At 38.7% G+C, this 144179-nt stretch overlaps 6 protein-coding genes across 7 annotated transcripts in view; 1 reads left to right on the plus strand and 5 right to left on the minus strand.

The window, feature by feature from the left end:
- Window positions 1-9332: 9332 nt before the first annotated feature.
- uts1 (urotensin 1) lies at window positions 9333-9764 on the minus strand (the record flags this gene model as incomplete). The annotated part of the gene is made up of 1 exon (XM_079254943.1): window positions 9333-9764. One exon carries the CDS (start codon window positions 9762-9764, stop codon window positions 9333-9335), a length of 432 nt encoding a protein of 143 aa, XP_079111069.1.
- A 4058-nt stretch (window positions 9765-13822) lies between these two features.
- On the minus strand, window positions 13823-34662 carry mpv17 (mitochondrial inner membrane protein MPV17). The gene is made up of 8 exons (XM_079255602.1): window positions 34584-34662; window positions 33909-33989; window positions 32384-32499; window positions 31711-31803; window positions 28571-28666; window positions 15017-15049; window positions 14822-14874; window positions 13823-14566 (listed from the first exon to the last, which is right to left on the minus strand). Exons 2-8 carry the CDS (start codon window positions 33979-33981, stop codon window positions 14497-14499), a joined length of 534 nt encoding a protein of 177 aa, XP_079111728.1. The 5' UTR covers window positions 33982-33989; window positions 34584-34662; the 3' UTR covers window positions 13823-14496.
- Window positions 34663-35321: 659 nt separating this feature from the next.
- Window positions 35322-68811, minus strand: LOC306767307 (uridine-cytidine kinase-like 1). 2 transcript variants are annotated; one of them, XM_079255239.1, is made up of 15 exons: window positions 68722-68811; window positions 66035-66243; window positions 60119-60225; window positions 57916-58086; window positions 54534-54605; window positions 50352-50541; window positions 50043-50104; window positions 42231-42250; window positions 39364-39462; window positions 39128-39221; window positions 38995-39057; window positions 38753-38875; window positions 38553-38660; window positions 38310-38466; window positions 35322-36875 (listed from the first exon to the last, which is right to left on the minus strand). In XM_079255239.1, exons 1-15 carry the CDS (start codon window positions 68808-68810, stop codon window positions 36799-36801), a joined length of 1641 nt encoding a protein of 546 aa, XP_079111365.1. In that variant the 5' UTR covers window position 68811; the 3' UTR covers window positions 35322-36798. The 2 variants fall into 2 exon arrangements, with proteins under 2 accessions (XP_079111365.1, XP_079111366.1); XM_079255240.1 differs by lacking the exon at window positions 42231-42250 and adding an exon at window positions 45640-45656.
- Window positions 68812-70832: 2021 nt separating this feature from the next.
- Window positions 70833-91569, plus strand: slc30a2 (solute carrier family 30 member 2; the record flags this gene model as incomplete). Its single annotated transcript, XM_079255501.1, has 8 exons — window positions 70833-70915; window positions 84927-85138; window positions 85891-86037; window positions 87772-87925; window positions 88130-88349; window positions 88687-88792; window positions 90414-90548; window positions 91424-91569. The coding sequence occupies 8 exons, from the start codon at window positions 70833-70835 to the stop codon at window positions 91567-91569; spliced, it is 1203 nt and encodes a 400-aa protein (XP_079111627.1).
- An 11523-nt stretch (window positions 91570-103092) lies between these two features.
- gtf3c2 (general transcription factor IIIC, polypeptide 2, beta) lies at window positions 103093-136596 on the minus strand (the record flags this gene model as incomplete). Its single annotated transcript, XM_079255717.1, has 20 exons — window positions 103093-103293; window positions 105382-105489; window positions 106747-106968; window positions 107139-107267; window positions 108004-108082; window positions 110118-110279; window positions 116429-116573; window positions 116734-116863; window positions 117027-117058; window positions 123785-123902; window positions 124009-124120; window positions 124241-124468; window positions 124705-124803; window positions 125620-125697; window positions 126337-126422; window positions 126713-126891; window positions 129234-129361; window positions 129461-129986; window positions 134996-135117; window positions 136499-136596. The coding sequence occupies 20 exons, from the start codon at window positions 136594-136596 to the stop codon at window positions 103093-103095; spliced, it is 2982 nt and encodes a 993-aa protein (XP_079111843.1).
- A 66-nt stretch (window positions 136597-136662) lies between these two features.
- Window positions 136663-144179, minus strand: part of znf512 (zinc finger protein 512) — a gene marked incomplete at its 3' end in the record, with an annotated part of 8000 nt that continues 483 nt past the window's right edge. The window contains exons 2-12 of the mRNA XM_079255718.1: window positions 144085-144171; window positions 142338-142442; window positions 142001-142125; window positions 140083-140169; window positions 139795-139893; window positions 139546-139713; window positions 139269-139466; window positions 139071-139172; window positions 138066-138128; window positions 137382-137480; window positions 136663-137286 (exon numbers count right to left, since the gene is read on the minus strand). Of these exons, the coding sequence (XP_079111844.1) occupies window positions 136663-137286; window positions 137382-137480; window positions 138066-138128; window positions 139071-139172; window positions 139269-139466; window positions 139546-139713; window positions 139795-139893; window positions 140083-140169; window positions 142001-142125; window positions 142338-142442; window positions 144085-144171 (1757 nt within the window). The remainder of the gene's footprint in view (window positions 137287-137381; window positions 137481-138065; window positions 138129-139070; window positions 139173-139268; window positions 139467-139545; window positions 139714-139794; window positions 139894-140082; window positions 140170-142000; window positions 142126-142337; window positions 142443-144084; window positions 144172-144179) is intronic.

Raw genomic sequence — 144179 nt, forward strand, 5'->3', positions numbered from 1 at the left:
TTAACAAGCCTCTCATTTCAATCAGGTGTGTTAAAGTAGGGGTCCCTTAAAAACACACAGGTCAGTGGTACCTGGAGACCAGCATTAAGAAAACACTGTTATAAGAAAATGTCACTTCATTGTTTTAGTTGTTTTTTTTGTTTTTTTTTGAAACTGTGAATTTACTCCTGGATCAGACAGAGACAAGACCAAGAGTTCCACCTCTGCTCCGATGCATATCTTATAAGTAACACTTGCTATAAAGTGCTAAAAAATTCAGTGCAGACATGCAGAAAGTTTCTAACAAAGAAAAGAAGCAATGCAAATGTGTCATAGTCTGATGTTCCTGTTGCTCTGCTTATTCATCACATTGCAAAGTAATCTGTGGGACCACAAGTCAGCAGCTCACAGCGCATCACACGGAGGGAATCTGTGAAATTATGTGTGACAAGACCACTTACACAAAACACTCTGCAGCGTGAAGGATTCCCCTCCTCATCTCAGGAAGCAGCCGTGCGTTTGTGCTGATTCAGCCAAACAGCAGCTACCTCCTCCGTGCTGCATTTGCGTGCAGAGACATGAGGCCGAGCAGATGGGGAGTCATGGGCGAATGTTTAGATGTGGGATGATGACACTGATCTCCAGATACTCATCTTTTGTTTGGTGCTCAAGGTCCCTGCAGCCCTGAGGGAGAATAAAACAGTTACAAATAGATGTTTTCCATAATCCCCCGGAAGAGAGAATTCAGTCACAGCGGACAGAAAGCGACAAAGCTGACACAAAAATCATGTATACATGTACAAATCACGTATTATCCATCTTGTTCCTCCTGCAGATTTAGAGAGACTGACTTCTTTGCTTCCCACATTGTTGAGGAGAACAATGCGTGTAAATATATCTCTCTATGTGTATGTGTCAGGGACTGAATGCTGTGGATTTAACACTGTGGGGGAGGGGAAAGTAAATAGAAGATTAAAGCTTTTTAAAGGTCTCACAGTACTTTTTTTTGTCAGTTTTGTTACATATTTAAAATGTTATGTAAATTAGAAAAAAAAAGGGGGTGTGAGGATTAAAATCAAGATGACAAATTGTTTTCTCTAAGAATGAGCTTATTTTCCAACCAGGGAAGTTAGCCTGCTGATTTATCGCTCCGTTCATCCTGGACATAAAGCTGCAATTTATTCTAATACAATGAAGAAACACTTAGTTTTATGTGTACGATCTTCTTCTTTTGATGCACCGATGGAGAAAATTGCATCATATGAGAAAGCTGCAGACACACTTGCATATTAAAAAAAAAATGGATTACATGGAAAGTGTCTGGAAAAGTAAGTTTCTATTTCCTTTTTTCCACTGGAATTAAAGTCAGTGGCTGCCAGGAGATGTACTTGATGTTTGGTATTGGAGGCATTGGAGAAGGGTTGTATCTTAAAGTTGCAGGATTGTAAGATCTGCAGGACCAGCTTGGGCATCTCTGGATTATTCTGTGAAATTAACACGTTAATTTTTTAATACATTAGTGCATAAATATCAATTATTACTCATACAATATTAACAATCTCAATTTGACATGATTCGGTGAGCAATTTCTTTTTTATCTTGTCTTGTCCATCGGGTTGTAGCAAGCAAAAGGAAGGTCCGGCTGATTTGTTGTGCTGAACAAATCTGTTTTTCCAAAGGGAATATTATGGATTTAAGTCTTGTAAGTCTGATTTTCTTTTACTCTTATTTTTAGTTATTTAATTTGAATAATTATTTGTTAATGAATTTATGTAATATTGCTGTGCGTGACCACAGGGGACAGAGAAAAGGGATGAAATTAAATGGAGATTCAGTGAAAGAAAGAGGACATAAAGACACACCAGACAGAAAGCAAAGACCTTTCAACTGAACTAGATACTAGAACAAAGCTGACAATCATCAGGAGCACCAGTAAGAAATGAACAAGCTGGAAAAAGAAAAAAAAAACAAAAAAACACCACACACACAGTAAAAGGCAAAGTACCAGAAACACAGACAAATTACACCAGTGTTTTTCAGTTCTGGTCCTCGGGTCACCCTCCCCTCCTCTGCCTGTTTTAGACATCATCCTCCTCCAAAGCACCTGAGTCAGATTATTGAACTTCCTCATCAAGTTCTTTGCAGCCTGTTAAAGAGTCTTTATTTCTTTTAGAGGTGTTAAGGTCGGGCTGCCTATAAAACATACAGGGCGGGGGGGTCCTGAGGACCGGAACTGAGAAACACTGAATTAGACTAAAGTAGCTTTTAGTATAAAAACTTCCAGGACAACCCAGTGGCTGTGTCAGCATGCAGAATGTAAGGAATGATGAGTGTTCAAAGACGAGTGTGCAAATGCAACCGTGGAGGCCAGAGGGAAACCCTGGAGCCACCACACCATGCAGATCAACATGCATCTGCACAGGAGTCGACAGAGGAAGGCCTCAGCCAGAGCTCTCTGACGCAACGGGGAAAAGCAGCTGGAGGGCCAAGATCAGTAGCCGCCGCCCCCACCGGGGATCGGCTACTCAGGGCAAGCAGAGCGCAGGGTCCGAGCCCCCATGAGCCTGAGAAATGCCTCGGTAAGTGTGATGATTAGTGCTTTGAATTGTTCATCCCATATTGTTTTTCATTTGCATACAACTGGCTGCTACTGTTGTTTTACTTGCGGTACAGTATGAACTCATGGTTGTGCTGCCTTCTTGGCCAGGTTGCTCTTGGAAAAACTGTCTAATCTCAGTGAAGTTTTTATCTGGTTTAATAAAAGAAAAATGAAGAAAGACTGAACATGTTTGTTTGGAAGGGTTGCAGCTGAAAGCTTCTTCTCTCTAAAAGAACATGGCTTGTATTACAGCATCTTTTCTTATTGTTGTTAAAAACCTTATTCATAATGAAATGATCCTCCTTAATATTTCATTCTGTGACTAATTCAGTCCATTGTCCTGCTGTTGTTTTCCAAAAGCTATTAAAATGACTTCAATGAGCAACACTGCCATAAATATTGACTAGAGCACCAAATGTGTATTAATCCTGGTCTAAAAATAGTCCAGCAAACACGCATTTTGCACTATTCAAGCCAAGCTGTTGTATGATATCATTCACCGTCGTTTTTAAACTACACTAGTGGTTTATGTGTAGTTTTTAACTACTGTTTTGTTCCAGACAGGCTTTAAATGTATAAATGGTGCTAAAAGGTTTTATTGGAAAAAGACAACTCTGTCGGGTGTTTGGGTTTTAAGAGCTATTTTTCTGTAATGAAACTTGGATCTGAAGGGGTTAACTAACATAGTTTTGTGATGATTTTCTTCATTTTCAGAAAATGAAGCCTTATGATTTGTTAATGCTGCTCTGACTTCTCCATTATTGCTATTGTGAAGTTTTTAGTGATTAATACCTCTACTGAGTGGATTATAACAGCTAATGTTTCACCTCCAGTAAGGAGTAACAGACACCTGGTGGGAGAAAAAATCCTGACCATGTTGGCAGTCACACTTTGAGTTATATATTACTTTTAAAATGAAAATTAAGTATGAAAATCTTCCTCAAAGGCAACATTTACAACATACAGGACTGCATAGATAGCATACTAACTATGTTGGTGAAATATTAAATCTGGGGATGTTCAAGCTTGGCTTTTTTACTGATTTACAATGTATCAGTTTAGTCCAATATCTTAATTTCCAATACCGATATCAACCAAAACTAATATTTTTGGAGTGAGTTGTGCCAGAGAAACAAAAATATCTGAAAAACTATACATGACATTGCTCATATTTTGTCAATTTGAGATAAAAAAAAATACTTGGCTGAAGAGTTTGATATATAATATGTGCATGCTGTGTAAAAGTTATGCCATTTAAAAAGTAAAACCCATACCAAAAATGTCCAAAATTGCATTTTAATGTTGGTCTTAGCTGTTAATATTGGTATGCCGATATCAGACATCTTCTAATTAAATCATATATTCCCTTGACATTAAAATTTTAGTATTGTGATTTTACATTTCTACGCCATGTGAGTAGTAAACAATCAGGAGCTGTGCATTACATGGTTTTAATGTATGGCATGGAGTCTAGAACACCATGTATGGCAAGCCAAAGGGGTCATAATTCACCACTTCGGGATGCACAGCGGATTCTTGTTCTAAACTCTGCGTCCTTCCCAAACTGTGTAATACATGCAACCAAGTTGTTCAGTCAGCTTATACCATGGTCCCACACAGCAAAAATGCTAGACAAATATTTCTTTATGACAAAACTTCCCAAACATGCTGAAGTGGAGAAATTATTTTAAACTGGCCTCGATGTACGTTTTAATTTTGACAACCAGGAGAGATAAAATGCATGATTATCAGATTTTATTCATGTACACATAAAAAGTGACTGTCGTTTATTTTTTTGTTCTTCTCGTTTGCTCTTCTCATTCATCAAATGTTTTATTTCAGCTAAAAAGGATCAAATTCACCTCAAACTCCAGGCTACAGTGCGTTTCTCATTCACGAGTCAACAGCCAGCTGATCTGAACCAGTTGATTGGTGTGTTGCTATGGCGACACCGGTAACGCAGTTACATGACAGTAATTTAAGTTGCCAAACTATTTGTGTATAAAAGCAAAATCAATGCAGGCCAGTTAACATTACAATTTTCACTGAGTATGGTATAAATGTTTGTATTTGACCAAAACTAAGAGTTTTGGTGCAAAATGCATTCGATTTGTTTGGTTTAACTGTATATTTGGTAGCATCAGAATGTGTTCCAGTGAAGGACAGCAAATTATAAACAGATATAAATGGCTTTTAGAGAAAGTTGGGGGAGTGACTGAAGGTCGGCGCTGTACCATGAAGACATAACTTTTCAGAAATCCTGTTTTCTGTTGTTTAATGGCACAGATTATGAGTAGAGGCTGCACATGTTTCTAATGGTGTTTATCCTTTCTTGACATTTAAGCAGCATCATTAACAGATATATTATAGGACTTTCAACATTTCAGCAGCAATGATTGTGGAGCTAAAAGTCTAAACAGACTGAAGAAGTCATGAAAATAACTCAATTGCTTTATTCCACGACAGAAAAGTGTGTTAGGAGAGTCTCAGCGTCACAGAGGTAGAATAAAATCCCAACATAAATTAGGAAAATCAATGTATATGTTTATTTTAGGTCTGGTTTAAACCCGTGGATAGTTGGCAACCAAACCAGTCGACATGGAAAACTCTCAGCCACGTTGTTAATGGAAGGAAGTCCTTGTTATTGTGTGTACGTGCGTGTGTTCTGTGTGTAACATGCTTTCTTGCATGCTTTTGCGGAAGTCTGACTGCAAGTGTGTTTATTTGTTATGTTGTTGTCGTGCTTTGTGACTTAGTGTCCATGATATAGTGTCATTTTTATAATCAGTTTTGACTCATTCATTTTTTTTTTTTTTTTTTTTTTTAATAATTGTTTGCCGTCTTTTCTTATTGTCGGGGGGCCTGACCGGTGACCTGACCTGGGACAACACATGAAAACTAGTCCTTTGGCTAAATCTGGCATTTTACTGAAGTTTTTTTGTGCTGAAAACAAAATAAAATAAAGAACTGAGGAATAAAATCAGTGTGTGGTTTCAGAAATAACCAATAAACATGCATGAGATCTTTTTAAGCCTGTTCTAAAATGAGGAAAAGAGGGAAATGTCGACCATTGGAGGGAAAAGTTACATTCAATGTTGATTTATTTCTTGCTTGGTCATGTTTCACCACCTGGACTGCCGACACCAGCATCCGTCATGACTTTTCCGCTGGTTCCACCTGGGATCAAAACAAACCATCACCCAGATTAATGATTGTTTTTCTGTTTGGCAGCACATTGATTTCAATCAAAAGTATACTTTCAGCTTTTTTGGGCTTTGCTCAAAAAGGCCATTATTGATCTGTTTATCTCTCATCGGCTGGTTGACAGACAGCAAATTTTTACACTTTTGAGGTCGGAGTCATCAGGGTGAAGTTTACAGGGTAAGAAAGTGTTTGGGTAGCAATGTGAGTGCCGAGTTACACATAAAAACTCCACACTATGCTAAAGCCACAACTAATCTCTATTTAATCAGATTATTATTATTATTATTAAATAATCTAATAATAGTCTTTGTTTTTTGCATCCTTTATAACTAGAAAAAGAAAACTGACAGATGCCTCTAGTACCATCTGGTACCATCCAGGAGGGCATTTACTGAAAGAAAAAGAAGAAGAACTTCATGGTTTGCTGAAAAAAAATCTTTGCTGCTTAAAATTTCTTGGCTTTTGTTTCTCACTTAGACATGTGAGGATCTTCTCAATTGTCTATTTTATTTTTCCTTTAGCCTCTTCTACTGTCTGTGAGCCAAAATATCTCAGTGAAACATTTTGAGGGATCGCTCAAGTGGTTTGTTGAAGACGCTACATGATGATATTCATGTGTATCTTTCGCAAAAGCATTTAATGCAACATCTAAAAAGTTTTGTCATGTTAATACTGCATTACAGTCATTCATTCATTATCCTAACCGCTTAATCCAATGAAGGGTCGAGGGGAAGCTGGAGCCTATCCCAGCAGTCTTTGGGCGAAAGGCCGGGTACACAGCTCACCAGTCCATTGCAGGGCAACTGCATTACAGTGATGTACATATTCACTTTTAATTTTATTTACAAACATATTTACTGCTAATATGACAAGATTACTGCATAGAAGTGGTTGAGGAGGCAGTGATGATGTCTAAAATGATGCCTATGAAGCGAGGATGCTCCATTCTGTTGAACATCTGTAACCTCGCTTTCTCTGTTGGCTTCTTTGGTTTTAGGGGCTCAGATGTGGAGAGGATGTTAAAAAAAAAAAAAAAAAAAAAAAAAAAGGAATCTGGGATGGATAAATCAGGATATGGCATAAGGGGAAAAGTTGAAAAAGATGACAAACACTCTCAGTGCTTTGACAGACAACAGAGTGAATAATGACATTTGTAAAGCAGAACAAATGCTGCGAGGCAGAAAAATCACCAACACACCCACAGTTTGGACTGAGTCACAGGAACACAGCAGCCGGGGGCCATTTCCACTTCTACATTTGTGTCTCTTATCGCTTTCAAAGACTTGTTGACGACACCATTAGCTGTCACTCCAATCAAATCTGGACCTACGGGGATTTTTTAAAAAAAACTCTTCTGTCACAGAGATAAAATTCAACAAACAGGATCAAAGCTGCAACATTCTGTGTCAATGCGTGACATTCTCCAGCTGATGTCATCCCACAGTTTGATTGTTTATTCCAATCAAAGCTTTAGTTTGTGTGTTTACAACAAGCGCTTTACAAGCTTTCTTTTGGTTTAAAAGTAGAAATCAGTTCCTACATGTTGCCACGTTTATGCTGTGATGACCTACATGGTTTTACCTCAAAGCCACTTTGACAGCAAACCTTTCAGCCCTGTGCTTGTTTTTGTTTTTTAATATGATGAAATGTGTAAATCTCTTCAAGCACAAGTTCTGTCTCATACTTTGGAAGTAAAGGAAAATATACAAGATTAGTTAAGGTGTTTAAACGTCACACAGCACAAATGAAAAGGTTTCAAACTCGCCTAAAAAGTAAAAACTATCAGGATGAAGATGAATATCACTGGAATGAAGTCCTGAAACCACATGAAAACATCTCTGCAAAAACCAACTCTGACGGAAAGGAAACAGCACAAAATGAGACAGATTTTCATCCAGACAGTCCAGGTTAGTTCTCCAAAATGGCCATTTTGGCTGATCTGTTCTCTAAGTTCCCCAACTGGAAAACCTCTGGTTTAATAATGTAAAGCAGCTCTGAATGTTTACCTGAACATGGACCTGGTAGACTCAGGGGCTAAAGAGGGCTGTTGGACACCTGGAGGTATCCTATAAAACAAAAGGGGAACACTTGTCTGAAGAGACGTGAAAAAGCGTGACAGAGACATAAAACTACGAAGCAGTGACGGTGTTCCAAAACAATCACTCAGACACTGAATCACAGAAGAAATGCAAAGAAAATTAGCACAAATATAATGATAAAAAAAATTTAAGTAAAACAAAACAAAAGAAGAATAAAATATTTTTTTTTAAAAACAGCAGAAATGGATGCAAGTGGGAATATTCTACCTGATGATGATGATGATCTTTTGTTACCATCCTCTGGTTATGCTGCCTCCGCTTGTCAAAGAATATCTGTTAAAACACTTAGTCATAATACATTTACATATTTTATCACAACAACAACAAAACCAGATGCAAAAATCTTTTACTTCAAACTTTTTTATTACAAAATATAAATGGCAAAAAGCTGATTTTTTTTTTTTTTTTTAATCTTTTGCTAAAACAAAGACCAATCTGATTGTTTGACATGAATGCTGACAGTGGGGGGAAGGGAGCTTTTTTTTTTTTTGTTATTTTTGTAGGTTAGCATGCTACAGTGGATACAGTACAGGTGACAGTGCTCCTGCTCAAAGAAAAGCAACAAAAAGATGATGAATGATCTTCATCTTTCCTGAACTGAACCCGACAGAGACGTGACACCGACACAACAGAGGGTTTTAAAGGTTCGATCCAGAACAGACAGACAAAAATACTTCTTTATTTCTATGACATGCTCCTTTTTGTTTTGTTTTCTTTTACCTCAACACAAAGACACACGAGACATTTTCTGCATTTTGTTGTTTGCATGAAATAAGCACAAATGGTTTGACTTTCAGTTTAAACTGATGAGTTTATATGTCAGTGTTTGGTGGTTTTATTGTAATTAATAAAAATGTCAAACTTTCACCTTCTTTCAAACATGAAAAAGTAGCTAAATGCGTGCCAATGCTTACAAGAGCCTGCAAATATTCTGAATTATTTATTTGTTGCCACAAAACTGCAAATATGAATGTGTCACATCCATCACATGACTCAACATCCAGTCTGCCACAAGAAACCAGCTGTTTGGGGTGAAGAAGTCCACTCAGGACGACATCTAACTTAATCATTTGCAGATGGTTGTTTTATATAAACCAATAACCCAGTAAAAACTGTTTTAGGCACAAATGATAAAAACAGTAAATTTCCAACTTAGGTCCAGTTAAAGTTTCCGCTTCATGTGGCGAATCCAACAAAAACGGTATGAAGAGATTGTGTGTTCGGAGTGGTGAGTCCAGTGCGTGGACATGGCGGGGGGGGGGGGGGGTCCTTTTCCATACTGTCCAACATTTTCATTCCCTTCAATAACAGAAAAACACACGCGTTACCAGCGACTGCTTTGATGCGTAAAATGGCACCATGTGTGCGTAAAATGGTGTGGAGAAGGAAGGCAGGCGCACGAACAGAAACTCATGTCAGAGGTCAGGAAAACTGATAGAGCGGGCAGACATTTACTTCCCCACCTCGTCGAGCAGTTTGCGGTTGAGGTGAGCTTGCTCTCGCTGGCTCTCCATCTTGGCCATCTGGATCATATTCCTCAGCAAGTGGAAGGTCAGGTCAATGGAGAGCGGCGGCTCCTCGCCGCGCTTCAGCAGCTGCACCGCGCTCCTCAGCGCCTCATCCTCGCGCTCTTCCTCCGGCGACAGCAGGTGAAGGTGATCCGGGGTCCTCTTCTGGAGAAATCTCAGGACGTCGTCCTCCAGTAGATCTGATGCTGCGCCGTCTGCAGCCGCCTTGAGGAGCACCTCGTCCAGCTGCTGCGTCTGGAGACGGCCGCTGCCATCCAGCCATCCGGGGAAGAAATGTGGTCTGCCGGCGACAGGACGGAGGTGTGATGCAAGGAGGACCGAGGAAAGGAGCAGGAGGAGGGGGGCAGACTTCATGTCCTGCAACAGAAACTTATTTAACATATTCATAGTTTCAGACCTGAACTTTTAAAGATTTTAGCTCATTTAATCACAGCCAAAAGTACCTCATATTTACTCTAAGTTTTAATATTCGTCTCCTCTGATGGAAACATCACAGATCAAATAAATTCAATCAGCGAAAATCTTAAACTTTAAAAAATGTAAACTCAGGTGATGCCAGTTTCATTTGATTTAAAGCAATTTATATATATATATATATATATATATATATATATATATATATATATATATATATATATATATATATATAAAAATATATATATCTCATTGGAGAAGAACTTACTTGATTCTGTCCAGGTGCTGCAGCTGAACTCTGTAGTCGGCGGGTGAGATGGCAGATGTCAGGGTCGGAGTCTGAAAAGCCCTGTGAGCCGGGACGGAAGAGGCTCGGGGAGTTTTATACATCCAGCCTGCTCCTTTGACGTCAATGCAAGCACAGAAAACCCGGTTTGGAAACTGGACAGCTGTGGAGACGCGGGGGGGGGGGGGGGGGGAGCAGTGATGGACTGCCTTTTTAACAGGTTTTCTTTTTCATCCTCTCTGGATTACAAACGTAACGAGGTGAACAAGGAGTGCAGGAGGAGGAAAGTGGATGGTGTTGCATAAAGTTTCCAAGACATTTGGCATCACTTCATGTTCCAAACTTTGCTCAAAATCCTGCAGAACACAATCAGATTTCTATCTTCTTAATGGACACCCGAAAGCAGAAAGTTACACTATAAAAATGTGCATATCAGATGGTTATAAATGGTAAATATCTCTAAAAATTTCAGTAATTTTTTTGCTTAACATTTTGCTAAAAAGACATAATTATCTTATATTAAAAAATAGATTTATTGTCATGGGTTAACACATATTCTGAATGCATAAAAATTGTAATTATTCGATGAAAACCCGGTTATCACAGACAGGCATAAGAAATACAGAGGATGTTTGATAAAACCAGATAAATCAGCAGTCTCAGACATGCAAATATTTGATAACTGAAACTTTGAGATGCTTTCCTTCCTGAAGTTGACATTAATAATTAAATGTGCCTTTGCAACATTATTAGTCACAATTTCCCAGGAATGGGACTTAAAATACAAGGAAAGAATACTGAAATACTAAATTTAAGTTGTGAAAAATTCATGCAGAAAATGGATGAAGTAGGTGTGGAGCTGTCCCTGGTGCTGAACACAAACCAGAATAAAAAGTTCCTGTTAAAATTCAGAGCTGCATGTCATTTACTTTGTGCAAGAAGAGAAACAAGTTCTCTCATTAATGACTCATTTTCTTTATTTTACAGAAAATTTAAATTTATTTAGCAGAAAATAGAGATTCAGACGTTTACAAATAATCATGAACAGCTCTGGAAATCAACCAAATTTAGGCAAAAATCCCTGGAAGTCCTTTCCTCCCACTCACACGGTGTGATGGGATTGTAAAAAAAGTGTTTCTACATGAGCTACAGATGACGGTAAAGTATAGAACGTTTAAAAATTCATTACGTTTTAATCCCTCCTTTAGTCACACTGACAAGTTGAGCAGTTAATGAGAGAAAAATTATTACAAGGACAGATTTTCAATTCATTTCGTACATCTAGACCAGTGTTTTTCAACCACTGTGCCGTGAGAGATTATCAGGTGTGCCCTGAGAAATTACCCAATTTTCCCTAATTGGTCTAAAGAGCAGCTCTGTGTTCACCCAAACAGGCCCCAGTGACAGTAAAATTCCTTCTTCTTGTGTTTATCTGATTTCTATTTAAGAGGCTTTGACAAGATGGACTTTATATTAATAATATGGACTTTTTAAATAAATAAATAAATAAAAATTGGTTTGTGATGTGCCTTGTGATTTTTTTTTTTTTTATGGAAAAAAAAAAGTGTGCCTTGCCTCAAAAAAGGTTGAAAAACACTGGTTTAGACACACCTGTAGGTAATACACACTCCCAACATCTTCATTTATTGGTTCAATGTTTAAGCCCGACTAAAACAAGCAGCTGAAGGTCAAACGGAGCATCAGGATGAGGAAGAAAAGAGGATTTAAGTGACCGTGTGGGACATGGTTGTTGGTCTGAGTATTTCAGAAGCTGCTGATCTGCTGGGATTTTCACACACAACCATCTCTGGAGTTTACAGAGAACGATCAGAAAGAGAGAAACAATCCAGTCAGCAGAAGGTCGAGAGAGAATGGGCAGACTGGTTGGAGGTGATAGAAATGCAACAGGATGGAAGATCAGCACCGGTTCCCAACAGGATATGCACAACATCATTTCTGAACACACAACACATCCAGGCTGGAAGCAGCAGGTCCACAGCAGCAGAAGACCACACCAGGTGCCATTCCTGTCGGCTACGACTGAGGCTACAATTCACACACACTCAGCAGAACTGGACGATAGAAGATGGAAACTGGTCTAAAGAGTCTCTATTTAGGCTTCATGATCACATGGTAGGATCACAATATGGTGGAAACATCATGAAAACACAGATCCATGTTGCTTGGATCAATGATTCACACTGCTGGTGGTGTAATGGGGGAGTCTTAGTGGCAACGTGGCATGGCTTTAACACCACAGCATTTTGTGTAGCATCTTCTGATGGAAACTTCCAGCAGGATGATGTACCGTGTCACAAAGCTCACATCATCTCCACCATGACGATGAGTTCACTGTCCTCCAACGACCTCCAGTCACCAGATCCCAGTCCAACAGGGAAGCTTTCAGATGTGGTGGAACGGGAGATTCTCATCATGGATGTGCAGAAACTGTGTGACGCTTCATGTCAGTATGGAGGAATGTTTCCAACATCTTGTTGAAGATATGCTGGAAAGAATTAAAGCAAATCTGAATGGGAAAGGGGGTCCCACCTGGTACTAGTAAGGTGGAACTGATAAAATGGCCAGTAAGGGGATGAAAGCACTCTGAATTTACAAAGTAGGTAAAAAAAAAAACAAAAAACAAAAAAAAAACCAGGATGTAAATAATGTCAGTTTTCCTTTTAACTTCTGATTCATCAATACACTAAGTATGCAGCATTTAAAATCTTCCCTCACCGCTTTCATTTACTCTCAAAAGTGTGACAGATGATGTAACACACACATACATCCGATGCATGTTATGTTGCGAGTTTTAAATCTCAGCTCTCAGCTTTACAACTTAAGACTCCACACACAACTCTGCACCATCTCTTCATTTAATCACCTTGATTTAATTTCAAAACCCCAGCGAGTCTGGATGCTGAATCCGGAACAAAGCTCCAGCTCTCTGGGGAGATGCTCACACCCCTCAGCGAATGTGATGGGGCGGATCCGTCAACACTTCTTGTTGCTGATGCTCCCTGCCTGTTTGCCAATCTGGCTGCCAGCGCTGCTCACCTGCTTCCAAAAACTAAGTTTGCTACAAAGGTCAGCGAGGTCAAAAGCACCGTTGTCATGTTGATCTTTATTAGACAACAGAAATGCCCTTTGACTCATAAAAATGAAATGAAAAATACTTTATTAAAATTAAATAACTCAATAAATTTTTTATTAATTGTATTAAATTATTTATTAAATTAATTTAATGTATTTATTAAATTAATTAATCTAATAAATTAAAATTAATTTTATTAAATAAATTTAATAAATTAAAATTAATTAATTTTATTTATTTATTAAATTAATTAAATTAATTAAATAAATTAAAATTAATTTTATTTATCAAAATGTGCACGTTGTGAGCATGACATGCTGAAAAAAGGACAAAAAATGCAGCTTTTCCCCTGCAATGTTGATCAGTTGTGGATCTTCAGCAGCCAGTTTGACAGATAAATCACCAAAACCGGTGAAGAATAAAGATGGATTCCACCCATTCATGGCATGAAGCAGACTAAAAACAAGTAAACCGCTGAATCTTCTGGATGAAAATACAAAAAATAATCACAGTTTAAACATTTGGCTTGTTTTATTATTTCATTCTCCATCATCAAGAAAAATACTTTTTTTTTTTTGTAGGAACTTAAAACAGTTACCAGAGTCCTGCTCGCTGCTTTCTACTGCATATCTTTATGTCCTTCTGAATAAACAGGCTACATCTCGGTGTACAACGCAGATCATTGTGGGTTTCATTCTCTGTAAAACAGGCACAAAAGCCTCAACAGCTCCATATAAAAAAAGAGACGAAGACTTGAAATCATGATGGGCTGGCTTTTACTACTTAATGTGGACGTACATTTCTGTCCAAAACGTTATTAAATGCTTGAAAAGGTTGCAAAAAAAAAAAAAAAAAAAAAAAAAGAAGTACAATAACGAGGCAGCTGAAGAGGAAGTAAATAAACTAAACATGTAAATTAAACTACATTATCGTAAGAGGTCCCTGAATATATGAGCGATAATTTCCTTCGTTGACCAGTAGGTGTTAATGCATGTGTGTGTGTGTGTGTGTGTGTGTGTGTGACCACGCTGCAGCAGCACTGCCAAATCCCCTTCCCATAAATAAACTTTCACAGGCATTTCTGCAAAATTCAAGTCTGACTTTCAAGTGTGAATTTGTCATTCGGAGTAAACGAGCACTTTTGTCGACCTTTACGTGTGATTCAGTCACAGCTTTACACATTGGAAATATCAGAAGACTAAAGGAAGCCAGGTCCGCTTCACACACACGTAGTCCGCAGCACAAGTGAGTAGAAAAATCATCGCGAACACCACCAGACTCGTGAGCTTTCTTCACATCTTATTGGCCTTCCAGGTCAGGTAGGAGTTCCAGGCGACGGCAACGATCTGGACCACAGCCAGCCTGGAAGAAGGAGCAAAAACTGGATGCAGATCCCGGGAATGACGGATAAATCGGACTCATGTTACAGGAAACTTCACAACTTCCTCCTTGTGTTTTGTAGGTTTTAATAACTGGTACAAGTTCAACAGTTTTCCTCTTTAAAAAGAAACTTTTATGGAGTCGGTGCAACACTTCATTACGGGATATTTTCTGCACTTTACATTATGTCCTCACAGCTAATTGTTTATGCTTTCATTAAGCCATAAAAGCTCTTACCTGTGGTGCAGCGGAATGAAGTAGAAGTTGGCAATCTGGACCGGCGGCCACAGCTGAAACACACAGCCAACACTCAGCCGCTATACCGTTTCCACATATGAGTCATTCATGACACAAAACCAAGTGGTTCCGAACAGAAATGCATATTTTTGCACTTTTTAGGAAAGAAAAGTGAAGCATACAGAGAAAACTTACATAATAGTTCGAGATCAGGGCGTCTGTGTAGTCCTGCGAACAAAAGAAGGTGGTTTATTTATACAGGCAACATAATTCAGAGCTTCTTCCAAACAAACTTCCAGCTTTAAGAGGCTCCTGAGCAGCATTTCAGCACAGTTTCATCCACTGATGTGATAAATGTAGTCACAGTAGAGAGACATGAAACATAAAATGTCTTTGTAGCAACATTCTGGATCCCCAAGACAAATATTTAAGCTGTTTAGTGGAACTTCATGGGGAGTAGAGTTATGGTTGATCAGTCTTACTGGTTTACTGGCTGCTGCTGGTGGTGAACGTGGTGAATTCAGAATTAACATATTCTCCTACGATTTTACCTGAAAACAATAATTCCAAATGAAGGTTTACATGAAACACGTCCTGAATTCCTCTTCAGAGCGGCGGGTTGGGAAGGGTTCTGATTGGACAGAGGGAACACGTGACGTATGACGTATACCGGAAATAAACAAAGTTGGCCCCCTACTTCTCGTCTTTTCAGTCGTAACTTGTAAAAACTACATAATAAGTGCAAGTTTCACCGCTATTTTCATTATAAATGTGAAGTAGCAGCTCAACACGAGCATACTACTTCACTTACTGCAGCGACTGAGAAGGAGAAGAAAGAAAGACCACCGAACACGGGAGGTAAAACAACGCGCATCATCGGGACAGGACAAGGTAACGAGCATGCTCAGAACGACCAGAATTAACTTGGAGCGGAATGAAGGTTTACATGACAGAGGAATTAAATAGTTTGGAATTAAAATGCGAATAAACCAGTCGCTTACATCGGAATTAAGTTTAATTCCGAATAAAAATTTGCATTAGGAATTAAGTGTTTACATGGTCGTTTTTCATCAGTTTGAAGTGGAATTAACTTTTATTCAGAATTTAACAGGAATTAAAACTCCCATGTAAACACACGGATTGACTGGTGTGGCTAACTGGAAGCTGTTGGGGCTGCTGATGGTGAGACTGATGTCCATCTCTGTCTGATCGGTGTCCTTCCTCAAAAAAACCCCCATAATTTCTGCTCCTCATTCTTATATGTTCCTTTACATCATGAGCGATATCATCTAAAATAAAAGTTCCAGCATATATTTCATCACATTTTCTTGAGGTAGTTTAATTTAAAACCAACTAGCAGCCTGGTTAGCCTCCTGTTTAAATCAAACTGGATCATGTAGCTCTGGTTTAGTCAGTGCTGTGTAACCTGGACACTGAGATACTCTTTAAGCATCCTTAAAGGTTTATTTCCTCTCTAATGTGAAAATGTTGATAAACTGAGTGGGTGTGTGTTCCCCAAACACACTCACTGAAAACTAAATACATTATTTCCCCAGATTATCTTTAAGTTGATTGATTGTTCTATAACTAGATCAGCACAGCTACGTGGCTTCAGGTTAACATCAGGTTCATAGTTTTACATAACATTAAGTAGCTTCACCTCAACAGGAAGAAGAATATTTAGAAATGTGCAGCTAAATGTCCTCACTGTGAATGGATCACGAATAAGAAAGCTAAAATTTACTTGAAGCTAAAAAAGATGACAGTTGTGATTCATGCGTGTCTGGAAAGACACCGCTGTCCTCGTCCTTCAGTGACCTGTCAATCATCTGAGATGCCACCTGGGGGTGTCCAGTAAGAGCCAGTGCCACCCTGGAGGCCCCTCTGGCTCCGCCCCTGATATTAAATGGTGTGTATTTAATGATCATAGTACTCAAATCAGTATATTGTGACAATCACTTTCTGCCACAACTGTAAAATACTTGTACATACTGCAGATAATATATACTTGTTGCACTGTGGTTAGACTGCGTTTCCTTGCCTTGTACTTGTACATGTGTAATGACAATAAAGTTTAATCTAATCTAAATACCTTCATTACATGGTGGACCGTTGCCATGTCACCTTAACACAGCTATAAAATGCAATGAGGAGGAGGAGATGTTGTGCTTCCTGCCCTGGTCTGTGGCGATGGTGGGCGTGCCCGTTTCCCAGGCAACAAGGATCCTCACCTGTAACTTATTCAATAATCAAACAGCAAGTAAATCAGACCCGCTCAGTCACCACCAGACTGGTGATAACCCTCTAGTTACAGCTTTGTACCTTCTCGGTGAATTTGCCCGTCTTTGTCTTTTGTGTGTTTAACTTGGTTTTTGTGTTTGCTCCAACCAGAACTGGGAAACAGGAAAACCTTTACTGGTTTCCAGATCTGTGGCCGCGCTTAGATCGTACGTGCAGCAGGAAAGCTCATGTGGCTGTTTCTGTTTTGTATCATTTGAAGGTGTAAATTTGAGAACTGTTATGTAGCTCAGGATCGATCTCATCAAAAGGTGAAAACATTTAGAGTTTGAATGATTTCAGGACAAGTGAAGATGAGGATAAACATCTTCTTGGCTTTTCTCTGAGGAAAACCTCCCAACACAAAGGTGGAAGTTTGTTTCAGCGACTTAGTCGACAGAGGTCGGTGGAATCTGCTGCTACACTGCAAAAACTGAAATCTAAGATTAAAAATCTTAAATTGAGTACACATGTGCTTTTTTTTTTTTATATAAAGGTAAGATAATTCTTAGTTTTTATGTCAGAGAATTCCTCGTTTTAAGAGTATTTTTACTTGTTTTGGGAAGTCTTGACAAGCCAAATTTTCTTGTTCTGTTGGCAGATAATTTATCTTATTTTAAGCAACATTTACCTCATTTTTGTTTATTTTTTACCTGTTTTTTAAAGCTGAGTTTTTGCAGTGTAGATAGAAAGAAGACAGAAGTTGTCGTTACTTTCCGACCCGATATGAACTCAGCCACTCGGGCCTCAAACAATCCACTAACAGATGCGACTACATAACTCTACCCAGTACGACGCTGGGAAAACTCCAGGTTCCTGTGTAGTTTACAGGCTAACAGTAATAATTCATGTTTCTTTGTCATGTGTCTGTTTATGGATGAATATTTCATTTCAGAAAGAATCACTGCAGACAGTTTTTTTTTATTCATGCATGAGGCAAGAGGTCGGCTCTCTGTCGCTGCTTTTCGGACAACTTCTTCACATCCATGTCTTAAAAAAACAAAACACAAAAAGGTTTTAGAAGAACTTGAGTGGTGAACTAACATGCATGGCTTCTCAGCTGCTGGATATGAAAGTTTTTCTGATTAATCAGGAACTTTTGCAACGTTTTCCAACACAGAACAGTTGAAAGTGTCGGTGGGTGATGATGGGAGAAATGTTGATGAGCTAAAACTCCAGCTGCTGTAAAGTTCAGTCCAAAGCAGCTAAGAGCTGAAATATTCCAGTCGAGGAAAAACATGATGGTTTAATGTTCATCAGGAAGTGCTCTGTGTGCCGGGGTTTGTTTTATAAGCTGCTGGGATGTTCAGGTGAAGCTGTTTTGCTGTTTCCGGAAGCGTTCGATGCTCGAATTAAAAGCTGGATCAACGTGATTTTCTTTGAGTGTCATTATCATCCCTTTTTCTGTCGCTTCCAATGTTTCAGATAAAAAAAGTTTGTTCACTTCTCACCACTTTCAGTGTACAGATTCTGACAATTATCACATGTACTCAGCTGTACAGACTAAAAACAGCGTGAAATCTGTGTTTACTGTTCACTCATGATGTATCAGGAAGAAACAACTGCTGACAAATACTAAAATATCAAGAACAAGTTTTGATAATGACACATGTAGACTTTAGTCCTGGTCTGATCCTGATCAGTTCTGGGTAACCTGAATGGTTATTTAGCAGAAACTCAACCCTTTCAAGGTCAAGTTTTTACATTAAGGAGTTTTTTTTTATTCTTCCCTTTAAAAAGTAACCTTTTGGGGGGATTTTTAATTTTTTTTTTTTACCATGTTATTACCAAATTATTATTATTATTACAAAAAATACAATCTTCTGGTTTCTGGTATGTGTTAAGGGGCAGAAGACAACAGGATTTGGAACAAAGTTTTTAGCATTCAGTGATGCAAAACGTCTCAGAAACTGTGTGTATCATATGTGTCACGCTGGGCTTTATATGGTTATATTAAGGACACTTAACTGGCAAAAGTTCAGACGTAAAGTGACACTTTTTGACAGTTGCTGTGAAAGTTTTGCAGAAATTTGTTGAACCTCTTCTGAACTAAAGCCCCATGGAGAGGTACGTGCACACATCCAGAAGCAGCAGCAAGTCAAACGCCCAGGCAGGAACTCAGCTAAAAGACTCAAGCAAGCGTCCAAACAAAACTCACTTCAAACTTTATGGAAACTTTATGTAAAAAAAATTGTGGGAACGGCAGTGTCCATGGTGACGCTTCTGCTCATTTATTAACTTTAAGCAACCTGCACAGGCAACGTGTCATATGACGTCAGAGACAAAAACTCTGTAAGCTCGCAGTCAAAGTGTAGAGAAAAAACACTAACTCGGGTCTTTTGCCGTTTTATGGACAAAAGTTTTATTCCAGCTGGAAAAAAAACTGCACATGTGATTTCATACGAGTCTCTGTCCTACTAGTTTCAACTTTTTCTATAGCAAAACATGAACAGTAAATTTCAGGTAGTACATGTATATTTATAACATATAATGTGGATGGAAATATATGATGTGATTTTCATTCTATGTTTACCTCGTATACGGCTATGTTCCTACCATGCGTTGTAGAAATAAACTTACAACTAAAAACATGCTGAGTCAGTCATCCCTCCCATTAATACAGGTGCAGAGAACATCTGGCTTGCTGAGACATTTGCCCGCGTAAAATCAACCTTAAAACATATTTAAAACCGTTCAGACATTACTTTACCAGATTCTTTAAATAATCCGGCTGCTATGCAGTTTTCCTGGGGAAGGAGATGAGCATTTACATTTCACTGTGTTCTGAGTGAATTTCCTCCAACATAGTTACACAAATCTGGCTTCTGACACGTCTGCAGTCGTCTCACACGTCTCGCCTTTCTTTTGAGATCATGATTATGCTCCAGGTAATGCTCTTTGCTCTTATATTTGTGGGTAGTCTAGCCATCCATTACTTATGTATCAATGGGGACGTCACCTGAAGCACTGAGAAGTACCTGGCTCCATTTCTCTAATGCCGGGGTTCCCAAACTTTTTGTGCTCAAGGCACACCTTTTATGCCAAAAAGCATCTTAGAACACGTGTAATCACTTGTATCATGTAAAATATCTGTAATCATTATTTACTAATGCCAAATAAAATTTGACAACTATATTATTCATTAAATATTTATTAACACAATATTTTTTTTTAAAAATTGAAACTTTATGTTTTTTTTTTTTTTAACTTTTACATCAAAAAATGCTTCATAAAAACAACAAAAAAACCCGTTTGAACCAGACAGGTCACAAAATTAACAACTCAGCAAAGAAAACAGCAGAAATTTAGTACAAGGACCTGTCGATGCAGGGAGGCTAAACTGTCCAGTAGGGCTGGGCGATTAATCGGATTTTAATCTCAATTACGATCTGGGTTTTCAACGATCATAAAAATAAAAGAGTGATTATTTTTCTCTCTGCAGTTTCCTCTCCTGCTGTCTTCAGCTGCTAATCGAGCGTCTCTGGCGTTGCAGCGCTGTGCTGTAAACTCCTCCCACAGCCGCTTTGCTTTCATTCAGACACTGTTGCCAACTTGGAGACTTTCTCGCTAAATCTGCCAACTTTTTTTTTGTTAAAAGCGACAAATCTAGCAGCTTTTACTGGAGTTATTAGAGACTTTTCTGGTGTTGTGGCGACTGACTTGAAGACACATATTGTTCTGCAGTTACTGTAAGGAAGGAGCAGCGGGAGCCTCTCCCGTCCTAAAGCACTCCCAGGCGGCCAGTCTCAGTCGGCTCCGGCTGCAGGTCCATGTAGAATAACTGCAGTAGGTTGTGGAAGTTCACCTAAACATAGTTTATACCATTGTCAGTGACAACTGGCTGCATTATTTTCATATACATAGTTCAGCGAGTTAAACACTGTAATGTCCCTCCGTTACGGGGCGTTACCATAGCAACGTGTTAATCAGCTGGTTCAGATCAGCCGTCTTTTAACAGGTGAATGAGAGAAACGCGCTGCAGCCTGACAGCGGTTGTTTGGCATAAAACGTACATCGAGGCCAACGTAAAGTAGTTCCTATATAAGCATAAAAGCCGATTAAACAACTTGGAACCGTGCATTAGACGGCTATAATCCGCGACATGGAGTCCAGAACACCACGACGCGCAGCGTTGTTTATAAATACTGGATAATTGTGTTAAATAATTGAGATCTAAATTTCAGTCAAAATAATCGTGATTATAATTTTTGTCCTAATCGAGCAGCCCTGCTGTCCACTGTCTTGAACTACACCTCTTGTACTTTGTATCAGCATTGAAACTTGTGCTATTGTTAATATTTATCCTGCTTACATATTAGTGAGACGTGTGGTTGTCGGGGAGCAGAGATTTTTTTAATCCTCGGTGGCACTGAGGACAGGGCCAGGCAGAAGTCTTGTTCAACAGGGAGCCGTGACCTCCAGTTGTTCTTCATGTAAACAAGAGTAGAGAACGCCAACTCACACAGGTAAGTAGTGGGAAAATGAAGAAGTTGCTGATTTACTCTGATACAGAAGCCAACCAAAACGGATCCAGCGGGAGCTCATTAAATTATAAATTCTACTAGCGATGTTATTCCATGTTAGCGTTAGCTACCTTCTCCCGACAGAGGACGCACTCAGGCTGAGGGGCGTCAACGTCCCCAGTCCAACTGAACCCATAAGACGGGTAACAGTCATGGTACTGTCTGCTGACAGTCTTCTTTTTCTTTTCTTTCGGAGGGTTGTCTCCAGTCTCTGAGTCGGCACAGATGGTTGATGGTTTGCTCCGTACAAGAAAGCGCTACATTTTCCCTCTCGTTTTGCTATCAGGATAAATGTGTCAGTCATATAATTCTCACCAGCGCATCTACGTGATCAGCCAAATAGGTAGTTCACTTAAAGATTGATTTTTCTTTTGCAATTTGTTTTTGTAGTTTGCCCCGTATTATTAATTAAATGCTAGCTAGGCAGTGATATGGTAGATGACTCGATGACTCGATGCAATCAGTTGGTTTTTATTATAGGATATGTATGAATTGGCTTGAAATGATGTGTATGTAAAGTGTCCTGTGACAACATTGTTGTGAAGTGGCGCTGTACAAATAAAGCTTAAAATGAATTATACATAACACAGCGCTTGTAGATGTGCAGATATACCTCATTTAATTTGGGTATGTCAGACCCAAGGGGGAAAAATACGGCTTGTCAAGGAGAGGTTAACCAAGCTTGGCTCACACCTGTATCAGTTTGTTTAGCTCTCATCTACACCTCAAAGACCTGCAGACACGTCCCTGTCTTCTCCCTGTCTTTACATATCTAGCTTTTATTTGCAGCACTGATAAGAAGCTGCTGCCAAAACAGAGCAAAAGACAACAAACATGACAGTGAGCAAGGTGGGAAAATAAGCAGAATCTGGTTAAATATTAGCAGACTTTATTTTTAGGAAAGCCTGTTCAGGACGTTCATATGACCAGGACATCATTGACAATATGGTAAAAAATACCAGAAACATCCAGAACAATGTCAGTATTTCTGAGTTTTACTTCTGCGACTTAAGTGACAAAACAGAGTGGAAGACAGCGACTTTTCAACCCCACCGTAAATATAAAAAAAAACACAAAAAAAGTAAAACTCCCTGTCGTCTAGCTAAAGGTCACTTTGACATGTCTGGACACATAAAAAACAAGCTGCCAATGTTCCTGCTTGCTTTTTCCACACGCAGTTTTCTAATTATGGCCAAACAAGCTCTGCTGCCACCGGAGGTGAAATTGTGTCAAAATCTTTCTTCCTGGCTGCAGAGGAGACATTTTCACCGCTTCCAGAGGTTTCCAAGCTGCTCGTTGCATCATGGTGGCGAATATTAGTGTAATGTTTCATACTTTTACATCTATTCAGGATTTACTATGACTTATTGTGTACAATCCCACATAAAATTCCTGTTTTGAGGTAAATATGAACTAAAGAATAGAGTACGCTGTGATCATTATGTTGTTAACTACTTTTTATGTGAGACAAAGATAGAGCAGCTTTAGGAAGACGACAAACGGATATAATGCAAAGTACTCCACAAGATAGAGCAGTATTTAGTAAGTTATGTGCAAAATATTTTTCTTAACTTTTTATCACGAGGTCTTCCTGGGTGTGTGTGTGTGTGTGTGTGTGTGTGTGTGGGGGGGGGGGGGGGGGGGGGGGGGGGTGAGATACATGTAGCACAGACGATGTTTGCAAACACTGGAAGCACCAATCTAACATGTAGCAGAACCAAAACGAGGGGAGAAACTCGGCTAAAAGACTACCGAGCATCGGCGACCAAACAGTTCAACTCCAAGCAATTACATGGAAATGTAAAAAAAACAAAAAAACAACAAACAATAAAAAACACACAAACAAAGGGTCATGTGAAAGCAGAGACTCTGCACGTCTCCGTTATCAGCGTGGAACAAAAACAGCCGAAGAGCAGGAAACTAGATCGTGTCTTCCTCTTGCTGGTCGGCGTTTTACTCCAGCTCAAACTAAAGTTTTCTTCTGCCTTCATTTAAAATGACACAAAGTTTCTGGTAGTTTCCATGATGGCGAAGGAGGCTTTACGGTGAAGTATTCCTTCTTCCTGTCATATACCGTCTTGGGCTTCACTTCTGATGTTTATTTGGAGGCAAACCCTCAACTCTCCTGACTCAGATCACTGATGGAGGCGTCAGTCATCAACAATGGTTGAGATATTTACCTCCACAACACCTGTAAGGTGGTGAAAAGCTGCTGTGTAGCTTCTACTTTTTACACAGTTCAGATATTACAAAAGCGCAGATGAAGCAGGCTGCCATGTTCTGGCTTTCTTTTTCAGAGGAGGAAACAAAAACCTGGATTCTGACGCTTCTGTCATCATGCCGCATGTCTGAGGTTTCGTTTCAGACGGAGCCCGTGGAGTTGGGACGATTTGTCGTTTCTAATAGGAGGGAGGAAATGTACGTTCGGTGAAGATCTTTTCTTGAAAAAGCATCTGCAGTTCGGACTCCTGGTTTGTTCAAATTTTTTTTTTTTTTTTTTTGTAGTGAAAAAAAATAAATCATTGGTTTTAGGAATCCAGGTTTCTGTTAACCTGGCAAGCCAGACTGGAGCGCTCTATATATTCTTAAAGTCTTAAACAAACCGGCCACTCTGATTGGTTGAGACTCTTGCCATGCGTCACCACGTATTCTTCAAAACATTCGAGATGTCGCACGGACGTAGCGGGAGTTCGTTTCTTTTTGCCGTAGTTTCTGACTTACAATTAGGTTCCAAAAGCAACACCGAGTTGCCAATCTAGCCTCAAGTTTGTACAGCAAACACCACGCAGGTCATTTATGTCTTCTGTACTGCACACCATGTTCCTTTTCTTCTGTTGCGTTTGCTCCACTGAACACTTCCGGACATTGTAGGTTACCGCTTTACTGACGTCACGTCCGCCATTTTTCTAATCGGTTTACTCCGGGCTTGTTTGTCCCGCCATAGAAATCCGTTGATGCGAGAGATGGATATAGCGAGAGAGTCTGGCTTGCCTGGCCAGGATTCTATGGTCTAAACATCTAAAACCTCCAAGATGAGAGGTCAGTGAGAAACAGCAACAGGAAAACATACAGCGAGCATGCAGAGCTCCGAGTCTTGCTGCATTTCACCCAAACACGCCTCTTTATGTGGAGAAGTGTTGGATTGGACCACAAATCACCAATATCTCCACAAAGACATGCAAATAACTTGATCAAATGATCAGAATCTTGTTAGAAATAAGGCGGTGAGTGGATACTAGCATACAAACATGTTTTAATAACTTTAATAAGTGGAACTATTATGTGCATTTCAGGCTAATTGATTTCTATTTCTGAGACCAGAAGGGCTGGGATTGATGGAGCTATTGTCACAAATGGCTTTATTTACTTCAGACCGACCCTCTCCGTAGGCTGTCAGATCAGCCTGCGGGCAAAACGAGTGGATTTGGACTCTTCCACATTAAGCCCCGCCTCCCGCCACTGCACTACATCAGGACCGCGCACCGCACCTGCTTTCGCCGTCATTGTAACTCATAAACAGAAGGATTAGACTAATATGAACTCAATAAAAAAACAAAATACAATGTCAACACATAGCATACAGCCCTACATGTTGGAACCTGAATCAGAGCCTGAAAACGAAGTGGAAAACAGCAACCCACAGCAACGAATGCAGCAGGATGTCTCTCTTTGGTAAACTCACCAGCCATCGTTGGAAATAACTTTATCCCACGTTTTCCACCCGCCTGATGTATTTGTACATGCCCTTGTTAACCAGTAGAAGGTAACCAATCACCGAACCTTATCCCCCGGGACGTCACAAGGATTTCCAAGTAGAAAAAACTCTCTAAAACGACGCGTTTTTCGTCACCATGGAAACCGAACGGAGAGAGTGCTGGAACTCAAACTCAAACATGCGTTTAGGTGATAAAAAACAGTGCCGTTCACATGTCTGATGAGGATTCAACACTGTAACACTGTAGAAAGCTCAGAAAACTCCAAATACCATCATAGCACCCCTTAAATAACAGTTCAGAAATGGATGAACATGAAATGTAACTAAATGAATCCTGACTTCATTAATTGGGAGAGTGAAAGACTAAAGTCATGTTTTATTTATTTATTTATTTTTGGTTTTGTAGTAGATTTAAGAAAAAAAGTTTAAAAAAAACCAAAAAAAAAAAAAACCTCGAACCGTCAAGATGAAGGAGTCGAGCAGCTGTTTGGTCGGCGGTTTCGTTCATTTTCATCTCATGTTTCCTCAGCGCCCGACCTCATAATGAGCACATTTATCATTTATTTTCCCTCCTTTCTGACATTTACCGCTTTGGCCTTTCAGGTCTACGCCTCTCCGTTGGTAAATAAATGATGGTGATCAGCGGCACGTTGGGTAAGCGCGACGCTGATGGACGTTTGAGCAGCTGCCACAAGACGATGGTTTGCTCTGACCCGGCATACAAACGCGCGACCGTATGAGTCACTCTGGCCGCCCCCCCCTCCTGCTTGTATCTTCCGCCGTCACAGGAAATAGTTTCTAATAATAATCAGAGGTGTGTGCTGGAGGTCAGTTACCATACCTAAAACACAAAGCAAACTTCTTCTCCGTTTGGCCTCATCAACCTGACTGCTGTGTACAGAATACCAGCTGTTTTCTGCCCAGTCCCAGTCACCTCTCAGGTCCAGTTTTAAAGCTAAAACCAGCAACAGGAACAGATCAAAGACAAAGAAATCTTTCTGACCTGAATAGAATTTAGGTTTAACGTGTCTTTGTGCTTTTTAACCCACATTCGACCACACGCCTCCACTAAGCTGCTGGTTTTCGGGGCTTTTCTTCACCTAATGTCAAAAGGCGACACAAAATAAAGGATCCTTTAAAACAAAACAAAAAAAAACTTCCTGGATCCAGGCGGTAACCTCGATCACCCCCTAAGATCTAATTACTTCCATTTCTCAAGTTTCCTAAAAATGTCATCCAAATCCATCCATATCTTAGTGAAATATGTTGCAAACAGGCAGACAGAAGAAACCAAAGCTGACATATACATGACCTCCACCGTGGGGACGTAATGAGCCGGTTAAACACAGATTTTTGTCCCTTGTAAAGACTATAATCTAGAGAGATGTTCAGGTTGAACTATCCGTCATCTCCTGGCAGATTATTCATGCTGGTTAATGCAGATTTATTTAACATAACTGCATTATAAAGAAAATAAAAGACGGGGTTTGAGGAGGATTTTAGTGTTGTGTTTTCGGTAAAATATGGCATTGTGTCTTAACTGGGGGTACTTCAAGGGGGGGTATGTGAAACTTTTTTAAATGTATCTTTTTATATTTTCTTTGAAACATCCTTAAATAAAAAAAATAAAAAAATATCAGTAGTTGAAATATTGCAATAAATGTTAGTGTACATTCATAAACTGAACTTACATTTAGATTTACATTATTTCATTCCTGCCAAAATCCCACATTCCAACGTGAATTGAACCCAACCCGTTATGAGCCACATCACATTCGTCAGTCATTGTCGCCTTGACAACGCAAACAATGGAGTCCTGGTTGCAGCGTAGTAGAGATGTTTTGCACCGCTAAAGTTTAACAAACCAAACATAAATGACAAAGTGCTGTGTTTCATGTTTTCGCAGTGGTCAGGAGGTACATGGCTGAAAAAAAGATGTTACAAGGAGTACTGTGTTGCAAAAAGGTTGAGAATCACTGAAACATGGCATCAAAGAGAAATTAATGTCCAAGTTCGTATCTTTTAAAGATGCTTTGTGGCATTTACATAAATCAGGATTTTTTTTAAGCTTTCATGTGTTTGATCATATAAAAAAATAAAATAAAAGGCACATTTGCAACGTTGAGTCAGTTTGGTGGAAACTTAGCCAATCGGCTGGCTTCTTCTTGACTAACTGCACACATCAGTACAGTCACAGCAAAAATTTGTTCTCTCCATTTTATCATTTTACACAAAAGGACATCATTTTTTAAAAAAAGATCTCATCTTTACAAGGTCTTACAATGAGCTAAATACTACACATAATACAAAGCATCATTATTTAGCAATTACTGAGTCAAACCGCAGAGGCAGAAAAGTGAAGTTCACGCCGTGATTCAGCAGCTCGCAGAAATGCCGTTAGCAGTAATAACTTTATCATTTCATTATTTCTGCCTGACATCAGTTTCTCCAATCACCGCGACGCAAAGGGGGAAAAAGGAAAGTATGTCAGAGCCACATTTGTGTCTCATTGTTGTCAGAACTGGGAATATGCAAACTATTATCCAGTTAATGTCACTTTTTCCCAGCTAGTCATGTTTCTTCTCGCATGTTAAAAGAACACGTCACGTGAACATGTTAAACTTGACATAAACTGTTTTATAAGTACTTTCATGTTTGATGCCTTAAAGGTTAAAACGTAAACTTTATGGCAGAGGCATCAAACCCCAGTCCTCGAGGGCCGCTGTCCAGGTTTCTGTTGTTTTCCTGCTCCAACACACCTGATTCATGTCAAATGGACCCAATGACTTCAGAATGACCCATTAATTCCAATCAAGTACATTGGAGTTAGAGCTGCCTTTGGTTTGGGTGGCAATGCTTGGTGGAGTCTTTTAGCAGAGTTTCTCCTCATGATTTTGGTGTGTTACATGTCAGGATCGACACTTCTTGGTGTGTGCTTTACTGCTTGTGAGCAGGGCCGGATTAAAAGTGCACCGATCCCTGGGCCCAGAGTGTTCCTGGGGCCCCCTTCCCCACCGCAACACACTGGACACTGTGGTGTAACTATCTGGCTTTTATTTACATTCTGTCTTTATGTCCAAACTGCTGCTGTTTGCCCTATGTGGGCCCCAAATGGGCGAGGGCCCCTGGGCCTGTGCCCATAATGGCCACCATATAATCCGGCCTTTATCATTTGATCCTGCAGCACAGCCGTTTGAAAGCTTTGTTCATCTTACGGAGATAAAAGTCACTCACCCTCTTGAGTTTGGCAACATTTTCCTCCACAGTCAGCCCATTCAGCGCACCGGAGATGCAGAGAAAAGCTCCCAGGAAACATGGCGCGAAACCCAACTGTGGAGACACAAACAAACCGAACTTTTAGGTTTGGAAGCGACCATAGAAACAGAAAAACCAACCTGAACGACAACATAGCCGTGATTATAAGGGTTATGTGCCGTGTAATGAAGTATTTAACTCCCCTCCTCTGACTCCTGCTTAGTTGTTCACTTTGCGAAACACGTGGAAATATCGATGACATGTCACTTTACTCAGGTCTGACGGCAGAAGAAGCTTCATCACCTTAAATCTTTCGGGTCACCAAATGGAACTTTGTTAACTGTGAAGGCTGAGACAGAGGCAGCAGCACAGTCAGTGTGAACACATCACTATTCAGGCGTGGGAGTGGGACCCTGAGCTCCAGTAAATATTTCAGGGGAAGAGGAAAGTTTTGAACCTGCAGACTGTGATATAATGCTGATATAATGAAATAAATCATTAAAAAAAAAGGGTCAAAATGAGGAGAATAAAGCTGCCTGCTCAGACCTGATGTTTGCATTTGGTTTGTTTGTTACCTCTTGTCTCACTCGTCACTCGCTCACTTGAAGCTGTAGTGAAATGAACACACAAATTGAATGTAAAGTTTCCATGTGACTATTTTAGCACATGGCCAGCAATGTGTTGACATATGCTCATGCAACATTAACTTTGACCCCTTTTAGTGCAAATAGCTCATGCTCCCATGAAGCACAGCCCTTAGGAGCCTGATCTGATTTGCTTTCTAACAGATTATCTACTAAACAGTCAAATGTAACTTTAAACATGTCTCTGAGGACATGAGCGAGACCAGGGGTGTCTATATGTAGTTGTCAAGAGCCACTATTCTGCTGGTTTTATGGGTTTCCCTGCTCCAACAAACCAGTGATTTCAAGCAGCTCTGGGAATGAGATGTACATGAAATCACCCGACTGGGTTCAAAACGTCTGCAGACATGGTTTGGAATCAGAATCAGAAAGACTTTTATTGCCATTGTTATTGAACAATTCCCAGACTGGAAACTTGTTTCGGTGAGAAGGTGCTGAATAAATACAGCTTCTTTACAGCTATTTTACAAATAAGGTAAGGGCATGCAGAGAAATTCACAAATATACATATACATTTTATTTTAATGTATAATAAAAGGTCAAAGTAATCCCGTAATGAACAGTAGCATCTGAACAACCGTGCAAACTGGCAGTGCGATGGATGAAAACGACTTATTTAAGTGACTGGAGTTATAAAGTGTCCAGCTCAGGTATGATAACGTGATGATGACAATACTGTCATATTAATGGACGTTTTTCTCCTCTGACTGCAGTGCATGCTGATCTCTGGTTCCTGTCCTCTCCAGCCCAACCAGTCGAGATGACCGCCCTCCTTGAGCCGGGTTCTGCCGGAGATTTTTCCTTCATGTTAAAAAGAAGTTTTTTCCTTCCCACTGTCGCCTCGTGCAGCTCAGGATGGGCGATTAGATAGAACCAAGATATGATGTGGTCTACTGGGCTAATTCTCATGAACTGGCCTGAACTGGTGTGTCTAAAGTGACCTGAGATGACATTGATGTGAAGTGGAGCTAAACAAATAAAGATGGACTGAATTGAAATTGAATTTTATTGCCACCAATTCAAACAATAAGGAGCTCAACACTGATCTCGTACCTTCTCATTGTTTCCCATGAAAGCAAATAAATGCAACACTGGCTCCAGAAATGGTGCGTTTTAACTGGTCTGGCCAGTTTTAAATAATTTAATTTAGTGCAAACTCACATCATCATCATCATCATCTCAGAGCACTTTACAGACAAACCAGTCCAATTCATTGTGACCTGATCAGTTTTCATTAGGGCTGTGACGATCTGCTTTTGTCCCAATTCAATTAGATTCGATTCAGATTTTTTGGATGCCGATTCGATTTAAATTGCGATTCTCACAATTCTTCGATACTGCTCATTTTTGTAGATTAAAAGCGAAAAAAAAAAAAAAAAAGTATAAAACTGTTTATTTTTCTTGATTTCAATTAGGAAAAACAACACAGTAGCCAGATCATCATTCTGCTGCTATAATGCCAAAGATGACAAGTAAAAAGATCAATAAAAACAATTAAAACGACCAAAATTTTGTAATAGATATTTGAGGGAGGAAAAAAAAAGGGAAAAAAAAAAAAAAAAAAATCGATTTTTTTGACAAAAAAATCCATTTTAAAATTGTGAAGCAAAAAAAATCCTGATTTTCGATTTTTCCACCCCTAGATCTCATACAGGGATCTTCATAATAACTAATGGCCAAGCTGAAGAAACCAACCGATTGCGTCAAATCTTGACACCCTGAGCATGCAAGGAGAACAACCTGGATCTGGAAGACCATCTTCCTTAAACGCTGACCCGGCTCCTTCACCAAACAGCTTTTTGGTTCAAACCTACAGAGTCGGTGCAACTGCCAGTATGTGAGGACAGGAATCACCACTTCAGTGGTAAATTAGGCTTTAGGTTCAACTGAAAGAAACATGTGGTCTCTGGGGAAAAAAAATCTACGTGCTTTGCTATGATTTACAACTGAAGGCAAAATAATTTGTGTTTAATGTAGAAGATAGTGTGACGGTTGCTCACTAATGAGAGCACGTTTGGTGATTATATAACAAAAACAGAAATTTGTGTCTGATCAGTAACTTGCTGCTTCAAGCAGTACATGAAGGAAAAGTTGAGAATCTTTAGAACGGATTTCCTCCCGTCACAATAACTTCTCATGCGTTAATCTGATTTTTATTCCTTGGCCTTTAACCCAGCGTAAGACAGTTTCCGGTCAGTGTGCCTTAGTTTATTTTCATTATTGGTTTTTACTCACTATGTATTTAGTTTGTTTTAATTCGATATTCCTTGTATGACCTGTTTCATTGTGTTATTTATTTGCACCTTGTTTCACAACTAAAGAGCCGAGTCAGACACACAGTATGATCACATCTGAGATTATTCTCATTTTGTTAAAAAGATCTTCCAAACACAAAACTAAGAAGAGAAAAAGGGAAGACGGAGAAGTGGCAGAAGAGGAGAAATGGGAAGGTGGAGGTTGAGATGTTTCTCTCACCTGATCAACCAGCATTTTCTTCATGGCAGCAGTTTTAGTTCCTCCAACAACCAGCCTGTCCAAAACTTTATACCAGCTGCCGACAACTGGACCCTTTGTTGTCACAGAAAACAAATTGCACAAATTAGTATTATTTTAATAAATTAACTCCAGTTTGATTAAACATGCCCGTTATTTTCCTTTTACAAACATAAGCAGATTCCCCCGGTTTTATCCACGTAAAGAGGTTCGATATAGATGCCAGTTAACATAATTCACTGTAGCATCAAAATCTCAGTCTCATGTAAAAATACAACAGAATAAAGACAAATGTTTCATCTGTCTGAGCGTCATCTGCCTTTCTATAAACTCCATATGAGAGTGGAGTTAACTGTGGAAGTGTAAAATACTTACAGACACAAATACATTTTATTTTTGTCATAGTGTCACAAAATGTAGGAGGTGAAAGGCGAATCGTTCAGTTGTCACAGGACTTGAAAGTACAGTATACACAAAAGGTACAAATAAACCAACACAAGTCTTAACTTTATTCAAGTGGTTTATTTTTCCATATAAATTTCTTTTGAGATTTTTTGAAAGTTGTTACATTTTCTTTTAAAAAATTGCATTTAATGAAACTAAATGATCTCACAATGGTTTGAAATGAAAAACAAGAAGAAGAGATGGGACTTACCACAAAGAAGAAACCAATACTCATCATCTTGACTGTCCGTTGCACGTTGTGTTGAGCTAATCCTCTCCTCTCAATCAGCTGTTGGGAGATGACATCACCGACGCCCACTAAAGATCCTGGAGGACAAAAACACTGTCACTGAACTGAGCATGGCAATATGAGACTGTGATCCTTGTGGCTGTGCAGAGTCTGATGATGGAGCAAACATAAAGCTTTTTTTTTTTTTAACGTCTCCTTTAACTTGTTGAAAGCAGGCTGCATATCTGATGCGGATGAAGTGTTACAAAGATCAAGAGGCCAGGCGTGATCTGCAACGGCGATCAACTTTAGTCTCATATTCTTCCTTCACAGTTTGGGATAAAAGACATACATATCCCCTAAAATGTTCATCAGTGACACAGAAGAGCTCAGAGACCCAGCTGACTAAGAAGTAACCTCCTCCTGAAGAGCCTATCTTGATGGAACAAGCAGTAAAGGTGTTTAGGATGGAAAGTAATCCCTAATATTTTGGCTGATGCATGTCAATGGACAGGGTAGCATGGAGAAGAGACCATCACCATCTCACTCAGCGTTTCAGTATTATAATTTAAAAAATAAAGTTATTTCTCATAGTGTTCAATACCTAGAATGAAAAACATAAATATGCTTTATTTTCTATTTTTTCTGAATTACGTGTTCATTGTGTGCAGGAGTGTCCTCTGCTTCCATCTAGTGGTGATTAAACTGAACTACAATCAGGAAAGCTGATTAATGCACGACTAAATCTTCCTAAAAAACTAAACAAAAGTGAAAACATTACCTCTGTAAATCTGGTATGTGGAGATTGATGACTGACTCCCTAAAGAAATTATCTTTTTTAAAAAGAAAAACACCAACCTTTTTATTTCACCAGAATAGTTTGCTTTAAATGTTGCATGATTTCATACATTTTGCACAAACAGGCTGACGCTGCATGTTGTCCCACGTATGAAATAGTTGCTATTTTTATTGCTGCCTTTAAGAAGTAAATCTGCCAGTCTTTATGTCATTGTGCACTTCCATATACTTCTACAAAGTCACTCTAGTGGAAACAGGCCATTAGTAAATGCTGATTTTGACTAATGCACATCTGGAGATCCATGAGGTTTAAAAATTAGGGGGGGGGGGAGTCTATATGGTCCTGAACCTGATCCTTTTTAAACACACTATTTAAAAAAAACCCCACACAAATAAGGAACTACCATTTGTACTTCATATTAAGCGATCTGTTTGCAATGCTCTTTCTAATCATGAACACAGACCAAAGGCTTATTTTCTGTATTGATCCTGAAGTTGATATACAGTTTAAACTGGAGCAAAGTTTGTCATTTTAACCTGGAGTTCAACCATTTCAGGCCTCCCAGTTTAACCATGCAACTAACTCGTTTTATCTCAACCAAAAGGCATACACACGTGAAAAGGAGAAATGATCTACATGTGCACATTTGCATCTCCACTACAATATTGTACATATTAGATATATGCAACAAGTCATTATTAACCTTACCAGCAGTGATTATCTGGACTGTCCAGGGATATTTGGTCATCAAGACCTGGTAAGATCTCCACAGGCCTGCCATTCTCCCTCCTAAAAACAGGATAAAAATGACAAAAAGTAACAGCAAACCTCATTCTTGTGACATCACCCCTCCCATCTGCATGTAACGTGACGCAAATCAAACAACCCTCCTAATAACTCCCGTCATTTAGTCAATTATTTCACCATTTAATGTCAACTTTCAGTTAGTCAACTTTTCACATCACTAAAATACATATAAACTAATGTTAAACTTATAAATCACACAAAAGTCATTTGTCTTTCGCCTCGACTGACGACTAAACGCAGGAAAGTGCGCTTTAAATGGGTTTCTCGATGTAAAAGTACTCGAGTTATTCAGGTTTACCTTGTAAGCTATACAGGTAAACCTTTGAACAACAATCAAGATGACATCCGGTCTAGTGCTAACTAAGATAACACCACGATGAGTCACCTTTACTGCAAAAGTAAATATATGTGAATATATCGAAACAAACATACATTGTTAAACCTGCAACAACTTGACTTCAAGCGTCTAAGAAAAACTAGAGCGGTAAAAGCTGTTTTTTTTATGTTATGTACAGTATAGTTTTTAATCTAATTTTAATCTAAAACACAGGAGAAACTATATAAACGTAAACTCACCTTTAATCACTTAGCGTAGCATTAAAAGTGAGCTAATTCAGAAGAATCCTGTAAAAGAATGTGCATGCCTGCTGAGAAGTCAAGCGCAAATGAGAAACACGAGATGCCTTTAAGACTCCAAATTACGCTCGGACGTTCAACAGTTGTCGTTACGTGTCGCTCTTCATCTAAACATACTGAAGCTGATGCATCTTTTCAACGTAAATTTGCCAAAGTTTTGACAGAATTCCACGTTTTTATTGTGAAATTATTTTTTACAAAAGCGCATGTATGTATTTTTTTTTATTTAAAATATAAATAACCCCTCTTTATATAAAGCGTCCATTAAAAATCAGGAATTTCCTACTACTCATGAAGACGCTGTTGCGTCATTTCCGCTGTAAACAAAACAAAGTCCCCTCTGCTGCCCTCTACTGGACGACCCCGGTATAAAACGAAATAAATTTCACACAAAGTTGCGCTTTTTCAACTATATATGGATATATTCACTTTTTTTTTAAAATTCTGTACAGGCGGTACTTACAAAGACAAAACCAACAGATATTTATTACATCAAATACAACTTAATTTAACATTGGCGCAGCTTACCAGAGCACCCAAATAGAATCCAGACACTTCCCTTTATTAATTTAAAGTTAAATCAGTCTATAGGTAGCTGAAAAGGTACATGACAGCATCACTGTTTTATAAGAATTTTCTTGTAAACCTGATAGGTTTCACAAAGTTTAATTTAGCTTTTAATTATATGTACAGGATGTTTTTTATTGTCTTAACGTTGCAGTTATGACAGCTTTCTCCATAAATAATTGGCTTGAGCACAGTAACAACATGCAGAGGCTAAATCTAGAAGCAGGCAAAGTAACAAGCCCCTAGAGTAGAACACCTGGAATGAATACTCTTTTTTTCTTATTAATAAGCCCAACATCAACAAGTTATCCATATTGTAAGGCCGGTTTTTAAATTGTGTTTGAAATGTCTGAAAAATATTTGAAAAAAATATATAAAAACTGAATATGTAAATCCCCTGTAAACAAGACAATAAATTAATTCATATTAAAAAAAACAAAAAACATGAAACTGATGACAGCAGCGAGTACAGGCCCAACAAGGCCAGTTTCCATATATCAGTTTACACATAAGATACTACTGAGATTTCAGCCCACAAAAATCTATATTCAATGTTAAATTTGACTATTAATTTCATTATATCTTGTGCAGACACTTTAAAAATGCAGACTTTGAAAGGCAAAGCAATTTTAAGTGTTTGCTCAGTACATTTTGACTCAAGCAACGTTCCAGAAACTTTCTTCTCAAAGAAAAATGCACTAAACCTCTAAAGTTATTGCCATGGCAATCAGGTAAAGTAAAATAAAAGGCAATTATTTTGGAAAAAAGAAGAAAAAAAAAAACAGGAAAAAAGCAACTTAACAGAAGAGTATCAGAGTAACCCTTTCATGTTATCATTGGTCAGTTGTCGTCTTCTTCAAGTAAAGGTCACTGTTGTCCCTTTTGGTAAAAGTTGCCTGAGATAACAAGTTTACAGTACAAGACGGCTGCAGCTTCTGCTGCTCTGCAAGGCTGCAAAACATAAACCATCACAGTAAACGACATGTGTTATACTGCCTAAAACTATCCATACTGGTCATAGGGAATCACTGTAAAAGATGAAATGTTGCTTTATATTATGTAACATCTTTGTGCAAAACAAATACTTAGATTATCACTGATTGAAAACTCTAAATCTAATTAATTTTCGCCAGCTAGCTTTCCTTCTGAATTGATATTAGGTGATTTATTTGTAACAACTGGCCTAAAGAGACTTGCTGTGCAACAACCTGAACAATCCCCGCAGCATTTCAGGTACTTCCAGTAAACCGCCAGTACTGGGATTAAATACCAAGTCCAGTTTCACCTCCGCACATGAACCGCACCGGCAACATTAGTTTTTAAAACCTTATTTTCATCTTTTTAAAGAAGTATGAGGAGTAACACAGAGCAGGAAATGCCCCAAACTTTGGCCCCATTTACACTTGCAGGGAAGAAGTTGAAGCTCCAGTAAAGCTCACTCTACTGGTTTGAATGGGAAGCAGTTTATACAGCATCACCTCGGTGGTCGGGAGGACGTCAATGGAGTCGAGTGGATCAGGCAGGAAGTTCTTACACTTTTCATAGCTAAGTGCTTTTGTAACAAACCCTCCTCTTCTCCTTCGTCTTCTCAGAAGTCCATCCCTTCATCGCTTTCACACCAGTCCGACGGAGCGTCAGTACCAAAGTAACGATCTCCAAAGTTACCTGAAAGAGGGGTAAAGGAAGACATTGTAAGATTTAAGATGCCTGTCCTGTCTTCCTTATAGCATCTCTTTGAAGATTTAAGACAAATACGAAGTAGTGCTTGTGCAGATAAAAGTATAACAGCACTGCTTAAAGGGTGCTTGGATTTTATTTGGGATAAAAGTAAATGATGGGCGGTCTTCCTCAGATAGTAGTTTATTTTCACAGATCTGCTGAAAAACTTGTAAACATTGAATAGTTGATGGTGTTTGAGGTGGCTGCCATCTCCCATCTGGCCGCTAGATGTCAGTATTTGTCAAACATTCACGTTTGTGAGAAAGCCTCAGAGATGTGAGAAACTGCAGAGAAAAAGTAACCAGATTACAGTTTTTTATACACAGGATTATTATGACCAACAGTGTTATTGGAACATCAATAGGAAAATTTTAAAAAATCTCAATTTTGTCTTGACATTTTTGTTTCATTTTTTCCAACAACAGAGTAAGACTCAAACTGGGAGTAAGAAGCTTTAAACAATGCACAAAAGCCCATCTGCATCTAACAAAGGTATGATTTTACATTAATCTTTTGTTTTTTGTTTTTTAAATCACAGTTTTTGTCAATACAAGTATTTTGCCACAATTCCTCATGTGGACTTTTGCTTTCACACACTGAACTGTAGATCTCGAGCTTCTGCAACGACAAAAAATACCTCCAACTTAACCTGCTGCTGGATGGAAGGTGGTCGGAGTTACCTAAAAGTTTGCTCTTGCAGAAACATGGCAGCAGCTACTCAAAATGAACATTTTGGGGTGAAACTGCTCAGGATTCAGACTATTTTTATGCACAAGCTGGTGCAGCAGGAGTTCCATCCCAACAACATCCACCTTCCCGTACAGACAGACGATAAAGAGTCAATAAATAAAGCATCAGTTTTCTGCTGGTTGGTTCTCGTGTTCATAAAGAAGCATGTTTTAGTGTTTCAGTGTTAAAACTAAAAGTGCTTTTTCTTTTCCCGTTTATGACATTGGATCATTAAACTACTTTATCTCATCTATGAGAGAAGATATTATTAAATGTGTCCATTTCCACCTTAAGACGGAGCTTTTCCTGGTTGACACAACAGATTTATTAACATTAATTATTTGAGTCTAATAAAGACCACTTTTTAAAGTTTTTAAAATTAAAATAAATGTTTCTTATCATAAGAGCTTACTTTATAAAGTTTTTCCTTCTTTAAGAAAACTAAATAAAATCATCAGCTTGTTGTGGCTTGATTTCATCTGTAAAAATGGCTGAAGGTTCAGGAGGATCCATGTCTGCATTAGAAGTCTAAGCATGAATAAAATCTTAAAACACTTTCTTTTCTTGTAAAAAGTATTTTAAAAAAATGCTCCCAGATGACGATCAGACTTGTGCTAAACTTTCCCTCTGAATGGAACAGCATCTCCTCACCGATGCCTGGGATGATGTGGAACTGGTCGTTGACCTCCTTGTCCACCGCCGTGGTGATGATGCGGACTTTAGGGAAAGCGTAGGCCACAGAGTGGACGCCCATCTCCGCCATCAGCAGGGACAACAGGAAGATTTTATCCTCGGCTACGTCATGGTCCTTTGCAAAGGAAAACAAAAAGGAAGGAAACACCGAGTCAAAGCTGCTCCAGCTACTTCGGCGTTTCAGCGAGCGAGCCGACCCACCAGCAGAACTCTGACGGCCATGAGAGCAGCGGCTCCGGTGGACACCGTGCTGTCCATCAGGATGACGTAGTCTTCACTGATGTCTTTAGGCAGACGAAGGTAGTGAAGCTGGAGGAAAGACACCAAAAAACACATGGAGATGATCCCATTATCCGATCCAGCTTCAGAGGAAAGTTAAAAAAAAAAAAAAAAGCAAAAACCTCCGGTTCTCCGGTGTTGTGGTTTGTCTGGATGAGGATCTTTCCAAGTCGGATGTCTTTACACACAGCCATCAGAGCCTGCTCCATGGTCTCGCCGGCCCTCAGGATGGAAACTCCAGTGATCTAAAGGAGAATATTTACTATTTTCTTTCTGCATTTTCTCTACATTTATGTAAAAAAAAAACAAATAATTTGGATATAGACTGGATGTCAGTGTTACAGAATCACCTGACTAAACTTACTCTTTTACCGCTCAGCCGCTTCCCCTCATAGACGCCACCCTGAGGCGTTTCCACGGAAATGGGCTGGAGGGAAAGGAAAATAAAATACAAATCGACACGGTATTTTATTTTCGTCTTCACACGGTAAACTCACCTTGAGAGGCAGGAAGGAGAGAGCGTGCTCGATCAGAAGCCTCATTAATCTCTTGGAGTAAAAGATGAACTCATCTCGGTTCGTCTCCTTGTTCCTGCACAGAGGGCAGCAGAAAACCTGTTAAAAACTAGCTGCCGTCACTTTTCTTCTTACATGTTTAGGCAGAAAACACATCAATACTAACCAAAATGTGTGAGGGGAGTATGGTCTGCAAATGTGTGTGTGTGAGTTCTGACCTGATGATGGTGTGCATGCCGCGGACCTGCGGCGTGCTCTCCAGCACGCTGAGAGTTTTGGGTAACGGCTGACCCTGGTGAGCCGAGGCCAGAGCGGATCTGTGTTACAACACAATCATACAATCAATCATTTCTGCCTTTAAAGGTGGAGTATGTAAGATTTTCAATATTTTCCAAATAAATGAAATAAAAAAATAACTACAATCATAAGATCTTTTTTTTTTTAAACATGTAGGTTCCAGTCTGTCCATATTTGATGTTATTAAATTACAAGTTTAATTAATGACAAAGACCCTTCTTAAATGTTTGCCTACCAGTAAAAAAAAAAAAAGTGCTTTTTTGTCATTTGTCATTAATTAAACTTGTAATTTAATAACACATCAAATATGGACAGACTGGAACCTACATGTTAAAAAAAAAAACTATAATTATGATTGTAGTTATTCATTTATTTTGAAAATATTGAAAACCTTACATACTCCACTTTTAATAAAAACTTCTTCAACCATGCAACATCAAGCTTTTGTTAGTTAATTAATAATTAACTTTCACTATTGCCATTAATACAGGAAAAAGCTTTTTAAAATGAAGTCTTTAAACATGTTTAAATCACATAAGCCACCCACTGAAGATGCCATGTTTTTATTTTAATGACCATTTCTTTGCCAAAAAGTGATCTGCTGGTCACATGACACACCCAAAAGCGTAGAAGAAGAGTTTTAAATGCAGCAGAATTTTCCATATAAAACATCAAAGCCAGAAATGCTTGAAAGCAAAGACATCTGTCTGTTTTCCAAATAATACCAGAGTATTAAATTATTGCCAATATTATGCATTAAAGGGACAATATTAACCTATAACTTAACTAATCTGAGCTGGTTTACCACGTGTAGACAGGAGGAGTGCGAGCAGGTGTTGCGATAAGTTCAGCAGACTGTAACATCCTCAGAAAACAGACGCGCTGAGATGATGCTGGGAGTTTTTGTCCCTGCAGCTCAGTATTTCCAGACATTCTGGCTTCCTAAATATGTGCAGCATCCACTCCTGACTGCAGGTGGAGCTTTTCCATCCAGCTCAAACTGTGCAGGATTGCAGAGGGAGATTTCTGTGTGCATGATAGCAGTTTATCTCCTGGAGAATTCCCAGCAGAAGTGTGTGTTACTCGTCACTCTGTTGCTGACATGTATGGTTTCTTCCCTTGCTCAGAGGTTAACTCTAGAACGGCTACGACAAAAACAGAAATTCCTATCGTGCAGTTTCTGCATCATGTCCTGCTTTCTGAGCTTCTACTTCCAGCTCTGAGGATGGAGCTCCAGCGTTACATCCTGCTCTCTGAGTTTAGAGTGGGAAGAGATGACATGTGCACAAAAACACCAAAGTCTCCTCAAGAATTTTCTAAAAAATAGTTTCTGTGAATGTTCGTTCTGACAGAACATGTAGTTTCTTCTCCAACAAACCACATAAAAGTGTGTGTCACAAGCTTCAGCTAGCATAGACTTATCACCTGACCCTCTGTGAAAGGAGCGGTTCAGGCACCTTCATTTCAACCATCTATTGCTTCATTATACATCATAGAGATGATGATGGCTCATGGCTTAAACCAGTGGTTCCCAAACTTTTTCTGCAGGGCCCTTTTTCATCTATGACAACAATGTCGAGCCCCCCTCGTCTCATGAACCAAAGAAACATACTGAGAAATGAGTCTTTAGTTTTAGTGGCTGAATTTTAGGTAACTATAATTAAATGTCAGTATTTTTATCCATTTTTCTGCTTCAGTGTGAAACATTTTAAACCAAGAATCTCTGCAAATATTATATGCTAATATTTTTGGTACATGCAAAAGACTTTGGTCTCATTATTACCACCACTGGTTATTACTGGTCAAGCAGGGACAGATATGCTCCATCATATTTTTTTTCTCTTTTTTTTTTATCAGTTGAAGTCTTTCTTGTTGATTCATCATCATTTCCTATGAGTACTTTTAAAATGTATCCAGTGTAAAAACTCCCCAGGTTTTACTTAGCCTTGCTGCACCCCCCTGTGATAACTCTGTCTGCCCCCCAGTTTGCGAGCCACTGGCTTAAACTGAAGATAACATCCAATTTGTACACAATAATTTTTACTGCCCATGAAAATATATATTTTTAAGTAGGTCATCTATTTAAACACCCCGGTTTCCTTCCATCTACTCACAAGCTGAGCTTTCCATGTGAATTTGTAAAAGCAAAACTAAAGCCGATAAAAGCTGCCAATTTAAGATGTTTGCAGCCATTAAATTGACCATAACATACAGACAGACATTTTCGGTGGGAGTGCAGCTTGTTGCAGATGTAAACAAGCTGAACGAGCAGAAATCTGTGAAATCCTTGAACCTTTTGGCCAAGGTGTTGGTGCTTTTATACCAAACTCATTCAAGCAGGATTATTGCCAGAAGATTAAGATGACGGTGATGTAATTCAGTCTTGTCGTCAGTGCCACCTTCTGCAGCCAACAGAGTACAATAAAAGTAATGTGACCCCTGTGGTCTGCACATCTTGTCAAATGCATGCTTATGGTGAAACAGACACAATATAAACTAATGGCTTTTTGTTTGAAGCATGGCAGCCTCTAAAACAAATAAAAGGCATGCTTTCATTTCCACACAGAGCTGCAAGTTAGTGGAAAGTATATCAGCCAAAAACCTGTGAACAGTGCCATCAAATGTGGTTTTGAAGGCATAAAAACTGAGAAACAAACACACCAGCTGGACTACGGTTAAAACATGCAATGCTTAAGTTGTTTTTTAATAAGGTCTGAGTGCTTTAAAATGACAAGGCTGCACTTCTTAAAACTACAACAATGAGAAGAATACACAAGGCGGGCCTCACATATCCCAACGGAGCTTCCTCTGTCGAGGGTGACGAGTTCATTTGACGACATTTAAGTGGTTAAAGTGGAGGGGGAAAAAAGGAGGCAGACAGAAATAAAAGAAGAAAAATAACAAAAGGCAAGAAAATATAAAGGAGAGAGGAAGAGAAGGAACAGTATTAGCAGTGAAACAGCTCTGACACATCGCCGCTTTGCAACACTGCACGGCTACGCTCTAGATTCACGCCGACAAGCACCACGCTCGCTTCAGTTCGTCTCATAAGTGAGACTTAATTTTATTTCCCTCCACAAAGAGTGCTCTCACCTCAGAGCAATGGAGTTCCTGCACGTCTTTCTAAATGAATACATGAACCAATGTCAGCATTTGGAAAGGATTTAGATTCACGCAGCTGATACCATTTTCTGGAGTGGCTGCACACAGTAACTCAAGTTTAGCGGATTTTCTGCCACCATTCGACCAAGAAGGCAGCTCCCTTTGCAGGTTAAGTGTTCATCTGCAACATGCGCTCCAGACTGCACAAACTAACATAAAACTCTAGAGCTGCAACTTGCAGATGTTAGGCTGGAAATGTGTTGGTGTGGCCATGTGTGAACAAGGCTGAAGGGAACCAGTTCAGCCAATCTGATAAATTTAGCCTTTTTCTTTTTTTTCTCCAAATATTGCATTGATTTTTGCAGCTTTAAGTCTTTCATCTTCCTGAGGGCTCCATCTAGAAGCTTTTATAATAAAACAGGTAAAGAAAATATCATAGATCTAAACTACTGTTTCCATTTAGCATCAAAGTATTTATTTTACTTGCTCCATCACATCTGTACACAGAGATCATTTCTCTGAAGGAGCACGATCGGGCTCAAAAAGCCACAGCGATAAGGACCGGTCGCTTGTCTGTTTCAGATATCAACTTATTTCAGAGCTCTTAAACTACACACAGTCCTATGCTGTAAGTGTTTTTTTTATGTTTTTCGTCCAGTCTGTGCACTTTTCTGACGTTTTTAACATTACTTGAACACATTTTTGCACAGTAAATTACTCCACTGGTCGCCTTAAGATTTGCACATATATAATTTATTATTCTCTTAAGTATCATAAGAGATATTGCACATATTGTTTAGACACTTTTCTTGTTTATACACTTACAGTGAAATTGTGTTTTATGTGAATATCTTGCACAATAAATGACAAAGTCTTTTGTGTACTGGGGCTCAGGAAAGCACCAGTAGAATAAACTCACTTTAAGCTTCTTCCCATCCTGGTAAATTATCCTAAAAATATCCGTGCATGGTTTACTCACAGTAAAAACTGAGTTATTCTACAAAGTCTGGAGTAAATACTTGATTTTTGTCTCTTCTTAAAAGTAACGCTCCGTTATTTTCTAAGTGTGAAGCAACGACCAAATGTAAAAGGAGCAAAAACAATATAAAACACTGGCAGGCATTACCCCAGTTAGTGTTAAATGCCAAAGAAAATAAGCTGGTTTAAGAAAAGGTGTATAAAACAACCAGGGGGGCTGTTTAATCTCCGAAGGCAACTGGTTCCACTGGTTTGGTGTTGCTACAGCAAAAGTCTGATCCCTTCTGAGCTTCAGCCTCACCTAAAAGCTAAAAGTTGCTGATCTGCAGGCCTTATTGGTCATAAAGGTGTATTGGGTTGAGGTAGATCAGGATTCAGGGATTAATATGTTAAAAACAAACAGCTTGTTGACAAGCCGCACACAATCACCCATTTGTTTGAGTCAGATGTGTTAAAGCAGGAAAACATCTAAAACCTGCAGGACAGTGGCTGCCATGTTTGAAGTTGAACAACTTTGTCAAATCAGCTAAAGAGAAGCGTCAAGTTTTTTTTAGCATAAGAATGCTGGATAAATAGTAAAATCACAACATTGAAGTACTTCACATGCAAATCAGACAGAGAACAGAAAAGGCGAAAGATTCGACACATCTCACTGCAAATAATGCGACTAATCACTGGAAATGGGTTCCTTTTGGACTGCTAGCTTTAAACAACTGGACCGATGGAGTCCTAGCCAGTGAAATATTGAATAATTGAATAATACTGTTATGTTGAATAAGATGTGTTGGAAGAGTGTTTCCTAATATTTTAATTTGATTAAATATTAGTTGACAAACATACTTCAGGATACACAAATAGTGTTTTAACTAGAATGAAAGATGAAAGCAAGTGTAGCCATTCGGGGTGTGGCAATACGCTTTTGTCCCGATTCGATTACGATTTTTTGGGTGCTGATTCGATTTAAATTGCGATTCTCACAATTCTTTGATATTGCTGATTTTTGTAGATTAAAAACAAAATAAATGTATAAAATAGGGCTGTGACGATAACCTTTTGTCCCGATTCGATTCCATTCCATTTTTTTGGGTGCTGATGCGATTTAATTAGCGATTCTCAAAATTCTTCAATATTGATGATTTTTTTCTTTTATAAAACTTCTTTTTGCTCGTAATTTTTCTTGATTTAAAAAAAGATAAACACAGTAGCCAGATCATCATTCTGCTGCCATAATGCCGCAGCAATAAAGACAATTAAAAAGTTCAATAAAAACAAAGAAAATGACAAAAAAAAATTTTTAGTGGATTTTTATTTATTTAAAAAAAATAAATAAATAAATTTTTTAACAAAACAATTGATTTTAAAATTGAGGGGAAAAAAAATCCAGATTTTCCAATTTTTCGATTTGATTTTCCCACCCCTAGTATAAAACTTATTTTTTTGCTCGTCATTTTTCTTGATTTCAATGAGGAAAAAAACAACACAGGAGCCAGACCATCATTCTGCTGCTATAATGCCCAAGAAGACAAGTAAAAAGATCATTAAAAACAATAAAAATGACAAGCATTTTATAATGGATTATATTTATTTTAAAAAAAAAAAAAAAAGAAGATTTTTTTTAACAATTAAAAAAAAAATTGATTTTAAAATTGTGAAGCAAAAAAAAAATCCCAATTTTCGATTCGATTTTCCTGCCCCTAGTAGCCATTGTAACATGTTTTTTTAAAATCCTGCTTTTAGGATCCTAAATAATGAGATAATTTTCAAAATGACAAGCCAGTTGTTTAAAATGAGATCAATCTAGCAAACAGCATCACGATCACAGTCCAAGTTTCTTAATATTAGAGGAGGTTTTTTTAATTGGAGAAAGATGGAAGAGAGGCGTTTGAACCGACTGTGACGTTGAACATTATGGAACTTTGCTAACTCCATCTGATAGGTTTAGAGTAAAATCTGCATACTGACATAATGGATTAGTAAGTTAAAGAAACTAACAATTCATGACAAAAACAAGACGGATGTTAGTTTTTTCAGATGACAAAAGGCTGAGCACAAAGCATGAGGAGGAAGCAGAAAAAAGAATATGTAGAAGTAAAAAAATAAACGACTAGCAATCATACCTCACAGTGATCTCACGCTGGAATGGTTACACAGCATTCAGCCAGGCAAGGAGGGTCCGTGCACACACAAAGAGACAAACACACAGACCCATAAAGTGTGTGTAAACGGTGAGAAACATAAGAAAAACAAAACAAAACGTGAGATAAGCTACTTCAGGAAGAGGTGCAATCTGCAACGTGAAAACCCCAAACAAAAGTCAAACATTTAAAGCAAAAATAAATGGTTTGACTATAAATCAGCTTATAAACTCCAAACATTTCAAGCATGAAGATTAATTTCATGTCTGGATGAACTAAAGCTCAACAGCAACTTTTATTGATTTTCAGTGCAAAAACATGACCTTTTTATTTCACTGTGCAAACAAAATATGGTAAAACAATTCAATATTTAATGCAAGTTTACAGATATTTGTGAAATATATCACAGTCAGGAGTCCTACAGCCTTAAATAAGATTACTGTAACACCGATCTCTTGTTTAAACCAGATGTTTAATCAGCTTAAGACATCCGGGGAGGAAGCACTTCCTGTTTAACAGGAGACATTTCTCTTATTAAAACTTGACTTTTTTTCATATAAACATGGGAAAATAGAAACAATGTGAAATGAAATACCAGTGGAATTTATTTCCATTCACATAAATTAGAGCTTTTTATGTTGCTTTTATTAAAACATGACTGTAATTCTTGATCTAAACATCCTATTAGTCCTCAAACACCTGTGATGATGAGCTCTGTGAGCTGCAAATTTCCTTGCTTTATGATTTTTTATGCGAAAAATGGTTGAGATCTTACACTGCTTAAATAAAAAGAAATAAAATGGATTATTGACATAATGCAGAACTAAACTCTCGCTCATGTTCAACCTCTCAAACCGCAAAACCCATGAAACACATGAAAAATGTTCTGAATATGGGGTCTTTATCTGCATAACAAAATGTGAAATAATAAGTACTACATTTTTATAGGGATATTTACCATTTACTACCATGTAATATATGTTTGTATTTTTATAGCGTAATCTGCTTTCTGGTGTCCATTAAGAGGCAGAAGATGAAAATCAGGATGTGTTTTACAGGATTTTGAGCAAAGTTTCTACCATAAAGTGAAGTGAAATCTCTCAAACTGTATGGATCATATATGTCGTCCTCCAATTTATTCATCCCCTCTCATTAAAGAAAAGGCTGAATTTACAACAATTACTCAAATAAATGGAGACTGGAAAAAGGAATAATAAAAGAATTGCTGAATTATCATTTAGAGATATAAAGACACTGTTTTTCTTTATTTAACTGAGATGAAGAAACAAAAAACAAAAACGAATTAGAGCATTTTTCTGATGAACAGTGGGACAAAATACCTGTCAACAGGTGCAGAAGTCTGACTGGGAGGAACAGAAAACATCTGACCGCATTGGAAACATCAAAGGATTGTTTAACTAAAAAAATAGTTTATGACTGATGGAACATATTTCTTCATATTTGTTTGCTTTAAAAAAAAAAAAAAACATTTATAATGAACCAGAATTAGAAAATAATGTAATGATTTTCACAATTTTTTAAAATTAATTATTACTTTAGTCAATTTCAGCTTATTTCACAGGCAGCTATTTCATCCCTTCTTGAATGGCAGGTTATGAATAAATCTGAGGATGACTGTATATGTCAAGCTGGAGAATTATGGGTTAAAAAAACATCAATGGAATTTAATCTTTTAGTAAAAAAAAAAAAACATGCATTTACTTAAAAAAAACAACAAAAACTATGAGATTATATTCAAGCACAGTAAATAACCTTTACTGCTGGTATGAGTGAATCAGCTAAAACAGAGGTCAGCATCGTGCAAACCTTCCATCATCCACGCTGCGTTCTGCTGATGTCGTGCATGTGAGTGTGACGGATGTGTTCTGCTGGTGGCCATGAATGGATACGATGTAGGTGGAAAAGATCGTGGTTAGTCATAGACCATACAGTGAGTGGATGACAGTAAAATGGGGTGAAGAGAGATGGAGGACACCTCTCCTGTCCTTAAAGGGTCATTAATCTCAGGAACTACTAAAGACCTGCGTCTCAATGAGAACTATGAAGTGAGGAGGGAAAAGAGGGAAAGCAAGAGCAGGAAAAATCCTGTCGGCTGAGTCATCTCTCTTCCATATGCAATCTAAAAACAAAGAAAAGTTTATAGCTGCGAAAGTTGTGATTATGATTTATGTGAAGATGTTTTAGACATTCTTTCTATTCCTTCTAAATGAAACAATTGTTTAAAACTAAAATAAAAAGATAAAACCTTCCTCTAGCAGCAGTAAATCGTATTTCACACGTGGCACGTCACAGCTTCCATTAACCTACATTAAAAGATGAATAAAACATTGAATTGATTGTAAAATAGCCTGATTTGAGTTTGAATCAATCAAACTGTGATATAAGTATTATTTTAATGCAAGTGTGTCTCAAGTCAGTCCAGACTAATGGGTCAGCATTTCTGGGCAGAACTTATTCACCTGTTAACAACGGCCTTTTGATTTGAATCAAGAGTGTTGCAGCAGGAAAACATCTAAAATCTGCTGCACTGTGCCTTCCCTGGGTTAATAGTGAAAATCTAATTAGCATAAATAAGTTTTTTAAGGTTATTTATAAATGTACAATATATATTAGGGGTGTAACAGCATATGTATTTGTATTTTTTAAATCAGGAACGAAGGCGTACAAAGTCCCCAGATGGAAGACACGTTGCCTTGCACACGTTTCCTCCTTAAACAAAAGCATCGACTGGAGTCTACACTCTAGTTCGTGTACATCACAGGTGTCAAACTCCAGTCCTCGAGGACCAGTATCCTGCATGTTTTTGTTATCTCTGTGGTCCAAAACGCCCGACTGAAATGACTGATCAGGTTGAAAGGAAGCTGTTGGATCAATTTGATTTGAATCAGGTGTGTTTGAGGATGGAAATAAGAAAAACCTGCTGGATGCCGGTCCTCGAGGACTGGAGTTTGACACCCCTGGTGTATATGAAGGCGAGCAACAGTTTGGGAGCTCGTCTAATAAACGGATGAAGACAAGTGGACAAGACGAAAGCAGTCTGCCAGCTTGTGTTTTAGACCCGTTGACGCCGCGCTCTCCATCGTCCTCATGTGAAACTTGTTCTGGATGGACTGTACTCGACCCAGAATTCAACACGGCGAGCACAAGGCCCTTTTTGTCTATTTTTTAATCAGGACTTTCTTTTAGTTATATTTTTTTAAAGGTAAACAAAAACACATAAAATAGTTGGAGTTTTTACTTTGAAAACAGAATTCATCTGAGAATGTTCATTCAAACCATGTTTTGTTGACCAAACATCCGTCTGGCAGATAATCATGTCACTATTTTACAGCATAAATGCAATTCAAGTTTTACTTTTAACAGAGAAAAACACTGAAATGTGGATTAAACTGATTTCTGTACAAGTTAGAGTGAATCCTCTTCATTTTTCTCTTGTATGGAAACTATATGGAAACTGTTCATCAAAACACGACGGGCATATCTCTATTAATGCCATACTTTTATTTATTTAATAATCTTTTATCGGAGAATTTACTATAAGCCAATTTCTGTTACGTTTTTCTTTATGAAAAAGTACCAAACCATGATTTCTGTGTACCGTTACACCCCTAATATATGTTGAAGATTTAAGTTCTAATCAGTTTCAGACTGGAAATATGAGAATAAATAGTCAGTACTACATTGTTCAAGCACTACAAGCATTTCAAAGTGTTAAAGAATTTGTTCCACTTCCAGTGTGAGTGACGGCAGGATGTAACCCAGCCGCCCTCCTCGTCTACCTGACCTGACACGGTACACTGATGAAAGGTCTCTTGGATGTTTACACAAACTTGTTTTGCAATCCTACTTATCCATGAATTAACTTAAGAGGTAGTAAATCCAGATAAACTGACCTCGTTTGTCCAACTGGACATGTTCACACATGTCCACACCACACTTCAGCGAGCAGCCCACACTTATGCCACTTAAAATCAACAGTGCATTGCTGGAAAAACGTATAAAGGGCATTTTTGTCCTACTTTAGGTACAATCAGCATTTTAGTGCATGCATTATCATGAATTCACAGCTGATCAATGAAACCTCCGCACCTCAAGGTAAAAATTCAAGTCTCATTTTGATAACAAAGCTTCTTCATTAGAACATTTCCAGTTATTCTGGTGGGAAGTGCAGAATATGGAGAAATAAATACAATTCTCATTTCAGAACTTAAAGCTGAGGGAGCACTTCTCAGTAAAGGGAAAAAAAGAAGTGTTGAAATATAAATAATATCGAAATTGACTATAGATAAGCTAAACTTTCGGTTGAGTCATTAAAAAAGAAGAAAACAAGACAAACAAGCTGAGGACTTATTGGGAATCCTTACCTTCTCCAGCTGGCTGTGGACATGCTGAACAATCAAATCCAAAGCTACAAAGTTCTCTCCACCTACAAGAAACACACAAAATAAAATTTAAAACCAATTTTGCAATAAAATGTGTTAGGTCATGCCTTTTACCTAAAATAAGAGCACCTTACTTTGCTATAAAGACACATAAAACAGCAGAATTTAAAACATTAACGTCTCTGTGAAAAGCAGCGTTATAAATGTGTGTAAAGTTGAAACCAGCCGTACCAAACATCAGGTAAAGTATTTCAACTTTGAGAAGTACTTCTGTTTTGTAGTACAACTGACCTCTGGGAACCACGATGTCAGCAACCTGCACTGTGGGCTCAATGTACTGTTCAAACGCTGGTTTTACAAACTTATTGTACTGTTTGATGATGCCGCTGATGTCCCGTCCACGTTGCGAGATGTCCCTCTTCAGCCTCCGTATCAGGCGGATGTCTGAATCTGTATCTACAAACACCTTCATGTCCAGAAGCTAGCAAAAAGGACAAGAAAGGGAGAATTAATCCAAGCATGTCCAGTTTTATGGTACAGCAGTAAGGTGAGCCGTCGCTTTACGACTGATGCAGCAGGTGACAAGATGGCCGTCACCTGATGTGTCCTGATGACTGCCGTCCCTTTTTAATGCCATCAGTAAATCCTCCCTTCACCAAATCCATCTTACAGTAAACGCAGCTGATGATGGGAAAGGGATTCTGGAACCACATCACTCCCATCACCGGCTTCCCATTAACTTTAGGATCCATTATGAAACTTTATTAATAAATTACAAGACGCTGTTTGGGTTGGCTTCTCATCAAACATGCTCCAACTAGAGCTCTGAGGTCGTCTTCAGCCACTGCGGGAGGTTCATGATGCACCTCTTGGAGGGGGGGGGGGGGGGGGGGGGGGGGGGGTGTGTGGAGACTTTTCTGTCCCTGAAACTGGAACCGGCTGCAGCTACATGTGAGAAATATTCAGTCTGTCTCTGCTGCTGTTTCACTTTTCACCTTTAAATCCTAGTCGAGTTGGTCATTCACAGCAAGTAATCTTATTATTCTTAAGCGTTATTTTATGCGGTTTATGTCTTTCTGGTGTGATTTGATGTCTTTATGTGTTGTGACTTACTGTTGTGGTGTTTTGTATAGAAGTTTTTAAAACTTGAGCAGCACTTTGAGTGACTGGCTGTTGTCAGCGTGCCGTAGAATAAACTCCAATCTGACAAGAATTGGAGTTTCCACCGCTTCCTTCCACCACTCAACTAAACCCAACAAGCTGTAATTACACGATAAAGATTATGATTCTGGTCATATAAACAATTTAAAATAATTTAAAAAAGAAGAAAAAAAAAAAAAGATTCTCATGGTACAAAAATTTACATAAAGAAATCCTGCCCAGTTTCCAGTCTTATTAAGTTAAAAGGCTGATGAAGCATGTAAGGGGAAGAAACTGTCCAGATGTTTATGATGTGTTGTAGTATGTAGAGAAACATCAGTTGTCGTTGTCACTGAACGGAAACTCAGCTTCACATCCTTCCACTGAGATCCATCCATTAAATCCGATTCAGCAACACAATGGAGGAAAAAGAAGAGAAAAGCTGATCCATAACAACAAACGTGCATCGCTGAAGAAGCAGCAACCCGGTTGACTGAAAAGAACTACTGACCACTCTGAGACTGAAGGTTTATGAGTGATTTACCCAAGGCTGGCGGCTCGGGGACAGATATAACTCACGTACACGGCAAGCTGGTGGAGTCAGTTTGCTGTAAATCTGAAGGCAGGTTAAAAAAAAAAACAAAAAAACTGACCGACCAAAAGATGTTGCTGGATAAGCATGACTGTCAGCCTGCAAGAGGTGAATAAAAAGTGGACCGTTACCGGAAGGTTAAAGAACAAGACTGCAGCTTCAGATCTTTTTCTGACGTCCTCCCGCAGAGGACAAGTCCTCTTCCGATGCCATGACGACAACAAATGTGCCCAAACCACACACTGACACTTTTTAATCAAAAATATTCTCATCTGCAGGTCAGCAAATTAGATATTATGTTCATTTTATATAATTTGTTAATCATGTAAATGATGGGTAAATAATGAAAGTAATTATTTGATGGAGGTACTGGTGGGAGGAAACAGAGCTGTGGAAATTTGTTGCTTCCAAATGGCTCATGAATGACTACTTTGACGTGTAACAGTGACTTTGCAGCCCACATTGTTGCACGTTTAAAGGTGTCACATGATGGTGAAATACTGTGAACATTTTCTGGAACTCATTCGAGTTTGGACCACCTCCCAACTTCTCTCTTTATCTCATTTAAAAGGGATCAGATGCATCTGTCATTTATGATGATTAAAATTTCACATGAGAAGAGATCCAGAGATCCACTTATCTCAGGTCAAAGGTCAAAAACCCAAACCTCTCCAGCTCCTTCCGGGGACCCCAAAGTGTTCCCAGAAGTGATATAGATCCCTATTGTGGCTGTACTCCAGGGTCTTCTCCCAGTTAGACTAGCCTACAAAAGTCTCCAAAGGTAGGAACCAAGGTAGCATCCTAATCACCTCAGCTGACTCCTTCCAACACAGACGAGCCACAGCTCCCTTCCCCACCAAGTCAGCCGACCATAAGTGTGGGTTAGAGCAAAGCTTCACCAGTAAATAAAAAACAAACGGCAAATCCTAAACTTTCAACAACCAACTCAGTAAAAAACAAGACAAACATTGGCTGGAAACCTGGCTCTGTGTTTTCTTTCATATTACCAAACCACCGCATCGTATACACTCCTACGGTTTTCCGCTCCGTCTCGACACAGAGCTCTTTATTAGCCGCACAAATCTGCAGCTGCAATTGAATCGAGTTACAAAGACGAACACAAAATACAATTAATCCCCGGAGACATTGGCTGTAATAAACTGACTCAGAGGGTAATCGGCAACGCAGATGGGTCCCAGGGGAGGACTGCCCGCCCTATCGCCACGGTCCAGCGCACACAAACGCCAAGAGGAAGGACAGAATGATGCATCGCACCAAGACTTATTTGCCAAAAAGAACATCCTCCTTTTATTCTTCTGGATTTCCTCTTAAACCCAAAAGAATCTTCATATAAAAAAGAAGCATCTTAAAGTTTATTTAATCCTTTTTTACAGTAGTGGGTGTAAAACAGCAGCTTTGGAGGCAAAACGTAGCATTTTAATTACTTTAACAAATAAATTGGTATTGATTGATAAAAAAAAAACAGTTTAACCAACACATTTGTTTAGATGAAGTACGATGAAGTACAAGATTTTTTTTTTTTTTTAAATTAATAGTAAATACATCACTCTGCTCTTTATTTTAATGACTATAAAGTGAAATAATGCAATGATTGATATGAATCCACAAATTACATCAGAATTAATAATTAATGGCCAACTAGAGGGAAAAGAAATAAGCCTAGAAGAAACACAATCAATCTAACTAAAGGGAAATCCCTTTTTCCCCAGCAAGAACCTTAAAACAAAAAACACAAGAAAATCTGAGGAATTTGCCCTTCAGTCCAGAAATCATCTATCTGCAGCCCCAGGAGGGAAACAGCTGTGACATATAGCTTCTGGTACATCGCTGTTCCCCTGAGGTTACGCCAGCTGCCACAGATGTTCACCAGGACGCAGAAAGAGTCTATGCATATGTATCCCAACCAAAGCCTGAGAGCGGCGGCCATACTAATATCGTCTAATATAGGGGACACTACAGTGAGAATAAACAAACTTAACATAAATTGGGATTTATGAAAACATGAAGGTCAAGAAAGTAATAAAAAAAAAAAAAAAACCTTTCAGGAAAAAAAAAGTAGCTTAAACGCAAAATATCTGAACAAGAATATCAAGAATCTGTTGAAAAAGACCACTTTTTAAATAATTAATGTGTAGAAAACAGACACGTTTGTTTGTGTGCAGGGTTATGTATTGGTTTCAAGCAGTCCAGTCCAAGTGAAGAATCATTTATGCCAAATAAATAAGTAAAACAATCCAGTCATAATCTGTTCATTACCGTTAACGCCACGCTGTTTATCGACGCTCCTTCTGATGTAAATTGCTGAACTACACAGTGGTTCTAACAGGCCATAATTATCCACACAACAATAAAAGTTAATTAACATTTTAATACTGACAGAACCCCAACTATTCATTTGTTTTACCATGACACAAAGTAAATTAAATAAATATGCTAAATAAACTAGAGGTCAGTTTACTTATCCAGCAGTCAATAATTATGGATCACTGACTGAGTAATATTTAATATGTAATCAACTGCAAATACAAGCAATGATCAGCAGCGTCAGCCATTTAATCTCAGATAATTCACATTAAACTTGTGTTGTGAGCTGACAGAAACAATGATCAGGTGCAGCACAGCATCGCTAGCATCTTTCCATTCAGTTCTGTCCTACAGCACGGGCTGGAGTTAAAACTTTACAAATAAACAAGACAAATAGAATAAAAGATTTTTCTTACCTTTAACAGCTCCTTGTTAGCGAAGGCCAAGATGCCCTCAAAGATGACCACATTAGCGCCGTACACCGTTTTCTGTCAGGAAGGATCAAATTAAAAGCAAGGATCACTGCCTGAGAAGAATATCATATGTAAAATTATTACTACGATTGTAACGGTTATGTTTATGTCTGTACTGGTAAAGATGCTGCTTCTTTCACACAGTTAAGATATACGTCATGATCGCGCAATACTACGGCAAATATATTTAGAAAGATAGATAAGAGTCCATCTGAACGGCGCAGCATAGTATAGTATTCATAGTACACGCTACACGCATGTGTAGGTGTAAATGGTACAGTTCTTAAATGGTTTAAGTCTTATTTATGAAACAGGACCTTTTCAGTACACCTTGGGCAGTTCTCTTTAAAAGCAACACTGAAACATGGGGTGCCTCAAGGCTCCATCTTAGGTCCCATCCTCTTTTCCCTATATTTACTTTCTCTGGGGTCTATTTTTAAAAAATATGACGTGCCATTTCACTGCTATGCTGATGATATTCAGATTTATTTCCCGTTAACGTCCGTTGGATCCCGTGGTGTTGAAAATTTGCAGAACTGCTGGCTGGATGCAGCAGTGCTGTAGGTTCTTTGGACTCTTTTAGCCCTTTTATTAAAAATCTTGGGGTTTTCTTTGATTTTAATTTAAATTTGATAAGCAGGTCAGTGCAGTAGTCCAGTCTAGTTTTATCACTTAAGGCTTAGTAGAGTAAAGCCTTATATTCCTCATGATGACCTGGAAAGAGTCATTCATGCTCTTATTTTCTCCAGACTGGACTACTGCAACTCACTCTACACTGGGATTAACCAGTCTCTCCTCCACCGCCTACAGCTGGTGCAGAACTCAGCTGCCCGCCTGTTAATGGGGAAAAGACTGCGTGAGCACATTACCCCTGTGCTGCAGTCTCTTCCCTGGCTGCCTGTCTCATTTAGAATAGTTTTTAAAGTTTTACTTTTGGCTTTTAAATGTTTAAATGGTCTGGTTCCTCTGTACCTCTCTGAGCTTCTGCAGCATCATTGTCCCGTCAGAGCTCTTAGATCAGAAGACCAGATATTTCTAGTGATCCCGAGGACTCGACTCGTGACTTGTGGAGACAGAGCCTTTTCTGCAGTAGCCCCCAAACTCTGGAACCATGTCCCTCTTTTGGTGAGGTCTGCTGGGACTTTAAGTGGTTTTAAATCTCTTTTGAAAACTCATCTTTTTATGTTGGCTTTTAACTCTGGAGAACAGGAGCACTAGGTCTTATCTGTCTTATTTAGTCTTTTAACTATTATGTTGTCTTTATTTTAGTGCTTTTAATGTTGATTTATTTTATTTGACCTGTACAGCACTTTGGTTACTTTGAGGTATGTGAAAGTGCTCTACAAATAAAGTTTGATTGACTGATAGTACAGACCAACTTAACGAATTGAAGAAATTATGATTTTATTCTGGTATAATCTGCGGACAAATCAAAAGATAAATGCAGGTGCTGATAGTTATGAATGCAGCATTTGCAAAGAAAATACCTCCAGTATTCACGTAAATAAAGTACATTTTCAAAATGTAATGTACTTTGTGGAGAAACTCAGCTGTGTGCTGTGGTGTTCTAGACTCTGCGTCGTGCATTATAACTGTCTAATGCACGGCTCCTTGTTGTTTAATCCTTACAAATTGGTCACTCTAGCATGTACAGCACTCCCGACCCTTCCAAGTTATCCCTCATTATAAAGGCGACTCCTTTCCAACAATGTGTAACACAAGTAGGTTTTAATAAAAGGGGAGAAATTGATTTAAAAAAAAAAAAAAAACTTTCTGCTTTTGGTGCCAATTTTAGCAAAATGCCACAAAATCTTGTCCAAAACCATGCTGGAATAAAATAAATATCTCATTTTAATACAAAATAAAAAGTCGCTGCAATGTGCATAGTAATAACTGAACACATAACGGACACCAACAGCACGGCCGTATGATAACATGCAGCTGCTTTTACAGATATCAGCCCCAGTTCAGTGTCGTCCGCTAAACCTGACTGGAATCCTGCTTTGCTGCTGGGAGAGAGAGCTCGTATACGTGTGTTTGAAAGAGAAATGAATCACTAGTTCAGCCAAAGACAAAATGGGGCCGAGTACGTCACAATCCTATTATTCCTCGTGACCAGCCTCATTCAAAAGTCAATGGGCTGGATGCCCCAGTATTGATTTGGAGAAGGAGGAGGAGAAACAAAGCAGGAAGGAGAGTCCGAAAGCGTGGAGGCAATGTTGAGCGAAAGAGAGTTTTAAAGAAGCAGATGAGTGTTTATTGATTTGTTCATTTCCCGGTTGATTGCTAAGTGATGATTTAAAGGCTCTTTAACACATTTAAGTGTTGGTGCTTGAAAGAGAGGAAGGACAACCTCCAGTTGCATCAAAGAACGAGTAAGAAAGCTGCTCACGCTTGTCTGAGGGAAACACACTGATAATGAGTATATACAGGCTGCAGCTAGTTGGCCCTTGCAACCATCACAACCCTCTGAATGTGAAGCTTAATTACATTCACTGCAGTACAAAAAGACCCATAAAATGATTCTAGTCACAAGTGGAGATTTTTTCCCATGAGGTATTGCGCCTTTCAGCCATGAAATTACATTATAAAGAAATAGTGAGGAGTTATCGGAGTGCTTCCCTGAAAGACTGATTCTGATTTGGGAGAAGATTTGGGCTTTTGACTTGAGTTAATGTGCTGTGAACTAAGTCCTAATTATACACAAATCAGTAGACATGAGCTTAAATGACTAATATAACTGAAAAAGTGTGGAGGAATTTGTAACTACACCCATAATTTTTATCCTATTAAGACATTAGTGTTTGGTTTGAACTGATTTTACTACCTTAAATAAGTTCAAGTGGATGAGTCTGCAGGGTTTTATTTAGAATTATGAGAAAGTTATTAATTCCGATTTTAATCAGCTCTGCAACAAGTTAATTTGCTCCATCAATAACTACATTTATAAGGACAAATATTTAATCTACCCGATCAACATCAATCTGATGAGATTCCAGAATTTACCCAAGAAATTGGAATAGAAAAAAAAGGTTGAAAGAAAAAAAAAAACTTTTGTTTTTCTTTGTTTGTTTTATTGAACTCCAGAGACAAACAGCTGGATGTGTCTGGGTCAGGGATCCTCTATCCTGGTCCTCAAGAGCCAGCGTCCTGCAGGTTTTCCAAGTGTCCCTGCTGGAACACACCTGACTCAGACAAGCTCTGCACATATCTGCTAAACACACATTGATGTGAATCAGGTGTGTTGCAGCAAGGACACTTGGAAAGCCTGCAGGAAGTCGGCCCCGGAGGACCAGGATTGAGGATCTCTGGTCTAAAATCTTACCCATTCTTTGCGCCTGCAGTGAGAGGTGAAGTCGTACACTGGCACTTTGATGCTTTTCCCCTTCTTCAGCTTTCTAAGGACGGTGATCAGCAGCTCAAAGTCAAAAGCATCTGGGTGATCAAAGTTATACTCATTTTTAGCAGCCAGCTCCTGCTCTTCTTTATTCAGCACCTGAGACACAAACAAGTGCAGAAAAACCAACAATTAAAAGAAGGGATACCCCTTTAAATACATGTGTTCTGTGGTCCAAGCTACATGCGAGCAGCATGGATTTCATAAGGCCAATAAAAGATTTTAAATGACTTAATTATACCATACTGTGTGCATTACTGTTAAATTGCCTTCACATCAAGATAGTCCACTAGACTGGGTTCGATTGGAGACTAGGCTCAGTTGTGTAGGAGCATATCCATGCAGACTGGGATCATGTTCACGCTGAACTTTGAACAAAGGAAGCAAACCTTTAAAATAATATATCCTTATTCCCACCAAAGGTGGCGCTGCACTAATATTTAGCAAAAGAGAAGACAAGATCTGCGTAAAAAAGAAAACTTTTAAACTTGTCGTGTGCAAGTATACTGCAGAAATACACTGCAACAATGGACGCAGTATGAACAACATACAAAGCAGAGGACTCTTAATGCGGTCACTGTGTATTTACCCATAATGCAAAGCTACGTCAAAGTGACTTTTATTTGTAGTTCACTTCCTGTAGTTGGTCTGCTTGAAATGGACCGAGACCAGCGTTTGTAAGTGGACTGAGTCTGCTTCTTTTATCCACATCAGAATTCTTTTGGCGCATTCACATTTCCCCAAACAAAGCGGACTTTCTGAGCTAAATAAACTCAGATTCAAAACAAAAAGGCTGATGTGAACGTGCCTATACTCTGTGACTTCCCGGTGAAGGAATAGTCAAAAACTAGGGAAGGTTTAATGCAATATGCTGTATTGTCACAATAGAAGAATCTGTCTTTGACTCAACACAAGGCACATTTAATCTTCACAGACATAAATGATCCCGCAGTCGACAGAACACCACCAAGCAATACATTAAACCAAAGTGTTTTGTCTGTTTATATACTACAAACATTGCCACTTCCTCCACTCACTGCTTGCATCCAGTAGCTCTAAAAAAACATTGATTAAACTGATCAAATCATCATCCGAAAGTGTTATTTGAAGCCTGACAGAAGCTCGCAGAAAGTTTAAGCTTTAATAAGCTTAAATCATTTTCTGTGGAGAGGTCTATGTGGTTTGGTTACTCCTCTCTGAACTATGACTGTATGACATTTCATGGGTAAATGCCTGTTGCAGTGTTTGCATCTGGAGTTTATAATGAGCGCTTTTGCCAACATTTGACGTCGCTTTTGCTCGTTGATTCTACTCTTTATTCTGTATTCTTTATCCCGATTCATGCGCAGGTGATAAAATGAGTTAGTTGTATCAGAGTTCGTTGTTGGGACTGTGAGCTAGTCTGTTTGTCGGTTCCACGTTGGTATTTTTATATCCAAACTGCATCCATGCGACAGAAATTGAATGCCGTAAAGTGCATCTTGGCGTAAAATACTGCAGTAAAGCACATAACCGTGGCATAAATGATAGAGTCTTCTATGAAACAAGAAATTTTCTATCGTTCAAAGGATATATATATTGATATCACAAAGCCCTAACAGGAAACTACTGAAGCCTATGTAAAGAATATATAAAATCCAACAGTGCAAAGAATCAAAGTGAGGATTTCTTTCTGCTCTCCACCTATTTTACTGTTATGCAAATAAAGTCTACACAACTAGCACCAAATCCATACATATGAAGACAACAATAAGTGTTTCAGCAAGGCAAAAAGAAGGGAAATCATCGACTTCAAGCCTCAGAGGACCAATCGTATTATCGACATGAACTGTGCTCAACATGTTAATAGTCTCCAGCTTTTATCTGATATGCTGAAATCAGCAAAGAGAAGGTAGAGAAGCGGTATTTAGTTTAAAAAAAAATCAGTCACATTATTTATGTTTTGCTGTTTTTCTAATAAAAATCTCATCAACTCTGTGGGAAAACTTGTGCATGAAAAAGAAAAGGACTCTATACTACTACTAGTACTATAACTGTAGTGAGAGAGGCTGCCATCATTAATCATGACTGTTAAAATCCACACACTGTTAATTACACCTTCACACAGAGTGCTGTCAGCTGGATTTTCTACCTTATAGAAGGAGTCCATTGAAAGCAGAACCACCCAGGGAACATCCAGCGCCTCAATTATCTTATTGGCAACTGTGGTTTTCCCAGAGGCACTTCCTCCACACAGACCTAAAGGAGCATGACAGAGAGAGACACAGCACAATTAACAACGGATGAAGACAAATGTGAACCGCTGCTTTCGGTAGACAAAACTTAAATATTTAAGAAATTAAAAGAAAATCGTTTTTTTTTTTTCTTGAAGCTTCTTCCTGCCTTAATTCTGTGGCTTACTGGCCTCAGCTTGAGCAAGTCAAATCACTACAAAGACCTGAAGCAGGGATCCTCTATCCTGGTCCTTCAGGAGCGGTACCCTGCAGTGTTTTCTAGTTGTTTCTGCTGGAACACAACTGACTCAGACCGAGGCAAACTTTGCATGTGTCTTCTATGGAGAGAAATTTGTTTCCTTATTATCCAGTCAAATAAGTTAGATTTGAAACCAAAAATGATTTTTGAGAACAAAAGAAAAAGACGTAGCTGGCGCCGGAGCCAGGTTAAATAAAACCAATAGAAATTCTCATTTACCAGCGCAGGCCCCGTCCATCAAATGCAGCTAAATTCACAACCAAAACTTTAGAAGTTGCAAGCAAAGAGGACTGATTTGCAAACAAAACTTTACAACTTGTAACCAAATGTTGTTAAGTGTAAAGAGAAGAGGAATTATTTTTATGCACAATGATTATAATTTTTGACTTACAAACATTAGTTTTGATTGAAGAAAACAGTAGTTTTGACTGAAAACATTAGTTTTGATTGAAGTTGGAGAAGTATGCTTTCTCAAATATTTATATATTTTTAATTGGAACCTAATTTGTTTCTATCTCTACAAAAAAATTTGATTCTCACTTTTTTTGCGCTCAAAAATCATTTTTGGTTTCAAATCTAACTTATTTGATTGGATAATAAAGCAACAAATTTCTCTCTTTAGTATGCTAAACATATCAGCAGTTTTAATCAGGTGTGTTGCAGTGGGGTAACTTGGAAAATCTGCAGGACACCCCAGCCCTCGAGGACCTGGACTGAGGATCTCTGACCTAAGTGAAACTGCTGATTTAAAATAGTTATGAGAATAACTGAGCGACCTTACCTGGCAATACCATGGTTATTTTTGCATGTACTGTTTTGAGAGAAGCTTGATCGTGATCACTTATGCATTTCCTCATTTATCAATAGCTGGACACGATCATCATCATTTCTGTTAATTTGAACCCATCACAATTTTATCAGGTGTTGTGAAGCAAAGGGTGGAGTGAAATGACCTCCTGCAAAACTCTCTTGAGAATAAAGTTCATGATATTTAATTAGCCCGAAAATCTACACACAATAAAATAGAGCAGGGGTATTCAACTCAGTTCTACAAGGTTTCCCATGTATTTCTGCTTCCACACAAAAACCAAATTAATCGGAGCTAACATCCTATTGTGACGACCTATGGTTTGTTGGGTCGTTGTGTGTTTTTAGCTTGTTCTATTTCTAATTGTGTTTTGTTGCAGATGGAGTTAATGGCTGATTGGAGACAGCTGGCCAGGGTCTCCAATCGGTTATTTAAGATCCGCTTCTTCCAGGGCATGCCCGGTCCACACGAGTTCGGGGCCTGGCGTTATGGGTTGGATTTAGGTTTAGTTAATAAATATGTTTTTTGTATTCCGTATTCCTCTTCTTTGTTTATTTTGTTATGGTCTTTGCAGCAGATCGTAACATTTGGGGGCTCGTCCGGGATGTTTTGGGGGGGGTTGCGCTTTCGCTGGTTTTGGCGTTGCTGCTGTCGCGCTGTGTGTTGTTTCGCTGTGTGCAGTTGCCGCCAGTCTGGTTAGTTGTGGGCTCACTCCTCTGTAAGTGGATCGCGTCTCCCCTTTGGGTTTCATTTTTTTGTTTCTGCTTGGTAGTGTGGGGTTATATGGTTGGAGCGGTTGTCTCGGGGGCACGCCCGTAGGGGGGGGGCGGCGGGTTTCCCGTTTGTCTCGCTAGTGGTATTTAGTGCGCAAGTAGTCTCCATCCCTAATCCCTGAAGACCAGGGTTGAGTTATGTATTGTGTGGTGGGCAGTTAGAGGGAGTGAGTTTGGACCGCTGGACCTGTGCAGCTAGTGGTTGTGGTCGTTATGTCGGTTGAGGACTCTCTTAAGGCTCTGTTTGAGGGGTTTTTGGATCAGTGTTTGCAGGATCAGCTGGTCACGATTGTGGAGCACTACGAGATTGATGTTGATGATGGTCTTTGCAGCCGATCGTAACACTATCAGGTCCTGCATAAGGACTCGTTCCTTTGAGTCAGCTTTGTTGGAGGAGGGGTACATAGAAAGCTGAGGAGAAGTAGCTGTTAATCCTTTTGAATTACATGGTTTACAGCTGAAACAGGGTGCATCCTTAAAACTGATGAAAGGAAAATCTACCGAGTAGGACCGAGTTATGTACCCCTAAAAATAGAGATTTTGTTTGTCGATATGTGACTTTTTGGTGGCTTTATTTTCATACATTATTATTATGTTTGCATCAAAAGATGGAAAGCAAATTTCCAGACCTGGGATTTCACATAGTTATATATTGTTGTAAACCTAATGTCCATTCATCAAGATAATTTTCAAATTGCAATTATATATCCGATAATAACTGTATCATGAAAATGTATAATCATGACATTGCTACAATAAAACAATCTGCTATCTCTGCCCAGTAAACCCGAGGTAATTGTCACTACAGCTGGGACCACATTTGTGCACAATGTTTATGTGACGCCAAATGTTTTCACAACAACCAGAGCTGGAAAAACAGAACATGAACACCAATTCTTTCTCTGAAGTTGAGTCAGAAACAACTCAAATAAATAAAGACATAAAAAGTTCATCTGATGCCCTGCCTCACCTCTTTGACCCCCCCACACCCCCAGGTCTAAGACAACAGAAATCCTTCAGGACAACAATCCCGGGAACTGAGCCAACAGTCCGTGTTGGGTGGCGCGCAGGTGAAAAACAGGATGCATTTCTCAGGAAAGGCTGTGTTTGTTGGTGTGTGTGTGCGTGCACATGCGAGAGCACAGGAGCAGAAACAGCCTACGGAGGTATTTGTGTGATATAAACAACTCTGGATGAAGTGCTGGGATGAGTTTTTTTGCTCCGATAAGAACCATCTCGGTTTAAAACTGCTGACTGGGAGACAGAGGACAAAACACTGCAGTGCTGTTTACGTCTGTGTGTGTGTGATTATACTGGGAGGGGAAGATTACAGAAACACATATTCTGACCTGTAAATTCTAGTATGAAAAGAAAAAAAAAGCCTATTTACTGAGGTCCTATAGATTTTGCACAGACAACTAATTTTTAGTATGACCCAGCAGTGGAGACTGGCCCGTTGCAACAGATCAAACTGCCTTTTCTATTAGCAATAAAATCAGACAACAGAAACGATGGCAGCCACCTCGGGTATCTGAGGCTTTACAATGTTTTTTCATCATCAGCCTCATACTCCTTCTGTTCATCCCTCCCTGCCTTTCTTCTTACCATTAATGCACCATACATCCTCCTAAGAACCTCCTTGTTCACATCACTTTCACTCATGTCTCCATCTTCGCCTCTCCTTTACTGCAGGTTGCTTTTTCCTCTTCGGTCAGGCTCTGCCTTATTCCCTCGTCTTGCACACGCTGCTCCTTTAAAACCAGGGCCAAGGTACAGCCAAGTGTAAAATTGTTACCAGTCACTGCAGGCTATTGATAATAACAGATTGCCGACTAAAGGTAATGTCCACCTCTCCCTCTACGTATCCCCGCTCATGCCAGTCTGAAGGGTTTATCCACGGAACAGTGGTTCCACAAATGTCAGAAACTCACATAAACACTGGCTTCATTTTACTGCTGCTGGACTCATCCTGAGACAGATATTTTACTGTGCTGCTGCAGAGTGAAGCCACAGTGAACCGGGAGCATCATGAAGGTTTTAACAGTCCTGAGTGGGCAGACATACAGCTGCTGTCCTGGATGCTCATAAAGACGATACTTACGTGTATAAACCACCGTGTATAAGGCTTCAAATCACATTCAGAAGCACTTGAGAGCAAATGTTTGAATGTCTGAAACTATTGCAGATTGAAAAAAAAAAACAAAAAACACAATCTCAGAATTTTAAACCCCTTCGATGTGAACATCTGGACTTTTCTCATCACATCCGTTTTAGGACTCCATAGAATAAGAGGTGTTTAGTCTCAATGGAACTTTCCTGGTTAAATAAAGGTAAATAAATGAATAAATTTAAGCATCCACTTAGCATCAACTTCAAATTGTGGACTTCAAAAGGGTTAAAAGCTACTTCTCAGCTTTCATGGGTTTTGGAATGCTCTCCACCAGTTTCCACATTGCTTAGAAAATCTTTTGTGTGACTTTATTAAAGCATCACAAAGCACCTGATTCCAGCCTTGCTGAAGCATCCCCACATCATCACTGATCCTCCTGCACATTTTACAGGAGGCGTGAAACGGTGTGGAGGGAAGGCCCTTCCAGTTTCTGTCTAACCAGAAGAGGGCAAAGCTGAAAATACTCATCTGAGTAAAGATGACTTTACTCTGGACTTTTATAGAGCAGCTCCTGCAGTTTTCTTTCTGACATCAGTCTGATTCTTTGTTGCTTTATACTGATGAAGTTTCTCCTGGCTCTGCACGACGTCACGCCTGTAGGAACCCATTTACAACTTTTTACCCAAGTCTCAGTTGGAAGTCACTCAATTGCTGCGTTTACAAGGGAGTTTTAATTCCTCTTTAACTCCGAATAAAAGTTAATTTCGCTTTAAACTGATGAAAAACAACCATATAAACACTTCATTCCTAATGCTAATTTCTATTCAGAATAAACTTAATTACAATGTAAGTGGCTGGTTTATTTGCATTTTAATTCCGATCTATTTAATTCCTCTGTCATGTAAACCTTCATTCCGCTATAAGTTAATTCTGGTCGTTCTGAGCATGCTCGTTACCTTGTCCTGTCCCGATGACGCATTTTGCTTTACCTCCCGTGTTCGGTGGTCTATCTTTCTTCTTCTCAGTTGCTACAAAAAGTGAAGTAGTATGCTCGTGGGCAAAGAGGTGGAGCTGAGAGGGGGGCTGTGAGCGTCATGGTGGATGATTGAATCGAGCGAACTCTGAGCTGCCTGTAGCTAAAACTAAAACTGCGGTTGTTCTGCGTTCTTCTTACTTGAAGCGGGAGATTGGGTACCTGTCAATCAAAAGGACACGCCCCTAAATATGCTAAATTTCAAGATTGAATTATGTTCAAACAGGCGAGTTAGACAAAAATTCACTCCCCCCACAGTTGTCATGAAGGTAAACCTGACCTATTAAACAGAAAATGGATTTTTGAACCAGGCTGTAAACATGTTTATTTCTGCTGTGAAGTTGGTCTTTTTAACATGGGAGTCAATGGAGATTTGCTCTGTTTTGCAGCCCCTTGTGGATGAACGGAGAACTGCAGTTTTATGCACTTCTGCATTGGCTTCACTTTTAACCACTGGAAGCTCCGTCCATCTTTCATATACAGTCTATGGAGCCAACATTGTTTATTTCCAGTTTACGTCATACGTCACATGCACCCTTTGTCCAATCAGAACCCTTCCCAACCCACGGCTCTAAAGAGGAATTAAGTAAGGATGTGTTTCATGTAAACATCCATTCAGAATTATTATTTTCATGTAAACTTGTAGGAGAATACATTAATTCCGAATTATTAATTCTGAATTAAAAATTATCATGTAACCGTAGCCAATGTCAGCTTTTCCCTTTCAGTGCAAGTCTTGTCACCCTCAGACTGTAGCTTTGTTGTAGGATTTGATGGATTTGTGGAGTAATTTAATCAGATGCTGATTTAAGATTTAACTGCAGTTGTATCTCATTTTCCTGTGCTCTTACCTATGACAAAGGCCTCTTTGAAAGTGGTCCCAGTGACATTGTACCAAGGTGGTCTGCCTGCTGTGTAAATGGTCCTCTTGTTGGTCCTGAGAAGGGGGGGCTCCGTCTTAGACTGACTCGTGGTCCGTTTTCGTGGCGACAATGAAGGCGTCGAAGGACAGCGGGGGACATGATTTGAGAGGCCATCCAGGGAATCATCTCCGCTGCCACTAGGGTTGAAGACAGGACCATTAATGATCAACAAACACTCTTTTCTACAGGTCTGACTCAGTGAAATACACTATATTTCAGTTTAATTCATATAAACATTAGAGGAAAAGTCCATAAAAGTTTAGGCTGATGCTTCCATTTACTGTGCTGTACACAGAACTTCTTCACAAAAAGGAGGAAACATATACTCGCTCCCAAACAATAATACCTACTATAGATATGCTTGAAAAACACTAGTGTAGAGTAGCTGATCTAGCTGGCCAATATACACTTCCACCACTTAATGTTTGTACAATTGTTGCCATCAGAGATGCCTTATTAGCTCATTGATGGCCCCCTGCTGATGCTCAAGTCAGGGCATTTTAATTATTACAGTAGATCTGCAGGTTTGACACTAATCTTCAAAACCTGATCCTGTCAAAAGCAACATTTTGGGAAATTACTCATTAAAAATATCAAGTTGGAGTAGAAACAGCCATGTTTTAAAATGGACTCAATAACACTAAGAATATTTGATACACCTGCAGATATACTGTTGTCCTGTAGAGAGAGAAGAGGGAACATATCACTTCAATGTCTCTCTGTCCATTTCTCTCCACAGTGGGATCTTTGCTGTCGGTGTGGTTGAGGGGGAGGAAGGGGGAACTTTCAAGTCCTCTCCAGGAAATCACACCACTGCCCAGGATAAAGCAAGCAGGTTGGGGCCACCATTCACATGAGTAAGGCTGTCATCACATGGCTGGGAAGTTGTAGTATTTCTCCCAAATTGGGCTCATTTATTTAGATGTTGCTTTCCATCAGTCAAAAAAGTTTAAAGCTGTCTTTAAAGCAATAGTTTTCCAGTATTTCTGAAGATTTTTAGAAATGTTTTAATTGGAATAGACACGCTTTTTGCTTATTTTCAGTCCAGTCATTGTACTTGACCATTTTCAGAAGAATGTGTTTTAAAGTCACTTCATGCTGACCAATAAATCGATGAAGCACAAAAAGAATAAGACAGTCTTGTGTCTACATATAGTGGACGGTTGAGCAAAGAAGCAATATTGTAACTTGGCTCTTCAGGATGACAAACAAGAAGTAAAACAATTAATGAATCATGATGCTGCCAAAATATAAAGAAAAACTTTCAAATTTTATCCAAGAAGTCTGGAAAATTATTCCTTAAGACTGCTTAAAATTAATACAGGGTTCAGGATGTGTCAATAAACGAAGGGTGCACAAGTTAAATAGTGATTATCAGGAAATCCACCTAGTTTCCACTTTTTCCTTTGTGACTGTGATGTACTGTTTTATGTTCCAGCATGTTGCAATAAATTCCTGCAACTCTCATGTTTTCCAGGTAATATACTACTACTGTCCATTAATCTGCAACTGGCTGACTGATCAAGTGCTATATGCATTTAATTTTTTCTGCTTTGGTGCTTTATTGTGTGCATTATGTGCATGAATCTAAATACTCCAGAGAGGGAGATGTGGAGGCACATCCCTTTACTGTACTGCAGGTCTGACTACACATAGCCTGGTTAGTAGAGGTGGGAAAATCAGATTGAAAAATCAAAAATCTGGATTTTAAAATTGATTTTTTTTTTCAAATAAATAAAAATAATCCATTATGAAGTTTTAGTCATTTTATAGTTTTGATTGATCTTTTTACTTGTCTTCTTGGGCATTAAAACAGCAGAATGATGGTCTAGCTTCTGTGTTGTTTTTTCCTAACAGAAATCAAGAAAAAAGGTGAAGGAAAAAAAAGTAGTTTATACATTTTTTGTGTTTGTTTTTAATCTACAAAAATCAGCAAAATCAAAGACTTGTGAGAATCGCAATTTAAATCGAATCGGCACAAAAAAATCGAATCGAAAAAGAACAAAAGCATTTTGTCACAGCCCAACTGTACCTGACACCTTATCTCTTTGCACATCAAAAGGTTTAGCTATATAAGACACAAAATTAAATCCTTTGACAATAATACAGTTGATTTTTTTTTATTTTTTTTTTTTACAAATGTTTAATGTAAACAAGTAGTATTAAACTGGAAAATGGCTTCATACTTATTAACTCATAACCCAAACTTCATCAGGATTCACAAAAATGCTGCGAAATTATTTTATGTTAAGCATAAATGTCAAAAACTCAATAAAGTGTACTTTTTCCCCCCAACATTTCCTGCATATCAAACAAGACAGTCACTCAAGAGGCTTGCTAACATTGTCGTGGCAAACAAATGCAACTAAAGTAACTAATGTTTAACACGCCATTGCGCAGCGTTTTGCGCATTTTCCTCTCCCTTTTGACCCTTTTTCTTCTCTTTTGTCTTTTCCTTTTGTTCCACCCTGCAGCCATGCTGACAGTGCGTGGGTTTGACTGGGAGCTAGCCAGAAAGCGACATTAGCATGCTAAAAAAAAACGGCACCACGGCAGAGCCAGCGTGCATCGCTCCGACCCCACGCCACGGACATCTTGTCCTTAGTGTTTTTTACCTGTCTGACCTCAACATTGATCTGTCCGCTTCCACTCCTTCATCTGGCTGCTGTTCGCTGGGTTTACTGTCGCAGCTCGTCGTGGCCATCTCTGTCGGCGCGGAAACCAAACACTGGGTGCGTCATGACGTCATACGACGCAAACTGATGCTATGTTTATAGTTATCGGAGAAAACGCGTTTGAGTCAAAAGCAGCGTACATGATACGGTAAAAGGTGATCGTCAAAGTGTATTAAATGACAAATAGACTATATTTATCTTGCCTGAAACTTAATTCTTCATTTAGCTTTCTCCAATGGCTCATTTACACCAATATCTAATGTTTCACTCAGACACCATCAAACCCCAGACAACATACATACTTAAAATTACACATATTGCATACAAAATAAAAAAAATAAATAGCCTATACCATTCTCACCACTTTCTAAAACGCCAAAATAGGACCGTATTGATGATGAATAGATAACCCTTGTTGATTAGTTTACACTTGTCCTATCGGTCCCTGAACTCCGTGTTGGCGCGGAATACATGAATGATCAATCATCACTCTTGTACTTATTAACAAATAAGGCTTTCCCCCCGTTTTATAAGAGTAAATTAAGCTGATGAAAGAGAAAATAGAAGCAAATTTGCAAAAATGATTAAAGACAGCCACTGGAATGACGTTTCAATCTTATAAAAGCAATGCATGCTGAGATGCTTTATTTAAATGTAGATGTTTTTCTTTTCTTTCTTCCATTTAGATAAATGTAGCTATTAATTTCTAGCTGCTTCTGTTTTGTTTGGTTTTGTTTTTTTTTTTTTTTTTAGAAACGTCCTTTTGTTTTAGAAGAGCATAAGTTTTCTCCAATGGCTCATTTACACCAATCTCTAATGTTTCACTCAGACATCATCAAACCCTAGACAACATACATACTTAAAATTGCCCTTATTGCATACAAAATAAAAATAAATAGCCTATACCATTCTCACCACTTTCTAAAACGCCAAAATAGGACCCTATTGATGATGAATAGATAACCCTTGTTGATCAGTTTACATTTGTCCTATCGGTCCCTGAACTCAGCGTTGGCGCGGAATACATGAATGATGAATCCCAGCCGCTGTGTGGTGCAGCAGACTATTCTGTCATAACCATTTTCATAGTAGTAAACCATTTAGTTAGCGAGCTGTGCGTTTTAATTAGTCATTACTCTTGTACTTATTAGGCTTTTTTCCAGTTTTATCAGAGCAAATCAAGCTGATGAAAGAGATAATAGAAGCAAATTGTGCAAAAATGATTAAAGACAGTCACTGGAATGACGTTTTAATATAATAAAAGCAATGTGTGCTAAGATGCTTTATTTAAATGTGGGTGTTTTTCTTGACTTTTCTTTTCTTTCTTACATTTAGATAAACATGGCTATTAATTTCTACAGCTGCTTCTTTTCTTTTCTTTTTTAAGAAATGTCTTTTTGTTTTAGAAGAGCATTAAAAGTTTCTCCCACTGTAATGACACCAGCTGCTCTGTAAGCTTATAAATTAAGCTCAGTTAACATAACAGTATATAAAATGATGTAAATCTATATAGCAGGTTCATGCAGGACGCATGAAGTCTGCGCTTTAATGCAACATTTAAGATTCCAGCGACGTTTTTGTTGTCCTTTACATGTTTTAAAGTCTGTTTAAAGCTTGCAGAAAGTGATGCCATTGTAACTGCTGATTGATTTTCGGAGTGACGCTTGTCTTCATGTCCACTAACCGGAGGTGTCCTGCACGCGCCGGCTGCTCAGTCAGGCTTTGCACTGTCTGGTGTCCAACCCGCAGCAGCTGCAGTGCTTTGTTGCTGCTGCACCTCCATGTCCGAGCCTATACAGCTCCTCCAGCTAAACCTCCAAACCTCCCACAGAAACGCCGCATCTGGTTTCCTCCTCCTGACTCCTTGTCAGCACCGCAATGAAGGATTTTACTGGTTTCTTCTGAAGTCTTGTTGCTCACAGATGATGTGAAAACGGACTTGTCGGCTCTCACTTTCAGCATCATCAAGGAGGACAAAAATACACCTTTTCCTTGCTTCATTCATTTTTTTCTCTCTATCTGGACTCCGGCTTAACTGCAGGCTGCAAAGAATGGATAATAACGCAGATAATTCAGAGAAATCTCACCTGATTGACGAGAAGAATGCCAAGATGTATTCCCTAAAACTGAAAAGGTGGGAAAATTTCCTTTATAGCTGCATGGAAAATGCTGCATGTTATATTTGATCAAGTTACCTGAAGCAGTTGTGTTTAATAAGCTGTGTCATGGATTCAATTTAAAATTGTTGTCTTGAAAAAACTTTTAATATGTTTAGTTTAAAGAAATTGCGGGGGAATGTATTATAAAAGGAAAAGGAAAGTTCATATCTGTGCAGGAGTGTTTAGTGCGTAACGCTGAGACGCAGAGGGAGCAGTTGTTACTGTGGTGCATGTGAAGCAGGCTGGAGAGCTCTTGCGGGCTGTTTTATGTGAATGAACAAATTCATTTCCATGCTTGGCTTGTTTCTGGACAGCCTGTGACAAATGGCCCCGGGGCCAGTTCGCTGAGCAGTACTGAAAACTCATCATCTGTCATTAGAGGAAGCACCGAGCGGCTCCGCGCGCGTTCACACCTCAGAAAGGAAGATCTGCATGAACTCCGCGTAAATGCGCAGGTGATGGGCTGATAGAAGACAAAAAAACACAGAGGCTCGTTAGATTATTATTATTATTATTATTACAAATACCGAAGAAAAATTCGAATTTAAATATATTTTAATTTAGAAAGACACAAAAATTCATACAATTTAGTTAAGAAGTTGATAATTATAACAAGCCATTAAAAGGCATTTAGGAATTAAATAGACAAACCAAAAACTGTTTAAAAAATCAGAAAAGCTAAAAGAAATAAACACAATAAACTAAAGTTTTTTTTGCCATTTTCTGTGAAATGTGAAGGCTGATTCTGAAAATGTTGCCAAATGTTTGATTAAATGAAGTGAAATCTTTCTGATGAACTCCAGCAGTCATGAAGCTCAGTCTTGTGCAGAAATGTGAGGAAATCAACGCGTTTCCTGCTCAGGCCTCGTGACTTTCCTCATCATCTGGGGGTCTGATGAGATCAGGGCTCGTTTGGATCCTGATGAACCCTCCTCCCATGTCTCCTGACATCCCACCTGCTTCTCCGTGGTTAAAAACATGCAAGGTGACAGAAAATGTGACGCTTTCTGACCAGCAGAGGAAGAGAAGCGGTGCGGGTTTACACGCACGCGCACGTGTATGAGGGCCTGTGACGGAAACAGCTAAACACCCTGCTCACCCACACGAAAACAATGTGATTTAGGGGTTCAAATGGAGGTGGTGAGAAACAGGCAGATGTGCATATGGAAGCCGACCGCATTTGGGATTTCACGCGTCATTTGCGCCGTTCTGTGCGCGTGCATGCGTGGATGTTTACTGAGTCATCTTTTGTGTTTTATTTCACCAGCTGGCAGCAAAATGTGTTTATATTTGTGTTGACCTTTAGACAAATATTTTATATGATGTTTTTTTTTAGGTTTTTTTTCCCCCCTTTTTTTTAATTGGTTAATTTAAAAAGACTTTAAAAGCTTAAATGCATTCAATTAAAACAAAAAAAAAAATTAATGATTCAAATCATTAAAAAAAAATCTGATTCCTTACATGTAAATATACACCTGACGAGCTCTTGTAAAATGTCAGATAATAAAGAAATATTTAAAGAAAAACACGTTTCAATTCAGCTTTATTTATATCGTGTCATTTAACAAAAGAAATATTTCATGGCATTTCTACAGGCAGTCCGATTCAATACAATTCATAGTCCAGTTATTATTCATTTAAAACAGACCTATATGACCCCTTTAGGCCAATATTTATTACTGTTCAAATGAACCAATTCATAAAAATAACAACAAAGTTAATTAAGGAAAAAACAACATTACCTTCAAGATAAGAAAATAATTAACCACCAAACCCGATTTTGAAAGTTAGCTTATAATAATGCAAATCTGGAAATATAATGCTTCATCTGTAAACAAACAAACAAACAAAAATAAATAGATAATGATCTAAAGAAGTTATGTAACCTAACTGGTGGCTACTGGTTTATAGCTGCCTGAGAAATGGTGAAACTTGTCTGTTAATCCATAAAGAATAAAAATAAAACAACCTTGTGCATAAAATTTTACACAATAATCTCCGCATGTTGTTATTTTAATGGGGACCAATAACAAAGTATAATAGCAACAACAGTCTGTGAGTTATCAGGACACGCAGATGAACTTTGATTCATTAGACATCAATCTTCAGTCTGTTTTCAGCTTCTCTGATGTGAGGATTTACATTTAAATCTATGGAATCAACAAAACAAAACAAAAAAAGATGTTCTGCAAGCATCTTGTTTGTCTGACCAGCCGTCCAAAGTCCAAAGATATGCAGTTTATCATTCCAGGATGTGAAAAAAAAGTTACAAAATCTCTTCTTCAATGAAACACGACTCAATAAACTGACTAAATGTTGCAGCATTCAGACCATTTAAAACGTTATGCTGGAAAGTTCATCAGTAACTCAGAAGTTGTTTTATTTAATGGCTGATTTATGTAACATGAATCTGCGTTTTATCAAAAAGTGGCAACAACTTAACAAATGAAAATATGCCCAAATTCAGAATCTCAAAAGGGAGTTTTATCTCATTTTGTCCTTAAACATGCAGTCAGCATGAGCAGGTCAGTCATTGCATCATTAATCTGACAAATGATTATTTCAGCTCTGACTGTTTGGTTTGATGATCTCAGATTATTTGGAACATGAAGAATGAAGCCATTTTTATTGTTGATAAATTAAACATTTCTTATTTAATCCCAAAAGCTTGTTTCCTGCAAAAAAAACATTTACTTCTTTGCTGCTATAATTAATAATTTGCATGAAATTTTAATTAACAGCTATAAAAAAAAAAAAAAAAAGAAAAGAACAAGTTCATCTATGAAACATGTAAAAGTTTGGGTTTGTTGTTGACAAATAGCAGAAATGTGGCCTAACAGAGCGCAGTCATGTGAAATTAAGAAGAAAAAAAGTGAAATAATGAGTGAAACTATTTCATGTTAGAAAAATGACAGATGTTGTTGTATGAGGAAGAAAAGCTGACAACTAAACACACTGAAAAAGTCACATTTTATTTATTTATTTATAGCAGAACCTTTGGTGGATTGTTGGAACAAAGATTTAATATTATATGCATTTATTTATAATGAAATATGGAGCCATAAACGTCTAGATGGAGCAGAAAATGACTTGAAGATGGGCCTGGTTCAAAACAACAAACCACCCAGAACTATTTAAGCAAAACAGAACGTGACCAAATTAAGTCAAACAAATAAAATGACTTACATTACAAAACAAGAGACAAAAAGACAGGAGATCCCTGCAAACTCCAGTTTAAAAATGCAGGAAATCTCTGCAAACCATTCAGGCGTTCTCGGGGTGTGGCTGGTTGGGAGGAGAGGGACATGAAGGGCCCTCCCTTCAGTTCATGTCTCAGTAGAAGACTTGTCCTCCAAAAGCCAACCTCTAATGAGCTGTTGGAGGGTGAACCTATCACCATTTGGCACTTACACACTAAAATTTGCATTAATTAGCAGCCTAAACCACAGCAGCCATAACCCTCAGAGAATGCTGAAGCTGTCACTGTGACACCTGCCCTCCCTTTAACAACCTGCAGGAAATAAATCTGGCTGTTGAAGGACCTCCAGTAGTTTGTCTACTATATATATATATATATATTGCTAAAATGCAATAAGAATCCAGTAAGATTAACTTTACTGTTCAAAATGATCTTAGCTGGGATCTTTCTCCAAGGAGGAGATCCACCACCACCTCTGGCTCCTAATTATAAATATAGTTTGTATTAATATAAGTCAATAAGAATCTTCTCATCCTTATAAGACATAAAGGAAGTTTCCATTTCCCACATGTTCCACTTCCACAGCAAATCAACCCATTTTTTCTTACCCCTGGTGTCATCTCCAGTGGATACCAGTATAGTTTTGGACGACTGCATAGGAAAGATGATGATCTGCAGAGCCTGAGCAACAGAAGCGTAAAGCCATAAAATAACCCTGAAACTTCTCATACTGTACAAGAGCCAGTGGAGCGACATGCAGATAAATGTCAATGATATCTGAGCCATAGTGATTTAAATAAATCTTAAAACATGGACTTAATTTACATATGACGCAACTGATTCACAGCTGCAGCCAGAATGCATTTTATTCAATCAAAAACCAAATTCTTTGTTGTGGTAGTTTATAAATCGATTAATTTGTTGGATAACTTCTACTAAATATGAAGCATTACATGCAGTGTGTGAATGTGTGTGAGCGTGTATACATGAACAGGTGTGTAATCTGATCAGACCAACAGCAAAATTACTCTGCCTTTTCTCAGTGCAAACATTTTTATATTCTGTTTGTTGAAGAAGAAAGAGATGAAGAAACGGCATGATGAGGATGCAGCCTGTAAATTGTAATAAATGCTTTGTTTTATTTATGTTTGGTGGCTGGAATTATGAAGACTCATCTCACAGATCACTGAAAGCTGCCTGCTGCTGATGCAGTAAATAGTGATGTGAGATGTTACCAAAGATCTATCCAGGAAAATTCTTTACCAGATTTTAAAATGTGAGCCAATATGATAAAAAGTGACTATTAAATACCAAAAATGTCTGATATTATCCACATGCCAATTAATCAGCTGATGTCAACATTAAAATGCAAAATCGGAAATGATTGCTTTTTTAATGACATAATTTTTGCACAATAAGCACATATTATATGTCAAACTTTTCAACTAAGCCTCATCTAAATCAAAATGACAAAAAATAAGAGATGTCATGTGTAGTTTTACAAGATATTTTTGTTTGTTTGGCACAACTCGCTCCAAAATATCAGTATGGGTTGATATTGGTATCAGAAATTAAGAGTTGGACTAAATCATTAGATCGGATGTTGGTGAAAAAGCTAATATCAAACATCCCTGTTAATTAGCCATTAAAAGGCTTAAAGTATATCTTAATTAACATTTACAGAAATTCTGCTCTGTCTTACAGCGGCGTAAACATACCTGACACAGAGAGTACACTACCTGGTGCATACCTGGTGTGTATGTGCAATTAACATGCAACTGCAGGAAAATATGCTCAATTAATGCCAAAACTATAATATATTAAGTTAAAGTATGGATACTGGAAACTATACATCTCTTCTTCCTCAAAGTGCAAGTCATTTAAAGAATTACTACATTGTCATCTTTCAGGTTTTTTATGAGTGGAACACAAAAACTGTGTGAACAATTACTGCATAAGCTGCCCAGTCTCTTTTTGGGGAGTCAGGATTACACAAAGAACAAAAACGGAAAAAGTGCATGCAAATTACTGCAGATTTTAAAGTGCTAATTGTTCTTATTCAGACATATACCACTTTCATGGAGATTGAAAAATGTTAAAACAAATTCCTTACACTTCTGACCGATGGGATAAAACCAGAAAAACATTAACCTGTACTTCTTTAAATTAGTCAAATGGGGTTTTATGAAGACCTGATCCTTAAGGCTGGCTCTAGGAATGCATACATGAGGGGGCAGGCAGGACCGTGAACGGAGCATCATGCGTGCACATCATGCTTCAGCTCTTTTTGTTGCTATTATTGTTAAAAGTGTGAAGAAATGGATTGCACTTTGTCAGGCCTCTAACCAAAGACCTGTCCAGCTTGGATGTCCCACCAGAAACCAAAGCTATTGCTACGATAGCTCTTAGAGCCACTGAAGCATGCAAACCCACTGACCACAACAAGGTGATCCCTCAGCGGAGAAATGGTTTATAAAAATTCTAGACACATCAAAATAAGAAAACAATACTAAACATCAATCAACTAAGTTTAAACAAACAACAACATAAAAAATAGTGTCATTAGACGTTCAAATAACAATAAATTAAACATTAAACTAAGCAGAGATAGTTAGGCAACAAAAACAGGACAGAAAATTAAACTCCAGACCACAATAAGGTGGCAGTCCCTCAAACAATAACCTAATATTTCTATAAAAAATCATAAACAACAAAAACAGAAACCTTTAATTTTTTTTCTTAATTTTGTTGAATATTTTTCTTTTTTCTATTTAATTTTTTAAAGAAACTCATTCCCTACTCTATAAAAACAGTCTAAATGACACATGCATCCAGTGCTCATGTGCGATTGAGCAATGCTCCCACAGACAGGCTCACAATAAAAAGCAACAATCCCCTGTTGACAGAACATACCGATGTTATGTACCGATGTATTTACTGTTAATTAGTAGCTTATCTCACCATATAAATAGCTACGAGGTATTTAACAGAGCTTTACTCCCTAACTTTCTTAAAGTTTTACCGCTGCAGCAGTTCAGTCAGCGACGGGGAGAAGTCTGACATCCAACAATGCTTGTCAACTCATTTGCATACTAAACGCTGATTGGTTGTTCACTGGGATGAGAAAGAGGGGGTTACACAATGCAACGCTGTACAACCAGCACTCAGCTCGGTGCAGAAGAGAGAGAGTTTAGGAAGTTTATGCATTTTTGGCGGATTTGATTTGATTTTGATTTTGGCGAGGTGTTTGTCGCCCCGTTGAAAACAGTATGTATGACGATGTAAACAGGAAATAAGAGAGCATCAGTCACCAAAAGCTCTTTGTACCAGTCCTTTACTTGCTTCTTTTCTACTCACTGAATCTCACAAAAGCTCTCATGATTTATATTTTTCTTCTGTTTTTGTTCTTAGACACAAAATAAGTCCGAATTTAGGATTGACAAACAGCTCATTGGGATCATTGTAAACCAGAAGTCAAGATCAAAGCCTTCAGAGGCTGCTGCTCATGTTGATAAAACCCTGGTTTTATAGTCTGAATATTATCTAATTAAAAACACCTTCTAAAAAAATCTTATGTACACACAGGAATATTAGCTACCATTACACACACACACACACACACACACACACACACACACAATCATCTTCTGGAGAATATTTATTGTGCCAGAATGTTTTATATATCTTCTCACAGAATCTGCACCCTCCTCAGCAACAGTGTTTATTTATAGCAAGCTAACAGGAGCCGCTGCTCTGATGGAGCAGATTACAGTAAAAGTAGAGAAACAATGACAGTTTTATTTTTTATGAGGGTGTCTGAAAGGTAACTGAACCTGTTGAGAAACTGCCAGGTTAGCAACACTGGCAGTGTCAGTTCCCTCGTATACCTAATGGTGCATGCATGGTGTTAGAATGTGTGAAAAGTGCTAATGGCATGAGTTATGTGCTTAAAGGTACCATGATGTAAATTTTTCAACAATTTATAGTTGTCAGAGGGCCAGTGACACTGACTTCAAAGCGTATTAACGCAAATTTAGCATTGGTGCTTAATTTCAGGCGTTCCAAAAGTCACTGTAATGGGGTCTACGGAGAATGGGCTGTTCTTTAAATGTTCATAAATGGTGCCAGTCCATCCTTTCGGGGAGAATATGTGGTTTTCACTGGCACCCACTCTGTGATTTTATAGAGAAGGCTCAGTTAGCCAGGCGGAGAGTGAGTGGCAGTATCCACTGACTCTCTGGTTATTTCCCTTCATGATGTCACAAAGGGAAAGCTCCTTTAGAATCATCTGTTTGAGCAAACATTCGCTAAAAAGTGGAACAAGCAAGTGAAACAGAATTTACTCACTTCTGGGCTTCATACACAGGCCATGGGGACATACATGATTGTTAGATAACATTTAAAAAGTTCATTTTATAATATGGGACCTTAAAGTAAGATTGAAATCTACTTGTTTATGGTCCCAAGTTGCTGCTGAAGTAGAATACATAGAAAGCGAAACCTTTCCTTGTCGCATTTATCATTCTTTCATTTGATCAGTTTAAGTGGCTTATTCAGAAAAAATTCAAGACTGCAGCTCTGAAAAGTGTTTAAGTTTGCGCCTAAATGTTGTAGTATTTAGGCACAGATGGTTGTTAATCGTAACAAATATGGAGTACTGTTTGTTGCTATGTTTTGGATTGCATGATCATAGATAATGTAATCTGTGGTGATTATGTGTGAGTTAAGATCTTGTATGCCCTATGATGGGGGCGCGGCTAATATGCATTGTCTGATGTCTGAAGCTGTAATTCTGTATTCACATGTGGCTTTATCCTGTGTAGTGTGGTTTTATGATGTGCAACATTGACAATCAGAAAAAGGTGTAGTTTAACACTTCTTCCTGTTCCTTTTCGAACATATTGTTCCCTTGTATAATTTTTTTTTTTTTTTTTTGCGTCACATGTGACCTCTTAATTTTGTTTGCTTTGTTTTACATTCATGTTTGAGTTATAATCTAATTACTGTTCGAAATAAACAACAACCAACTATATTTGGGTCACACATTTGGTACATAAAAGCACGACCGTATACGAGCTGCACATGCTCAGTTAAGAGTCAAGCACATGCTATAGATAACTTACAACACCCTGAAATCCCCGACCATGCAAAGACTTAGAAAAACACATGCTTCTTTGCTATGTTTTATAGATTTCAGGCATATTTAATCCTGTCACCAAAACTGATAGTAATTTGTTTCATTTTAAACATATATTTTGAAATTTGCTAATTGAGAATTTAACACAACTCTATTGTGTTTGGATCTATATCTGCTCAGTGGTCTCTGCTTCCAGTAAACTTTGTTCAAATAACTACAATTTAGTCTACAAATTCTTCAAAATATGCAAAATTACATGCTGAATTTCTTGTTAATGTGCTCAAAGACTAATTTCAACACAGACTTAAATGAGTCTGTTTTGCAGATTGGACTGACTGTTGCACATTAAATGATGCTCATCTCAAATACTTTATCTTCATCTGAAGAAGTGGTTGTTAAGAAAATTAAAAAGTTTTAAAACAAACATGTGTCCAGGATGTAGATGCGCCAAGCCATGGTTAGAATAGTAGAAATACACACACACACACACACACACACACACACACAACTCAGGTCTAGCAACTCTTGTTCAGGGGCCTCATACAGAGCCATTGTGAGTTTTTAAATGAGAAAAACTAGATAAAGTAGCACAACAACCTAGAATTAACGCCTAAATGTTCGGTGCAAATGTAACATCTTTTGTGTTGTGCTGATGAACAGATTGTGGCGACACAGAGTGATCTTTGGAGGAAACCTCTGTTTAATCCCCCCCCCCACAAAGGCTGAAGGAAATATAATAGATCACAACGTGAACATGTCCGCTCCAGTTCCTGTAAGAACGAACAGAATTTCTTAGAAGTGCGACCCCGTATTATCTCTCAACCATCAACTTATCACGATGTCATTTACATAAAGATGTTTTATAGTAAACATTTGCTCCATGAGTGTATGAACCAATAGGATGGTTTAGGATAACAAAATGATAAAATGCTAATAGCACCCACCTCTCTAACAGGAAGGTTGCAGTAAAGGGGAGGGGTACTGGGGAATTTATAGAGGTATCGCAAGAAGAAGAAATCAAGGAGTGGTTTCCATGTCAAAGTGAACTGCAGTGATTTCTAAGATCCCTTCATGTTAGCATTCATCCTGATTTTGTGTAATTCTAAATTAAGGTTCAGTCATTCCTGGTTAAAGACAAATAGGTACAGGATGTTTAAATCTTATGATCCACCTTTTCTGAAATCTGAATAAACCAAAAAAAAAAAAAAAATAAGTGCAGTTTCAACAACGTCTTACCTCCATTTCTCATTTCCACACACTGCAAATTACAAGTCACAATGGATCAATAAAGTCTCAAGACATTTAGCTTCAGGTATCTGGAACTGAATGCAGAAAGCCATTTAACATGGTTATTTAAATTAGTTCAAGTGAAATGATCTTAAATGTAGATACCTGCACATTTCCATATCTGTGTGTTAACCCTGACTCAAAGAAACTCTAACCCTGCTGATGTTTTCTACATCATTTTCACATTATAAATATAAAATATAAATAAATGGACCAGGCCGAACCGTCCGGCGGGCCAGCTTTTGGTTCCCCGGGTCAATCTCATCACATAAACTACAAAAAAAAAAAAAAAAACAACAAAAAAACCCCCAACAAACTGAGAACGCAGACCTCGGCTAAGCAGCTCATTTCCACCCATATTCTGATTAGTTCTACGTGTAACATTGTGTGATGGACTCAATAAATGGCAGTAACTTTAGAAATAATGATTTAATATGGCAACAGAAGGTTATATTGGGAGACCAGGTGATGCAGTCGGTGAACCAGGGGCTCTAAAAATGAACAGATTATTATTAACTGCGCAGACAAAAACAGGAATGTCAGAATTTCAAGTGACACTCACTGTTATGATGAAGGAGCCGGGATCCAGTGGTGGTGGGTGAACTGGCTGGGAAACATGTCTAAGGGAAATGTAGACTTTCAATCCAAGACAATTTTTAGATCAACTCCTGTGTCTGGCTTCACAAAATAAATTGCATTCAAAATCCAACTCTGTAAATCCAGATCCAAAATCCAAATTCCTTAATCCAAGTCCAAAATCCAAATTCCTTAATCCAGATCCAATATCCAGAAACATTCAAAGGAAAGAAAAAATCAGTGCCACCTCGCTGGCATAGTAAGAACAGGAAAAAAAGAGTTGATGCAGGTTACTGAAGCAGTGGAAGAAATAGACTTTACACTTCTGACTAAAATGTTAAACACTGTTCACACCAGAAATGGAAATATCCCCAACTACTCAAACATTTCCCAGTTGTTCCAGTTTCAGCAGCTGCTGGCTCATGTCCAACCCCTAAACAGACTTTGCTTTAAACCAGCATCACGTCAGGAACCATCAAAATCAGCTTTTAAATCAAACACTGAGGGGAAGTGGTCATGGTTTATGTTTTCCTCCATGTTGATGTGTTTTTGAAGTGCTTTTCCTTTGTGTGTGTGTGTGTGTGTGTGTGTGTGTGTGTATTGTCTGAAGATATTTTAAAATCCATTAAAACTCTATTTTTTTTTTTTTTTTTTTGTGCACCAAAGCTTCATAAAATATGAACGTGTGTGTGTGGATTGCATGTCGACGTTCTCTGTGTTGTGTTCTCTTGTGTGTGTTCCTTGTGTGTGCGTTTTCATGTCCCGATGGTGTAATTGAACAGAATCAGTTTTCCACTCGGCTGGCTCTTTTGAGGCTGGACATCCCTCTGAGATGAGGTTGTGTGTGATAAAGGCAAATCATGCAACGCTGGCAATCTCCTGTGTGAACTGTGAGACATAAAGTGTGTGTGTGTGTGTGCGCGGTTATCTCAAGTGAAACCAAATTAGCTTTCTCCACCTCATTAGCCTCGTCATTGCACCCACCCCTCACTGCACTTGGTGAGAACAGCAACCTGGGCATGTGTGTGAGATCAAAGTGGAAAAGTCAACAATTTCTTTTGCTCTTATGAGCGCAGTCCGGGTCGGTGTTGTGTTGTCAGAGGTGAAGTTTACAGGGATCAGCCGTAACGTTCTGACAAATTCAAGGAAAAACGCAGATTTTCTTGTTATAAGGACACTGGTGGGATCTATGAGGCACCAAGTGAACTTTTTTTTTCTTGAATCTGGTGAAAAAGTGAAAAGGTCTGACAAACGGCAGATAAAAACGGCTGCAAAGCTGCATCTGAGCCTCAACACAGCCGCTGCTTTTGTTGATGCTGCTGCACCTCAGAGGAAGGAAAAAGGATTAAAAACTGCTGAACCGGTGAAATGGTCACAGGCAGCCATGGTCCGACGAAGCTCATAGGGAGAAAAGGTTGGCAAGTGTTGCACGAACCAACCATGGAGCCCAGTGTCTTGATCTGCGTAAACGTGGTCTCAACAAATTAACTAAAAAATCCCCTCATGAAAAGTTGGATTAAATAATTTTTTTTTTGAAACACTGAGAAATGCGTTCTCCCTTTCTTTCTGCCACCATCAGTCGATTTAATCTGGTTCTTCTCTGAACAACCCTCCACACCATTTGTCCACTTAAGTGAACATTGATTGCAGAACACGTCGGGTTTCCACTTTGTGGACAGTTGTGGTTCCACTAAATGATGCTGATCTCTGCTGCAGCATTTACTCAAGAAAATCAATTCTCTAAACACCTAATACACTCTGTATGATGAGCAGATCCCGAAGCTGCTTGCCACAAGTTGCAGTGAGATAGTTTAGGCGGATCTATATTACATATACCAACCCTATACTGGTTTTGACCCCTTTTTCCTTCAGAACTGACTTAATTCTTAGTAGCATTGATTCAACAAGGTGATGGAAACATTCGCAGAGATTTTGCTCCATGAAGCATCACACAGTTTCTGTACATCCATGATGAGAATCTCCTGTTTTGCCACATTCCAAATCTGCTGGACTGGACTGAGATCTGGGCACCGCGGAGGCCGTTGGAGCGCAGTGGACTCAGTGGCAGATGATGTGAGCTTTGTGACATGGTGCATCATTGTACGGTTTCACTACACTGACTACTGTTAGTGCAATAACTCCCACCGCACGGGGTGCGTTTAACTGGTGTAACAGTGTCTTACTCCAACAACCGATCACTGTATTGTAAACATTTATTGGACGTGCAACACACAAGCTAGCTACCTTAGCCTCCACACGTAACCGTGTCGTTGCCAGGTAAACAACTGGAAAACAAAATGAACAAACGGAATATTAAAGCATGTACACGTGAATAACAACACATATACGTTATACATGAAATAAATAGGTTTTTATGCACAGCATCTCTTACCAGCTCAGCCTCACCAGCAAACAACGATAACTGCGCAGAAAGACATATTCAAACCGTAACAGACGCAGACGGGCTTCAGCTTGGATCCATGTTTCCTCCCTGTTCTGATCCAACCATCTGAATGACCACAAACACTTTTCCATCTTCTGGTGTCCAGTTTTGGCAACTCTCTGTGAACTGCAGCATCAGTTTCCTGTTCTGAGGTGACAGGAGTGGAGTGGTCTTCTGCTGCTCTAGCCCACCTTGGTCAGAACCAGAGCTCAGTTGACTTCCCGTTGCTTTTCTATCATCTCCAATCAGTCTGTTCGTTCTCCCCTAACCTCTGACATCAGCAGCTGGATGTTTTCTCTTCTTCCGGCCGTTCTCTGTAAACTCTAGAGATGATTGTGGGTGAAAATCTCAAATTCTCCAGTCTGGTATAAACAACCACGCCACATTCAAAGTCACTAAAATCCCCTTTTTTCTGATGCCAGAGATGTCAAGTAAAAAAAGTACAAATACGTCTTTACTGTATGGTACTTGAGCAGAAATTTAAGGTATATCTACTAAACTGGATTCATTATTTTTCAGCCTGCTTTTTACTTCTTCTCTACATTTTCTGTACTTTCTACTCTTTGCTTTATAAAAGCAGCCCTGTTACTCTCATTTTATTCTGAAAAAGTATTTGCTTGTGTTGCATGACAAGTATGAACAAATACTATTCTGATACTTTATTGGTTTGTACCCGATCCACACAAATCACATCACAGTCTAGTAAAGACATAACAGACATATATGGCCTTGTACAAAGACATCCGTAGCAGAGGCTCAAGAGGACATGCAGCCTATGGCATCCTAAATCTTTCAACATTCCCAAAACTTAATTCACTACAACGTTATTTCTTTTGCCTATTTTTTTTGGAAGACAGAACAACAGAAACTTCTGCGCTAGTTTCCTTTACTTTACTAGAAAACACAACGATTAACAAAGACAAACAACATATTCCAACAAATAACATCAATGATTGCAGTAAAAACAAAATATAAAGAGGATAAGATATAATACACAAGTGATATGTGGTCATATTAAATAATAGTAGAGAGACAGAGTTATGGATGATGGAATCAGTGTTTGTTTGTGGGGGAAGATGGAGCAAAACTCCCTACCTGATGATGCCCTGTAAAACAAAATGACCTAAAACAACTTCCACTTATGTCTAACCAAGTCAAAGACTGTAAATCACCACCAAGAGAATATGTTAATAATCAGAGGACGAGTTTCCTCAAAGTAAACATAAACAGATTTACTGAAGAACAAAAAGTCTATAATCAACATCTCTTAATGAAATAGACTCCTGGATGTACCAGAGATGCTTTCAAACTGTTGCACCCTAACCCTGATCTGTCTGCTTGCAGCTCCTTTCCAGATTCCAAAGAGCAGTTTCCAGACTTCCCTTTTAAGAACGGAGGCATGTCCAGTGCCATTGAGCTGAAACGACGCGTTGGTACACACTGCCACGGCCCCAAAGCTTTGGCATGCGAGGAGAGCGGAGACAAGCTGCTGGCAAAGAAGAAACTTTACATCGCATCGGCAGTCTGCCTTGTCTTCATGATAGGCGAGGTCATAGGTAACACTTCAATCTCATTACAGTGAACAAAAGGTCAGATGCAATCTATAGGAAGGCTCTGTAGGGGTGATGGTGTGATCTTTGTGAGTAAACAACGTCCGAGCAGTCAGTGATCCAATCAGCTGGAAGACTTCCAACAATCTGTCTTTACAGACATTCATCAGTCGAAGACATTTCTTTGTTTTCTACTGTGAGCTTGGAAATGCAGAAGCAACTGCAGCAAAATCCTCCTTCCCACTGTGGTGGTACTGACAGGCCTGTCCACTGAACAACCAGTGCAGTAATGGCTTTTACTGAACACAATCCCTCAGATGTTCCAGTGAAAACGGCGAGCTCATGAAAAGGTGCGGACATCTGACGGGTCGTGTTCTGCTCTTTCTCAGATTTAGCTGCATCATGAATTTGACTTGATAATTAGTTTATTTACGACTGCTTTGGTTCTACAAGTAGACTTTATACCTGTAACAAAGCAGATCTCCTCTAAACTTTCAGGCTACACCTTCTTCTTGTTGTATTCATGTAGCTGGACTCACAATTATTTGATAGTCATCATTCAAAAGTCTTAATCCATCACTTGTTTTCATATTTTACAACCAGGCACAAGTTATGTGATCATATCACATCAAATATGATGATCTCCACACACCAGCTATGCATGATATGCAGCATTTGATAAGAATAAAAGAAACAGACTTTACAAACAAACAACCATGAATGGATGTAATGTAAAGGATTACTTTGGTTTCCCACAGGAGGCTACCTGGCTCACAGCCTGGCCATCATGACTGATGCGGCGCACCTTCTGACGGACTTTGGCAGTATGATGGTGAGCCTGTTCTCTCTGTGGATCTCATCCAGACCTCCCACCAAAACAATGAACTTTGGCTGGCACAGATCAGGTAAAGTGGAGTGATTGGATCAACCAGTGGATGAAGAGGTGTTGTGATTCTCATTTTAACACTTATTTACTTGAATTTAGGTTTTAAGAAACACTAGATAGCAAGGCAATAGAACAAACTGTTTATGACACTATTATTCAAGGAAGACAGATCTTTTTTTTTTTTTTTACATATTTGTACAAGTAGAAGAAGATTTAACCATTTTTTGTGACAATCATCACCATCAATACGTCCACATCTACAGCAGCTGAACCCGTTGTTACCTCACCTTCCAAAACGGTAGATTAACATATGAAAATTACAGAGTGACTTTCTAATTTGACATTTTTCTTTCTTTTTATTTAACCAATATCGAGGTGTTTTTTTTGCATTATTTCTTTAAAACACGTTGTATGCATGTGAAAGGAAGCTATAGACAGAATCCTTGCTTTATGTACACACACATTCATTCATTCATTTTCTGTACTGCTTAGTACACTTAGTTCAGGGTCACGGGGAAGCTGGAGCCTATCCCAGCTGTTAGCAGGCGATAGGCAGGGCACACCCAGGACAGATCGCCAGTCCATTGGTGGCCTGTTTGCATACAGAGGTCTTTTATATGTACATTATATGTAACATTCATCAACTGATCAGGAATAGATCAATACTTCCTGCTCTAATTATCAAACCATTCAAAACCATCAGAAAGCACTCTAAGAAAGTCAACTTTAAGAAATAGCTGTTTAGGAATGACAATGCCTCTACATATGAAAAGCTCAATTCTTTAAGGTGATTAATGAAAATATATGTTCGTATTTAAAGTAAAGACTTTAAATCCAGACTCTCAAACAATAACATCCATTCTGTCGGTCCATTTCCCCCATTTTAGGAAAAAGACTGAATTATTACTTAGTTTGAAGACAAGAATAAAACATGTTACTTCCAAATATGGTGTATTTTTAGGACCTTATGTGTCATTATAACTCTGACAGAGTAACAAACGTGGATCTAAAATGCTCCAAGTAACACCTTATTACAAACGTTATCATGTAAAGATGTGAAAATTATAGTTGCATTCGCTGATTACACAGATATATAATTTTAAACTTGAAAAAATGGAAAATAATTAGATTTTTAGAAGATTTATTCAAACAGAAAGTTTTCTAAACATCCAGTCTGGAGCAAACACAATAAATCCGATTAATGCTGCTGTGACTGACTTTACAAGTTTAAAAACGCTGAGGTCATGTTAGCACATCATTGTGTTCCTCAAAGCTTCGAGGAAAAGTGGGATTTTTGTTTGAGGTTTCAGTAGCTGAGATTGTGTCCTCGGACAGGGATCCTCAATCCTGCAGGTTTTCCAAGCGTCCCAGCTGCAACACATCTGATTCAAATCAATGTATATTTAGCAGATGTGTGCAGAGCTTGTCTCAGTCTGAGTCTGGTGTGTTCCAGCAGGGATACTAGAAAACCTGCAGGACACTGGGTGACAAGTCAACCAAGTCATGGAGGAATTTTAGAGCTACTTTAGAAAACAAAAAATACTGAATTGTGTCAAATTGGGTGTTATTACTACAACACTGAGGTAAATTACTCTGAGAAATCACGAACAAAAACAAAGCAACGATGCATTCTGAGCTGCTATGTTTATATTAGAAGGAAAGCTTGTTTTTTCTTTCCATGGTCCGACTGAGGTGTGCTGCCTTGTACGGTGGGATGAACTGTATGATTCCTTTCTTTTCTTTCTCCCTACAGAGATCCTCGGAGCATTCATCTCAGTCATGTCCATCTGGGTCGTCACGGGAGCTCTGCTCTATTTAGCCATCGAGAGGATTGTACGCAACGACTATGAGATTGAGGGCCACGTCATGTTAATCACCTCTGGATGTGCTGTCATTGTAAATATCATGTGAGTTCAGACTGTGTGACTTTTAAGACTTATTCCAAATGACTTAAAGCTCCAAACTGCAGGAAATACTACGACGTTGGATGTAAAGTTAACCCAGTTTTCATGTGTTCATCATGACTATTTATTCTGTGAGTTTATGTTGCCTGTAATCTTCACACAAACCAGCTGCTTCCACATCAGACCCTTTCTCCTGTCACCCTGCAGCATGGCCTACATCCTCCATCACTCCACCACCCTCCACCCTCACGGCAGCGGTTATCACCAGATCGACGAGGACGGTCAGAGCCCCGTCAGCCACGGCCATGCTCACACGCTCCTGGGTAGCCATGGCAACACAAGCGTCCGTGCCGCCTTCATCCACGTGGTCGGAGACCTGCTGCAGAGCATCGGCGTCATGGTGGCAGCCACAATCATCTTCTTTCGGGTCAGATATACACTAGTTTAAGTTTATTGTTGGGGTGTGAGGGAGATGTTGATGTTATAATAATTTACATTTTTACGAAATAATGAGACAAATCTGATCCTCAACACCAAAACCAGTGATTTTTTTATGTAAATATACAACATGTTAAAATCAAAGCTGATGGTATTTCTTTAAAAAGTCTCATTTGAAGAGGTAAAATGATAAATGCCTGCAAACATGCAAGATGTTCACATTTATTTCTTCTTACTTTTGCCGTGAGCATTTTAGTACCTCATGTCTGTAAAAAAAAAACACCATCTGATGTATTCTTTAAAATGATTTCTTTTGACTCTTTCAGCCTGAGTACAAAGTTGCAGATCCCATCTGTACGTTCCTGTTTTCTGTCTTTGTCCTCTGCACCACCATCACCATCCTCAGAGACGTCTTCAGGATACTTATGGAAGGTACTGGACCAACGGATCAATAGTTTCCTTTCTTATGCTAAAGAAGGAGCAACATTTTATAGCTTTCTAACCTTAAAGACACACTACAGAAGTTTTGCCATTTTCACGTCACGCTCTCCTTATCGACGGCTAATTCAGCATCCATCTTGCATCCTACCAGACCTGTTAGCTCTCTCCAGCCAGTAAAAGACGATCTTACGATGACTCTTGTTTTGTACATTTCTCTCTTTTAATCTTCTTGTGTTTCTTTGCTGACTCAGCAATGTTGCTTGTTCAACACAGCCAGTTCCTTATTATACCGTGAAGAAAGACTGTGCTTCAACGTCACGCAGCGTCCCTGATGTAAATGTTGTATGGTGCGGTTTCTCAGGATGCTGCTGGGAAGCAGCGGCTTCAGAAATACACACGATAGGTATCACTGTGTCATCGAACAAGTCTGGAAGGCAGAGTGTAAAGGTCAGAAAGTTACCTAATGAGTCTTTACACCTCTATCAAAGGAAGGGAGGAAACAAATAAAACAAGTCAACATTGGACTGACTTTTATTGGCTGGAGAGATCTCTGAGGAGAGATAAGATACAAGATGTTGCTAAACTCTTCATGAGGGTTTGACACAGTAGGAAGACATGGCAAAGTTCAGCAGGGCTGCTTTCAAACGGACCGGCTGTGATTTCCACGTCTAAAGAAGGAAATATGAATCAACACCAAGAATTTTTTTGGTTAGTTTTTGTTTAAAGAAATTCAGCCCAATTTTTGGCTACGAAATGATTAAATATGTGGACATTAAAAAAGAGCTATACATTTTTTTCTAAATAAAAAAAACCAAAAAAAAACAACAAAAAAACCAACAACAATATTGTAGAATATTAAATAAACTAAATCAAGACAAAGTTAAAAATAAGGTTAGAATATTTGCATTAAAATGCAGCTGGTTAGGATAAAAATACACCTGAATCAAGCCCAGGTACTTGAAAAGTGCATGTGAAGTGTTCGAACTTTGTTACTTCCAGTTTCTGTGTATCAGCTGACAGGAGAAACTTGGAATAGGAGAAACTACTACTTATTTAGGGATTGAAGTGCAATCCTGCCTATGTGATCATATGTCAGAGCTGCATCAGTCTCAAGAAACTTTCGCAAAATATGAAAAAAGCAAATTTCCAAATATTACTTTTAGATATTTCTGAGCAGAGGAGTTATTCAGATGCCTGCAGCTGTGATCAAGCTGTCAAGCTTTGACAAGGTCAGCATGGCATGATGCTCAGAGATGCAACGCCATGTGCATTCATGTGTAAAATATAAATCCAATGAAGGAAAATAGCATGCACATCCCTCACAGAAAGTGCATAAAAGAAACTAATGCCAGGATGTTGTGAGTGAACTGCTCCTTTAACTTAAACATTTATGACAAAAAGCACAGATGGTCACATCCTGAGGATGGTTGTAGTTTTTAAATTCTATTTGTGCATCAAAAGATGACCATCCAAAAGCTCCCGGTGCATTTTTAAAGACAGAACAGAAAAAGCCTGCAACGCTGCAGAAGTGAGGCCATCATCGTTCCACCTCGCAGTGAGAAGATTCAGTTTAATCTGCTGCATGTTCATCTGCCTGCCTCGTGTTTTTCAGGGTCTCCAAAAGGAATCGAGTTTAACTCTGTGAAAGAGGTGCTGCTGTCTGCGAAAGCTGTGAAGTCTGTGCATTGCCTGCACCTGTGGGCTCTGACTCTGGGCCAGTCATTAGTCTCTGTTCATCTGGCCATAGGTAACGTACACACTAAATCTGCCCCACACCAAAGTGTAGCACAGTCCAGTGAGATGCACAGGAGTTCAAAAAGTGTGGATGTAAATAGGGCAAAAGGTTCCACGGGGGAAAGAGAACTGACTGAACATAAATATGAAAGTGAAAAATAAATGTAGGGTAAAACAATCCACAGTGTGAGTTGAAGACTCCCAGAAGAATAAGTGAACCACACGCTTCATCTTGTTGCAATATTTCCCTTGATAACTTTGGGTTTTTACATTAAAACACACACAAAAACTTATATAATATACAGTTGTGCTCATATGTATTCATCCCCTTTCATTAAGGAAAAGGCTGAATTTACAACAGTCACTCAAATAACTGGAGACTTAAAAAAAGGAATAATAACTAAAAATTGGCAAAAATATAATTTAATAATATAAGACACTGTTTTTTTCATTTAATTAAGTTGAAAAAAGAAAAAACAAACAAACAAATTGGTCCTGGACAAATTAGAGCACTTTTCTGTTGAACAGTGGGACAAAATACCTGTCAACAGGTGCCGAAGTGTGACTGAGAGGAACAGAAAACACCTGACTGGAGCGGAAACATTAAAGGATTGTTCAACTAAATATTACTTTATGACTGATGGAATATGTAATAAATTATCTTATTTGTTTGCTTTTTAAAAAAAATACTTCTACTGAACCAGAATTAGAAAATAATGTAATGATTTTCATAAAATATTTATTTATTGTTACTTTAGTCAATTTCAGCTTATTTTACAGGCATTTTTTTCCCCCCTTCTTTAATGAATAAATATGAGCACAACTGTAGAATAAAAAAAATTAAAAAAAAGAATTCAATGTGTCGTTTCTTGCTTTTTTTCATGTCAGATGAGGGCGCTGATCCTCAGTCTGTGCTGCAGGAGGCCACAGACCTGCTCCACACCAAGTTTGGTTTCTACAGCATCACAATCCAGGTCGAGAGCTACACTGATGACATGAACTACTGCTCCCACTGCCAGGACCCCCGTGATTAATGCAAATACTGGACTGGACTAAAACGGCATACAACATGGTCTCTGGGCGGGCTGGGACTCAGAAACCTCCACAATCACAAAGCAACTTCCTTGTCAAGGAGGAGAACAGGTTTTTGGTGTATCATCATGTTTGCCATGAAGTAAAAAAGTAAAGACGTCTGAATCATCCAGGCGTCAGCGGTGGGGCGCTGATGCCGAGGCTCCATGTCACCTTGGATCAGACCAGTAGAGTCAGGTAGTCTTCCTCACAGTATCTCTTTGGTTCTATGAGGGTATGATGCAGAGTTTTATCTCATGCTGTTTCAGTTTCACACTGGCCACATTTACATGAGAGCTTTGATTCCTCTTTAACTCCAAAAAGAAGTTAAATCCCCTTTTAAAAAATGAAAAATGACCATTTTAACACATAAATAGGATTTAAACTTAATTCCAAACTAAGTGGCTGGTTTATTACCATTTTAAATTCCTTTATCACGTTAACATTAATTCTGCTCTAAGTTAATTCCGGTCATTCTGCGCGTGCTCGTGACCTTGTCGCGATATTCCATGAGGCTGTCTGCCCCCCATCTCCGGTACTTCATCTTTCTTCTTCTCCTCAGCTGCTGAAAAGTGAGGCAGTTTTCTAGTGTTGAGGTGGTACTTCAAAAATATAATTAAAATCAAATCTAAAATGGTGGTTCTTATTTTTTCCCATGTTGTAGCCGAAAAGACGAGAAGCAGGAAGTGGAGTTTGTTTATTTCCAGTATACCTAAGTACCGGTACATCACATCCACCCTCCGTCCAATCAGAACTCTTCCCAACCCCCAGATGTAAAGCGGAATTATATTGAGATGAATAAATGTATTTAGCACGTAAATCTCAATTCAGAATCACTATTCCCATAAAAACTTGAAGGAGAATACTTTTTTTTTTTTTTTTTTTAAATTGTTTAATTCTGAATTGAAAACCATCATGTAACTGTATGGAATCAGATTTGTTTCAGAATCTCCAAGCAAAACGTTTTAAAACTCAATTAAAACCAAAACTTTCTAAAACTTAAGTGAAATAAATGATCTCAAAATAAAAAATTATCAATCATCGTGAAAACTATTAGTCTTTTATTGAGTTAAATTGAGTTGTTTTGTTTGCAGTTTCCTCTTCTTCTTTCTCTCTTCTCTCTATTTGGTTGTGCTTCACAGTCTTTGTTTTTGATTCTCAATTATTTGATTTCATTTTTGACACAAACTTTTCATGGGCGGGCTCTTTTCAGGGGCGCATTCTGATTGGCTGGTGAGTTTTGGAGGGACACAGCCTAGTAACTGTAGCCAGTTTCACAAAAAGAGAAATCTTTATTCTTAATTGTGTGGTAAAACAATAATTCTGGCCTGACAAATCATCCTAAATGTTTTGCTGGACTGGGGGAACAACAGAGGGAGAGGGTGAACAGAGCAAAGAAGAAAGAGTAAAAGAAGAAAAAAGAGAAAATAAAAACAAAAGGTAGAAAATAACCACAAGAAATGTGAAAACCAAAACAAAGAGAAAATCCAGACAACTCGCTAAAACACTTGTAAAGAAACAGGACAGACAATCATCAGGAACACCGTTTGGACCATTAAACAGTTGTAAGACTACATTTTTATCCAAATTTTTATTATACCCTGACACTGACCAAGTCACATCAGTGCATCAATCTAATCCAACAACCAGAGCAGATGATTGTATATGTTTTAATCCAATTAATCAAAGGATAGCTGAGAATTAATCACAATTATTCACATTCCAAAATTTAAACACCTGAAGTAAAACCTAAAACAGCAAGTTCAAGGGATTATAAGGGATTCAAATCACAGCTTCTGAGGGAAATGAATAAAAACAAACAAACAAACAAAAAAAACTTTAAATCAGACTCACACTGGATAAAGTTGTTTTAACACCTAATGGTCCACTAGACTTGGTACAGATGACGCCTCGGTACAATCAGGGTTGTAATGTTTAGCTGGTTCAGGTTCGCTTTCACACTGCACGTAGTGAAATGAACCAAAACTTTAAAAAAAATTTCACCCGCTTGCCTGAGCTGGTGCTGTTTCAAGAATTACTGAAGGGAAAGAAAAGAGAAACAATAACCAAGAAAACTGGCTCATCTACTGGTTAATACGGAGCAATTTCTGTTCTCACCACATCGTTTTCCCACAATGCTCTGCTCTTTCATGTCTATTCTTGCATTTGGATTAGTTGAAGTAACAGACTTGTATAGTTAGGTGGAACATTTGGCTTTTTGATGCGCATTCCTCCTTAAAATCTAAATGAACCAAACTTTCTGTACAGATGACCAAAAGTTTGATTAAAGCTTCATCCAAACCAAAACAAAATCAATTTATTTTTACATCAAGTTTTCTTTTGAAAAGAAATAAATGTATGTGTCAACTTTAAAACCACTCAAAACGATGTGTTAAATATACCAGGCCCGTAAATGCCCGTTGTCACTGCCACAGAGAACCACCAAAAATAGAGAAGAAGAAATAGAGCATGCAATAGTACGATGAAAGAAATTCACAATTTGACATTTTGGGACATAAACACAGAAATGAAACAATAAGAATTTCAGATTTAGTCACTTTCAGGACCTGATGTAAAGAAATGGTATCTTCAGCCTCCTAAAACACCAGCTTCATCTAAAAGAGAGAAAAGTTTAGCGACTTACCCTGATTGTGCGTCTGAGGGGACATGACCTAAGCAGGGCTGGTATGAATGCCCCCTAAAACTGAAGTATATGCTCGATTTTGTCCGTTTCTAATGCCCTCATGCTTCCATGAAATTGTTGTTAGGTCAGTAGATCCACCTTCTCAATGAAAACAGATTTGGTTTACTCAAGCTTCGTCAAAACAGAAAACGCCTAATAGAGGAGCTTGTGTTTTGAATAAATAATAATAAATTATTCATAAGCAATGGGATTGCTGGTAATTTCCAGACTCACCTATTTGCATTAGGACATCTGAAATCTTTCAGCTTACCAAACCCAGCTTGTGTGTTTTTACAGTACTTTGCTTTAAACTGCCACAAGCCAGAGATACAGAACAAGAAGACAGAAATTAGATTCATATTTGGGACATTTGGATCAGAATTCAATAGAAAGGTCAATTAAGATTTTACATTTTAAAACTCTGCACTCTTAGATAAAATCTCAAGTGTTACCTGTCAATAGAAAAAGTCAGTTCTCCCCTTCAAGTGGATCTTAGAGTAGCGTTTACCTAATAGTCTGCAGTGCAGAGATATGGATTGAACACGAGGAAACAGATGGAAGATGTCAGACTGAAAGACATCTGGCTGTCTCCTCTGCCAGGCACAAGTTTTTCAGTCCTGAGGGGAAAGCTGATTCACTTCTGCAGTCAAATGATTTGCTTCACCTCGCTGTCGTTCATCTTATCCGTCTTTCCTTGCTGCTGCCATCCGTCTACAACGCGTCCCTCTGTTCCCTCAGCTTTTAGCTGTTTCTTGCTATCTATACATGTCACACAGCAATGTTTTTTTTAATAATCTGTCAGCTATATTCTGCAGTAACTATGACACCACGTATCTGTCACACAAACTGTCATTTAAACTGGTCAGTAATCCTCTTAACTATTAAACACTGAGGTCATTATTGGTTCAAATTGTTTAACACAATTTTGAAGTTGCATATTTGTCAACAAAATTTGAAGTAAGAGTACACAATGGTAAACCCAGTGGTTCTGTGCAGATTGCACCAGTGTGCAAGAATTAAATTTCCAAAGAGTGGTTGCTGTTATTAACATCAAGTTATTTTACTGAACATACATGATCAAATGATTCAACCTGGTACAGACCCAGGCCCCCATGTGTTCAGGAGTCTACGTTCTGCTTAAAACGTGTCTTGCAGATAAAATTACAACAAAAAGCTTTGGGGAAAAAAAAGGGGAAATGGTTTGAAATTAACTAAACAAAGATGCACAAACCAAAGTTATGATGGGTAACAACACAAGGACAAAAACTAACAAGTGAGAAAGTGTAAGTTTTATCCAACTAAAGCATCTAGTTTCAGGTTTTATGTGTCGTTGAACAGAGACGTGGAGAAAGGATCTGAACTCAAGACTACAAGGCTGGTGGACGTAGGAACCAGGATTTATTTAACAACATTTGTTGGATTAACAAAGTACAACAACCAAGAAAGTCATAATGGGCCAGAAACAAAGCAAAGCTGGAAAGACATAAAATGGGAGTTTTTATGTTGAGGCTGCTAATGACTGAATAAGGAGCAGATAGTAGTTCGCTACAGAGGACCAAGGTGTAGTAGAAGAGCAGAAAGTAAACACTAAAGTATACATAAGAACACATAGACCAGTTTTGGTGCGTAACTATCTGGCAGGTTTTAGATGATTCTTTGCTAGAAAACCTCTGATTCAAATCGATTTAACTACTTGTGAAGTTTGCCACAAGCCAGGCAATGATTCATGTAAATCAGCAGGGAAACATCTAAAACCTGCAGCAAAGGCCAGAATTGGACGTCCACATGCTCTACAAAGCAGAAAAGAATGCAAAATAGCTTTAATACAAATTAAACCAGAAAAATAAACCAAAACAAGACTGAAAAAAAACAAAACAAACCAAAAGCAGAACCGAAACAAAGATCATGACAGTCATGAAGGTGTTGCTTTACAGCTTCCATCTTTTAGGGCCGCAGTCCTGCAGGTGTCTGCAGTTTTCCTGCTGCAACACACCTTACCCAGATCAAGTTTGACTTCAAACCCTGCTGATTAAGTCTGATAGGTATCAGGATCTCTGAACTCTTGCAGTACTGTGGTCCTCCAGGTCCAGAGTTGCCCACCTTGCCTTACAAAGACAGGTGGACCTTTGAGTTGTCAGTGCTGAAGGACCCACCAATGGCAACACTGATTAAAGGTTTACTTTTTAGGAGCCTCAGCATCATCAGCCACCAACACATCCCACAAAACATGCCGACAAGTTTGTCGTCAGAGGCTGAACCATGAAATCCTGCCCCAGGTTGGCCTGATTTAAAAAGAAGCGCACGCCACTTTCTACACCATCAGCCTCAAGCATTATTTACTGTAGAGATGATGGAATGGTTAAAAACCAACAGTGAGCCCAGTTTAGAGACATGAACAAGAAATTCTGCATCAATCTGGCCATTAATGATGTCAAAATGGATAATTTAACGCATTTATTGTTAAAAACGAAGTCTTCTTTGGATTCTGGTTTCTGTTGCATGTGAGCAGAGATTTGCAGTTTATTCCTCCTGCAACCATAACACGATAAATCCAAAGCAGGTTTACGGCCAATCCAGTCAGTAGCAACAGTTTGTTATTGTTCAAACAATTTCTATATTTCTATAGCTACTCCATCTGGACCTGCTTTGTAGGAGGAAGGCACCAGAGGAGCGGCTGTTTGAGGACCAAAAATACTTCATCACCTGGGAAACTGAAACTTAAAATGAGGGAAAAACTGCCTTTTGGTTTTGTTATTAAAGACGGTGGTGCTAACAGGGAGGACATCAACATCAGCCTGTAGGGACCACAGATGTCCGCAGCATGCTTCATGCCAATCGTGATGGGTACTGATGAAATCTTTGCAGTCATTTTCCAACCAAAAGAAAAAGCCAGCCGACACGCCTGTAACATTTCTGTTAGGTGTTGATGTTTTATAGCTGCTTTCAGAGGGAGGACAGTTGTACATTGTGAATGCTGTTCAGATTCAAACACTTGCATGGTTGTTCGCTGTTCTTCATGTATCTCAAAATGTTTCTTGTTCAACTGCCAATCAAAATACGTCGCCACACCATGCGCCAAATTATAACAAAAAAAAAAAACAATCTTCAAATGTTATATTTTCACTAATTTTTCATGAGATCCTGTATATTTACATGTTTTCTTTGTGAAAAATGCAAAATAAGACCATCTATATGAAACAATATGGATGCACTGAAGACCAGTGTGTTATTAGTTTTGACATACAGGCATAGTGGAGTTGTCATGGTGGGCTCTGGTGGAGCTTCGCTGTCTGAAAAAGCCTTTTCATTCCAGAAATAAACACTTCCCGTTTGTTCACACTGAACGTTTTAATGTCTGAGAATGCTTTTATTGTGGTGTTGCCGTTTGTGGTTATTCTGTGTGACTGTTGTACATATGTCAAATATTGTGTATTTTCTGTGTAGGAGTTTGTGTGTACATGTGTAAATACATTAATCCTTGTACAATCGATCTTCATACGGCCGGGTTTGTCTATGTGTTCTGGTGATGCTGCATAAAACCACTTGTCACATGGTTGATGTTTGATATTTCATTTTTATGTGCGGCAAGAGATTTTCTAAAGGTGAAATAAAAGAGTGCAGATGGACAGAGGCTGGATTATGTTTTTTTTCTTTTTCTTCAAGCTGATCTAATTAAATGAGACATTTATAAAACAAAATGTTTTGTGCAAAAAACACTGCAGGCACTGCAAAGGCTCCTCTATTCCGCCTCCATTCAGATGTGAAGGGGTGTGACATATTTACTTATCCTACGTTTCCTCAGGATCTGCCTCTTTTGAGATATGTAGTATTCAATAAATAACAGATGGTATTTTTGCATAATAATATTTTCCTTCAGGGATGAACGAAGGATTTTCTATTTCACTTCATTCTATGTGCACGGAGTAAAAATCCTGAGAGCCAAGATCTCACACTAAACTCAGAAAATGCTCGACTGGGAATTTTATTCTCAGTTATTTACAGAAAAATTACATTTTTGCTTCAGTCAAGTAAGAAACTCTTGTCTATAATTGACAGATGATATCTGGATTGTAATCCAGATATATAAAAAAAAGAAATACACTAATTTATACCTGTAAAGTTCTGGATTTGAAAATAAGGTAAATTGTGCGGCACCCATCTCCCTCCCTTTGGTCTCCTCACGTCGGTTTATTTCCTCCTCATTTATGGGAAAATAACCACCATGGAAAAAGACGGGGAAAATCAACAAACAAAAACAAAATACAAAAAAACAGGAGCTTCCCAGCCAAAACAGGGTACTTGACAGGTATGCCCTGATTGGCCACTTTATTAGGCCACGTTTAATTGCTTATCAGCCAATCACACGGTAACAACTCATGCATTTAGTCATGTAGACATGGTCATGATGACTTGATGAAGTTCAATCTGAGCAGAATCAGGAAGAAAAAAGGTAAACATGACTTTGAACGTGACATGTTGTTGGTCTGAACATTTCATAAAGTGCTGATTTACTGGGATTTTCACAACAAAACATCTCTGAGGTTTGCAGAGGCTGAAAAAGAGAAAATATCCAGTGATCAGTTGTCTGGACCAAAACGTCCAGCTGGTGTCAGAGGTCAGGGGAGAATGAACAGACTGGTTGGAGATGACAGAAAGGCAACAGGAACTCTAAAAAAAAAAACCCCACTTGTTCCAACCAACTTGTGAAGAAGTGTCTTTAAACACACAACAACCTTGCAGCAGATGTTCTCCAGCAGCAGAAGACCACACCGGGTTCCCTCCTGTCAGTAAGAACAGGAAACCGAGGCTACAATTCACACACACTCACCAGAACTGGACAATAGAAGATGGAGAAACTGGTCTGAGTCTCCATTTCAGCTCCACATTCAGATGACCAGAATAAGATGGAAACATCATGAAATCATGGATCCATCCTGCCTTGGATCAGTGGGTCGGGTCAGGGTTTTGAACCACCACAGCAGACCCGAGTACTGCTGCTGACCACGTCCGTCCCTTTAGGAGCACAGTGGAGCATCTTCTCATGGATACTTCCAGTAATGGGTATAAGTATATATATGTAGTATATCTGTGTGTATATGAATGGAGGTATATGGAAATGTGTGTAAATATGTGAATGTAAATATGGATGGTGAACTGAATAAGTATGTTGTGACGTGCAGCGACAGAATATAAAACTAGATGAGTAGAAAGGGATGGGAATACCAAATAGGTGTACACTTCTTCCCACTCCTTTTATTTCACAAATTTATTTAATTATTGAATTGATGAGGAATTATTTATTATTGTTATGAGTATTAATATTAATATTGTGATTATTATTATTTTCTTCATTAGTATGTATATGTTTGTATGTGTGTGGGTATGTACATATGTATGTACGCATATTTTTCTTTGATTTCATTTCATTTGTTCAAAATAAATTAACTAAGATCATGCATCACAAAGCTCAGGTCAGCAAGTTGCAGCAAGTTTCTTGAACATTACAACGAGTTCACAGTACTCCAACTCGTCCACAGTCACCAGATTTGTGATGTGTGGAACAGGAGATGGATGTGCAGCCAAGAAATCTGTAGCAAGTTGTCATGTTCTGCAGGAAAGAAGAGGTCCAAGCCAGTAAGGGGGGACCTGATGAAGGCTTGCTCAAAATAAATACTTTGTCTTAAGTCTTACTTTCTTACAAAAACTTTTATTATGTACAACACTTAAAAATGGCAACAGATAGCAAATGGCATTCATTCTGATCATTTTATGAACTACAAATGAACAATAATACGAACGGTGTTTCACTTCTGGAAACTTTCATGCAGCTTTTTAAACAACTGGGAAAAAAGGTTTAAAATCCCTCCATCACCTTTAATTATTCACATTTTCACATTTGTCACCTTTGAAAATGAACCCTTATTGCAGACATATGAGAATAAAAGCAACTAAACAACTTATCTGAGTATAAATAAAAAGAGGGATTCAGATAATACGAGGAAAAACCTTTAAATTTGTCTATAAAAAAGGTACAAAAATTTCAAGTATCGTCCCAAACATGTAGCCTGAGTTATCGATATAAAATACTCTCCATTCTTTCAGCATAATTTGTGAAACCATCGGCGGAAAAAAAAACATGGAGCTATTTCTGATTTTGTTCCTATATTTCCATTTCTTCATGTGGTTTTCATCCTGTACCCCCAGATGCTGACGAGGTTCATGTGTTGCATTCAGGTGCAGCCTGTAAATTCAACAATCTACATTCAAAACCAAAATTTTCTACCTTTCTTCTTCCACTTCAGGATTTTAGTGGATAAATGGTGAAGTTCTACAACAGATGGCAGGTCAGATGTTATTTGCTCCAAACTAAATGTGTGTGAATAATATCTTCACATGGATGTGTTGCGTTGTCACAATGTTCTCAGATAAACCTAAAGTAGGTTTAATTTTGTGTAATTTCTGTGTTTTATTGTATGCAATATCCAAAACGAATAAAAGATCCAAACGACTACATGATATGCTGATAGGGAGATTTTTCCTTTTTAATCTCTTTAAAAACTGGAACAATTTGTGCCTTAATGCACCTTCACATCCTCATCGCTGCATCACTGGGCAGGGTTTCTACTGTGAACAGATGGATTGCAAACTGTAGGCATCGTTCATAAGCCAAGACTGGATTTTTAGTCTTGTTCTTTCTGGAAAAGCAGGTCGAGTTCTGGCGATAGTGTTGCAACAAAATCAGAATATAGAGGCCTGTTTTCTGCAGATTTCAAGAGGAAAGACCCGGTTCCCCTCCCCGACCAGACCTTTTTGGTTTATGTTAAGGATAAGGACTAGTGGTCGCCGGTTATGTTCCTTGATACCTGAAACATAAAACAGGCTACAAATCACTACTAGGACTAAGTGGAGTTAGAAAAAACACTGCTGTGAAGCTTTTAATCAGAACAGGTTTCATCAGGAAGGAACTTAAAGGTCTGAATATAGAAAATATCAGCAAACATGTTTCTAACTTCTTACATTTTTAACCAGACTCCATGTTGGCATGTAGATAACTGACTGAGAGCAAGAATAACTTAAAAAACAGGCTCAGATTATTATCATTTTAAACATGAATTAAAACAGGTGCCAAAATAAATGCAACATAACTGGATTTTAGTTCTGCTGCAATCATCCCTCCTGTTCATGATGGTTTTGAGGAGTGATTAAAATATAAACGTGACACAGCAAAGCTTTTAGAAACAGTTTTTCTTATAGATTTTGTACGTAGAACTTTATCTGTGGTCATTCTTTAACACAGCTAAGAAAAACATTGAAAAACCTTGTTTTTAAAATCCTACAGCTGTTTAAGTTAGTCATTGCATCTCTCTAACACACAGCTCTAAAAGAACAAGATGACAAATCAGGGCTCATATTAAGTGTTTTTAAGTCTAGTGTAATAATAACTAAATGTAACTTCTGGAAAAGAAACAGCTGAATAATTTGCCTCTTATAAGATAAAAAAAAACTAAAACAAGCTTTTTGTTTAAAGTACCTGGATGAACCAAGAAAAGCAGAGAAAGTAAAGAAGCTTAAAAAGTCATGTAATAAAAACTTTAAATCTATTTAAAGTTCTCATATCATGATGAAGTTTTAATTGAAAGATGATGCCACAAAGGAAAAGACATTTTCTAGAGTTTTTAAGCTGTGTTGAGCAATATGTAGGAGAATCTGTAAAACTAAAGTCAGGCTTGGTAACTTCATGTCATATAAAGGCTTCGGATAAATGGAACCCATTTAAATGTGGTTTTTTAAAATGTAAAGTCTGATATTTCGCATTTCAGTGTAAGTTTATTTATTTCCAGACCAGAAAACGCATCTTAAGGCTTGTCTTCTTTTTTTTTATTTGACACTTTGCTCGTGCTGCAACGTGTAACCCTGTAAAGTGACGACTGTAAGGGTCAGTGATGGGATCAGGAAATCAGTCACTGTGGAAATGATTCAAGTTTAAAAGCATTCAAGTCAATTCTATTCTTATTTCCCCTCATTACACATCAAATCTGCTGTCCAGGACAATATTTTCCAGCTCTGGCTATTTAACTGGTATTAAAAGTGAATGTGAAGCGGTGGTGATGAAGCTTTCATTTCATTTGCTGCTTACGTTTCTCTGCCTCGACTGTGTCCTTAAAAAGTCACTCGATTTGTTGCTCGGTGACTTTACAAAATGTAAAGCAACTAAATCTACCACTGAACTGAAGCCTGACATTCACTGCTTTCCACACCTGAGACTGTCTGCATTTACATAAAGATCCAATCCCACAAACTGAAAACCAAAAGTCCCTGACTGAGAAAAACAAGATTTAAAACAAAACTACTGAAGCTAAACTGATGCTGAAATGTGAGGAACATGTTAATGACCGTTAAATAAGGCACATTCCAGTCAGATATTCAAGTATCAGGGATGCACAGAAACATTTCCAAACATCTGATTTCACAGGAAACAATGAAAATCTTCAACATCAACAGATTTCAGGAGTTAAGTGCTGGTTGCTCAATGGTTTCATACAAAAGTTTTACTGCTGTTAAACTCTGCAAACTGACTATTTAACATCTATCATTTGTTGTGAGACTCGCGGCTCTCCGACACCGGACACATGTTCGATCCTCTCGTGACCTACGTTTGCTTTTCGGCATCAAAACATAAATATAATAATGACTGTTATCAGATTTACTCATCACATTCATATATAATTAAAAATATAACGTTTTCTTATGTGACAGTGGTCTACGGACAGACAGGGGGGGTCCACCTTCTGAACGTGAGGTGCTAAAGCTGCTCTGTCGCCGTCTGGACAGCCCCGCTCGGCTCTTTCAGCGGGAAAAGCTCGTTGAAGCGAGCCTGGCTTTGATTGATCATCTTGTCGATGTTGGAGCTGATCAAAGTCCTCAAACAGTGAAGTCTCACCAGACCTGCCTGACCTCCAGATGCAAGCCAAACATGGCTGCTCATGTTGGGGTTGAAACGCACCTGAAGAGAGGAAGAAGACAGTTGATGCCTCGAGACGATGCGTGTTTAAAAAAAACAAAAAAAACAACATAAATTTATTTTTTAATATCTCCAAGCTGCTTTCTGGAGCTGAGAGCAACATCACGCTTCTTGACACAGAAAGGAGGCGCATGGCTGCCTTCTGGAGGTTTTCTCTTCCTGTGTGACCATTATTCAGCCCCATAAGCCAATCAGGTGTGGTCTCAAGTTCACCTGATACAACCAGTTCAGGTTTTCCTCAGCTGCATCAGGTGTGCCTGAGATGGAACACCTCAGTAGCTACACTGCTGGCTGGAACATTGTGTCCAAAGCCTTCAGAGGAGAGATCATTGTTCTGTATAAACAGGGAAAAGGAAAGGCAAGGAACCGAATGTTCCTAGAGATACAGCTGGAAGCAAAGTTTACAGTTGAAGAAACAGCGGCTGCACTACCTGGACGTGGCAGTAAGAGGAAGCCATCAACGTCTGGGACCAGATTCCTGAGGAGGTAGGTGGTGAAAAACCCTCGACTGACGGGAAAAAGACCTGCAGCCAGACTCGGTGGCGTCAGGCACTGAGGTTTCAGTTTCCAGAGGAAGGAACGCGCTACGTGCTGCAGGGCTCTATGCCCAAACGCCACGACGTAAACCACCACTGACCCAAAAGCTCATGAAAGGTCGTCTCCGGTTTTATCAGCACTGCATGAAAAAGCCAGAAAGGTTTTGTGATGCTGTTCTGTGGAGCGACACCAAGCAGCATGCAGGCTCCAGAAGATGGCTTTGTTGTTTAGGATGATCAGAAAGTACCAATCTTTTATCAGAGCTACGTTCTTTAGAGGACAAAACTGCAAGAGATCTAACAGAACAACCTCCAGCGACTGATTCGTGTCGTCCTTGACTTACTTACCAGTGGCTTTCTTTTCTTATTTGCAGTTTGGAGCTGATAATGTTGTGTTAACCCTTCGAGCCCTGAGCCTGACTTTTAGAACTCTGCTCCGTAATTGCATCCTAACAATGAAATGAGGACATCCTGCAACTACAAGCTCTATGTAAACACTTTCAGTCATAAAAAAGGAGAGATTTGATAATAAATATCAGTGTGAAGAAGAAATGAAGATGACACAATTGTGGCACAATGAATAGGTTTCAGGCCTAAAAACATTCTAAGGGTGAATATTTCACACAAGCTGCAGCATTAAACCTCTATTAAATCATTGTACATGTGGGCTTTATCTCTTTAAAGGCCAACTCTGAGAAAATGAAGCAGAACCAAAGTGGACATTTTACATTTAAGTAGAGGTGAAAAAAATGGACTTTTTGGCTAAAATGGTCCTTAAATCCTCCAATCAGGGACCTCAGGTTTAGAAAAGTTGAGTTTAGTAAGAAGCAGCCTGGAAACAGCAAACATAACTTTAATATGAATATGAATATAAAGAATATGAATCATAGAAAAAAAAAAGACGAAAACAGATATTTTGGCACAAAAGTTTTTGTTTTTTTTTTTTGTTTTTTTTTACCTGTTGCATTTTTCTGTCCATTTTTTAATGATTACAGGAATTGTTCTGAAAGTGATCGCTCCGTTCAGGAATGACTGTTCAGAGTCTGTTCCACTCTGAATGACTCAGCTGTAGCTCTCAGGAAGTCAATACCGCTGCCTATTCAGGACGCCCGTCTAGTCCTCTCCTTGTCACTAGAAATCCTCCTGTTGAAATCCCCCCACCCTCCCTCTTTTTCACCATTTATCCCCTTCAGACAAAAGGCCAGTCAAAACCTTGGAGGCATTTCGCTTTTGGAGATGAAGTTCCCATCGATCCCCCATCCCCCCCCCCCCACCCCCCCCGCCCCCAGAGGCCACGGCGACACCTTAAACCCTGTCTCTTAAAATTAAACACATCAAACCCTCAAATAGCTGCTTTTCATCTCCCACTCCCTCCTCCCACCGAGGGTGACACTTTTCTCATTTTACACATCATTACATTCAGCCAGACTTTATAGCTGCCCATCAGAGGCGGAGAGCGGAGGACGAGGAGACTTTAACACGTCTGCTGCAGCAGAAGTCTGATCATACCTGCTCGGTGTGTTTTCTTATGTACCTTGTGTATCGCAGCCAAAGACATGTCGTCCATGTTCTTCTTTGCCTTTCCTTCGGTATCTCGCATGTATTTCCAAACAGCTCGTGTCTCAATGTTAGCAAGGTTCCTCTGGAAATAAGAGGGAAGAATGACTGATATGAAAACATTCATTCATTCATCTTCCTAACCGCCTAATCCGATGAAGCTGGAGCCTATCCCAGCAGTCTTTGGGTGAAAGGCAGGGTAGATCCTGGACAGATCGCCAGTCTGTCGCAGGATTTAACAACATGTTGACGAAAAAAACAGCTTCAATCTGAATAATTTTCAAACAATCAAAACAAGAAAATGTTTCCATTAAGAACAGGAAGATCTAGAGACGTAAAGAAACAATCACATTTAATCTGTTTTATGATTGTTTTGTGGAATATATCACTGCTAGGGACGTCTGATATTGACTGTTTTTTTTTTTTTTATAGATATCTGATATACCAATTTTTTTCCAACTCTTGATTTCCGATATCAATATCAATTGATATTGATATTTTTGGAGCAAGTCGTGCTAAAGAAACATAAATATCTGGAAAACCTTAAATGAAATCTCTCATATTTTCTCATTTTGAGTTAGAGGACACTCAGCTGAAGACTTTGCTGTATAATATGTGCATGTTGTGTAAAAGTTACATAATTAAAGACGTAAAAACTGATACAGATAATTTCTGATATTGCATTTTAATGTTGATAATATTGGACATTAAAATATTGTCCAATATTTTAATGTCCAATATTATTGGACATTAAATATTTTAATGTCCATTATTATTTTAATGTCCAGGAATTACGGTAATCTCTGATTACCGTAATTCCTGTTTGTTACGCACTAAGCCTCCTGCAAGCTCCTGTAACTCCACAACGTCATTTCTGCTTTTCATTTACACAAAAAGGAACGCCAAATAAAGTTATGTAATGCAAAGTTTACATTGTTGCTAGAAGAATTAATAGCTTTTTATTTGCATTTTCATTTTTATACTCTTTTTTTTTTTTTAACTCAAATCTACACTTTTCTACATTATGTTTAATTTAATTTAGCTTTGCATCGCTGCTGGTGGACACATGAAATGATTTAGCAATTTCTATCTAATCGCAGACACAGATGAGTGAAAATCTGACCTGACGTCAGTTTCTTTGGTACTTTCCATGTTTTCTCTGCATGCTGCTGCAGAAATTGTGTTTCATGCAAAGTAATGTAACTTTCTGTTGCACAGCTTTTGCTGCAACCTGACTTCTATCCCGTTTGGTCTTTAACATAAGAAATAATTTGTGTCTTTCACGAGTGAACAAAGAAAACTATGTAGAGATGAGTTTTAACACAGACGGCTGCCAACCTACCATATTGCTGTCTGTGTAGTGCAGGTAGTATTTCTTCACAGCCTCTTCGTACGTCTGGAACTGCAGATGAGAACATTTATCTCTTCTAACTCTTCCTCCCTCAGGTGTAGCATCTGTGCATCCTCCCTCCTCCTCATCATCTCTTTCCTCCTGCACTCCTTCCATCCTTTCATTTCCTTCTTCCGCTGTATCACAAGGCACCATCGATATGTAGCAGACAGGCTGAGGGGAAACAGTCGTCTATTTTAACATCAAATATCTTTTATTTAATCAACTGGTTTCACTGTGAAATCTTTCATACTAAGAAACAAACAAAGAAAAGGAGTAAAGTCTGTTTTCAAGCTCTTAAAAGTCAGATAAAACAGCACATTTTTCACTTCAACTGTACTTACGATACGTCTTAATATTGTTCGTTTGAGGTAGGGGAAAGCGTCGTTCATCGCGGGTAAGATGGCGAGGATCACATCACCGAGGTCGTCTGACGACAACAAACTGTGTAACCAGTCAGAGTAAGACATGGACTGCGGAGACACATAAACAAACCAATAGAAAGTGAGGTATTGCACCAGCTGGAGCAGTTCATAGATTAATCTACACAGGCTGCAACTTTAAACAGAGATTAGACACATTAAGGTGCAAAGTGACTTATGTGGGGAAAAAATGACTCATCAAAGAAACAGAAACAGTGATGGTGATAAGATCAAAAAGCACTTCTGCTCCTTTAACTATTTGATCTGGACTCAGATATTATGTAAAAATTCAAATGTTTACATATTCAACCAGGCCTTGGGGGAAATAAAAAGGCTGCAGAAATGACTAAATATTGTGCCAAACACTTGATTTTTCTCTTTCTATGGATTTATTCTATACCTATCACACTAATAAACAGGACAATAATAAACCATCCTGTATCTAAATGTGTTCATTTAAAATGTATGGCAATAACTTAAGTTCAAAAACAGAGTGCAACATGTTTAATTACACACAGGTTTTTCAGGTTTGTCTGATTGACACTGAAGAGAAAAAACAAACTATTTTGTGTTCAGTGGTTGAATTAGAGCAGTCCAGTCCATTTTGTTGTTTCCCTGCCCCAACACACCTGATTCAAATCAAACAGATCCAACAGCTTCTTGTCAACTTATTCATATATTCATTTCGGTCAGGTGTGTTGGAGACAACAAAAACCTGCAGGATACTGGCCCTAAAGGACTGCAGTTAGACACCTGTGAATTAGAGGAAGTGAAGGCTGAAACTCACCCACACAGAGGCACTCCTGAGGATTGGAAAGAAGGAACGCATGGTGTGCTCAAAGTAATGGACTCCTTGTGAACCTCTCCTTTAAAACCAAGATACACAAATATACAAATAAACATAAAAAACTATCATCTTTAATCTTCATTTTTTAAATGCCAGTAAAAAGAATGTCATGAGATTAAATTAAAAGTCATCAGGTCATCAAACTCTAAATGTTCAACACAACATTGCTGGCTAACCAGGAGAGCAGAGTCCAATTTTAAGGCATAAATTGAGTTGTATGGCGACACATTTGGTTTTTTCAGGGTTTTAATTTACTTAGAAGTTAGGATGTTCTTGTCTTTAACGCTCAGTTAAAGAAAAAAATTTAATCTGAACCTGTAAAAATCCTTTAAGGTTTGCAGTCCAGGCATTTTAACTGTGTTTCAGCATCACAGTATTTCACACACAAACAATCACAAGACAAAAGACAAGTCCACGACATCAGTATAATCAGAAAAATGCTACTTAAAGGTCCCATGCTAGAAATGTTTTTTACAATTTCACATAGAAGTCAGAGGTCTGAACATATTGTTTTTAAAGTGAATTGCCTCAAATTAATCTTTGGTCCTTAATTTCAGCCCTTTCAAAGCTAGCTCTGGCGCTCTCTTCTGAGAAACAGGCTGTTTCTGTGTCTGAACCTTTAAATATTTATGAACGTAACCTGTCCACACCCACTCCGTGCCCCTTTCAGGGAGAGGAAATGGCTGGCGCTTATGCTTAGCTCTGTGGGGGGGCTCAGGTAGCGTATCCACTACCGGGGTAAGTGGTTATGTCCCCCTCACAAAGGAAAAGCTCTCAAAATCACCCATTTAAGCACATATTCATCTAATATCTTGGATATTGGTTGCTAGATAAAATATCTAGCAACCAATAGAGGTGACAGAATTTTCTCATTTTTGGGCCACTTATACAAGCTATGGGGATACCTCTGAGCATTAGAAAACCTTTAAAAAAGTAAATTTAGCATAATATGAGACCTTTAAAACTTGTCTTATTGAAATAACAGTTTAATTATGAATCCTTAGAAATAACACTTATTGCACTGTACTGATTGGTGGAACTTGTGAATCTAAAGCAAAACTACGGAGCTTCAGCAGCCTTCTCCTAAAACTGGGCATCCAACTGGTCTGATGTTGACTCGTTTTATGTCTTGTTGTCTCTCCATTTCTTTTCCTCGCTTCCGCTGATAATATCCTCTGGTGTTTCCTTGCTGATAGGTAGCCAGTTGCTGGTCTGCGATGTGGAGACGTAAGGCAATGCAGCTGTTACGTGACGCTACAGGCTGGAAATTAAAAGTTGGGAATTGCCGTTTTTCAGTAACTTAACACAGTTGTAAGATTTAATACTTCTCTAGTACTATATTGAAGCATTCTGAATAGGAGTTGCTGGAGTTGAAAATCTTGTGGAGCCACTGACAAGCTGCCATTACAGGTATTAACCTTTAAAGCTCTTCTACAACGGATTTATGTTAATCTTTTATGTACAGTCTATGCATGACATATAGAACATTTAAATCTATCAGTTTGTAAAACCAAGTGATTTTCCAAACATACTGAAAGCCGTGTTTAATTTCATGAAAGATTCACTCTGTAGCTTTTTGACCTTAAAACTCTGTTTCTGACTAGTTTGATGGCACAGTAACATCTATGATGACAATTTTTGGAGTTGCTGCTACACAGCAGCGCCCAGACGCTGAGAAACCACAATTCACAGCTTTTTTATTCCAAGACATAAAGCGATGCTGCAGCCGAGGTTTACGTTATGCACCGCGTCACACGCTAGCAAGTGGAAACAAACACACTGACCATTTTGAATGCGCTCTGAGGCTGATTGAGGAACGAAATACACAGAGCAACAGATAACAACAGAATCAAGAGAAAACGACCTTTTCCTAAATATCTTACAGGATTCCTCTTTGTCCAACAATTTCCTTTAAATACAGTAGAAGTCAAACGTTTAAATCCAGTGTAGTAATGTGTCCAAACTTTTGACTGGTAGTGTACGTATTGTTGTCTATTAAAAATATTTTAAAGATAATATCTGTCATGCAATGTGAAATTATGAAGTTTGCTTACGATACAAAGCTACACTCTTCAGTAATCAGGAGCCCAGGTGCATTCAAAGGCCAGTAGAGCTCAGTGACCAGGCAGCGTTTCTGGACTGTGAGGGGATCACAGAGTCTCCTGAGGTCCCAGGTCTTCACGTAGCGGTCCTCACCTGCTGTTGTCAGCAGGTATCTGGGAGAGAAAGAGGCAAAAGCTTTTTACAACTTGTCAGTTTCTCTACTGTCAATCAATGACATGCTCATAGTTGGAAAAGATTGCATTACTTTCCAGGAGTGGGAATAAAGTCTGGAAACACTCCTTGTTTCTATAGACATTAGCAGGAAAACTTGGACATAACACTGGTTCATCCTTTGAGTTTGGTGTCTTTTTTATGCTTTAAAGTGGAACTATTATGTGCATTTCCGGCTAATTTATTTTTATTTCTGAGCCCAGAAGAGCTGGGATTGATGGAGTTATTGCCCCAAATCGCTTTATTTACTTCAGACCGACCCTCTCCGTAGGCTGTCAGATCAGCCTGTGGGCAAAACGAGTGGATTGAGACTCTTCCGCATTAAGCCCCGCCTCCCGCCACCGCACTACATCGGGAGCGCGCACCGCACCTGCTTTCGCCGTCATTGTAACATCTCATAAACAGAAGGATTAGACTAATATGAACTCAATAAAAAAACAAACTACAATGTCAACACACAGCATACAGCCCTACATGTTGGAACCTGAATCAGACCCTGAAAACGAAGTGGAAAACAGCAACCCACAGCAACGAATGCAGCAGGATGTCTCTCTTTGGTAAACTCACCAGCCATCATTGGAAATAACTTTACCCGACGTTTTCCACCCGCCTGATGTATTTGTACATGTCCTTGTTAACCAGTAGAAGGTAACCAATCACCGAACCTTATCCCCCGGGACGTCACAAGGATTTCCAAGTAGAAAAAACTCTCTAAAACGACGCGTTTTTCATCACCATGGAAACCGAATGAAGAGAGTGCAGGAACTCAAACTCAAACTCAAACATGCATTTAGGTGATAAAAAACGGTGCCGTTCACATGTCTGATGAGGATTCAACACTGTAACACTGTAGAAAACTCAGAAAACTCCAAATACCATCATAGGACCCCTTTAATGATTTATATGCAGATGTTTAGCCGAAAAAAACCAACAAAACAAAAGAAATCTTTCACAATAGTCAAGTACAAAAAAAATATCTTCAGATGAAGCTCATCTAAAGGCAGAAGCCGTTGAGGCTACAGCTTCTGGGTGCAGCTGGCTCCAAGGTTCGAGTTAAATAAAAAACTTTGAGATCTTCAGAGAACCCGGAAAACTATTGTTCAAGACAAAAAGAAAGGCTGGCAGAATAAAAAGAAATAAGTGGTTGCTTTGGACTTTTACACAGTACTGTATTAAATAAAAACGGCTGAATATGTGAATTTAGTTTAAGCAAAATTCATCATTCCTCCTTACATTGATCAACTCTGACAGCAGCATTGGCCATAAAACAAATGAAGACACAGAAATCAATACAGATTTCTACGTGGTGGACATGAGGAGTGCAGGGAGAGGAGAAATAATGATGAAGGGTTCTTCTTTTAGAAAAAAGAAAAAGTAAAAAGTGTTGAGAAACATCAACGTAACACAGAGGAGGCTGTTTGATTTCTTTCAATAAGGTTGCCAAATAAAAGTCAGTGTCCCAGGGACATAATGTATCCTCAGCTGGGCAGCAGAGACTTTGTTGCAGGATTTTTCACCCTATTTACGTCTATTTAACTTCAATTCTGTGTTTATGGACAAGAAAACCAACAACCGCAACAACAACAAACTGAAATAGTTGTTGATCAAATTGGTCCCAGAAGGGCGTGGAGATAAATGATGCTGCAGGGTTGTGCAATATGCAACATGCAACATGTATATAAATTTGTATTTGCAGATGTTTCAGTTAGTTCAGCCTGAAAGGGGGTCAAACTCAGCCATTCAGACATTTTGGGGGCAACTGCTGTATGAAATGAATACAATGCATAAAAACGGCACAGAGGACTGCTGAGGAACAAAATAATAAATAATACAATAATATCAAACTTCTATTTGACATTTACCCATTTTCATCTCGAGATAACTTTAAGAAAAACATAAAAGAAATCAGTCACATAATAAAAAGACCGATTTTTAAAATGATCATAATGAAAGTATAAATAAAAGACTTAGACTTGAATTTATTGACCCTTTTGGGATGAATCTTGGGAAAATTAAAATGTCTAGCAGCACAAAAAGGAAAAGTAGCATGCACATAAAAATTAAATGAATAAAAAAATAAAAAAATAAACAAGTAAGAATTAAACAATTACAAATAAATTAAATAAATAATAATAAAATACACAACAACTGACTGACTGTAATGATCACAGTAAAAAAAAAAAAAAAATTAAAATAAAGGTTTGCATTTGTTTTTTAATTTATTTTCATATTAAATTTAAACTATTTTCTATATAATATGTTCATTTTATTTCCAAAGCATTACTTTTTATTTCCATTCTTATTCCTTCATTACGGAAATCCTGCATGAGCAATGGTAATATTTTCTATCTTGAGAGCAAACCAAACAAGCTGAGTTCAAGTTATTTCATGCATTTAGAATTAAAAATACCAACAAAAATGGCAGAACATGACGTCCAATGATCACCTTCTACATCAGGCTTACTCACTCCGTCCCTACAAGAGCTGCAGGTTTTCAATGTACTCCTGCATCAAACACACCTAAATCCAAAATAAATGGATCTAACAGCAGACTGAGTTCTGCAGAATGACTCGTCCCTCTCAGTCAGGTGTGTTGGAGCAGGGATACATGGAAAACCTGTTGGATTACCAACAAAAGTCCTCTTTTAGGACTGGAACGAGTAAACTTGGCCTACCTTGAGTGCCAGCACATGGAAACACCTTTGATGACAAAGCAGCGATTGTATCGCTCATATCCCACAACGAGCAGACACTGCTTAGGATTCTGATATTATTTACATTAATAATGAATCCTGACATCTGGATTCATTTACTGGATTTTTCCTGTCCTGTTTTTTTTTTTTTTTCCCAGCGCTAGGAAATATGTTTAAAGGGGTGCTATTATGGTATTTGGAGTTTTCTGAACTTTCTACAGTGTTAACAGTGTTGAATCCTCATCAGACATGTGAACAGCACTGTTTTTTATCACCTAAACACATGTTTGAGTTTGAATTTGAGTTCCAGCACGCTCTCTGTTTGGTTTCCATAGACACGAAAAACGCGTCGTTTTAGAGAGTTTTTTCTACTTGGAAATCCTTGTGACGTCCCGGGGGATAAGGTTCGGTGATTGGTTACCTTCTACTGGTTAACAAGGGCATGTACAAATACATCAGGCGGGTGGAAAACGTCGGGTAAAGTTATTTCCAATGATGGCTGGTGAGTTTACCAAAGAGAGACATCCTGCTGCATTCGTTGCTGTGGGTTGCTGTTTTCCACTTCGTTTTCAGGCTCTGATTCAGGTTCCAACATGTAGGGCTGTATGCTATGTGTTGACATTGTATTTTGTTTTTTTATTGAGTTCATATTAGTCTAATCCTTCTGTTTATGAGATGTTACAATGACGGTGAAAGCAGGTGCGGTGCGCGCTCCCGATGTAGTGCAGTGGCGGGAGGCGGGGCTTAATGCGGAAGAGTCTCAATCCACTCGTTTTGCCCACAGGCTGATCTGACAGCCTACGGAGAGGGTCGGTCTGAAGTAAATAAAGCCATTTGTGTTTATATAGTTTCTATATTTCATTCATAAATAAAATCCACTGGAAGAAAATGAAATGAAATATTATTGCTGCAAAAATGTATCTTTATGAACGAGCAAATTGTAAAGTACGAAAAAACTAACAAAATAAAACAAAACAAAACAAAACAAAACACCAAGAATGGTTTAATAATCGTACTGTAGCCCTCAATTAAATCTTGAGGTATCAAATAATTCCCTCTTGTACCAGGAAAGTGTCAGGAACATTTTTTTTTTTGTTTGTTTTATATTTTGTTATGTCTCTTTGATTTGCTCCCTTTGTGGCCCAGACTCCTTACTGGGTGTAGTGGTGGTGCTCATGGGGGATTCAACTCATATGCTGCTGTTTAAATGAGTGTGTCTAATAAAGATCTAGTACGTAGTCCACACCATCATCAGATCGTTGGCTTATTTATCGGTATAATACACAGATTTTTGTTTTGATTGATCAGTTTGGATATTAAAGTTGTCGGGGTTTTTTTTATGAACTTTTATTTTTCCAGAGGAGTTCCATTTCCAGATTCGCAGACCCTCCACAAGCTCATGTTTGTCCCGCTGCACCTCCACCACCTTGACCGCAGCTAGTTTTTATTGATCATTCTTGGTTTTCTAAGAAAACATTGTCATTTCTTCACTGACTTGCTGTTTGCTCCTTCCTGGCTCTGGCCCGTCTTCCTGCTAGCATTACAGGAAGTGCCATGAAGTTGTCTGTACTGGTTTCAGTCACAAACTGCTTATGGTCAACGCTGGGCTGACACTGAAACTAATTTTCTTGACAACTTAAGTCATCAATTTGTAAACAAAGCAACTGTCCAGCGACTAACACAGTAAAGTGAATGACTTGCTCTGAATATGCTGGAGTGTTTTAACTAACCCCTACAGTTATTTTATAGCCTTAATCTGACTAGAAATAAAAACAAAAGCTTAAACATTTGATCACAGTGAAAACTGGGATCAGAAAGAAGTGGTGTAGGAGGCGGGTGTTCAATTTTACAACCAAAATTATAACCATGGAAAGGCAGAAAAGTCTTTTTATCATGACCACTACCACGATACCAACTATTTACAATGAGACAACACGGCACAGTGATTAACTCTCACTGTGGATTAAAGACGTAACTTCCTGACTTTAAAACTCTGCAAAAATGTTCGACGACACTGTGACATCTGTCATGTGTGTTTCTAGAGCTGCTGCTACCAAGTGGCAACCTCCAGCGGTTAAAAGTGAAGCCTATGCGAAAGTGCATAAAACTGCAGTTCCCCCTTCATCCACTAGGGGCTGCAAAACAGAGCAAATCCCCATAGACTCCCATGTTAAAAAGACCAACTTCACAGCAGAAATAAACATGTTTACAGCCTGGTACAAAAATCCATTTTAGGTTTAATAGGTCAGGTTTACCTTCATGACAACTGTGGGGGGAGTGGATTTTTTTTTCTAACTTGCCCATTTAAAAGTAATTTAATCTTGAAATGCAGCATATTTAGGGGCGTGTCCTTTTGATTGACAGGTACCCAATCTCCCGCTTCAAGTAAGAAGAACGTAGCAACATGACTTAGCTTTAGCCCACTTACCTCTGTTAGCTGGTTATCTCCTGAGCTGGCTAGCTCAGTTAGCTCTTAGCTACAGGCAGCTCAGAGTTTGCTCGATGTCAATCATCCACCATGTTGCTCACAATCCCCCTCTCAGCTCTACTTCTATGCCCATATTTCTATTTTCCAGGCGAGACAACACACATGCCCCTGCCAAGATGGCGATGGTAGGAACCGCCCAACGAGCTTTAGTTCAGCTCTTCAGAAACCTATGGGTGACGACACGGAGGCTCCATCCATTTTATTATATACAGTCAATGGCTGCTACTCAGCAGTGTCCCGAGGCTGAGAAACTGTACTGTACGACTTTTACATCTGGGACACGCAGCAAAGTTTTGCTTCACAGTATAATAAGGAATTGGCTATTTTCAACATGCAACGTAGCTGTTTCAGCAAAGAAACAAAAAAAGGACAAAACAAGAGTCTTTGTAAGATCGTCTTTAGGTGGTTGGAGAGTGCTAACACGTCAGGTAGGAGCAAGATGGAGGCTGACATAGCTGTCGATTGGGGGCGTGCAACGGGGAAAATGGCAAAAGTTCTGTGGTGCGTCTTTAACTCTATAAAACTGTTAAAAAAAAGAAAAAAAATCTGAAAAACATCAGCTTTTTCATGAAAAACCTATTTGAACCAGGATATTGCTTCACTCCATATGAAGACTTGTACAGTGGATCCTTGCAGCAGACACTGATGATGTTAATGACCCTCTAAGGCTTCTACTCAACTGCTCTGCACATACATCAGTGAAATAATGGAGCACGGAAAAAGAAGGACGAGCGCCTTGATGAGGGGTAATAAAGTCAAATCTTGATAGATGTGGACCAGTCAGCATCCACCTGTGTTCATTTATTTATTTACACTGGTTTACTTTCACCGAATATGTTTAAACATGCTGGAACATCACACATACAGATGTGCATCAGAACAAAGGTGACTTAATGAATGAAGTGCCCACCTGGAAGCAGGACAGAAGGACAAAGCCCGGACCGCGTGGTCGTGAGCAAGTATGCAACGATATGGCAGCAGACTCAAAGACCTGTCGGACTCTCGCACTCGCAACAGCGAAGACTTTGTTGAAAGATCCCATAAACCAACTGTACCTGGATTTGGAGAAAGAAAAGACAAAAGCAAAGACTTGATCCTTTATGTTTGAGGTTTTTAACTAAGTTGCATTACAGATGAGTCTGAAGAGATCTAGGCGACTATTGGTTGGTTCTTTCAAACTGTAAAGCGGTTCCTCATCAACAAATCAATGCATACCATCATAGAATCCAACAGCCATTATGTTGTGTGGTTTTTGAGGCACCCAATCCATAGACATGACCAGCCCGCTCTTCTCATGACGAGGGGCTCCGATGGAGCCCAGTTTCAATGTCACAACCCCTTGTGCCTACGGCAAGCAAGAGGGAAAACTACATTTCCAATGACAGGACTGGACATCATCTTTTGCTGTTTACTTGTATTTAGTATTTCATCACCTTATGTGTAGTTTCACAGACACAGACACAAGTTTGTTACATCATGGTGTTAAAAGAAAACAGACAGGAACCTACCTTGTATACTGGTGGTGTTTTGTCGTCTTTTTCTGTGGACACAAAAGCAAACCAAGTAAAAATCTTCCTTGTAGCTTTCTTTTTGTTGTGTTATTACAGTTAAAATCTGCACAGAGAGTCGAAAGAAGAGACAGTTCTTTCAGAAAAGTAGAATCTAATATTGGCTGTATCACACCCGCAGTAAAAATATGGACAAGTTGAGGTGAGATGATGCAGGAAGCCACTATTATCTGCACATATACAACGTCCTCTAGGCTGATTACATGCCTGTTTGTGGGAAGCTCTGGCATGGGCATGTCTGCAGAGGTTTACTTCACTTACATCTGTGAATTTAGCTTCGGAACATGCCGAGCACCGCTGTGCTGTGCACAATGCTGCTACATCAAGCTAATAAAGTAGCTTGCATAATATTTGGACATCTGGGATGCAATGTTAAACGTGTCAATGGGCAAAAAAACCTTCGAATATAGTACAAACAGAAAGAAATGGTAAGATATATCAAACATTATCTTGATTTTCAGTTCAGTAGAAATTCTGGCACTATATTAAGCATAAATATCAATCAGTTTTAAGAATCCACATTAGATTAATTAAACTTGAAGACATTTAAATCGATTTTATTAACCCAGCTCTAATACATGATGCATATTTCTGTTTGGACTGTAGCTTGTTGCATTTTTAAACTTTTTGCTAAATCAGTATTACGATGTTCAAACAGCATTTCACTGTGTTTATAGTTATTATGGAGATGACTATCAAAGGGTGAATTTAACTTGGGATCAATACCAAGTGTGTGTACTCATACTTGGTATTAATAAAAGTGTACTGATACCACAACCAATACCAGATACCACACTAGTCAAGCTAGCACAGATGTGTTTGATGACATGTTTTGGACATATTTAAAGAAAAATAGATGCCTTGAATGTTAAAATGTGATATTTTTTGTTACACTAAAAAAAAAAAAAAACTAGAGAAACAAACAAGATAAAAGATTTTTTAAAAAAAAGTTCACATTTGCAGATATTTCCATGAGACAAGTCTGATCTTTAGATGATGCCAGATTAAACATTCTTACATCATACGACTGTCATATTTGAAGGTTCATTAAGACAGTTTTAGGATATCACTAATTATGCAATCTGACTATATTTTTTATGTTTGATGCTTTTATTCTCTTAAATGTTTATATTGTCTTAACATCTTTTATTTTTCCAGTGTGGTGCCTTCCTGATAGAGTTAATGGGGTTGTGACAACGCCTCATGACACATGATTTTAAGTGTTAGGTAAGTGTGAGTTGCAGGTATGTATGCATATATCTGCGTTTCATGGGTTCTTGATTTTGGTGACCTGATGGGTAATATTGTTTTCCTCTTTCTTTTGCTTGTAAAGTAAAACACTTTGCACTACATTTTTCATTGTATGAAAAGTGCATTATAAATAAAAAGACTGATTGTTTGATGCAGAACATCTGAAAATAAAACCAATAGAAAAAACAAACAAAAACAAAACAATACCATTAATTACATTATTGAACACATGTGTCCTACTGGTGGGAATAGAAAAGATGCTTATTTTACATTTAAAGTGGAACTATTATGTGCATTTCAGGCTAATTTATTTCCATTTCTGAGCCCAGAGGAGCTGGGATTGATGGAATAATTGTCACAAATGGCTTTATTTACCTCTCCGTAGGCTGTCAGATCAGCCTGTGGGCAAAACGAGTGGATTGAGACTCTTCCGCATTAAGCCCCGCCTCCCGCCACTGCACTACATCGGGAGCGCGCACCGCACCTGCTTTCGCCGTCATTGTAACATCTCATAAACAGAAGGATTAGGCTAATATGAACTCAATAAAAAAAACAAAATACAATGTCAACACATAGCATACAGCCCTACATGTTGGAACCTGAATCAGAGCCTGAAAACGAAGTGGAAAACAGCAACCCACAGCAACGAATGCAGCAGGATGTCTCTCTTTGGTAAACTCACCAGCCATCGTTGGAAATAACTTCATCCCACGTTTTCCACCCGCCTGATGTATGTGTACATGCCCTTGTTAACCAGTAGAAGGTAACCAATCACCGAATCTTATCCCCCGGGACGTCACAAGGATTTCCAAGTAGAAAAAACTCTCTAAAAACGACGCATTTTTCGTCACCATGGAAACCGAACGGAGAGTGTGCTGGAACTCAAACTCAAACTCAAGCATGCGTTTCTGTGATAAAAAAACAGTGCCGTTCACATGTCTGATGAGGATTCAACACTGTAACACTGTAGAAAGCGCAGAAAACTTGAAATACCATCATAGGACCCCTTTAAGAAACTAAAATTGAGATGTCTTGAGATGACAGGAAACCCTTTTTTTTTTTTTTTTTTTTAAAAGATTTTCTACATTTAAAGGGAAGAACTTTGCTAAAAGCCATTCAGTAGAAGTCAAGACAAACAATATCAATCACCTTATTCTTGCCAAAATATCAGGGAACAAATGCCAAAACGTCTCGAGACAAGTCAATGAATCAGATTTATTTCCCCGCTTCACAAAGTAACAGTAGTCTGTCCAAGTTCTTGCTAAGATCTGAGACGCTGGATCGATCAGCGGTCACTGACATCATCACCGGCAGCAACTGGATGTTTAGCTCTGCAATTACTCATCCGTTCATGCCTTCATAGTCATTGTTGTGTTTAATAAATGTAAAATCCAATAACAATAGATGGTGTCAGACTGTTCCAGATCATTAGTTTTCCATCATCCTCCAGTTCATATTACTCAGATCAAATCAATATTGTCCTCTTCACCCATCCACACTCTAAACTTGCCTCTACTACCAGTCATTATCTGCATCCAAGCTTCTTGGGGCTATAACTCCAGCTTTGCTTGATGCAGATGCATACATGCTTTGAAATGTTCTCACATCACTATAATGACCTCTTAACTGTGAATATATGTGCATATTTACAAGAAAAAAGTGCTTGTCTTTGTATATTTAAGTCACAATCAATCCATACAATAATGGAGCCAATTCACAAAACCTTCAAATGACTTTTTCACAATTAAGCTTAATCTAACAAAAATTTCTGGAACATTACTGCCATGACATGTTAACCGAACAGACTGATTCTTGTAATAAAAGACAATCCAGTGCAAAATAAAGCACTCCGACTTGGCTTCCATATAACCCCCTTCCAGAAACATCCTTCCCCGCACAAGCCCAAGTGAGTCCTTGATGACTGACAGAGCAGGGATACAAGACGTGTCAGCTACAAGACCTAAAATTCATAGCTTCCAACACTAACAACCCGCTCGGTGATGCATCTTCTTTGTCATTTCAATTATAGATCCTTGTCTGACGGAGAACGGTGCTGTAAATTATGTGAGTTCATTGCGCCGTCTCACATTCTGCCTATTGTCTGTTTTTCCCTGTTTTCCTGCATCGCTTCTGCACCTCCAACCCCCTCCGCCCTCCAATTCTGCTCTCTTTAACAGCCTCCTCCTCTCATTCATTCTGGTGACTGAATGGACAAAAGCAATTTATAATTATCTGGATCAACCAGCTGGTGAAGACACACATACACACCCAGTTTAACCCAGTTGGAACCAATTTCACCTTTAACCCTTTTGAGTGATACGGACAAACCGAAATTACTGGTTAAAATGTCAGACTCAAAGAATCTGAAGTAATTCTCTGTAGTTTTTCACTTTCACCTTCACCTCCCTCCATGTCATGAGGAGGTGGTGGAGGTGTGGACCCAAATGCAAATACAGGAGCCAGAGATGCAGAAACTCGACCTTTAATACGAAAAAAACTGAAGGCAGCAAACACAGGAGGCTAAGAGAACACCAGGAGACTCAGGTGATGATCTGGCAACACTGAACTGAAACAGAGGCGATAAATACAGACAAAGACAGAACAAGAATGTGAAATCAATCAGCTAATTGAGTCCAGGTGAAAACTATGAACGGAAACAAAGGCTACAGAGCCAGACCCTCATCAACACAGTGGGAAAAAAATTACATAAATAAAAAAAAAAACCAAATGAATAAATCCAAGAATGGATAACCTATTGCTGGGAACAGTAGGAGCTCCTTTGCAAACTGGATCCAATGATCCATGACCAGAAAATAAAAAGAAAACCAGAGGCCATGAAGCAACAGAGAAAATTAAAAAATAGAAATGTCACCTTTTATATAGCCATTTATGTTCAACTATAACAAAAGATATTTCCCTCAGTAAAACCAAGCCATCTGAAGCACAGTGGAGTCTGAATCGACCACTATACTGTCTGCTGTTTCAATCAAAATCTACGAATAACTGAGCATGGGCTGCACCATAATGGTTCCCTTAAATCAGAAAAAGACCAGCTGGTGGGTGTCAGTTCCAACTACTGAAAGTGTAAGGCATTCAATCAATAGTTGAGTTGAGTAAATTAAAGGTGATTTAGGCAAGTTAACAAAACCACATTTATTGTCAAGATGTCAAGAAAAAAAAAAAAAGAAAATGGTCACATTTTGGAACAATGTATGAAACCAAAGGAGAAAAATCACCATTCTTCACAAACAGCTGTCAACATTGATCAGCCTGGATGTTGCATCCGCTATAATATGAGTATGGAAGCATTTATCGTTCATGTTTTCCTGAAATGTTATGATCTCAGACTGGTGGTGTGTTCTAAATTATCCCAAACCACTGTGCAGACCCAGACAGATAAACACACACACACACACACACAGAGACATAACCATGTTTCTGTGTATGATGGATGTGGCAGATAAGCTGGTCATTAATCTCATTCACACAGTCTTCTATCAGCAGAGCCCCAGAGGCGGCTGACGCAGTGATATGAGTAGACTGGACCACAGGCTCCACCATCCATAATGTCAGCACGTATTACTGGAGAGCACCCTGTGTGTGCATGTGTGCTTTCAAGTCTTAACTACTGTCATTGTTTAAGCCGCATGAGGCAGTTTTTATAGACCCTCAAGCATTATTTATGCACAGGAGCAGAGTGAGGACCCTTGAAGGCAGTGTAGCTTCATCAAGCATAAGATGTGGTCCAATTAATGAGGTCCGTGTCTGATATGATGGATAATCTCGCTGTTTGACTGATTACATAATTACTATTGAGTTCATCAGGTTGCACATAAGTGCCTGTAACATAAATTGCTTCTAATGAGACTAATGTTGAAGACATTTTTCAACTATTTACTTAACAGAAAAGTAAAGAGTAGTTACTTTGTTTTTTATGCATCTCTGTTGCGAGAATTTTGTTGCTGCAAAATGAACTTTCACAACTTTAATGCATGAAATTGATCAAGTAATTTAACAAGACGATGTATATCTCAACAAATTCTTTTACAATGTATGTGAAAAGGAAATATTTCCAAAGTGTTCTCCTGCTTGAAACACATTTTAGGTTTCTATAGCTGTGGAGTGGAGAAAAACATAGTCAAAGCACACAACTGTCAAGTCAGCAGCTGGTTGAAGATAAGTCAGATCTAATCAGTTCCACAGGCCAGTTTTAGTGTTGACATGATAAAAAAGAAAAAACAGGCCTTATCACACTGCAGATCTGCATCCACAGGTTGCAACAGACAGCTCTGGCACTCAGCTTTACAAAGCCAACACTGCCCTCTGCTGAATATAGGACAAAATTCATTATATGGACATTTAAGCAGTCCCTCCACACAGCATGTTTGTAAAAAATAGAGCAAAATCCATCCATCCATCCATCCATTTTCTTAACCACTTAGTCCAGTTAAGGGTCTCAGGGAAGCTGGAGCCTATCCCAGCAATCATTGGGCGAAAGGCAGGGTACACACTGAACAGGCATATAGAGCAAAATGCACTGCAAAATTTTATTATTTATCAGATCTTTACCTTTTCACAGTAGTTTTCTTGTTTTTTTTATTTTTTTTTTTATTTCAGCAGTGCATCTTGGGAACAAAAAATTCTTCTAAAACTTAAATATACCTGAAGTCCTGAAGGTTCTACATTTAGGTTTTACGAAGCAATAAAGCCGTAAAGACATATACTGTTCTCCAGATTTACTGGACCAGGTGCATGGGAAGCTCACTGTTAATTCAACAGGAGCTGCACTTAATATACTAAGACAAGAGGAGAGCCACTTTTTCCCAAAAAAAAGCCACACTACTTATCCTGCTATGTTGTCAAATCAGTAACATTCCAGCTTTTTATATGATGGAAGTACAATAATGCTTTCGGAGTGTGGGTGTTTCTTTTTCAATATATATACAGATCTACCGACAGAGCAGCTCTTTGTCGGAGTTCGATGCAGCCGAAATCAAGGTCAGTTAGGGCCGTTAGGACAGCAAAGTTTCTGCAAGCAGCCTGCAGCTCTTGTTTGTGAAGAGAACTGCACCGTTGAGGATCATTATGACTTGTTTAGATGCATTTTCAGAAAGCCAGCAGCTGCTTCACGAGAAGAAAGTCAAGAGTCGGTGAGTCGCATGCGATGAGGAACCCTGGTTTACACCATGGATGCAGTGGACAACACAGGAAGAGACGCGTTTCCACTGGCTGAATTTGCATTTATAGTTGTGACTGAAATTCCTTGAGGGTTTATCTCAGGTTTTACTTAAAAAGTTTACTTTAATCTTTGTCAAAGGCAGAGTCAAGTTGAAAAACATCGAAAGGTAAATGAGGCAAATGGAACAACTTGTATCTCCTGTAGAACTGTGCAAACACCATGAATAAATCCACAAAGATGAAGTTTTGATGAAGAATCTCGGTCTTACCAGAGGTAGAAAGGTTTTTGCTGGAGAGCAGAGCATCAGGGTGAGGCACACTGTAAATGGTGACCACACTGTTGGAGGTGGCTACAGCCAGGAGACCCAGTCTGGGCAGGAATGGAGTCTAAGGGGGGGGGGGGGGGGGGGGGCATGCATGTCATCAGAGTTTTAATGTCACATAATGCCAGCTACATATGAAATATATAATGCATATTCTAAAACCATAATACCTTCCTGACACAGCTGGGAAGTTCCCAGCCTCCAGCAGGACACCACTTCAGATGCCAAATGACGCCTTTGTCCTGGGCCAGACCGTAGACCAGGACTGGCTGGGCGTCTGGACTGCACAGAGCAGAGTGGAGGAACAAAAGGCAACAGACAATGAATGACGCATAAAAGGTAAAGAATCAGCTTTAAATGATCTGTATCTGTGGATTCTCACTGAGCACACTTCATGTTTACCTGCAGTTGTATTCCAGTTTGCCACAGTCCCATAGCTGAACCAGTCCAGGTCCAGTGCAAGTCTGGTTTATATGATGCAAGTCGTCCATCTGTCGATGACAGGCCAAAGCAATGTACTGGGTGGCAGGAGCCCCATCAGGTGTCGGGCACCATTCTAAGGTCCAGATTGGTCCACCAGTAAACAGAAACATGTCCCACCGGTCTGCATGAGCCGCGACCGCCTTGAATCTGACAGATAAATGAGATAAAAACAGAACAACTGAACACCAAAGGTAACTTTTAGGATAAAATTCCCCTAAACATACATTCTACCTCCTTTAGTGCCATCTAAAACCAACAACAAGAACTATACCGAAAGCAAAGCCAAAGCAAATGGTGAATCTGTTCCATTCTGCTTGCACTGTTTGTCTGTTTACTCCCAAAAAAAAACTCTGATCCTCAAATCCAGATCGAGGAAATCTCACCTGCTGAGTGTCTGTTGAGGCGTCTGCTTCTTAAAATCTTCTCTGGATACTTTAAAAGCAACCGAATGACGCTCCTGAGGCAGATACCGTTCAACATTACTGAAATACACAGAAAATATTAAATGCTATACGAAGGGTGGGAAAATGGAATAGAAAAACCAAATATTGGGATTTTTTGCTTCACGATTCTAAAGTAGATTTTTTTTGTTAGAAAGACTTTTCATTTTCAAATAACTAAAAATGATCCATTATAAAATTGATGTCATTTTAATTGTTTTTATTGATCTTTTTACTTGTCATCTTGGGCATCATAGCAGCAGAATGATGGTCTGGCTTCTGGGTTGTTTTTTTCCTCATTGAAATCAAGAAAAATGACGAACAAAAAAGGTATTGTACATTTTTTGTTTTTAAACTACAAAAATCAGCATTATCGAAGTATTGTGAGAATCGCAATTTAAATCGAATCGGCACCCAAAAAAATCAGAATCGAATCAGGATAAAAGCATATCGTCACAGTCCTGTGCTATACCAATGAGATACGCTACAATGTTGCTATAATAACATTTAGACACACTTTCCCGATACATTTAACGGGAAAGTGTGTCCAAACGTTGGATTGTTATAATATGTCACATCTAACATGCAGAGGCTTCACAACCAGTTCATCTCACGTAGCCCCAAGTTCTCATTGCCAGTGAAAACCCAGCTTCTGGAAAAGGCCCTGAGACTGGATTTAGGTTGTGGTTGTTACTTAGCAACGAATAAATAAACATAAGTGAGTTGAAAACCCAAATTAAGAGTTTAGATCTTTAAATAGAATGTTTTTGAAGGGCCAACAGCTTCCTTAATATATATTCAGTAAAGAATGTCATTATTTAATTATGTGGACTAAATCAGGATTAAATATAAAACTACCATTGTGGAACAGGTTCCCAGTCATCTGCTGAAGGAATCCAGTCTGGGAACACCCAGCTGCTGTAATGCTCCTCCCGGCTGAAAACACACACACACACAACTTTTTAACAAGCAGTTCAATAATTAACTAGGAAAACTTTCACTTTATTTTGTACTCCAGTGTATTTATATTTGGGAAAAGGTATCAAGGTCAGCTTTTTCACATTATTAAAGTGGTTTAAAAAATATATAAAAAAATTTTGATGCAGAGTTTTAAAATATCTACACAACAGGTGTTGTATACGCACGGTGTGGGGGGCAAAAAGTGTTTTTGGTGGAAGAGATGCTGCTGAAAACACAGATATAAACCAGGTATGTTTGATATTTGCTTTTTTTTTACTGATATCTAATGTACCGATTTTATCCAACTCTAAATTTCCAACACTGATATCAACGGATACAGATATTTTTGGAGTGAGTTGTGCCAAACAAATATCCGTAAAACTACACATGACATCCCTTGTATTTTGCCATTTTGAATTAGAGGAGATGTCGCTGATTGTTTGACATATAATAATCATATTGTGTGAAAGTTGTGTCATTAAAAAAGTAAAAACCGATTATTTCCAATATCGCATTTTGACATAGATACAGAACGATACTATTGGATATCTTAAATATATACAAATCTTCAGAGGGAGAAAAACGACCAGCGTGCAGCAGTAAGATGATACTTACAATTTCTTGGTTGTGTCAGCAGAGTCCCAGTGAGTCTTTATGGCACTGTAAGGAAGTCCATTATGGGGTTTGCCATTACAAGATGTCTGCAGGAGAAACATAAAGCTGGATGAAAAGCATTTCCTGGTTCCATTCCTTATGGTGCAAGTTCAGTATCTTTACTCATATTTTCATTTTTCTTTCCCACAATAAATCTTTGCTTCAGATCTTTTGATCGTAAGTTACACTTAAACACCAGAATTACACAAGATAGCAAAATGATCCATTTAGTGCCACAACTCAGGAGGCAGACGGCTAAAAACAGAACTTAATCAGCAAGTTGGGACAGTGACACAGCAATTTAAACATTTACAGTCAAGATTATAAAAGCACTAACATAGTTCTTGTTGGTGTGAAAACCTGTTGGACTTTTTCCAAATTCAATAATGTCCGAGTCTGCATCTGAGTACTCTTCATCTTCCTCCTCTTCTTCCATCTGATCAGCATCTTCTTCTAAATCTGGAACAAAGTCGTCATCTTCTGCAGCATAGCTGTCGACAGGTTTCCTCTTTCGACCTGAATGCACAGGAGAAATATAAGCCAGCCAGTTACCTGGTGAGGTTTAGTTATTTCAACTAAAAACGGCCAAATCTAGTGCCGACTGGAATAGATCTCACTGCAAGGTACTGACTCGTATCACCAAACCCAAAAATCTGATAAATAACGAGCTGTTATTTGATGTTTGGTGAAATCCGACAACAATTTTCTTACATGTAACAAATTATAAAACTTCCAAATTCTTTTAGAGATATGTTTATTTTTATGAAGTTATGTTCCGAGGATTATTCGAGTCGCTGTATTGATAATAAAAATGTGTGTTAACTCATTGGCTGCCAGCTACAGCAGGAAGCCCCGGTCTGCCGTGTTCTGGAGCATTTCGGTCATTTTCAGGCCTGCAGAGTGTTGGAGATGTGAAGGGACGATGTAGAGGGTGCATGTGAAGAATTCAGGGTGTGCGCTCGGAGCGCATTCACAACGTGTTGAGTGCGCTCTGGGTGTGTGTTCAGAGTGTATTTTGGGGATGTTTTGACAAACGTACCCAGCCAAATCAACTTTTCGTATGTAGAAAGTGCAAAAGACATCTTTGGCAGTCAAGGAGTTCATATAAAAATTAGGGCAGGAATGATATCCTTTTCTCACGATTCCATTTTAAAAGATTTGTTTTGGTGCAGATTCAATTTAAATTGCAATTCCTAAACATTTCCAATTTTTACTTTGCATTTTAAACACCAGGCAGGGTGAAAAAGTTGCACAATGAAGTTTTCAGACTACATCACGAGCCAGATTTCTCAACTAAAAAAAAAAAAGTCAACTGTGTGTCAGTTTTTAAGGTTTATTCAGCAGCAATATATCTGACCCAGCTGTATGAACTTCTACTCTTGTTACAGAAGGTTGAACTGCATGTAAAAGTGCTGGTTTGGGTGTCTTTTATCTTGCTGCTGCACTACGATTGGCAGTCAGCTCTGCATTTACCTCAGGATGGCGTCTTGCTAGGTGGGCAGTAACGTTACTAGTGTTACTGCAGTACGCCACATGTGCATTACAGAGTTTACAAACAGCTTTCCACATGTCCAGCTCTGCTTTTTAAAATGATGGGAACTGGAAAAGGTGGACTTGCACAAAGTTTAGCAGATTATTTTACTGTTGATGCAAACTGTGAAGCCACATCGGGATGCTTTAATAATGCATCTTACGCATCAACAAAAAACAAGTTCAGCAGTATGATAATATTTAGAAACACAGAGAGAAAACTTCTGTAATTCATTTAATAATTACCCATGTTTCCTTTTTTTTTTAGAGTCCTTATTTAGGTGCATTTTCTGAAGTAAGTTTTCTTTTAGAATTACCTGTAGATTATTTCTACATGCATTTCATGCAAACGTACTTCAGGAAGTTGAGACGGCTGTAAAGACATTAGTTATGCCTAATTTAGCACATTTACATGCTGGAAAAGACAGATGACCAAGTTCAATCAGTGTAAAAAAATCCTTAGCCACACATAGTTTAATATTACTAATATGGTTATTTTTTTATAACGTATTGGTACATTAGGTAGCTTAAAGCACATTTGACAACATTTAAAAAAAAAAGTACACTACTGTATCTCACTAAGAAAGCAAATGATTCATCACACTGACGGATTTGTTTGGCAAAATTTAAGCTACATCACACAGAAAGTTAGTTTAACTAAAGGTTGATCATAAAGACAGGAAACACAAAGTTACAGGTTTGCCTGACAACCCGAACTAACAAACCTGTTTACTACACACACTACATCACAGGTGTCAGACTCCAGTCCTCGAGGGCTGGTTTCCTGCAGGTTTTTGTTGTCTCCATGCTCCAACGCGCTTGACGGAAATTCATAAAAAGGTGGACAAGAAGCTGCTGGATCCATTTGATTTGAATCAGGTGTGTTGGAAGAGAGAAACAACAAAAACCAGCCGGATACCGACCCTCGAGACTGGAGTGTGACACCCCTGCGTTACATCAAACTGCAGGATGGTAGTTTCTGCCTCGTTGTGCTGAAACGGACTAAAAAAAAAAAAAAAAAAAAAAAGTGTTTTTAACTTTAAATGAACTTTACCGGCATTTTGACTTGTTAAAAAATCAACTCTAACTCCCAACTCCCTCTTCCTAACAGCACTTTCCAGCTTAACAAACCACATTTCATCATATTATTTCTCCTACTTGCATTTACTGGATGTATTCATGACATGAAAGCAAAGCATTTGTTCCATACAGATGTTCTGATCACACATCAGTCTGCGGATGTTCTAGCTTTGTTCAAAATGTAGTGATAAAGACAAAGTCCAGAATAAAAGCAGTATAAGAAAAGAGTGACAGGGTTTCTGGCGTACCTTTGCTTCCTTTCACACTGTTCTGCTCTGGGACGTGGTCTTTGTTGTTGGCTTGTGATTGGCTGCCGGGTTCATCAGCAAGGTGAGACAACACCTCTTTTGCCAAAACATGGATGTACTTCAACGCTCTGGAAGATTTTTGTTTATTGTTTTCAGTTCTGAATACACATGGCTGAAAGAAGTACCACTTAAATTCTTGTTTCATGCAGTAACATCTTGTGACTTACAATTTCGCAGCTCCTCTCCTGCGACGGCCACCCGGTTGGACCTCCTCCTCCGGTTCAGCCGAAGGTTTCTCTGGATCCTTCTCATGTTGTGGCTCTTCCTGGACTCGCTGCTTTTTGACGTACTTCCTCTTCGGCTTTGACGTCCCGTTTTCCTGCTGCACAGAATTTACGCCCTCTCCAGCTTCTCTATCAGTGGTGACAGCTGTTTTAGACGTCTCTTTCGACACAGACTTCCTTGGTCTTCCTCGGACTTTAGGTGTTTTTTCCACAGTTTGGCTAACCGAGCCTGAAGACGGTTTTTCAGCTGATTCTTCACCCCAGCCTGTTGCTGGTTGCACAGCAGTCTCAGCTTTACTGCTTTTTGCTGGACTCTTTTTTTGAGAATCTGCTCCTCTGCTCGAGCGTGCTCTGGGTGTTTGCTTCACGACAGACTCAGTGGCAGTTTCATAGTCAAGATATTTAGGATTTTTCTTCCTTTGCCGTCCTCTTGATCTGGGTGTTAACTGCTCTGATGGCGTCTCCACCCCTGCAAGGTCAGTAACACCGATTTCAGATGAACACAGTATAACCAAACCAAAGGGTAGATAAATATTTCTAAAAATAACAAAAAGTCTATTAAAGCAACTATCTTTTCATCTGTACTACAATTACATTTCAACAAAAGCTACTCAGGAAGCTTGTATGTTTGGGGGGTGTAGCCTAATGGTTAACTGAGATGGGTTTGGGTCTAGTGAATTGGGGTTAAAGTACCAAGAGTGGGACTACATAATCCCTCCCAAATTATGCACAGGCACCATAACATGGCAGCCCACTGCTCTCTAGTACATACAGAGATGTGTTAAACACAGAACAGAGTCTTCCATTTTCATTTGGCAATAAACAAAATGATAGAAGCAGGTTGAAATGAAGGATAAAAAATGTATGTCTTGGGTAAATACAATCAAAATTTTACTGTGGTAAAATCAAACGATTTACAAAATTGCAAGACATTAAATACATCTGACATTTTTACACACAAGTGATTTGGCTGCTGTTTACAATGCCAGGAATAAAAATTATGTACGGATATTATTTAAATCCTGCTGTTTGATGTAAAAAATTTAAAGAGAATATATCAATATATATATTTATATATCAAAAAGCTGAAATTACAAACGTTTCAGATAAAAAAGACATTTAAAGGTGGAGTATGCAAGATTTTCAATATTTTCAAAATAAATTAACTAATAAAATAACTACAATCATAATTAGATAGTTTTTTGAACATGTAGGTTCCAGTCTGTCCATATTTGATGCGTTATTAAATTACAAGTTTTATTAATGACAAATGACAAAAAGCACTTTTTTTACTGGTAGGCAAACATTTAAGAAGGGTCTTTGTCATTAATTAAACTTGTAATTTAATAACATCAAATATGGACAGACTGGAACCTACATGTTTAAAAAAACTAATTATGATTGTAGTTATTTTATTAGTTAATTTATTTTGAAAATATTGAAAATCTTACATACTCCACCTTCAACTAGTTTATTTGCATTTAAACATGTTTTTAAAAGAGCTCAAACTCCAAAGATACAAAATATACATAAAATACTAAAAGCAAGCAAACAACAATGCAACCTAATGATGCACTGACAAATATGCTAGCTTGCAATAAGCAGCAGATTGGATAAATAAAGTTGTGGAGGTGTTCACTTTGATGATACGGATGACAACATTTACATAGAGCTGCAAAGAACCTGGTGAGGGTTGGTTGATGGACAAAGAAGTCTAAACTTCCAAGAGGTCCAAAAAATCCAAATGCAAGATTTCATTTGGACTTCTTAGATGCTGCATATTACAATGCAGGACTTCTATAATAAGCAACATTATAACAGAGGTAATTCTAACACATTTTGATTCAATAACGTGGCAGATCACATGTGCAATTAAAGGCATCTTTATGATCTGTTAGAATAATAAATAAATAAAAAAGACTGTGTTGTAAATCACAACAGTGTGAAGACATCAGCTTAGTTCTTTACAAACCTTCTCCAGAGTCAATGGGATCCATAGGCTCGGAGTAACTGGTGTGAAGGTTGTCCTGTAAGATGTGTCCTCATGTGTGGAGCAAGTTTACTCTCCAAGCTCCTGCAGAAACATAAATACTATTTGAATTTATAAAAATAATATTTAAAAAAATGCATGAAAATAACTGAATTTATGAGGCATCACACCAACCTGCTACATCAACACACAAATCAAGTTTTTTTTTTGTTTTTTTTTAATCCAGCTGCTACACACATACAGTAATACCTCACAATTCTTCAGTATATAGTATCAGATTTAATAACAACTTGGTATAAATGTAAAGTGGAGCCACACAGCCTCTCTGTCAGCATCCGGTTCTCATGTTGGCACCAAAACCCATTCAACATTTGACTATTTTACGCCTTTTACGTAACAGATAAGTGTACATTAGCAGGACATGCAAAAGAGTCATTAGCCCTAATTATTTACAGCTTCACATCACTTCGGGATATCTTTGTTTACATAAATCAAATAAAGCAACGAGTTAATTTAAGTAATAAACTTCAGACACTGGTTTGTTGTTCTAGCAAGTCATACCGTGTTTTATTTAGCCAAGCTATCCGGCTAACACATGCTAAGCTAACTGGCTAAAGTGGGAATGAAATAAACGTGATATTTCGTGGAAGATCACAGAAATAGTCACGTTTGCATGAATTTCCATCGTTAAAACCTCGCCGTCTGGTTGCTCTCAGCTTCCTCTCGGGTGGCGATGGCTGGAAAACCACGTACTAAACTCGATGAACTGTAGTCCAGCTACTCGGGATCGAACCCCGAACGAAGATCCCGGGATCACTCAATGACAGATAAACAGCGTCGCGATTATAAAATTCACTTAAATTCAAGCCGTTTTAAACCTTTTACCGATAACAAACATCTACCGTGTTGTTTCCTGTGTTTCTGAGAGGTGAAACCTATTTTATGCTTACATCAGACCGCCATGTTACTGTATAAGCATGGTGGCACACCGCCCCCTACCAGCGGAACGTCGAATTACAGCTATAGTTTCACACGAACCTGGAGTCATGTTGGAAAACGATATTCTTTGCTTTAACTGTTTAATGCATTGTGTTCACGACAGTGGACACCTGTTTAAAGGTTATTTTTTAAGTAAGGATGGTATATTTGCAATTTTGCCACTTCAGTGGACATTAGGAGAGTCGCCCAACACATTGCTATTTTCTGAAGAATAAACAAATGTAAATTTCATATATACACGTACATGTAACTACCAACCTCAGTGATAAACAGGTCAAGAACATGATACTAGTACATTTTTATAGATTATTTCTATGAATATTACAATATACCGGCAATGAAAATTTTGATAACATTACATAAATAAAAAGTAAAATAATATCAAAGACAAAGAAAAGTGTCTATATGCATCTGTAGAAGTAAAATATGGCTTGTAAAAAAATGTGGCATTGTTTTTAATAATTCATGCATCAGAGGGTTAAAATGCCCACATTGGGTACATAAGAAAAATGTGTCAAGTTGTTGATTAAAAGGAGAAATCATAAGAAAATAGTGAGGAAACACTTCTGGACGTGACTGAAATGTGCTTGTGCATGAAAGGTAAATAAAAAGTGACATTGCCTTTTGCAAAGTTGTATTCAGATATTGTTGCAATTTCACATAATTTTTCTATTAAAAAATGCCTTTAATTGTGATAAGAAAATCCCAAAGCAAATGTCTATTTCCAGCTTTAGGTTGCACTGTTGGTTTTTGTTATTAGTGCAAACACGATAGGATTTATAATCTAGGAAACACAAAATACAGATTCTGAACTCAAACTGTGTGTCAGTCCACAGATTATCATAACTATGAAACATAAACTGGTCAATATTTGTATGTTTAATCATGTTTTTATATCACTGGAAGATGAATGTTGCAATGAAGGACACAAATCATAAAACAAGTGACATTTTTAATGTTCAGATATGAATGTGCCATTATCCACGATGTCTCACTTTAATAGGAAGTATGTCTTCAAGCACAAAAATAATCTAATCCTTTTTGTGTTCGTAAATGACACAAGCTGGCTGAACTTTTAGTTAAAATTGGACTAAAGATGGATTTAAGACAAGTTTTACATTTAATTGACTTCAGCCTCTGGCTCTATATATTCTCAGATTTACCTTTACAACCTAACAGACTCTCACTGGTTGTTTCCTTTTGGCTTGTCCCTCTGAATGGGTTGCCACAGCAAATCATTGCACACAACAAGCTTTACTCCGGATGCCCTTTCTTGATGCAGATTACTTGAACCGCAGACCATCAGGTCACAAGAACAGCAGCTCTACCACCCCCCTAACAGACTCTCACTATCAAACACTACTTTAAACTTTCCTGCATATTTTTTTCAACACCTTTCCGATATGGAAAACCTTAAAATTCAAAGAAAAAACAATAAAAAACAAAAACTCTGACATGACTGTAAGTGCAGACATATTGAACTGGTTTGTATTAAACTGCACAGGAAAGGTGTACCTAATAAACTGACTACAAATCGATCAATTTATTAGAGTGTCTAATTATAATCACAAAGTGAATATTTTCTTCATTTCAAGAGATCAAGAATGAAAAAGGGCAAAAAATTACAGACAATTATTAAGCCATTGGGTATCCTGTTACATCATTATTATTCCCCATTATTTCAGACTGATAAATAAGGGAAAGTCTTGGTGGTTCCTGTAAAATGTTTAAAACAGAGAAAAAGGTAAAAGCAGCATCGCAAGATGTTTTCAAATGAGCTTTAAATTTTAGGACAAGAAATAAAAACAAAATGTGCAAAACAATTGTGAATTCTTCTTAATCTAACTAAGCTGTTCATCCATAAGGCATCCTAGTGGGGGCATGACAGCAAAAGCACAACAATCAGATACAGTGATTAATACAAAGCAGTTTTACACTTTTACTGACAGAAGTGTATTTTTTGTTGAATATTTCTTAAGTCTGACTTAACAGAAGTGCACACAAGAAGGGAAACCAACAACTAAAACATCCATAAATGAGAAAATAATGTAAACATCACAAAAAATAACCGATGTCGCACAACAGTGGATCCAAAATGTAAAGAATACAAACGTTCCACTAAAATGCTAAAAAGACTGTAACACAGATTATAACAAACGTGGTGTATTAACCCTTTATGGGGCAAGTGATTATATTTTTATCACTTTGTTTTCTTTCATATTCAGCATTAAAACGTTTTTTTCTTTTTTGTTAATGTAACAACAGAATGGAGGTCTTGGTACATACCAGAAGGATTTTAGGTTAAAACTTCTAACTTCAAGGTGTTTCATCAAGCATCCTATAAAGGGTTAATAGACTCTCCTTTACATGTAAGTGATGATTTCTAACACTTTGTTTCTGAACCGATCAGGCGTGTCTAAATCTGGTCCTCGAGACCTTTAGGTGCATCCTCTCTGCAACACACCTGAATCAAACGAATGGCTCGTTACCAGCGTCTGCGGAGCTCAGTGACACGATGGGAGGGAATTCAGCCTTTTCATTCAGGTGTGTTGGAGACGGGACGCACATAAAAGTTGCAGGATAGTAGATCTCGAGGATCCCTGTGCTGGATCTTTAGAGTCCCCACAAATATAGGATTTTCAAAATACATAAATCCACATACCCACTAATATTCTTGCTGTTTTGTGAACATTGTGAAATGACTGATTGCACATGGTTATTTTATTACTTGTATAATCAGGGGAAGCTCTGACAGGAAACCTGTTTTTGGAAGATGCATGAAATGAACATGAAGACAGCCAGTTAAGTTGTCAAATAACTTACAAAGAAGTCTTTTTAACCAGAGATGTTGTTATATTTTCCATTTTTTTTCCCATCCCGCATCCATCCGCATGTCTGTGCTTCCTTCAAGTTTGCTGGCCTGACCTGGAATTTTTCATACAAACTAAACATTGACATCTGAAACAGAAACTACAGTTTGAGGAAGATCTTTAGCTCAGCTTTCTGCGAATCCTCCACTTCCATCAAACAGTTAAAGCTTGTCGTGAAGACAGCTCAGCCCTCAACAGGTTAATAAAGGAAGATAAGAAATGAGCAACTCCACCCACTGAGGAAGACCAAGGGATGCGGTTTAAAACATGGAAGAATCTGTAAGTTCAGCCTGTTTTAAAGCTGAAATTAGCTTCAGGAAAGCAAAACATTTCAGTCATTGAGAGACGACAGGTTGATGTGTCAACACTTCAGAAAGTGTTGGGGTCATATTGGTCACATTTCAGCTTTTTTCTCTTAAGTTTCTGTTTCTTGGAAATGACCAATGGGAGGGTGGATAAACAGATACTTCATGACTGGGACTGATTTGTTCATTTCACCGTTTAAACATTTCTCTTTATTTGCTTTCTTTGCTCTTGTATAAAGCTTCTGATCTACTCTGGTTCACTACATGCAAGTAGAACAGCTGCTTTGTCACACACAGATACGGCAACTTAAATGCAAGCAATGAACACAGCTGCCTTCCACTGACAACACGCATATAAATCTTCTCCAAATCTAAAATGATACAACACAAGCTTTAAAAAAAAAAAAAAGGCGATCATTTCAATCAAATCTGACAAGAAAACGAGACTTCCTTCGTTACACAGTCAAGAAAGGCAAGTTAGTTGTAACGTAAACTGGTAACTAGTACAAAGATTACACTTATGAGGCACAAAATGTTTCAGACAATTCAGCTAGACTACAAAGTTTAACAAAATACTGTTGCATCCTCTGTTTAGGTCAAAGACAAGAAGAGTTTGTCAAAGGTTGTAAAAGAAAAGAGACACTGAAAGCTGGTGAAGACAACCTGCTACAGAGAAACACAGATAAACAGTAGAAGTACATTTCTCAAGGCTAAACACCGACAAACCATTTCACGACAGAGAAACAGCCTCGAAACCAGAAGTGGATATGTCCCCGTGTCCTTAACGTGAAGTTTTCTGCAAGGTATCGTCGTTTACCTTCTAAGAGACGCGTTAGTCCTCAGTTTGACCGCTTCGTGTTGTGGAAAAGAAGAACGTGGAGCTGGAGGAGCAGCCGCCCGCCGCTCTGTCTCCATCCATTACAGTCCGGTGGAAGTGGAAGTGAAGTGGAAGTTTTAGGAGCTGATACGGGGGTCGTTTCTCTACTGCGTTCCAGCGTTGCCGTGAGGCTCCACGACGACGGGCCTTTTCAGATTCCATTGGTCCATCTGTCTCTGCCTCTCCTGCTGCTCTAGCTCTGATTCGCTGGATGAGCCGCCGCCGCCGCCGTTACTGCTGCCGAAAGCAAAGCAGTCCCTCTGCTTCCCGTCAGACAGCCCTCTTTCTCCTCCCACTCCCCCCTTCTCTCTCCTTTTCAGCTCCATGTCCTCTTCAGGTTTGTCCACTTCCGTCATGCTGATCAGGGTCTGTTCTGATGCTTCTCTGTGGTCCATGTCCACCCAAATCGGCCCCGATGGAGGTTCTAGAGGGGTGTACTGGAGCACGGGTTCTTGCAGCTCAGGGTCTGCTTGTGGTTGGAAGTTCTGCCGCTCTGGATGGAGGAACTGGGTTTGGTGCTGGAGGTGGTGCAGAGGCTGCAGAGGGTGCTGCAGAGGCTGGTGCTGGAACTGCTGCTGCTGCTGCTGGTGATGGTGGTGGTGGTGGTGGTGGTGGTACTGGTACTGGTGAACAGTCTGCTTCTCGGCTTTATAAATGATCTCCTTTGGCTGGTTCTTCAGGAACTTCTCAAACTTTTTGGAGGCTTTCTTGTTTGTCACAAACCAGTCCTGTTCCGACCGGCAGCAGAAACGGGAGGAGAGAAAACATAGGGATGAGTACGTTTAATGGATTTATGTGACAGAGGACACGAAGAAAGAAGTACCTGTGAATGGACGGAGTTAATGTGGTATTTAACGCCACTTTCAGAGTTAAACTCCTTATTGCAGATCAGGCATCTGTACTTTCCAGCCTCAAATTCACCCTGAAAAGGAAATAAAAGGAGACATGAAAAACTGATTTCTGGTAAAAAATAATAATCCAAACCTAGACTTAAGAAACTCATTACACCCAATACATCATCATACACATCAGATCACTCAGTTTATCAGAGTTTTCTAGGCGTGGGAAAATCGAATCGAAAAAAAAAAAAAAAATTTTTCTTCACAATTTTAAAACTGATTTTTTGTTTTAAAAAAATCTAATTTTTTTTCAGATAAGTAAACATAATCCATTATAAAATTTTCTTTTTTCATTGTTTTTATTGATCTTTTTACTTGTCTTCTTGGGCATTATAGCAGCAGAATGATGGGCTGGCTTATTGTGTTGTTTTTTCCTAATTAAAATTTTAAAAAATGTTTTTAATCTACAAAAATCAGCAATATCAAAGAATTGTGAGAATCGCAATTTAAATCGAATCGGCACCCAAAAAATTGGAATCGAATCGGGACAAAAGCATATCGTCACAGCCCTGGAGTTTTCCCAGAATATTTACTTCCAACTCTTTCGTATATTTCTTTTATACTTTATATCTTCTACATATCCTGTTGGAGACAGAAAGACGACAAACCCTCGTGCAGAGTCCCAGGTGAGCTTTCAAACCCGACACGCTGGTGTAAGTGCAGCCGCAACCCTACGAGAGACACAAATACAAACGCTGCACGTTACATTATGGTCCCGACACTTCACACATTAACAGGAGGAAAACATGATGCAAAGTTTGCCAACTTGATGAGAATAAAAAGGCCAAAACAACAAACAAATAATCAAATAAATTTATAAATAGAGCAGGAAAAATGTTGGAATTTCTGGGAAAGCAGACTGAAGCAGCAACACAGTGGTGTGGGTTTAAAGATGCCAGACGGATCTGGCCGCTGTCCTGCAGGTGTATCAATGTATTCCTGCTTCAACACATCTGACTCAAAATAAGTGGATCCAACAGCCTATGAACTTATGACTCATGACTCATTAACCTTCAACACACAGCCGGCGCATTCATGCGCCTGATTGTTGCAAGCGCTCGACAGCTGCCGGCGTATTTAGAGGACAACGATGTGTCTGAAGGGGAAGTGTCAACAAAGAGATCATCGCTCTGTTCGTCCGCGAGACGAATCGGTATGCGGACAAGTAAAAGATGCAAAGGGGGACAGAGCAAAACGATCGAGTCGTGTTGCTTTTGAAACAGGTAGGCATGATTTTCCTTCTGTTTGTGAAAAAAAAACAGTTTTATAAGGAAAAAACAGAATTTTTTAAGCAGTGTGATGAAGGTTAATTTGAGTTGGGTGTGTTTTAGCAAAGATGCATCAAAAACCTGCAGGACTGGGGCCCTCGAGGACACCCCTGGCCTAAAGGGAATAAGCACAGGGAAAAGGGAACAGCATCTCTTTTGGCAAAAAGGAGGCAAAGTCAGAATGCATCTGGAAACAGAAGGATGGTAAACGTTAAACACAAACGGAGCTTCTTATCTTATTGTTATTAATGCAGCTCAAAAACATCCCGACATGTCAGAGGAGCTGCAAATCCATGGACACATGAGATACACCCAAATGTGTCTGGTGTTTCGTTTCTTTTCTACCTGGTTGGGACAATGGACTTTCCTCTGCAGCTTCACCTCATTCTTCCACTTCCTCAGCACCTCCTGGCTGAAGGCCGGCAGGCCTGGACGGGCGTATTTCAGCTAAACGGGGCAAAATCAGAGGTCGATCAACGACTGATTCTTCACTAAGAAAGTCAAAAAGTGCTTTTCTTTCTATAAAAACAGAATCTTTGTTGCCTTTTTGTCATCTGGCACCAGGTCTGACTGGAACTTCCTCTTGGGCCAGTCTTTGGGGAGGTCATTGTTGGCGATCTCAGCCAGATGGAAGTTGGCCACCTGGGCCGAGGCTCGCTGCACTCTGCCGCTGGCCGTCCTCTCTGGGTTGGCCTCCCTCTGAGCTTTCAGGGCCTCGTCTTCCTCGCTCTTTTGTGGTGTCTGCATAGCAGGACACAACAGGTAATTAAAAAGAACTGACTATGGGAATATTCTAAATAAAATGCAACAGGTGACTCACAGGAGCATGCTCTGACTTCAGGTGATACTCCAGACCAGCCTTGGATTTGTATGTTTTCCCACAATGCGAGCAGCTCAGCAGCATCTTCTCCAGCTCCGACTCCTTCTTCCCGCACTTCTTCATGTGGTAAACGTAGCCCATGATGCTGGTGAAGGCAGCATTGCAGCCCTGGAAGGCAAAAAAAAACAATCAGTATCTGATGGAAACACGCATTCAAACAGATCTGAGGTGAAACCCGATTCAGTTTACCTCCTTGGAGCATTTTAGTTTGCCCAATCTCTTCAGGATTTTACGCAGTTTGTCTTTGATGGCACGATCATCCAGGTCCTTGGCATCGTCAGCTGATGGCTTGCAGGGAGAGAAAAGCAGCATTGGGATATATATCAGTCACATACATAATATAAATGCTAGGATTGCAAATGATGTTGTTTTATTGAATGAATGATTTTATCCTCCACAGTTTTCCTGGTGAAAGGTAAAAAAAAAAAAAAAAGAGAACGACACATCCTGCTGTGTCTGATGCACTAACAGTCTCACCAGGTGGCTGTGGTCTGCCATGATGTGATACTTCATCCCTGTTGAGGACTTCAGCTGTTTCCCACAGTGTTGGCAGGTAAATGGTTGCTGCAAACCAGCAACACACTGGCATCACCATACACACCTAAACATGCTTTATTTAACACTTTCTACGCAGATGCATAAACATGAGCAGAGGAAAGTCACAACCTCGGTCAGAGCAGTTTAATGCACACTACCAGTCAAAAGTTTGGACACACTTTCCCATGTCCGAGCTGCTCCCACAGTGGAGTGCTTTAAGTCTCGTCTAAAGACCCACTTTTATTATTTGGCTTTTAACACTGTGTGAGTTGTGTGGTCCTCTGTGTCTTTTTTTTTTTTTCCTTTTAAATATTTTATTGGGTATTTATTTATTTTTAATTGTTTTACCTGTTTTTATTATTTTGACAACATTATTATTTCATGTTATTTTTAATTTCGCGATCTTCGACTTTGGCGACATTCTGTTTTTAAAAATGTGCTTTATAAAGAAAGTGGATTGGATTGGATTAAACCCAATGGGAAAGAGATTATTTACAAACCCAGCGGCTACCAAAATGTTTCTGCGGCGCCCCATTTCCATCAACAATCAAACATGCCCCTCCAACCCCATGCTTACAAGGAAACATAGGAGGAAATGCCCCAACAAACAGGCTCCAGTTTACCTGCTGCTACTTTATCTGCTACAGTGTGAGCGGAAAACTCTGCATGCTGCTGTACATGAGGGGAGTTGAGCATTTGAGGAGACGGATGCAGCTTTAGCTAAAACAACTGCTGGCTTATATCTAATGTAATCATCACGCTGCTCATCATGTGGAGGAAGAGACGTGTGAGACTTCGTACTGTCAGATGTTCATATACGCAGATTCTGGTGGTTTATTTGCCTTTTGTTTTTGTGCAAACACACACTCAAAATAAAATCTTTAAGTCAAAAGGATGCATTAAAATAAAACAGACAATATTTTATGACATTGGACACACTGTGGTCACTATTCATTCCCCACGATAGATCATTACATCCCTGGACCATCACCTGGCCAACACCAAGGAGAGACATGCCTCTTCTTATTTTTTTGTACTTCCACAAAGTTGTCCATGTTTTACTCGTGGGGGAAAAATTGTAGGTAATATTTGGCCCAATATTACCCCTCCCGAACCTGAACGGAACAAGTTTTAATTTCCATCTTCTGATTTACAGTCGAAAATACTCCATGTCTGTGTTGCTTTTACAATATTTTATCTTATATATTTATCTGATTTTACTAGATTATACTATTAGTATTTTAATGTTTTTTATGTTTGTTATGGTTCATTAACCTCTGGGTTTCATCACATATGACATATAATATCCCCTGCATGTGTTTGTTTTGCATGTATTACTGTCACGATGTGAGATGTGTTTTGTTTTTAGTTCTTCCTTCCTGGTTTGGTTTGGAGTTGTGTTTTCTGTCGAGCCTTGTTTCCCTACTTTAGTTCACCTGGATTCATTTAGCTCATCATTTACGCCTGCGTCTCATTGTTTTCCCTGCATTTATACCACTGGCTTTCTGTCCTCCTGCTGCTTCATTGTTTGCTTTTCGAATCATAAGCAAATTACAAGTGAGGGACACAATGCCGGCTTTACTTTCTTGCCAAGAAAAATTGAACATGAGGACCAGAGGAAGCAGGAATCAACTCTCCAAGTCAAGATCTATTCATGCTCTGTTTCTGCATCTCTTCACTCCCTTAATGACACGTCTGTAGTTCAGGAAATGGACCCATTGATGCTCTGTGCATTGACGTGTGGCTGTTTTTTCTTTAAAGGTCAGAAACCATTTTACGACAATATTTTTTATACAATATAAAGACAAATGATTTGATTCATGTCATTAAAAAGCAAACAGGAATGCAACGTGCTCACCAGTCGGCAGTTCTCCATGTGTTTCTTCAGCCCCTCCACAGTCTTCCTGCTCACGCTTTTACATTTCGGACAGGTCACTCTCCCTTTGGCCACAATCTGGAGCTGCCAGCGCTCTTCTTCACTTCCTGGTTGTTAACAAACACAAAAGGGCCAAATTTTATTACACATCAAAAACAATGTAAAACAAATTCACAATCACTTTATCTACAGTAACGTTCATGTTATTTCAGATTAAATTAATACTCTGTAGGAAAAAATGGTTACAGTAAAGTTTAAACATGAATAAAGCAGATCCTAAGCTGAAACGAACATGTGACAGAGTTACAGCTGTTCTCACCTGGAGGGTACGTGGGAGGCTCCTTCCTGGTCAGGAGGACTGGAGGTTTCTGATCTTCGCTTGGCTGAGCCGTCAAAACTTCACCGACATTGGCAGGACCCGAGCCTGGAGTTAGATCAGACGACTGCACATATTACCACTCTGCATGTACAGCTGTGCTCATATGTATTCGTCCCCTTTCATTAAAGAAAAGGCTGAATTTACAACAGTCACTCAAATAACTGGAGACTTAAAAAAGGAACAATAACTAAAAATTTGCAAAAATATAATTTAGTAATATAAGACACTGTTTTTTCATTTGATTGAGTTGAAGAAAGGAAAAAAAAACCAAACAAACAAATTGGTCCTGGACAAATTAGAGCACTTTTCTGAACAGTGGGACAAAATACCTGTCAACAGGTGCAGAAGTCTGACTGAGAGGAACAGAAAACACCTGACTGGAACGGAAACATTAAAGGATTCTTCAACTAAATATTACTTTATGAGTGATGTAATATGTAATAAATGATCTTATTTGTTTGCTTTTAAAAAATATTTCTATTGAACCAGAATTAGAAAATAATGTAATGATTTTCATAAAATTTTTATTTATTATTACTTTAGTCAATTTCAACTTATTTTACAGGCAGCTGTTTTTTTTTTTCCTTCTCTAATAAAAGGGTATGAATAAATATGAGCACAACTGTAGGATTCTCTGCAACAGTCTGGAGCTACACCTCGCTCTCTTCTATTGCCACGTAAATGTGTTCAGCGTTCGACTGAAACATGACAGCATAACTGGAAATAACGTATATCAGTCGGGTCTTTGCTGCGTTTTTATTTCCAAATAATCAGACTTATTTGCTCATCATCAACACATCATGCTCTGACACGCAGCTCTTTAGGAATCACCTTGCTGGTGGAAAATGGGTTTAATCTGTCAAACTGTGTGTCTTTGCAAGCAGATTAAACTGAAACGGTCAATGCCCAAAGAAAAACTCAAGACTTTCAGAAAGCCTGGAGAAATATTGCTCATGACTATTTAAAAAAGACTAAAACAAATCTGGACCCTTGAAAAGAAAACATGATGAAATGAGGCGGTTTTTTAACAGTACCGTTCATCTCTCTGTGGCTTTAATAAGGTCGGAGCTTTATACACTAACAGCAGCTAGTTTTCTTTGTCTCTCATTTACTTTGTGTGGGCGGGGTCACATTGGCATGATCACTCTTCTCTGAACACGTTCCACACTGTATGTTCTGTCACTGAGTCGTCTGCAGGTTTATTCGCTAACAGTAGTTAGGGTTAGGGTTTATATTTAACCTGATAGTTTTTGGTGCTCCTGACAGTTGATAGCCTTGTCCTCCGCAGGGGGAATGTGATTCTAAGATTGGCCTGTTTGTGTATATGTGTGTGAATATACATGATTTATATAGGTGAATGCATATGGGTGTTTATGCAAATGTCTGTATTTTTCTTTCTCTCTTTATCTCTCTCTTTTCTTCCCTCTCTATTAGGTGTTTTCTTTCTCTTTCCCTTTGTCTTTCTGTCTCTCTTCTGTCTTCTCCGGTCTGGTCCAGCAGCAGAAACTCTGTATTACAACTATGCAAAATAAATAGAGAAATAAAACAAGAATCCAGCAAATCAAGGGGATCATCATAGCAGTAATGCTCCTCAGAACACAGCATCCAGACCATCATTCTGCTTGCTTAAATACTGGACAAGACACAGAGAAAAAAAAGAATTGGGTGAGAGTTGATGGTAACTTACAGGAGCTTCTACCCTCTGGTTGTGGGAAGTTATTGACAGCAGGACTTCGCTCCAGATCAACTCTCTGCACTTTCTTCATGTTCAGGTCTTCAAGA

This window comes from Telmatherina bonti (assembly GCF_933228915.1).
Source record: "Telmatherina bonti genome assembly, chromosome: 16".
NCBI classification, from domain to species: Eukaryota; Metazoa; Chordata; class Actinopteri; order Atheriniformes; family Telmatherinidae; genus Telmatherina; species Telmatherina bonti.

What these genes read in the sequence shown, in the direction of transcription:
- mpv17 (XM_079255602.1), bottom strand. Translation starts at nt 33,981, where the DNA reads ATGGCAGGCCTGTGGAGATCTTACCAGGTCTTGATGACCAAATATCCC. An exon ending in AGTCCAGATAATCACTGCTG is followed by an intron (nt 32,500 to 33,908) that starts GTAAGGTTAATA and finishes TTTGTCCTCCAG; the next exon opens with GATCTTTAGTGGGCGTCGGT. An exon ending in ATGTTGCCAAACTCAAGAGG is followed by an intron (nt 15,050 to 28,570) that starts GTGAGTGACTTT and finishes TTTTGTTCGCAG; the next exon opens with GACTACACAGACGCCCTGAT.
- LOC306767307 (XM_079255239.1), bottom strand. Translation starts at nt 68,810, where the DNA reads ATGGCCACGACGAGCTGCGACAGTAAACCCAGCGAACAGCAGCCAGAT. An exon ending in ACTGCAGGCGCAAAGAATGG is followed by an intron (nt 54,606 to 57,915) that starts GTAAGATTTTAG and finishes CCTTCCTGACAG; the next exon opens with AAAACGGTGTACGGCGCTAA. An exon ending in AGGAAGCTCCGTTGGGATAT is followed by an intron (nt 39,463 to 42,230) that starts GTGAGGCCCGCC and finishes GTTGTAACACAG; the next exon opens with ATCCGCTCTGGCCTCGGCTC.